A 119,982-nucleotide genomic window follows, 5' to 3' on the forward strand; every position below is an offset into this window, starting at 1 on the left:
AAAGATAAGAAGTTTTACGTGGAAGATGTGTCATGTGTGATATATCTTCTTTCTTTTATACTCGTAGATAGGTTAGAAAAAGTGTCGTCGTTCCACATGAAATTGCTATAGATAGGTGAGAAAATGTGTCGTCGTCCCAAATGAAATTGCTGTCATAAGACAGCTCTTTCTCCGATTCTATCTATAAAGATAGAATCGGAGAAACCCGACCCTCGGTAACAATTTTCGACATTTCCAAGGACACATTTTGGTATTCATATAGTTTAGAAAAAACTGTTAAAACTAAATCGATAATTACTTGAATATCTTAAAAATACTTAAAGACCGCGAGAGTTCTATGCTTTATTAATTAGAAAATACGATAAACGCATACTAACCAGTACTCAAAGCATATTTTTGATTGCGTAAAAGAGGGAAAGACTCAACTAGTGAGTGTTACGATGTTACCGGAGTACCTAGACCTAACAACGTGAACGCTACCACCGTTAAGTCTAGGTTATAAAAGAAACCAAGCACTTTTAAAAAACATAAAATCTAATACGGTTGACGAATCATTATATATTATAATTTTTGGTAGTTTTATTCATCATAATCTACCATTTTATACTATTTATTATAACCACTAATTGTTAGGCGAATTTTATTAAACAAGATCTATCCTAGGAATTAGGATATAACTATACTGAGACCTTAGAACTCTTATCTCAAGGTGGGTGGCGTATTTACGTTGTAGATGTCTATGGGCTCCAGTAACCAATTAACACCAGGTGGGCTGTGAGCTCGTCCACCCATCTAAGCAATAAAAAAATTATTCCAACTTAAAGTAGTCTACATTGAAGAATACAGTTCAAATTGATGTGCCGTGTTGCACAGCGTCACACAAAGTACACGGTAGGTACAACCAAGAACGTTCTGGAAAGGCGAACCCCTCTATTGATCGAACTCGCCTCTACAGTGTAGTTGAGTAGCATCAAGCATGACGCACGCTGCATACAAACCTCAGAATAAAGTAATATACCTACAAAAATTAGTACCTATACATAGTATTTTATTTTTTATTCGTTAGACTATTCGTAATTTTCAAGTACCTAAATGAAATTCGCGTGCTGTTTAGTTAGGTTATTTGTCAATCTGTTATTTGTCTTCCACAGTAATGAGAATTTATGATTAAATAAGTATTATATTGACACAATCACACGAAAATGTTTTAGAAATCCGTCAAACGCAAAATCAAACCTTCCGACTACGTATTTCAATTAGATTGATTGTAATTAACATAACAGCCAAACAGCCCGCTAATCAATGGTCGTATTCATGTATAGGTTAATTTAATTCGAAATTTTCCCTAATAAGTGTATCAACCTTATTTGCACGTCGTCTGCCGATAGTTTTGCAGTAATAATGAATCTTGATAAGTATAGGTGTGATCAATGACGGTTGTTCTATCTCATCTGAATTTAAATGCACTGAATCGTCGAATTATTTTTGTACCAACGCCAATCCAACACGTGGTCGCGGACGAATACTTGGCTGCAATCGTTGAAATAATTTAACTATAAATAAGACAAGTTCAAAGCCAAACTCGCTCAATATTAATTTTTTAAGCATCTTCAAAAACAACGTAGGTTCCAGTGACCTTGAATAAAACAGAAGTGTCAGTTTTAAGCCATTTATTAAATATTATTACGATGTACATACAATCAGATCTTGTGAACTATGCTGCGTTTACATTAATAAAATAGGGACAGTTGTATTACAAATGAATCCAAAAACTTATGTACAAACACTAGACGTAGACATGTAGTATACAAATGTAACAGAATTACATTATATGGCAGTCCAAATTCAGGAACTTTAGAAAACAATATTCTTATTTAAAAAGAATCGAACCTACAGCATCTCACAGATGTCACCATAAAAATTTAGACAATATTTCACTAAATATTTCAGTTAAACTGACAGATTTAAACTTCAACAAGGCTGGTTCCTGTACATTAATTTAAAAACTTATACAAATCAAACAAACCGTTTTCACTGAACCGAGTCCGAACCCTGTTTAATCTAAATCATGCCTACCGGGAATATCGACAGTTTATTCATGTATATTAATTTATAAATTACTTAATACTTCACTTATTTAGTAAGTATGTATTAGATAAATATACCTACCACTATTTCATACAAACTCAATCATTTGTTTCATAAGTCAGCTACTAAATTTCTTGGCTCAATGGTGAATTTTGGTAACAAATCTTTGCATCTTTTTTTAATTATATTCAACAAATAATTTATATTTTTACGACGTAAAATAATTACTGAACGAAACTTACGCATAACAAATCACAGATACCCCTCGCGAACTGCCATAAACTCTAAACGACCTTCGAAACGATGTCACACAATAAAACTTCAAGTCAAAGGCCTAACTAAACTAAACGCAGTCTTAAAATTCATACAACATACAGTCCTGTTACAATCTAATACTGAAAACCTGGTACGATAAAGACAGACATGCAGCAATCAAAGCAAGCAAACCGAAGTGTGACGGAAATTCCTGAAACTATCGTATTGATTTATTCAGACGGTAGGGTTTCCAGTTCACAACACGATAGGCGGTTAGTGAGCACATTCAATGGTCTACTCAACTCGGAATTCACTATCGGGAACATATCACAGATAGTGTGGCGGCGCTGGCGCGACGGTTCACCGTCACAGGTAGGGCACGCACGCTCCGCACCGCGAGTGTCGCTCCGGTGACTCTGCGCGCGCCCTGCACACAAGCACGCGTTAACTCATGAGCTCCTCTCTTCACGCCGCGACTCCGAGCGCCCAAGCGCCCGCTTCAACTTCTCCACCAACCTGCTGTGGAACTTCTCCTCGCGCGCTCCTCCCGGCGGACTACCCGAACCCTTGCTGGGGCTGTCTGGCGCCGCACGCAGCGAGACTCGCGAGTGAGGCGCGCGACAGTACGACAACGAGCGCATCGCCGGAGCGCTGCGGTGAGGACTGAGCCCTGCCGATCGTGGTGACAACGCCGGGCCTTCGGACCGTGACTCCGATATTTTCCGCACCCTGCCTCCCACGTTGAACCCCGCCTTCTCCGCCGATTCTGAGGCTCGACGGGACCTTTGAGAGTTGTATATGTCCCAATCGTTCTTCACTACTGGCATCATGAACGCCATCTCGGCGAAGGTGGCGGTGACTCTTTTGTTGGAACGTTTTTAGAGAAATTGCCTCCGTTGAGACGAAACAAAATATGTTCGCGTAAATTAACTTTACGATCAATAATGATTTTAATTTTCTTTTTCACTGAATGCCTATATTTCAGGAAAATTTCAGGTTTCTGTAGAAATTTATAGGTCAAACTTGAGTTTTCTTGGATTAAGCAAAGTATTACTGTGTAAGCTGCGGCTTTCACTTCAATGTCACATTCACTGAACCGCTTAGGCTATATGTTCACCCTAGGACGAATTACAGTAGAATGAGGTATTCGTGAAAAGACACCCTGAATATAAAGAAAATAGTGGCGCTACTGTCGATGCGGTTATAAAAGGAAACTGCCGGGTAATAGCCCCACTAGATAATACCAGATAATAGATTGCCGCTTGTTTTTAATGAATTGTAGCAGACATACCAAGCCGACAAAAATATCTTAAGGTTGATTATTAAAATAAATTCTGTGACGACTTATATATATTTACAGTAAAACGTAAAATGGTAGTGATTATTTTAGTCTGTCTATCCGTCACTAGATGTCTGTGTTAAAATAAAAGTACAATCACCAAAAGATGGCGCTAAGAAACCTCAAAATGATTTGTTTTGAAACATTCACCCATAATTCCTTAGTCCCAGTCATAAAGACGACACGACTTTTTTAAATATAATTTACACGGATTCATATCCTGGTTTTCATTTTCATGAGATCTCAACATCTCGACTATAATAAATTTATAAGAAAGAATTACTATTTGTAAAGTTAAATTCTAATTTAAAAAAAAAACTTATTGGTTAAATGAAACATGACTTTGCAGAATAGCTGCAGAATCTAGAAATGTAAAAAGGAAAACAATCTTTTATATTTTAATACTTTATTCAAGCAGAATTAATGGCAATAATAGCTTAATTTCAATAAAAACATTTTTATAAATTAAAAACTATCACAAGATTGGTGGGAACGGATCAGATTCATTCATCGACAATTATTTTGAACTAAATAAAATTTGTACCATGTCAATTTGTAAAGTTGTATAATATTTTGTTATATTTTTATTTGTGTAAATACACATGATTTCGTAAAAAATATATATTTTATTTTAGTTTGTATAATACACCTTATTATTTTGATAAACTAAAAAATTCAATGTTTTTGCACCGTCTTTGCATTAAGCAAAGCAAAACCTAGTAATAAATAGCATTAGAACCTACAAAACTTAAATTATTTTTATTAGTGTAATATGTAATGTATATTAATTTAGTATTCGTTTGTTTCAGTAAAAGTTTGTTTTACGTTCGACTTTTTTTTTACTTAAGAAAGGCTAATAGAATTTGTATGACATATTTATGTCATTCACGCCACAAAGTAATGCGTACAATTTACTGTATTTTTGCTTTTACCGCATATCTGAAATGCCAATTATTTAACTTGACACAAAATAACAATTAGAACAACACTATTCATGATGTAAACAAGGTGTATTTAACATTCATAGTTATTAATAACATATATTTTTGTCAACTCATAAAAGCAACAGAACCATATAACAATCTAAACAATAACAACGCAAGTTTTCGAAATTTATATCTTCTATGGAATTAAGTATAATCATATTTTTAATCTTCTTGAGACGATCGTTGTTAACTAAAAAGCTCTTCACAAACAAGTAACAACTTGATTCTATATAATACATAAAAATGCAACTGTTATACTATTATCGCTACTAACTGAAGTGTTAACATTATTATAAATAATCAATATTTTAGATAAAAAAAATGCTACACGCTATAATGAAAACACGTTTTGAGTTAAAGCATGTTCTAAACTCATATATTTTTTGAAAGTTACACTTATTGTTTTGTTAAAATTGTTAGTTTTTTTCAAGTTTAGTTTTGAAAATCTTGAACCGAAACACGGCAGAGTACCTACTAACTACATGCTCTTTTTTGTTTTATCAACTAATTTAACTAATTAAAACTAACTTTATATAAGATTCATAGCAACACCAAGTTTCTTTTAACAATTAAAGCAAAACTGTAATAATCTATTTGCAACCAGAGTTTGGTTTGTTTGGTGGCAAACTTATATTAGATCTAATTTAATTACTATATAGAGAGCACGCCAGCACATTACATTACTAACTCATAAAATAATATCACCAAAAAAGTCTTAGATTTTTTACACGAGAAATTCTCTCGCGTTTTTAGGCGTCCTACCTTTATCTGCCGCGAAGAAATCATGCGTTCCAGTTCGAAATATACTGTCGCTATAGAATTGAGAATTGGACTTCATATCTCAAGGTAATTAATTAGTGGCATTTACTATATAGACGTTCTCATATCCTGTCTATGGTAACCATTTAACATTAAACATACCATAACGGGTCAAATGACCAATTTTGAACTTTTTCATTAAAAATGCACGCATCATCTGCTTTGGCACATTTCATTTCATGACTTTTTCTTTCTTAATCTACAATTATTATACAAATTTTTTTTTTGGTATTGTTTTGTTTATTTTGAGTAATATTTGTCGCATACCGCTGTCTACCTGCTATGGTAGAAATAAGTACCAGTAAGTGTTGGTATGATTAGTGTTAATATCAGGTGCATCGTGTGACTTGCCATTAATGACATGGTCGCTCACGGAAGGGTTTATCAGAAGGCATACCGTCACCTAAAGGCCAGTATAGAAGAAAGCTGGAGTTATCGTACTTACTCGTATGCACCACGGATAGGTTTGCCACGAAATGGACTGACCATTATGGTGAAGCCTGTGGGACGTCTGTATCTAGCAGCCAACATCAGCGGACTGATAATGATGATTCTGAAGAGTTGTGAACTTGTCCACCGATCCAGGACCATAAAAAAAGCTTTCAACCCAACCAGAGACTCCTCTACAAGCTATCAACGCGTTTAACAAGGACATATCAAGAGTTGTCTGTCAGTTTGGAATATTTTTCTTATGAATTAAATACAAAAACACAGTCTTTTTACGAATCAGCAGTCTTGTTGTGCTTTTGAGAAAACTCTAATCATGTGTACCTTGACCGGAACAACGAACTCTTTTTTAATGCAGGTTAATTACAACAGCATTCCGAGCGATTATGAGCCTTCACTTTTTAGTCATAGGGTGCGTTTTGCTAAATCACATTAGTGTGGGTAGATTCGTTAATAACCAAAATGCACTACGCGGACTGAACTGTCGTGTTATTGGGCTTATCAGAGTTGTAATATCCGTTCAGGTTGGTCATAATGAGTAGTTCCACGAGATGCCTTTGATACCCGCACTCCATTAACTTGGTGACCACTTTGTGAAGATATTTCGCTAGTTTCTCGAACAAATGGAACAATTCTTCGAGCTGTACAAAACTTGAGTGTGTGAAATATGCGTTCGAATTGTTCTCCTGCCATTCCCTGAAAGAAGTACGGTTCACATTGTAAGAAGTTGGATGTTAAAAGCAAATAAAATTGTTTGATAAGGCTGTTTGAAACGTATTCCTTTGCCTTAAGCTCCTTATGATCAACCATTAAGATTGTCTTTTGAAGAAGGACTTTTGGATATCGTATTTTTTTTTTTTAACTTTAATTTCGTGTTTCTTCAGATTTAAACGTGTAATCAACAGAGGATTACTAAGCGTCTAATACCCGAGAAAGCGTACAATTTCAAGATAAGAGAGTAAAACCTTCACACATGGTTGCGAAGTAAATGAACTTCTAGTTTTTTTTTTTTTTTTTTTTTTTTTTTTTTTTTTTTTTTTTTTTTTTTCCTACCTAAGCTGATAGCCCTAGCGGCTATTTCAGCGTAGCCTTAACTTTAGTAGGTGAGCTCACGGGGCTCAAACCTGACGATGTTGCTAACACGAACCCTAGCAAGAGTCGTGCTTCGCAGAATCTACCACCGGATCGGAAACGCGACCCACTGAGAAGATCCGGCGAGAAACTCAGTGGGCTTGAACTTCTAGTGAATTCTCACCAATTTAAGTAGCAGGATTATCGAAGATAATCCATCAATTGTCTACCAACCTCTCATTTAAATTAATGGGTAAACATTATTTCAAATCGACGCTAACAATCTAATACGTACAAAAATTTAATTTTGTTTTAACAAACGCTTTTATTACGTGTTAAAAGATTCCGAACCATCCTATAACGGCCGATCTATGACGATAGCCATAACAGTATGCTGAGTGCGAGTTATTTAACGTTCTCGATAGCGTAAAAGTTAGCTCATACTTGTATGGAATGGGATCGTTTGCGTACGTTTGCCGCTAGGGGCGCTGTTCCAACTGCATACAAAATTGTGTTAACTTTTACGCTATCGAGAACGTTAAGAAACTCGCACCAAGCACACAGAACACAAGATATTTTACAGAAGCCTAAATCTACAAGTATCATATCCGTTCCGAACAAGGAAGATCTGTGGAAGATCTTCCTTTCGTCATTATATGTACAGATCAAAACGTAAAATCACTACACAATTATATTAAAAAACATGTAACCATACTTGAGACTTTAGAACTTATATCTCGAAGGTAGGTGGCGCATTTACACTGTGGATGTCTATGGGCTCCAGTAACCACTTAACACCAGGTGGGCTGTCAGCTCGCCAACCCATCTAAGCAATGAAAAAAAAAAAACTCACCCCGCCTTCAATACTCTGCTAAACTTCAGGATCACCGTAAACATGTCGTTCAACAACTTCATTACGGGCGTCGACCTGTTGTTCAGCAGACATCTGAACAAAACTTTTTTTATGTAAACGACATGACATTCGTATAGGTCGTCTAGAGTTCTCGCTTTCTTCAAATCATTCTCGAATTCGGTCCACGAGGACAAGATGCACGTCGCCACGATGTAGTTGTCGAGCGCGCGGACCATGGACGCCATTATGTGCCGGTAAATTTGTATAGAGATGTAGTGAGGCGAACGCAACAGCCTCCGGGAGTGCTCCCGCGAAAGTTTCACGGCCAATTTCAGATTCTGTAACCGACAACGGGCATTGTTACACGCGCTAACAATTAATAGAAGTAGCCCAAGTTACTCCTTTGTACATCAGCTTCCGTCAAAATCAGTACAGTCGTTCCAGAGATTAGCCGGAACACACAGACAGACAAAATTTGTAAAAAAAGTTACTTTGGTATATGTACCGTATATACATTCATATGCATGTAGTAAAGAGCGGTTATTTTAATATCACAAACAGACACTTCAATTTTATTTATTTGTATAGACAATAACTTTTCTTATGTAATATGTTACAATTTACTCTCCTTTAAATAAATAAAGATATAAATAGTAACAATCTAGAAATAATGACACGATTTACTTATAAGTAAAAATAGGAGTATTTAAAAGTGATCTCTTTTAAATACACAACCATAAATGATACCTCAAAATCTTCTCCGAGCACCCAGGATATCCTCCTCATTTTGACCAGAAACTGGAATACTTTGGCGTAGCGCAGCAATGCCTCTTGGGACAGGATAATGTTCAGCGGCCACGTGACCGTATACGTCAAGGACAAGCATTGCAGTACATCGGGGGAGCTGTGTTGGAAACTTAGAGGAGATTCGGTTATTGTAAACGAAACATTCTCCGAGAATTTATGAATATCTGAAAGCAATTAAAAAAAATATATATATTACGCCGGTAAGAGTAACGCCATCTATCACCAAATTACCGAAGGTACTAGTAAAATCGAGAACTACACCGCCATCTGTTGTTAGATAGCAGAAACACACATCGAAGTTACTCGACTTACCCAGTATATACTCGATAAGTCTAGGGATGTCGTATCGACTATAATCGGTAGAATTTTTATTTATCCCATAGCCCATCACGTAACATTATAATTAAAACAACTTTTCCCTACTTCGAAAGGTACAAGGTATTCGAGTAAGCGTCAAAAATAATTTATTAGATAGAAAAAAAACCAGATTAAATCGTAACATTAGTTTTAATTATGTCTACGTGTCACGTATACCGAACAAAATATTCGAAATATTATTGTTATACTGTCGTCGTAATAACAAAATTTAAATAATTCTACGAGTATGTCCGTGCATTTGTGCAATTTGTGTAAATTGTACGTATCTTAAATAAACAGGGTATTTTTTTTTGCACTGCAATCAACCTGCATTTGACTTATATTATACACGTTGATTGTACGCAAAACTTACTCCAAGTACATTTCTTTCACTTGTCGAGCGATTTAAACAAAAACAAGCATTTTGTGTTAGCACAAGGCGAAAGCCACATTGATATATTTTTTTAGGTAGAAAGGATTACTGGTCGCCCAAAAGCCTTTCCAGTTTCATCAGGACAGATGGTCGAGCAAATGCTGCCAGAATCCGGCAAGAAACTCAGCGGGCTGATTTTTAGGTTATGTTACAAGTCGAACCTTTTGTCGAGTTCGACGAGTACGGTTACCGGGGTCCCTAAGCGTTAGAGCTGAAGGCGTCTAATGCAAGAGTTATTGGATATGATGGATCCATAAGGACATGTTTGTGGCATCGACGGTGACTCGCTCCTGCGTGGGCAAGATTCGGTGAGTAGTCAGGTCATATTGATATCATGAGATCGGTTATATGGAAGACAGAACAAACGAGCAACTCAACTTACGAGATATAGACGAACCGAGTGCCTTATCCAGGATATTGTGTAACGTGGCAAAATTCAAAAGCTCCTGGGGATTTAACGTCTTCGATAATTTACTAAACAGATTGTGACATATGCTCCGAGAAAATTCACCGTCCATCAGAAAGAAGTAATCCTTCAAACTCCTCAAATGCTCGTATATGTCCAGATTGACCAAGAAGTACGTCAAAATAGAATTATTAACGACTTCTAGCTGGTACGTTAGTGGCAACATTACGGAACGTTGCAAGCACGCTGTCAGTGTTGCAATGTTATCACATGATATGTTACTGGCGTCATTATGTTTGGCATCGGAGCGGGTCAAAAATATGTTCGAATATGGTTTCTTTTTTACTTCCTCCATTATAAGAGCAGGGTGGGTGTAGCTTGAGCTTTTCATTTCTAAATCCATTTTACTAGTGAAAGGATCTTTTGAATATTTCGTTAACTCTTTCACACCAAAAGGATCAAAATCATCGAGATCATAGGAACCATCGAGTATGTTGAAAAATGAATATTTGTTTTTGATACTTTCGACTTCGATATCCGTGCCTTTAGTCGGAGAGGTTTCCACAAATTCCTCAGTTTGTCCATCGCTAGTATTCTCCGGCCCAACAGACTCGTCATCTAGAACTGGGAAGTTAAACCCTTCTGAAGTGATAAATTCTTTATCAACTTTGCATTTTATTCCAGTAGTTTCTAGGTCTTTTCCGTCACTTCGGGGTGTGAAAACGTCGCCAGTCATAGGCCCTTCTGGCGGTATGTCCGCTGTGGTCGGTGTTTCTAAATCAAGCTGCAATATAACAATTTCATATTTGATTATTCTGTTTACAATTAAAATTCACACTAAACTACAGTGAGATACTTACACGAGGAAATAGATCTCCGGGAGTTATAGATCCTAGATTAGGTGTAGAAACGTTCTGAACTTTAACAGTTTCAATGTAAGGTTTCAAATTCAATGTGAGGCCGGATCGTTTGGTGGCTTCGCGTTTTGGACTGATCGGTTTGTTCGCTTCCTGGTCCGATGTCAGCACTTTAGTTCTGTTACGCAGGGCCTCCTCTTGAGCTACGTTTGCTGGTTCGCGTTTGTGAAATACTTCGGCCGGCAAATTATATTCAACGCCTAACACTTTCTGCTTGTTTATCAGGGCTTCCCTTTGAGCGTCCGTTCTTGGTCCTGTATTAATAACTTTCTCATCTGGCTTCATTCCGAATTCGGTTCCAAGAACTTTTAATTTATTACGTTTCGCTTCAACGAAAGCGCGCGAATCATCTTGTATATTATTTTCTTCGTCCACAGTAATGACATTGATCAGTGGCGGATCATTCAATTGATTATTCTCGTTATCCGTTTGGCCGAATTCGTGAGCCATAACTTTCTGTTTGTTCAAAAAGGCTTCCCGCCGTGACTTTATGTACTGCAAATTATTTTCGGCCAATTGATTTTCATCGTACTGATGTTTCCTTGCATTGTTTGAATTAATTTCGGAAACAACATTGCCTTGGGAATCTAACTCCTTTGTGTTATCATCATTTTTGCTATCTTCCCGTTTCGTGACACCGAAAAAGCTCTTTGCGACGTTACAAATAGCGTTGAATACATCACTAGACGTTTGAGATTTCATTTTATTCTGAGTGAATTCAGTTGGTTGAGGACTTTCATCGATTTCTAGCATAGTCACTGAATTGGTGGATATAGACATTTTATCTTCGACATTCTTATCATCAACTTTACTTTCTATCTCGTCTTCGGATTTAGGGTCGAAGCTCTGTATTGACATAGCCATGATTTCTTCGTTCTTCTGATGCTCCAACTCTAATTTTTCTCGTTTTAAATTTCTCTCTTCGGTAGAGAGCAGCTGCATTCTGCTTTGATCTAATTGCAAACGTTTGATTTTCCATTCGGTGTGCATTTTACTTTTTTCAACCTCCATATTCAATTTCGAATAATACTCCATTATTTTGTCCCTGTTAATTGTTTTTTTTTTCTTGATTAGGTACAATAAAATATTCAGCTAATCAAATCTTGGTTAACATTATAAATCATATTTAGCAATAATTCGAATTGATTTTTTTAATACATTGATATCCTCAGATATGAGATCGGAGTCTCATTTATAATGTATAACGGCTACTCCTTCGGATGAGAAATAGGCAGAATAGTGTTACTTACTCGCGTGAGGTTATAGCACGCCCGACAACTAGTTATTACACAAATTTTAAATGTTCTCACTTCTAACGGCTTTGCAGTTTTTATTTTTATTAGATGTTGTTATTCTTTCGTCGTAAGTAGAAAGCTTTTGTTAACAAATTTTAGGTACGTGCTTGGTGTAAATTAGCCTTACCTTTCATCATCTCTAAGTTTAGAATCTACCTCTTCGGCAGCTTTATCTGCTGCTACTTCTAATTCACTGAGTACTTTTTCCGGGCGTTGGGCTTTTCTTTTAGCAGCTTTCGCTTCAGCCATAGCTGCCTCGAGCACTCGGAGGGAATGCTGCTTTTCTGCTACTATCAACTGTGCTAGACGTTTTCGTTCAGCTAAAAATAATAAATCCAAGGGAGTGGTAAGAGTGTCGTTTCAAGATCCGAAATATTAAATTATCATAGGCGGTAAAATAAAAGTTCAAATAAGTTGCCATTATGGGGATTCCGCAGTGTTTTTTAATGCCTTTGTAGGCAGACGAGCACACGGCCCACCTGATGGTAAGTGGTCACCGTCGCTCATGGACGTGAGCAATGCCAGGGGCAGAGCCAAGCCGCTGCTTACCATTACCTACCATACAGTATGAAGCAAGAGTGGCTAAAGTAAATCACCTCACGGCGCACCGAGCTGGGAATAGACAGCGCCGACTATAGAAACAAATTTTATACACCCTGTAATACTACAAGCATCAAAAAAATTGACGTCGATAAAAACTGCTCAGCTGACTTACCAACGATTTTCTCCATGGTTTCGGCTTGTTTCAGAGAAGCCATCTCGGTAAACGCTTTCCTTTCAGCGTCTCTCTTTAGCATGATCTGTTCGAAGGTAACCGGGTCTCCGCATACGAACAGACACCTAGTGCGGTAAACGTCCAACATTTGCTGTTGGCGTTCTAGTTCTTCGAAGTTCGCGCAAGTTCTAACTGTGGGGTGATCTGACGATATTAACAGTATCAGTGGATCCTGAAAAACACCATACAATGATGCTTTTTTTATTTGACATTCATTTACCAAATGAAAAATTTCGATTATTTTGCTGTTACATAAATAAAGCCAAGACAAAACAGTTGACTATCATTTTCTCCACAATTTCTCAGGTAATTTTTTTTTAAATGGCACCAAAAGCAAAACAGAACATTAACACATAAAATAAATATAAATCTTGCAGTGTGAAATGATTACGGTTGATTTCGATCACTAGTCCTAATAAAAAAACTTTTCACACTATAATTATAGCAGTCACATTTATTACAGAGATACGGGTATTCACCGACGACCTCTCCGATTTGTATCTACTAGTATCAAAATTATCGGTCCGTAGTAATACTATAATTCATAAATACCTAAAAAAAACTGAGAAACGTGATTTCTGACTCTGCGACTACATTGGCAAACTATCCTACTAAGAACATTGGAGAGTTGGTAGACACTAAAAACTGTTTGTACAACCTATAAGATTGATTTAACTTCTTATTTTCTTCTATTGAGATTTTTTTATTGCTTACAGGATTAGCTCTCTGCCCACCTGGTGCTAATTAATTACCAGAGCCCATAGACAACGTAAAATACCGCCATCCATCTTGAGACATGCAATAAGCTGGTAGTACCTACCCGTACGAACTCACATTACGTTCTATCATCAGTAAGTGAAAGTGATACGACTTGTTTCTATTTTTGTGCTGGAACTTTCTATCAAGATACATGCATTGATTTTAGTATCATAAAAAAAACAAAAGAATGGATGACAGCATGCCTAAACATAATCTGTAAGTGCTATTAAGAATGACTGATAAAATTACTGTCCACCATTTACTAACCAGTATTGTCTTCGGTTTTGGCCAGACTTGGACAAAAATAAAACTAAATTTTCAGTTTAATTTCCTATTTTGTTTTTTTACAATTTTCCGTACCTTAGTTCTAATTGGTTGTAAAGTCAAAATATTCAATCGCACTTACATTAGGATTGCACAATTTCAATAGTCTCAGAGATTTTCCGCACAGCAATATAAACTTTGCCAGGGGCCTCAGGAATTCCGGCACGGCTATACTTTGCGTTATATGAAAACCTTTATCCCAATACCTCTTTGACTGACAATTGACGTACTGAGAGTCTTTTCGTATGAAGAATTCAGTATGCCTGTCGTCTAATTCGCCTTCAAATATGAATTTCTCTATGAATCTGAAAAATATGTTGATGAAATTTCATTACATGGGCAAGACTCGCTATCTTAAGACATGAGGTTTTGGGACGTTAACATCAGAAGGAAGATCTTCCACCGGCTGAAATTATTGGCAGACCGACAGTCCCAATATTCAGGACTTGTCTTATATACAAACTTATCTTGAAAATGTCGATAAAGAGATTCAGGCATATGTCAAATATCTTGTGTTCTATGATAGCTATCCACTACAAAGTAGAATTATTAATTGGTATTGGATGACGGATGTCCTCTTTTCATCTAGTAAGAAGCAGGACGATGATCCCAAATTAATAATACCAAAGCAAAAGTTGAACGAACGGCTGAACATGAAAGAATGAACATGAACGAATGACTGAAAATGAACGAATGAATGAATGAGCGTTAACGGCATTTGGTTCTTCTGTATGCACGTAAGATGGTCTAAAACTAAATTAAGGATTCGGTTTTTATTATTTTCGAAATAACTTGAGAGACATACTTGAAGTAAACTTTGCATATCGCGAACAGCGAATAAAACATTCTCGTTGCAGTTTTCTTGTGGGTCACCAGCGATATTTCGTTGAACAAATAAGACATTAGTTCTGCTCCGTGAGGTAATGTGGCCTTGGGATCTTAAAAAAAAACAAATATTATATTCAAAATTGAAATAAACGTAATCTTAAAATTAAGCCTCTTTATTATTAACAATATACCACTAAATGCTATGATGATTTTTAAAATAAACAACATAACTACTAAATGTTGTTAAATATAAATCATTGTATTTAAAGTCTTCAATTATTTTTTCTATACTATAAAACACACCTGAATCAATGAGTTTGTATATAGAAACAATGGTTTCTATTTCGTATTTCAACGGTTCAATGTGATATGAGATTTGCAGTAATGTCGGCATACAATTTATGTCTTCGGAGCCACACTTCTGACAGTCTTCGTAGATTTGCGTGGCGATCAATCTGAATTCTAATAAATATCGCCTTATGACTTCCCTGGCTGCCTGTAATATGTGAATACATTATTAAACAAAGGTCTTATCTGTATATATAAAAATGAATTGCTGTTCGTTAGTCTCGCTTAAACTCGAGAACGGCTAGATAAATATGAAAATGCTCGGAATTAAATAAAAATAACAATTTTGTTTTTTCTTAGATGTATGCCTCGTCGGACAGATTCCTTTTGTTTGTTTTAAGTTTATTTTATACAAAAGCTTAGGTCTATTCATCGATTGTGGCACTACGAAGTCTGCCGGGCCAGCTAGTAAATAAATAAATAAAAGAATCATCAACGCAGCAAGGGAATTTCCTTATCTATAGGCACCACTGAACTAAGTCTCTTTATCTAAAAAAAAAACAATTATTGAAATAACACGAAATTGTCAACTTCAATTCAATTGGACAGATTCGTGACTATAATAAAAAGATTTAAAAAATTCAACAATTATCAGTACATGCAGAGTTTTTTTAGTTTTTTTATTGCTTAGTTGGGTGTGGACGAGCACGCAGCCCACCTGGTATTAAGTGGTTACCGTAGCCCATAGACATGTACAACGTAAATGCCGCCACCCACCTTGAGATATGAGTTCTAAGATCTGTTTTTACACTACAACAGCTTCCCCACCCTTCAAGCCGAGACATATTACTGCTTCACGGCAGAAATAGGCAGGTTGGTAGTAGCTACCCGTGCGGACTCACAACACGTCCTACCACTAGTAAAGATTTTTGAGATTTTTGTCTCTATAATAAATTTTTACCCTTACACACCTTTTGATAAATATCACCCTGCATATATGAATGCAATAAAACATACCAACTTCAGTTTAAATTAAGAACTGTTTTCAAATTTATAATATTATTTGTAAACTTTCCCAACCTCGTAAACCAATCCTTTACTGTGAAAATGATCTCCAAGCGTTTGATTAAATGCGAATTTATACAACCTCCTGTAATAAGTTCCGACTAATATTAAATCTGAGACATATCTCTTGATATGTTCCTTTGATATCCCTTCTAACACAAGATTGTGCTTCATATAAAAACAATTTGACTCCTCGCTAAATGGAAAGGAAGTCGTTTCGATGCCAACTGAAACAAAAATTAAAGTGCACAGCCTTTAATTAAATTATTTTATTTATTTCATTCAATTATGGTCCTTTTATCGGATGTTTCTGTTCACAGACAAACAAACATTCAGAGCAATTGCTCGACTCTGGTCAGGCGCTAACTACAGCTCCAATGAGTTAGTCTTTTAATCTATAATTAATCTATAAATCTATCGCCGAATAGCCGAACGAATACCGAAGGTACTAGTAAAATCCAGAAGTACAACGCCATCTATTGTCAGATAGCAGAAACACACATCGAAGCTACTAGACTTGTCCAGAATGTACTCGATAAATCTAGGAATGTCGCATCGACTATAAAAGCGTTGCAGAGATGGTACGTAGTCAGTTAGTAATCGGAACTACTCGAAGCGAAACAGCGAACGGATCACCTAAAGCGAAGCTGGAGGAAGAAGTGAATTGAGAATTTTAGTGTTTGTTAAGTGTTTCAAGTGTTCTAAGTGTAAATACAGTTTTAATTTGTACTTTGGTAGAATTTTTATTTATCAACAAATTGTATCATATCCCCTTCATCCACTCATGTCTACAATTGTTAAACTTACTGATTAAATACATGATGTGTCTAATGAACTGTTTCTCTGTTATAATATCGAGATCAGACATCATTCCACAGTATGTTTGATGCCATAGTCCTATTTCTCGCTTAGAAGATGCTATTAATTGTCTCTCAGTTATAGGTGGTAATTTTGCTGAAATACATAGGTTGTAAATAATTAATTTAATTAATAATATCGATTATATTCATTAAGCATTATTTTGATTAAATTTTATAATTAAGTATTAATTTCATTATATATTCTTTTTATTAAATATTAATTTATAAATTTTAATTAATATTTACAATTAAATTTAAATTCAAAGTGTGCGAACACTTTTTAATTTTTTATGCTGAGTATGTTACTGGTGGTAGGGCCTTATCTACTGCAGCCGTGAAGCAGTAACACGTTTCGATTTGAAAGGTGAGCCAGCCATTGTACTGTAAAAACTGAGACCTTAAAACTCATATCACAAGAGGGGTAGCGGTATTTACATTGTTGATGTCTATGGGCCCGGTAGTACTTAAAATTCCCATAGATTTCTTCTCTATATTTTCTGCTCCTAAGTTCCTCTAGCTCTTAACTATCCGTCCCCCTCCATTTTAATTGAATATTTGTTAATTTGTCAATGATATTTGTTGTTTAAGGATCGCAAATAGTACCACCAATACACGGTTTGTTGTGCGAACTGATTTAAGAAATTATTATTCCGATTTAGTGATGGGCACAAGAAAGCGTGACTTGCCAGTCAATATTATTTAGTAATTTCCGAAGGTCAGAAGGTTTGTGAGTGCATTGTGCATTGAACTACACGTAGTAAGCCCTTGTTCTCAACCTGACACTTCACAGATTTTTTTCCTAATAGGTAACTACTAATAAATCTATTAAATCACACTCACATACAATATCCCAAATGGAATCAGGTATATGTTTATCAATTTGAGATGCAAGTTCCCATACATCAACAGTCTCATCGTTTACCTGAGCTCTGAACATCTCTTTGAGATCGTCTTTCGTGCTGTTACTTGCCAATGATATCTGAAATATATTTATTTTAAAGCTGTTTTCACTACTCATAATTAAAACTACTTTTACGGATTAATATCGCGTTTTTTATTGTCATTATATTTTTATTATTTCCAACGCTTCAGATACTTTAGTCTCCGTTTTCCAGGTGGTAGGACGTGTTGTAAGCCCGAACGGGTTACTACCACCATATCTGTTTTTGTCGTAAAGCAGAAATTATTTCAGATTTAAGTGGTGAGACAGCCGTTATTCAAAACAAAATTAAAACAATTGAGAATTCGACATCATATCTCAAGGTGGGCGGAGTCTTCATGCTCGTTATATTTTTTAAGCTATTGCATAGCTTTTGTCGCGGGTTTTGAGCGCGGCGACTGAATCAAGAAATTCCGTAACGAAAATAACCTGACACCCCCACTACGCCTACTATGTAGCTCGCGTTCAACACATTCACACGTTGCACTTGTAAATAAGCGCGCGGCGTGACGTCGCACTGCCGTATGCACATCATGAAAAGTCTGCCCATCTCTCCCTCGCGCGGTCTAGATTATGAGTGTGAAGGGGACAGTAAATGTTTTGCTTTTGTTAATGTTTATAAATATAGCGTGGTCTTATTTTATTGTTGTTTTAATATTAAATTATTTACCGCGGCAGTCTCCGAGTGCCACGCGTGTTTTTTTTATTGCTTAGATGGGTGGACGAACTCACAGCCCACCTCGTGTTAAATAGTTACTGGAGCCCATAGACATCTACAAGGCAAATGCGCCACCTACCTTGAGATCTAAGTTCTATGGTCTCAGTACAGTTACAACGGCTCCCCCACCCTTCAAACCGCATTACTGCTTCACGGCAGAAATAGGCAGGGTGGAGGTACCTACCCGTGCGAACTCACAAGAGGCCCTGCCACCAGTCTACGAATTTCAGTAACTACATAACACCAAGTGCGCCGTGATTTTTTTAACCAATCTTACATAATATAAAAAAAAAACGCAATCATGTTTATTTTAATGTTATGCTAGAGATTAACAACTACCCTCTGTCTTCATTTTTGGAGAACTGTTTGGGTACGTGTATGTAAGTCCTGTAGGTATATAATTTCATTTCACATAAGTTTAGTTAGTATGTTGTATATACTACAAATATATTTAAAACAATTTTAGAGAAGATTACATAAGTGAATAGGCGATAGGTTGCCTTTACCTTAGTTATGTGCTTCTACAGTTTACATTACAATCAAATTACTAAAAGAAAATAATAATATTATTTTCTTGTAATGTTGTATAAGTACATAGTTTCAGTTTCACGAACAGTACCATTACATCATTATACAATAAAACTCATTTTACAATTTCCTTCATGAGCTGTTACCTGTTATCAATAGAGGTATTCTAAATAAATTTCACTATTTCTGACTGCACTATATTAGTCACCATCACTCAGAAAATAAAGATAAATGCAGATTTTTCTTGTGTCTTTGTCAATTAATATTTAAAATATCTAATTTTTAAATGTACACCAAAATTATGAAAAAAACATTCCATATTTGTACCTTTACATCAGCATGTTCAGAAGATGGTATTGTTAAATCCCTTGGTGTCCTCAATCTTGGTAAATTAAATATGTTATTTTCAGAGTATGGGGACATATGAGTTGATGTCATAGAAGCTAAAGACATTGGACTAAGGAATGTCTTTAAGTCTGAATCTTTTCTTTTGTGAGATCGTTGTGTAGAATCTAAAAGCACTAAAAAGTATACCCATTTAAAAATAATGCAATACTTATTTATCAAACTAGTATTATTAAATACTATTTATATTCTCATAACTAACTCATTTTTATTTAGTAATGTTTCTGTAAGCGTAAATAAAATACGTTTTTAATATGATCATCCCAATGTTACTGTTTCAAAGTAATATTGAGGATTGAAAGGCTATTCGGTTTAACCAACATTTCTCTTAATATGTGACATTTCTCTTTTAAATTGAAGAATTGTTTCATTTGGTATTTAGTCCAGGAGGAATCGGCGCATGAGTACCGAAAACTATTACACCTCAATTTTTTTATGTGATCCTCTTCAAATTGCCCTACTGATAATATAAATGCATGTTGCCATGGGGCAACCCCGGGCCATATTGTTTAAACCGAAATTGTTTAAACAATTGCAAGGAATTGTTATTTTTCAACCGGACTTTTTTTTTATATTCTTTATTGAAATACAAATAAAAAAGACCCTTTGACTTTTTACGATAAAGTTAATATTTTTAAAGATATTAATTTTTAAAGGTTCGAAAAATCTCAAATTTGGGTACTTTCGACCCATGAAAAATATATTAAAAAATATATATACATATATATAATATACTTATATAAAATAATATTTTTTTCTTAATTCTTCATACAATAGTTAATAATATTGTGAACAGAGATCTTAAAAAATTTCATTGTTTATACCTGTTTTTTAATTTTTAATTTCGCGCACTCACAAGTATGCGTCGCTTACCTTTAAGTATCGCCGTCTCTCTCTGATTCATGCGCTGCATCGGCCTCTCTGTGTCTTGAATCATTACTTATCATTTATCTAAAAAACTATCAACTTTATCAAGATTGTTAAAGAGAGCAATGTTATTAATAATTAAATTTTCTACAATTTGTTTCGTATAATTTTTTTTCTGAAATCAATTTTTCAAAGTTATTAAAGCATAAATCGGAACATGTAATTGAAATTACTTTTTTATAAGTTTATGTTATTTTTTTTGTTAAAACAGAAAATAATTACATTAAATAATGGCCGATGCAGCGCATGAGTCAGAGAGAGACGGCGATACTTAAAAGTAAGCGACGCATACTTGTGAGTGCGCGGAATTAAAAATTAAAAAACAGGTATAAACAATGAATTTTTTTAAGATCTCTATTCACAATATTATTAACTATTGTATGAAGAATTAAGAAAAAAATATTATTCATAACTAGTCAGGTCATAAGTATTGTCACACAGTAAAAACTTTTCTTTTAGAATGCTGGCCACAAAAAAGTTTATTGAATTCGAATTTCGAATTGTTCATGAAAATAAATATGTATATTTTTAGAATTTTACTCATTTTTTAAATATGGAGTGGACGCTTACAGAATACCGTGTTGCAGTTATTGCGTTGCATCGTTGCGGTTACGCGCCAATTCAAATTTTTAACATACTGAAAAATTTGAATATAACCAAAAGATTCGTTTATCGTACCATCAAACGATACAATGAAGACTCTAGTGTAGATGACAGGTCAAGAAGTGGTCGCCCTCGGTCTGTTAGGACTCCAGCAGTGATAAAGCTGTGAAGGTGCGAATTCAAAGAAATCCCAAACGTAAGCAGAAACTGTTGGCTCTTCAGATGGGGTTAAGCAGAACCACGGTGAAAAGGGTGTTAAATGAAGACTTAGGGCTTCGGGCATATCGAATAAAAACAGGACATCGTTTGAATGCTCGTCTAATGGACCTGAGACTGAAGAGATGCCGCGCTTTGTTGAAGCGGTACGCGGGAAAAAAATATCGGGAAATTCTTTTTTCGGATGAAAAAATTTTTACCGTAGAAGAGAGCTACAACAAACAAAATGATAAGGTGTACGCACACAGTAGTGAAGAAGCGAGCAACTGTATTCCGCGTGTCCAACGAGGTCATTTTCCATCCTCGCTCATGGTATGGTTGGGAGTTTCTTATTGGGGCTTAACAGAGGTACATTTTTGTGAGAAAGGTGTAAAAACGAATGCAGTTGTGTATCAAAATACAGTCCTGACGAACCTTGTGGAACCTGTTTCTCATACCATGTTCAATAACAGGCACTGGGTATTCCAACAAGATTCGGCGCCAGCTCATAGAGCGAAGAGACTGACTGGCTGGCGGCGCGTGAAATCGACTTCATCCGGCACGAAGACTGGCCCTCCTCCAGTGCAGATTTGAATCCGTTAGATTACTAGATATGGCAACACTTGGAGGAAAAGGCGTGCTCAAAGCCTCATCCCAATTTGGAGTCACTCAAGACATCCTTGATTAAGGCAGCCGCCGATATTGACATGGACCTCGTTCGTGCTGCGATAGACGACTGGCCGCGCAGATTGAAGGCCTGTATTCAAAATCACGGAGGTCATTTTGAATAAACTTTAGTGTCATAAGAATCTATGTTTTGTTAAGTTCATTTTGGTATATGAATGGTTACATAATGAATAAACTTGTTTCAATTATTTTACATTAAACATGTGACAGAATTTATGACCTGACTAGGTATATTTTTTTTTAATATATTTTTCATGGGTCGAAAGTACCCAAATTTGAAATTTTCGAACTTTTAAAAATTCATATCTTTAAAAATATTAACTTTATCGTAAAAAGTCAAAGGGCCTTTTTTATTTGTATTTCAATAAAGAATATAACAAAAATTTGTCCAGTTGAAAAATAACAATTCCTTGCAATTGTTTAAACAATTTCGGTTTAAACAATATGGCCCGGGGTTGCCCCATGGCAACATGCATTTATATTATCAGTAGAACAATTTGAAGAGGATCACATAAAAAAATTGAGGTGGAATAGTTTTCGGTACTCATGCGCCGATTCCTCCTGGACTAATTAGCATCAACAATTCAATGTTTTTAATTGAAATTCATAAAAAAAAAATGTCTTTATAGGCAGATGACCATACCGCCCCTACCTGAGAGTGGTTACTGTCGCCCATGGACTTCAGCAATGTCAGGGGCAGAGCCAAGCCGCTGCCTACCTGCTTAAGTTTAGCCTATTCTAATAGCTCTAGAAGTTTTTATGTTACGATATTTCTTTGGAAATTATAAACTTTAAGTAATTTAAAGTTTATAATTTCAGCTTGTAATCTCCTGTAAAGTTCTCCGGTAATCTTGCAAAAATGTCGGTTATACCAAATAACCTGTCACCTCTCGATATACTGTATATAAGGTAACTTTTCGCTGTTCATTCCCTAGTTTTCTTTTGTGTTGTGATGCTGCTACTACTACTACTATAAGTGAGATAGTATACGATAAAAAACTACTATAAGAGTAAAATCTACATACATGATCCAGAGTCAAAACTTTCTACAGTATACTCTGTACAATTTTGTGATTTCTGACTATCCAGATTTGATCCTTGATGTTTCAAGGAGAATGGCAGCTGAAACACATGTGACGGATAGTATGCGTACGGTTGGGTTGAGCTAAATGGTTGACGACAAGGCTTTGGTAACATTTCATCTAACAATCCAAATGAAAATGGTTTCTGAAAAAAACAAATAAAAAGTCTTAGTTATAAATGTAGTCCGACTATCTTGGCTTTCAACAGATAAAAAGATACACTCTGCAGTCAAGCTTTCTTTCTAGGGTTAACAGTATTAACAGTACTGCTAATAGACATCCTGGAGAAGCTGGATGAAGGATTCCTTTCATAAAGGTCAAAAATCAGATACTGGTGTTGTTGACTAAACCAATTACTTTCTAGGTATAGTTCTCAAATTTACTTTAACATTTCAATAAGCATTGTTTCAAACATCATCCTGAACTGGCCTATCTGTTAATGTTTAATGTTATTTTATTGAATATTATTGAAACGTATTGCATGGACGAAAACATTAACAGGAAAAATTGTTAGAGTACACACATTATACTTACATGATACATTACAGTTGATTGATCCTCTTGGGTACAGTCGCTAAGCGAAATTAAAAACCTTAGCACATTATGAACATCATCTTCACAGTCACCAAAATCAGTGGACTTCAATTCTTGAATAACTTTACTAAGTTCTGCAACTCGTTTATACTCTGTGATGTTTCTAGTACTTTGCTGATAAATGAAGAGTTGAGAAAGTAAGCCAATCATTGGGTTAAGCTTTTTCGTTGGATACTCCTTGGTTGATTTTTTCAATATTATTTCATAAGCGTGAGATCTCATTTTCGTGTATAGTATTTTCTGTGAAATTCTACTGTGAGTGTAGTACTTCGAAGCGGTTCTACTGCACAAATTTGTAAGGAGACCATATACCCCATCATTATCCGAATAAGCCATGACTACGTCTTCGCTAGAAGTAATAGTGTTCTGTGGACTACGTGCTATTTTGTTTTGATTTCTTTAGTGCACAATGCATTTAGTTTAGTTAGCATACAACTAAAATATATAGGTATGTACCTATTTGTTGTAGTTGTGAATGTTTCCTAAATATACTGTAAGTTATATAAATTCTGATGTTTTTGTGGTATACAATAATTAATTCAGAGTTTATCGATAAAATAATAAATTTAAATAAATAAGACTGTGACAGTTTATAGTCTTACGTGTATAATCTATGGTAGTAGTTCTCAACATAGGTTATACACTTATATTGTAATATAATATAATTGAGAGTGGCTCAATGAATTTGGCTCCCCTTTTTTCGGTTTTCGGATTTTTTTTTATTTTTACTTATTTGTTCTTTGATGTTCGAATGTAAAAATTGTTTGTTCGTCTTTTATTTATTTATAATTAATTAAACAAATGATCACCCTTAAGTGGGCCTCCTTTACTAGATATCTTTATTTTAATCATTTAGATTAGTTAATTTGGATCAATTATCGTTTGTTCGATAACTATTGGTGATTGTTCGATCATAAAAATAATTAAATTCCCAATTATTAAATATTGCCAGCTGACTGACAAAACCGGCGCATGCGCAATGTAGGTAGGCGTAAAGTGAGGGTTTGCATTAATTGCATTACATTCGAACATTAACGAACAAACGATGAACAAATAATTAAAAATAAAAAAAGTCCGAAAATCAAAAACAAGATGGGCCAAATTCATTGTTAAGTGTATAATATATGTAATTTTATTTTCCAAACGGAAAGGCAAAGGTATCTTACCATACAGTCTAACCTTTCATATATATTTTTTATAAAATATAATATGAAATGAAATAAAGTTGATTAATATGAAACATGACATAAAATGAAATGAAATGCAGATGATTAATTTGAGACATTAATCAACTGAAATGAAATTAAATGAATGAAATGAGATGATTTAGTGTTTCTTCAAGTTTAAATGTGTAATAGCAGTGGTTTATTAACTGCTTAATATCTGTGAAAGTGCACAAATGTGGGAAAATAAAACAAAGTCGGTGGACGTAACTTCTCGGGATTCTTCAAAAAGTCCACTGAAAAAGTCTCAGTAAATGACCACCATTTTACTGAGATTATATTTCATCCCATATCATCTCATCTCATTTCATTTAACTCCATCCCAGTTGATTAATGTCTCAAATTAATCATCTTCATTTCATTTTATTTCACTCCATATTATCATTTTACATAAAAATAAGAATAAAAATTAAAATAATTTAATAATAAAATTATGTAATGTTTCATATTAATCAACTTCATTTTACTTCATAATATCATTTTTCATAAAAATATATAAAAGATTAGGCTTTATGGTATGATACTTTTGCCTTTCCAGTTGGAAAAATAAAACTACTACTACTACTGGTCACTACTGGACTTTTTGGCGGTAACGCGAGGAGTGAGGTTTTAGCAATGAAGTAGGAAACCTATGGAAATGAAACGTCAACCAAAATTTCGTGCCACTGTGACGTCATCTGGCCACAAAACATGGCGGCTTTAGTGCTGTACAAAAGATTTCAATGTTATCAGGTTTTATCGATAAACGTTCTTGGCTCATTTTATTTTAAATATTGTTGAGTATTATTTATTTGTAGAATTTATACTTTAATGGGAAGTAAGTAGGTATATTGTTATGTGCAAATATGATATGATTTAGATGGGTGAAATCTAAGACAAGTTCGTCCTTCGAATTTGCCAAGTAAACGATATGATGATTTTTAAAAGTTGCTACACTGATTTTATAAAGTTGTCGTTTGTCGCAAAACATAAAGATATGGCGTAGTTCAAAGCCATCAGCCCATTACTAGCATGCTAAATGTTATCGTATTTTGAGTACGTGTTTTTCTTAGACTATAACAATCTATTTTAATTGTTTTGCTGACTCTAAAGTCCGTAACATACTACCGCAGCGCACCCCAAGGAAGGTGCGCCGCACCATTTGAATCACTTTCGCTTGAGAGTGATTCAAATTTTGAACTTATCAAGGGACCGCGTGAAAAAAAAAACACCTACAGAACATTTATTCATTAATTACAAACGTCATTCCTTGTGACTTCTTCTCTAAAATCACTTAATTATTAAATATTTAACAAATTTACAATAGTGTTTTACTCACTGCGGAATAAAACTATTTTATTTAAATGGTTCCGAAGAGATTTTGTCGGTAGCCTTTTTCCCGAAATATCTAAACAGAATGTCTAAATATGTTTTGATGACATATTTTAAAGTGGTATTTATGATTAGTGTCATGATCAATAGATTCCGACCGAAAAATGGATTTTTCGGATGAGGGCTCCATAATGAATTTAAATACATATAGATAATAGTTTTAGGACATCGACTTTCTTGAGATCCTATAAAATACGTTTTAATTATTATTTTTGTATGTTTTAAGCATGATTAAATCGATAGCAAAGTCAATAAATAATGTACAACCCAAAACAGACGGCCGAACTGACGTGACAATGACATTTGGCGCGCTAAACATGGCGGATTTTCGGCCTCATTAGACGGAGACGGAGATATTTACGTATATTCATGTTTCATTTTATGTACGCACTGCAATACTGTTATATTGTTTTCCTGCGAGTTAAAGTGCTGAGTAAGAACGAGATAGATATATGTTTATGTATGTGCCTTCAAAATGGGTGCTATTTATATAAGCAATTGTACGTATAGAACAATATGTCGTGTCCCTACTATATAGGTCTATGGGTTTTAGGAAATATGCTGTCAACTGTTGTCGTTGCGGATTGAACTCAAACTGCAGTATAGGAAGCACTTATTTATTCCACAAGCACCTTAAAATCGTATACATTAATAATTAATTTGCTTTTTTATCTTTGAACCTTTTAAAAACGTAGAACACAATTTTTTATCATGACATTTATCTCTATCTGGCAGCCTGTCTTTTTTTCTTAGGGATGTCTCCCGTTGCTAGTGCTGTTTGTGAAAAAACCATTCACCACAAGGTTGTGTGATTTGTTTTATTTTGTCTATTTAGGTAGTATTTCTTCGGATTCAAATGAGTAATAACGGTGGTTTATAACTGCTTAGAATCTCTGAAAGTGCACAAATGTGGGAAAATGAAACAAAGCCGCTGGACGCAGCTTCACGGGATCCTCCAAAAAGTCCACTGAAAAAGTCTCAGAAATAACCGGCATTTTACTGAGACTATATTTCATCACATATCATCTCATCTCATTTCATATGATTTCATTTCTTTTCATCTCATTTCATTCCATGTCATAATATCATTTTTCATATAAAAAATTATATATATGTATATATATAAGATTAGGCCGTATGGTATGATTCCTTTGCCTTTCCAATTGGAAAATAAAATTACTACTACTTGACAGTTGACCATTACTTAGGTTAGATTTAAGATTTCCAATTAAAAATAAAGTGAAAGAAATTAAGATAACAATGAATCAAGCAGAAGTTTCCAAACTTGTTTCAAAACTACGTATGAATATTAAACCAGAACACCGTCGGTTAAAAAATCTTAAAGGTCCTGAGGGCAGGATTGATAAATTACGTAAAACAGTAACAGGATTAATAAAATTCGAGAGAATAGAATTAAATATTAACCGAGGTGATGAAGCTCGCCAATATGCAGAAAGGGTAACGGCTTTATTTATTCAGACCTTCTCAGTAGTAGAATACTATCATAGCTTTGCTTACTATGACAAATAATTACGAATAAAAGGCACTTTAATGCTCTTATTCAAAGTATAGATGATAATTATTTAAGCTATCTGATGTTAAATGATCAACAGAGCTCATAGTGTCTATGCTCAGCGTGAATGCCGTTATCACTGTTGTCTCCTTTATAAATTGGTATTGAAGTTAGATTGAAATTAAATTAGAATTAGAAATAAACTGCTTTAACACTGAATAAAACTATTTTTGGGCCTACTGAATGAGATATGGACTCTAAAACTAATTAAATAACAAAATAAGGCTTCCATAATGTGTAAATACATATACTGGTTCAGTCAATATTTAGTGTTTCTTTATTGATTGGTTATAAAAGAATTTTACTATTTTAATTTGATTGGAACGCATTGCATGGTGTTAAATTAATAATTATTGATAGGTAAAAAGAGAGAAATCCCTTCTATAGTCTAATGATAAATTATTGTTGATATTGAGTTAAAAAAGAAATGTGATGAATTATTGTTAACATTATGTCAGTGTATTTATATTAACTTATTTATTTCCAGCTTATATCAGAAGCTATCCGTCATGGTGACTGTCACAAACCAACTATGGACATGGCCAATTTTTGGCTTCTTGAAAAACAGCTTGTTCATAAATTATTCAAAGTTTTGGTTCCAAGATTTGAAAACTCGACAGTTTCTTATACAAAAATGATTAAAGCACCTAAAGCTCAGAATACTGAACATACAAATAAAATTGTATTAGAACTGCGAGGTAATCCATATCCAGACTTAATTGTCAAACAACCAAATAATAGATTATGGATTCAAAATGTATTGCTCGATGCTGCAAAATATGATTATAGGCAATCAAAAATTTCCGAAATTGCCGCAAATATTGGTAAAGATACCCAATTAAGTTCATCAAGTTTAACAGCAAATAATAAAGGGGGAACTCAAAAAGAAGAAAGTTGAAATTGTTTAAATTACCTTGTTAATGATTAATTTAATAATAGAATTTTTAACAATAAAAATTAAAAATCGATGTACTAGAATATTTATTTTAAAGACACTGACTGACTTACTTATTATTAGTAAGATTAATGTAATAAAATATGATACAAGGACTCTATAAACAAAGCATTTGACTGGTATGCAGTGTGTTCTATGTCAGGTATTCAGGTTTTTCAATAAATAATAACAAAAGTTTTTATTGTGTTGTGGAGGGGACGAGCTAAATGGTCCATCTGGCTTTAAATGGTTACCAGAGTCCTTAGACATTAACCTAAATGCTGTCACCCACCTTGATAGATGAGTTCTAAGACTCAGTTCTATAATACAATAGCAGCATACTTCTAACCGAAATGCATTACTGCTTCACGGCAGAAATAGGCAGGGCACCCGCGTGGACTCACAAGGTCCTACCACCAGAAATATAAAAACACATTTCTCTTCGACATAATGTACTATAATTTGCACGTAAGTACAAATGACTAACAATGTCTCACCACCCTTCGTATACCACCCCGCCGCCATATACCTGCCTTCGATGACTCATTTGTTTTTATCGATAATGGCGTTGCGCCCGCGCCACACGCTACCGCCCTAGCCGGGCTATGTTTTATGACCCAAACTGCACGGACAAAATAATTCTACTATAGGTAGGTATGATATTAAGTCCTGCATTTTATTTGTGTCTAATAATTTGCAATTTTTACTTTTTAGTTTTGCATGACAACATATAAGAACATTTAACAGAAAACATTGCCTCGAGAGTTAATGATAAGTCTATTTAAGTATTTATTACTCACAAGTTCAGAAGTAAAGCCGTTCAAACAGAAAATAAATTGATAAATCAGATAACATCACCCTTGAAACTTCATACCCATTCTGTTTCTACATATCACCATTTAAAGTTACAAGAGGCAATTTCACGTTGCCACATTACATAAACCTTCACCAATCAATCATCACCATCAACAATATCTCTCCAAATTAAATCTATATTAGACTACAGTGAGATGATACAATACTATAGAAAATAGGAGGCATCTAAAATTCTGGAATGTACCTTGCTTAAAATTACAAAGAGCCCGCGATCTTACATTGAAGTTCCCAAAAGCTGTTATTACTTGGGTAATTGATTTAATAGAAAAACAAATTGTTTAAGGAAAATTAGATTATAATAATATAGCCTATATATAGGTGTCTAAGCTATCATGGCTGATTTTTGTATTTTGTAGAATTATTTTAACAAATAAATCTCGTTATTTATATGAAAATAAATACATTTTTCAAAATCTTTGAAGCCTGTTTCATTACACCAATTAGGATATTTTGGCGATACTTGACTACTGTCATCATGCCTATTGCAGATAAGCGAGCTGAGACCACTCGGCATCAGGTGGATCTTATGCTCGTCTGCCTACGAAGGCTATGAAAAAATACAAAAAAATATTGGGCTTCCACGTATTAAGCGGACGTACCTATTTGTACTAAGAAATCAATCAAAGTAGATATGGAAATAATCTCAAAAAATCCGTGCCGAAGCAAAAATATTTTGTTCCATCAAAATAATTCTATCAATTTCACAACAATGCACATAGTTATAGTTAAAGCTATCGGCCTGAGTCTTGAGCTCTGGCTTTGACATGCGCAGAAGCCCATTTTTGTGTCTGTTTGAGGGAACGAAGCAGGGGGTGGCACCGGCCATATTGATTACGTGATTGGACCTTCCCGCGTCGCGTCACATGCCGTCAGTTGTGATTGATTCCCTGTGTTGTACAATGTACACGTGCATCACTGCAGCAAACTACACTTTCGTCCATTTAACAACCTCATTTAATTTATATTGTTTTTGGTACTTATGTATTTATTAACTTAGTATTATTATAATATTCTAATAAAGTAATATTTTAAACTTTATTCTTAAAATGAAAATATATACAGTGTTAGGTAGTAAAGTAGCCAATAAAACTGATATAATTAAAAATAATATCAATGAAATGTTTTTTTTTTTTTAATTAACAAAAAACGATCTGTAAATATTGTGTATCAGTAGCTCATGTTAGCAGCAAGAACGTTAGTTGGAGCTTTAAAGCTGTGCCGACCTGATCAAAGAAAAAGTTAAGTTGACGGCTGCCATTGATTTTTCATTTATTTCGTGTATGCTCTAGTATGATTAAAACAACATAAGCAGATACTTACCTAAAATCTCTATTTATTTATTGCATCCTATTTTAATTTTTTATTTGTTTATTGCTTACATTTTATTTATTTTATTGCTTGTGGACAAATTTACAGCCCACCTGGTGTTAAGTGGTTACTGGAGCCCATAGACATCTACGACGTAAATGCGCCACCCACCTTGAGATATAAGTTCTAAAATATAGCACCTATCATTAATAGGATTGTTCTCATTTCAAAAAATGTATTAAATCCTTTTCATATCATTTATGACTGATCCTTTATGTGGACACAACAGGCTATTATATTTGATCAGGTTGTTATATTGGATCAGGCTGTAATATTTGTTCAGGCTGTAATATTGGATCAAGCTGTTATTTTGGAACAGGTTACTGGAACTATTCTTTCACTGGAACCCATAGAGTAAGCCATGGAGTTAGTAAGTAGTTAAAATAGTAACTCTATGGAGTTAGCTCATTAACTCCATGTTGGAACCGAAACAGATGGAACAGGTCTCTAATTTCACCTATTACAGACATCCCTACTGCAGAGTACAACAACGTTGCCCATGAACTCTGAAATATTAAGTGCATTATCTATGGTGGCTGCCACCGCCCATCTTGACATAATAATATTAATATGTAGTCGAATTTTTTTTCTTGCAATGAATGAATACGATACCTACGTAGGTACTCACTGTCAGACATGGATTTTAATACACTTAAGCTCTCAGAATAAGTTTTAATTTTTTAAAACTAATCGTCCTCAAAATTTTAAATTTGATTTAAAAATATTGATTAGTTCCAATCATAATTTTATTTTACATAGTACATATATCTAGTACGACTGACGGTGTATTACCATTTGACTTGTGATTACTGGATTCTTACTATTTTTTATCTGAGTTGGTAACAACCAAACAACAGATACAATTATCAGAAGTAAACGTCAAATAGATTAGGTTATTTTTCCTCATCACAGTAAAGTAATACGAAATTTCTTTAACAAATCACTTGTGAGTTGTGAGTTGGTAGGTGAGTTTATAAAAAATGGATACCAAAAATGGTTATAAACTTGTAGTTCTTGGCTCTTGTAGTGTGGATTTTACAACGTACGTATTTAAAACTTACCATGACTAAAATAATGTTTCTTGTAACTTTTTTATTGTCAACATCATTGTAATTAATGAGATAAATTACGATTAAGATTTTTTAACATTAATGGCATCTATGTAATTTTTATGTAAATTATGAGGTTAATAAGAATTTGGTAGTCACTCCTGCTGTGTTTCAACACCGCGTCTGACCGGGAAGTGGCGTATTGTGTTAATTTCTTACGCCCTAAATATTCTCGACGTCGGAGCCGATTAGTAGGTGGAGGCTACATGGGAGGTACATGATGGTATACTATAGCGCCCCGCCTATATTGAACGAGGATAGTGTTTGTAGCCTTTTTTTTTTTTTATTGCCTCTGTAGGCAGACGAGCATACGGCCCACCTGATGGTGAGTGGTTACCGTCGCCCATGGACTTCAGCAATGCCAGGGGCAGAACCAAGCCGCTGCCTACCGCTTAATACTCTCCACAAGCCTCGTTTGAAGAAGGACATGTCATAGCACTCGGGAAACACCGTGGAGGGGAGCTCATTCCATAGCCGGATGGTACGTGGCAAAAAAGATCTCTGGAAACGCACTGTGGATGACCGCAGTGGCTCCAGGTAGTATGGATGAACTCTACTCCGGTGGCGGGCGGTGCGATGGTAAAAACGAGACGTTGGTATCATCTCGAACAATTCCTCAGAGCACTCCCCATGGAACATGCGGTACAAAATACAGAGGGAACCGAAGTCCCTCCGCAGACCCAGAGGCTCCAAACGATCCGTGAGAATGGGATTATCGACAATCCGAACGGCTCTCTTCTTTCCTAGCCTTTTCCGGAGCGATTCCTCAAAAGTCCTCTAAAAGGCTCCATCTTCGTGTCCAGGCCTCAGATATGGATCGTAATGTCTCAAGAGTCAGTCCTCGATGACACTAAAGCTCAGGCCTGAGAAGCAGTCGCGCTGCGATAGGGCCGCCTCTTTCCGCCTTTGTGACGAAGCTTCTCAACAGGAAGCATCCGCCTTTGATATAATTTAAATACGAACCGCAGCCGAAAACAGCGCAGTGCAGCACTATCAGTATTTTCCACAGCAATCGAGGCTGAGAAACTCGGTAAAGGGGTAGACGCAACTTTTTCACATGATCTTCCATGAGTATCCTCACTAGCACTTGTTGAAGGCCTTCAGGTAATTTTCCATTTACTAAATCTTGGCCTTATTGTCAGTCTGCTACAAAACTTCCTGTTTAGACGAATGCAGGTTGGACTCTAATTTTCGCAAATAAAGCGTCCCAGGTACCGCAATTATGGTATCTGGCATTTCGGTTTCACTCTGCTCGGATCTCCATAAGTTCGAAAAACCTCTAGAGTGCACGGCTTATCCAAGGGCGAAAACCGATTAAAAGTATTGCAGCATTGTATTTGTGACGCTACGTGTCCTGAAACCACTTTTTTTTTCTTTTCTAAACCTTAGCCGAGTAATTCTTCCCCCAACTGCTCCTTAGCTCAGAGCCTAGGTGTCGTGGAAAGCAACGGTGCGTAGGCTCGAGAAGGAGCTCTCTCTCTATCGGCCTACAGACGACCACTGCTGGATATAGGCCTCCCCCAAGCCACAAATATCGGTCCTGCGCTGCCTGCATCCAGCGGATCCCCCAATCTCAATGGATCGTTGGTCAATCTTGTGGGAGGCCTATCCGCGCTACGTCTTCCGTTACGTGGTCACCACTCCGGAACTTCCCGATCCCAACGGCCATCCGTTTTACGAGCAATGTGCCCTGCCCACTGCCACTACAACGTCGCAATCCTTAGGGCAATGTCATTTACCATGGTTTTCCTGCGAATCACCTCATTTCTTGAGCTCATTTGATCACGTAGGCTAACTCCGAGCATAGCCCTCTCCTTTGCTCTTTGGGTGACCTTGAGCCTTCTCATAAGGCCCATTGTGAGCAAAGCGGAAAACTCGAAATCGTTAAATGGTTAGGTAATATATTTTTTTCTAAACGCGGGCGTGTCATAAAAGGTACTTACTTGTCATCAGGAAGGCTTAAGGGACCTCTAAAATTTCACCCCTATTTTCTCTCGTCTCGCCAGTCTTCCTTGGCACAGAGCTTGGGAGAGGTAGAAGAAAACCGCGGTCAAGATTGTAACCAGACGCGTGGAGATTACCAGTTTATGTCAGCCATCTCGGTCCGTGGTCAATCAGAATGTCTCGCTGGATGAAGCCAGTGGACACAGAGTGCAATGACTTCTTCTTAATCAGTCGCTTTCTTCTGCGATATGTTACACTTAAATAAGGCTAGGAGAACTCCTAGCTTATATATTTATATATAAATTTAAACATATATAAGTATGTTTATCAGTCTCTGGCAGCTATAACACAGGGAATCCTAAATTGGGGCTGGATGACTGCGTCATAGATTATACACTTAATATATTAGAGATAGATGCGCAACTCTCATTTTTATTTTTGCTTTAGTTAAAGCCCGGTCCAGCAGGCGTCGCTACGGTCGATTATTAGTCTCCCTACCCCCCACCAGGTGGCTTTTTTAGTAATTTTAATATTTTTAATAACTCTCTTTATGAAAAAATCTTATCGTTTAGAATCGCTGAAATTCCCGGTAGTACTTATGAAATATTAAGGAATGTTTGATTGTGTTCAGCATTCTAATCGATAAGATCTTTTCATACAGAGAGAAAACAGTTTTTTAAAATAAAAAGCTGTAATTCTCTGTAAGCTATTTAATTTCCCTATATTACAAACAATTTTCTGTTAAAAGATTGTATGAACGTACAATTGTATAAAATTTCGAATAACAATAACTCCTCTAGATTAATCCTACTAGCGTACTTATTAACATTAAATCGAAAGTTATCTAAAAGTTAAATAAGTCTAGATAATCAAATCATTCAATGTCAATTAAGTCATTTGTGCGAAATATAAACATGTCAGCTTTCCATTACAAACATAGTAGACAATGTGAATTAAATTTAATAAATTTGTTTCTTAACGATAGCAGTTCTTGCTTAAAGTTGATCGTGACAGATCATGACCTTGTATGAAAATATTACATCTATAAACACTACCTATGCTTCGTCATACAATAATTGTCATTTAAACTAGCATTGTAGAGATAATACACACACTAAAGTGAATACTAAATTAATCTTAGCATTCTTATAAATATTTAGAAATTTAAGAAACGATTAACCCACAATCATGTTCATAACATGTGACATTTTGTTCTGCACAACAAAAAAAAACAAAAAATGTTTAAAAAATGTAATGATGATTTAAAGTACTCTTAAATATTGATAGTTTGTACTTAATGACGCTTATAGTAATTTTAGATATGATTACATTAGTTATACTTTTATTCCCTATCTAAATTATTTCTATTCTGACGTTTCTGATGCTTTAGCTTTGGTAATACTAGATGAAACAAACAGCAGATTGAAAGAAAATCATCTTAAAGTTAATTACATTCATTACAAACCATTAGTTTGGCATTTTGTTACAAAAGAAACTGATGTTCGTTACATGCAAATGAATTATAAACATACACATGCAAACATAAAATGTAAATTTATCTTTTAATCCAAATAAAATGTACATTAATATTACATCTAAATAATAGAAAGGGTTTCGAAAAATTTTATTGCACTCAACAGCAGACGAGCACGCAACCCGGCTCATGATAAGTGGTCACCAGTGCTTATAAACTTCAGCAGTGCCATAAGGGTTGCTGTCTATCACTGAAGTTTTAATAAATTATTAATATACTCAGTCACAAGCATATTGATTTCACATAATGAAAATGTAAGAAACATAATCATGTTTGGGCATTTTCATTTATATCTGCTCATACAGAAAACACAACTTAGCAAATATATTCCACAGTTAATCTAAATAATTGCAAATAATGCTTTTGAAGACTGTTGACTTTTGATCATTAATTAAAATCGTCTTCTCGTAGAATTTACAAAAGGTTATTTACAAAAATTTATATCAGTATTTTCATATATTACTAACTTACTAATTACAACTATTCAAACGTAATACTATAACTATAAGAACTAAGCAACCTATTTTAAAACAAAATTGGCATCAATTTAGTTCTTATGAACTATTTCAATTATTAATTTATAAATTATAAACATATTTAAAAAAAATTAAGATCCTTGAGAGTTCACGTTCCTTGCTGAATCAGTTTCTCTTCTGAAACGGAGAAACAAAGTATCTTAAGTATGTAACAAATATTGAAAAAATACGACCATGAAAAATTTAGTGTTAATGTAATCATACTTACAAATTAATATATTACATAACACGTTCTGGTTCAAATATAGTGCATCAATCTTTTCATGTTTCAGACATTTTAGTGCTCCTTATAATTTTTCCATAAAATTTTGTCATTATCAAACCTTTGTCTACAAAAATAAAAACATTATATTATATTGGGTAGAAGGATGAACGTGGTCACAGGCCACTTGGTGTAACTTGGTTATCAAACACCAGGAAACAAAACGTGAATGCCATCATCTAACTTTGGATGTGAGATCAATTGTGCTGTATTTTATTTAAACAGGAAAGCATGACTGATTGATCATTCCAAAAAACTAGTTCGGGCCCACTTGACAATAAGCATATTGTCAAGTGAGTTGCAAAACATAAATACTTCCACCCACTCGAGACAATTTTATTATCTGAGGTGTGTGTGTGATAGTACGAGACTTAATACCAACTGTTTTGATCAAACTTAACATATATGATAGCTAGGCAGCAGAAATAGGAAGGACCATTAGTTGGTGCTAATTCATTTAATTATATTATGAATAATAATTCTGTTAGCAAATAATATACCGGGAAAATAGTGTAAACTCACCGTTATCAAGGCATCCGAAATAGCATTTCATTTTCGATCTTCGAGGCATGCTGATTTTTAATAATAAACTTTCTGTAAGAAATGAAAATAGTTACACAGGCTTACGAAACGCTAACGAAGAAAAAAGTATTGGAGCCAAGTTATGTCTAAAGAGAATTCAAAACAGAGTTTCTCAATGTCTAATCGTCTAATATTCTCATAAAGCTAAAAGATGCTCTAAATTAATACTACAACGTAAAATAACTCACACCAAGACAAAAAAAAAACGATTTAAAAAATTAAATCGTTACGACATTTTGAAAACTTTTTTTTTTTTTTTTTGAGATTGCTTTACGGCCCTGGAATTTTGAAAACTTCAAAGCAGTGTTTCCACGTACGTTTTTTTTAACACATTTTCCCTAGTTTCTTTTGAATTTATCCCTAAAATTTCCTAGACAACTTTCATAAATCCTTTATATAGAAAGCATAAATAAAATACAGAAAATAAACCACAGCATATTATTTAATGTAGGTATATATAATATAAACGCCCCCAGAAGATCATAGATCTATAGGATTAGAATTTTCAAGGAAGTCGACGCATTGCTTTTATATTCTTTTGCTGCACGCAACCTAACACTGTTCGGTTCTAAAATTGAGCAATTGTTTGCTGGCAAAGTTGGTAACTTTCTATGAAGCAAGCCGTTCAGGGTTTCATTAGAAAGCCTGTTTCTTTTGTCAGTTTTTACATTTGAGAACACTGAATAATCTTTCCACCTCAGTCTTTGAAGAAGGAACTGCTAGCAAAAGTGAAATGACAATTACAAGGTTTTCGTAAATGAAATTACCATGATAATCTTTCATGGTACATGAAGTACCTGTATATTACAATACAAGTAAGTTCTGGTGACATCAACGAAAATAGGTAAATAAAAGTTTGGCGGATTATACTTATTGGGATTCTGGGGAATCCCTAAGAAAAAAGCAGAGGCTTAATCTATGATTTACTTTACTAGAGGGTTACTGTTGAATCAAACCTTCTTTATAGTTTTTATACACAACTCTGTTTTATTCTTTTACTTGTCAACTCGACTTAATGTCATTCTCTCTCCATAAAATAAAATGTTCATTGTTTTACTTTAATTATCGTTTATTTTAAAATTCACAACAGTTACTAGTATAGGCTTTGCTTTTTACCCCGAAATATCCTAAATCCTGGTATTTTTTAAATTGTCTTTATCATCCAAAATATCAGCTATTTTTCCCTAAAAAAGGGAGAATTCCCTAAAAGTGGAAGCACTGCTTCAAAGTACGCTAACCTTTTTTATTGAGTCAGAACTCGTATCTGCCATCTAGTGAGTTTATTAGTTCATTAAGGCCAAAACGTTTCAAAAATGACCTCGCCGGTTCCTAAAGATGACGCTAGTTGAATGTTCTTTTCCTTTGTATGGGAGTTGCACCCCCCTGGACTGCGTGATTTGTTCCCAGTTAATATTATTAGATAATATTAAAAGAATTCGCTTTAGCTAGAAACTCAACTCACCTATCAATAAATATTTATGTAAATTTTTTGTTACTAAATGGGAATATTTCAATTAATAACGATTACGTACCGCTTTTACTTTTGTTTATGCTAGATATGCACCGAAACTGCCTAAATCTGGAGAAACTTTACATGGTACAAAATTCACTACCAGTTTCGGAGGAAAAGGTGCAAACCAGTGTGTTGCTGCTGCGAAATTAGGTGGAAATGCCTACATGATTTGTAGAGTGAGATAATCAATTTTCAAATGCTATAAAAACTCTGTGTGAGTTTATTTAATGTACGAAGTGGTCTTTCAGGTGGGGGATGATCAGTGGGGTAAAAAATATAAAGACCATCTCAAAAATGAAGGTGTTAATGTGTCTTATGTTCACATCACAAAGAATGAAACAACAGGCGTAGCACAAATTGTTGTAGCAGAAAACGGAGAAAATCAAATCGTTATTGTACCGGGAGCTAATAAATGTCTAAGTGTCCAAGATGTAGAAGAGTCAATTGAATTGATAAAAAATGCTGATGTTCTAATAGGACAGCTTGAAACTCCGTTTGAAACTACTTATACAGCATTTAAGTTAAATAATGGTGTAAGCTCGCTTTACTAGACATGATGCTGATGCACTAGAACTGTTTAAATAAATAAAAAAATTGTCAGTAATTAAAAAATAAGCTTGAGTTATTCCTTAATTTCTTGAGGTTAACCTGAAAAATATAATGTTGAATATACTTAATGGATTTCAGATAAAACTATTAAATGCCGCTCCAGCGTTGACTGATATTCGGAAAATTTTGCCATTTTGTACTATACTTTGTGTTAATGAATTAGAAGCATCAGTTCTCACTAATGTGGATGTCACCATTTCGTAAGTACTTATTTTATAGCTCATTTTCATCGGTCGATAGGGCCCACATGCGGAATGTAGCTTGCCCTGCTCCACACGTATGGAAATACTCTTAGGGGAACTCGATGCCTATTTTTTCCTATTCGGATGTAGGAATGTCACTTCCCCGAATAATCTCTTTAACCAGGCGACACACCAGACTGGAAGGTTATGTGTCTGGCAGTTACCGTAGGCAAATCTGTCATAGATTTTTGACTAGTCGAACGCTACTAGGTCTATCACTAGCAGCATTCAAAATATACGTCGCTGTATTCGTTCGAAGAATTCCACGTGACATTTAGCCACTTATGAACCCGCTGAGTTTCTCGCCGAATTGTTTTAGTGGGTTGCCATTCCGTTTGTAGATGCACTCGTAAAGTAGCTGTCTCTTAGTTTATAGGCCTGAATTATGCTCGAGCAGTTGTCATCAAATTTTTCTGCAAACTGTGAGCTTTCTAGATCGTCCACTGGTCACGTTGAAATTGGAAAGGCTTTTTGGCCAAACACTTCTGGAGATATATCTCAAAATGTAGTAGCTATCGCCGCACCTTGTATACTCGTAGTTGAATACAAACCAGTGAATTAAATCGGACATTACACTGTCTGCGAAAAATCGTTGCATGTATTGGCCCGTGAAAATGAGCTATTAAGCGGTATGTTCCGCATATTGTTCAATCCAAAATCACACAAAATTACAGGAATGCTTCAATGGCTGCAAAAAAATTGCTGGAAACTGGCTGCGAAACAGTTATAATAACACTAGGATCTGAAGGAGCTGTTTATATGTCAAAAAACGAAGAATGTCCTAAACATGTTTTATGTGAAGCTGTTAATCCTGTAGATACCACAGTATGTACTAATTTTATATTGATATAAAATTATTGTAAATTCGTATCTTTGGAATTTGAAACGGCCATTACATAAGCCATTAAAATTTCACAGGGTGCCGGCGATGCTTTCATTGGAGCTTTGGCAACATTTCTGGTCGAGTATAAAGATTATCCACTGCACCAATTAATCGGCGCAGCTTGTGCGGTCGCAACCATTTCAGTTACAGTGGAAGGCACACAAACGAGTTATCCTACGAAAAATGATTTCTTTTGTAAAAAGTATGAGTACGTCCAACTGGAATAAAAGAGGGAACATAAAATAATATGTTTATTTGAAAAGCTATTATTAATTAAATACATAGTATTATGTAAATCTATTAGTCCATAAACAAATTACTATCCTAATAGAACAAATATTTAACGAACTTAATAAAATGCCTCAGTATTGTGTCTTAAGTTTATTAAAAAAAAGGTGTGTACATATTATTTCAAGCTCAATGTGAAAATAGCTTTTTTGAAATATTAAGCCCTGATTACATATTTTGAACAGCAGACTGCTCGCAGCTCATTCGAAAACCATCGTCCGTATCTTTTTGCGTACCTAACGTCTTCCACCGCGGGAAAATTTTGTGAACTTTGAACAGTAGAAACGTTAAAAAAACTTATTATAACAAACTCTTCTTACAATGTGCGCTCAGGCTAAAAACATGTCTTATCATGTCGTGCATTTTAATTGGGGAAATGAAATAACGGGAAATTCTGAAATGTAGCTTGGGAAAAGATTTTGATCGCATTAATAGAAATTTATAAAAATTCAGTTTTCGGAACGATGTTGCCAACGTAATTTCGTGGCTTGCAACAAAAACTGACAGAATGACTGACTGACTGAAGAATTATCTAAGTTAATGATGCCTGTCTTTTCTATTAACCAATTAATTGTGTTTTAATACAATTTAGTATGTTTTTTTTTATCTTCAAAATGGTGAACAGATAGATGTTCATATTGCCTATATCATAATTTATTTAAACAATATAGTATCAATTGTCACCACCTGCCTACCTACCTACTTATATTTCAAGAATCTATTGATTCTAAAACTATAAATTTCTTTCTTACTTGCATAGCATTACTAATCATTAAATGTTAATTTTTTGTTTCACATAAACTATTATTAAATCTCTACATAAATACATAGAATTAAATCAGTTGAATGAAAACAAGTTAAACATTACTTGGCTGACTTTTATTTTTAAGCGAGTTCTTGAGTGTTGAACTTATGCATTGCAAATTCACTCAGCTCACAATATGTAATATTTATTTCTCTTACACAAAAAAAACATACAATGATAGTACATTAAAAATTATATTTTCATCATTTTTTATTTACATTACATAACGTACATACCTCACTTAAATTCAGTCAAATTGTAACATTTAACCTATAAAATAACTTTGATATAATATAAACTTGCACTACTCTGGTTATAAATGAACAATACGTCATTTAAATGAAATAATGAAGGTATTCAATACCTAGGAGGCACTCTTACACTATGATTTTAAAACAAACATAGTTTCCTCTATTCTACTTTGTAACTAAGAATAACTGTTTCTTCTTCATTGTAGCACATGGAAACTTTTCAATTCACTTTCATTTACAATTTGTAAAAGAATCTGTAAGTCATCTAAATTGGTTATAAATTTTGGTGCTCCCACTAGTTCAACAGATGTGCCATTTATTTGTATGAAGTACATAAGATTCTTTTGACATGTTACAGACTTGCAACATTCCCCGTCTTTATTTTTCTTAAAGATAACTTCAGTTATCAAGTCTGCATTTGCTGATAATTTGCTATTGATGGATAGATCTTCTGATGGGCCTAATTTACTACTATGCTTTTCAGTTTCATTTTTGATATCACTATATATAGTTTGATTATTCGTCACAGGTTCATTGTTTAAATATTGTTGGTCATTGGGTTTTTCTGGTATTACTGCATTTTCTTTATCATGATTTTTAGTTAATTCTGTATCATTAGTTATAGTTTGTGGCTCGGGTGGTAAATGTTCCTCAATTCCTTTTTGAAGTGCCTCATCTAAAATTGAGGGGCTGTGAGGATTTACAATGTCACTATTTTCATTAGCTTGCACATTATTAATTGGCTCTTCACTCGGTTGCAATGTGTTGAGTTGAGCAACATCAGCAATTAAATTGCTCACATCATTATTTTCAACCTCCATGGGTGTTGACTCTGTAATTTCTCTTCCTGAAGTAGGCTCGCCAAGTAGTATTGCTTCCACATCACTAGATTCCAAATTGGTTTTAGCGTCTGGTATATCACTTTTCTCAATTTCTTTACTATTTACTGTTTTATCATTTAAAATGTCCATTATTGATGGAAACTCATCTGATTTTTCTTCTGTCTTTAATGTAGTTTTTCCATTGTTCATCAAATCTTCCAATTCTGCAGCAATTCTATCATAAACTTTGTCATCTGTGGGCTCTTCAAGAGCAGGTTTTGGATTATAGTCTATACTCCACTCATCAGAAGGGAGCAAATTTTCATCAATTTGCAGCAAAAGTTCTGCCAATGTTGTATTTGGTTTGGAATCACTATTATCACTATTACTAGGTGTGGAAAAAACAACATGATAGTGTTTAATTTTTATATTATTAGTTATGTTATTGTAGTTAGAATTGCGGTCTTTTATTAAAGATTCTTTTAATCTATTATTCTCTTTGAGGATATTTGCTGCTTTAGAATTTGTAGATTGATTTATTTTCTTTCCTTTGGAACTCTCTTTTGTAGGATAGTCCTCATTTCGTACGAAGCCATTTTCGTTACTCTTTAACTTTGATTTTAAATTTGGATTAGTTGATTTTCCTTTAACTGTGCTGCTACTGCTTTGAAACTGAATCTTCACTTTGGTGAATTTTCCCAATATCCTGGCAAAGTCCATTCGTGTAACCACTACAGAACACTCGCGGCATTTTCCTTCTTTAAACAGACGTTCTAAATTTTTTGATAACTTAGATTTTGTCCTCCTGTTTTTCGAAAGAATTGTTTTGGACAACATCGTGTTTTATTACGATTTAGTTATTGGTAACGTTTTTGTTGACGAAAAAGAAACGGGACGCAATCACATTTCCCGCGCAGACTATTATATGTAAACAGTTCACAAAAATATACCAAAATTATGATACACTAGTAACATATCTCATTTGGGCACAAAATATTGTAAATAAACATATGCAGTTATTTTTAATACCATGAAACAATCAAATTTTCAGATACTGTACGAAACACAAGTCAAACTCAACGCAAAAATGGCGTCTTAATAGTGAAGTGAAAGACATGAGCGAATAGTTATGACATATCGACTGTAAAATGCCTGCTCCATCAACGTATTTTAAAAACTCTGCAATTATTAAGTTTTTTATTAATTAAACGATATAATTGAAAAACCTTTAATATTGATATTTTAGAGAGTATAATATATGCACATTTATATATATATAAACGAAGACAAACATTAGTCTTGTTCACATAGTGTTGGGAAATTTAGTTTCGGGTTGAAATCTAATGCTATTTAATCTAACGTGATGAAAATGCACCACCGAAATGAACCATCAAAAGTTTAAAAAAACGTTATGATTATTAGGGCATATTGAGAGCCCACACAGGTAAGACAGCCATTCTGCCTGTCGTGAAACTGTCAAAACATTTCGGTGTAGAGGGGTTGTACGTTTAATGGCCCCATTCATTAAATTAAATGAGCATTAGGTGACATTCGTGGGGATATTTAACGAAATTAAACTATCAATGTGTATGGCAAACCAAGATGGGTATATATGGATCGACCAAATGGCTTTAGTGGTGCTGGGCCGCAAATAAGAATAAAGCTTTGAGTTACTTCTTATTTTCCTAACCCTGTTTTAATAATAAGCTTTAAAATATGTTATTTAATCTAATTGGATATAATTACGACATGAATTTAATTATGCTGCTAATTAAAAATAAATATCATTGCTATAAATATTTAAAAATGTGTCATTAACTTGTGTGTTAGCATTTTGTAGTCGTCTGTGGTGTTATTGTTTTCCGGCACGAATTTCCGGCAAAAAAGCCGGTCCGATCAGGTTATGCAATTTTTTTAATATTCTTAATTCATCTTAAGTTCAGACTTCAACATGTTAAAATGATGGTATATCATTGTTTAGCATCCCTGAAGGTGTACAAGTATGGAAAATGAAAGGAAATCGTTGGACCTAACTTTTCAGGTTCTCCCAAAACATCCACTGTAAGTAGTTTCAATGTTCATCTACCATTTTACTGGGATATTTTATTTCATTTTATATTGTGTCGTTTTATTCCATTTGTGATTCGTGATCGATTCCTTCGAAAATACTGAAGTTAATAGGTAGAAATAAATGTTTGAATACAGTAAAACAAATTAAAGAAATATAAATTTTAATTGACTTAATTTTTTAAGACTGGTCATTTTCCAATCTAATTTTACATGAAGTTTTTCTTTTTATGCTGAAAAAAGTTAGAGATTTGTATCACAATGTGTTTAGACACATTGCTCTTGACAGATATATCTGATGATTTGATGTATCAGATAGCCTATAGTCAATTAGGTGATTGTCCTTTTTCAGGATATAACTGGATTCAGGTTAAGTACTTAAATTTATCTAGGTATATGGTTTTAGGTTATTCGTTAGGTAGAGGCTCAGTTGCACTGCAACTACTATCAGCCTTCGAAGGCAAAGAAAAATATTGCTATTTTTATTTTTTTATCTAAGATATATATTCGTTTGTAGTGTTTCATTATAATTAAGTAAATCAATTTAACACTATGGTGCTCTTTTAAATAATTCTATACAGAAAATATCATTAATGTAGTCGAAGTCAGTTAAATACTGTTTTATTACTGGTGGTAGGACCTCTTGTGAGTCCGCACGGGTAGGTACCACCACCCTGCCTATTTCTGCCGTGAAGCAGTAATGCGTTTCGGTTTGAAGGGTGGGGCAGCCGTTGTAACTATAATTGAGACCTTAGAACTTATATCTCAAGGTGGGTGGCGCATTTACGTTGTAGATGTCTATGGGCTCCAGTAACCACTTAACACCAGGTGGGCTGTGAGCTCGTCCACTCATCTAAGCAATAAAAAAAAAAAAAAAAAAAAAAAAAAATATGTATCATTAAGGATAGCTCGAAAACTAATCTTCAGATCTATCAGATCTTAATAAAATTTAAATGGCATCACATAAACAGCACCACTATTAAACAAAATAAGAATAATTAAAGTTAGTTCGTACAGGAAAAGTTCTGAGGTAACAACACAAAAAAAAAATCAAGACGGATTGAGAGCTCCTCATTTTTGAATTGGAGTTAAAAAACATAATTCATAAATACTAAATCAGCGAATATGATACTAAGAGCTATATTCCTTAGGGATGTGTTAGAATGAAATGAAGTTTCAATACTACTATATTTAAAAAAATTAATTGAAACTAAATACATAAATTTAATTGCCAATATTTCTAAATAAATATAGATTCAACTCAGTAGTTAATAAGAACAGGGAAGCAGGCGGTAGAAATGATTTACAATGATTCAAGCAAATCGATATTTCTGTGCCGTACACAAGTACCTCACTAGCTAAGTTCACTTCCACACAGCCAATCATAGATTATTGTAGTTGCTTTGTCCTCCTAGATAGGCAAAGAAAACAAATCCATACAACACATTTTTGTAAAAAAGCATTGAAGTCATGTTTGTTTTATGAAATCTGAAATAGAACAGAACAAAATGAATTGATTAAGAAATGAAATTGTATAAATTGAAACTGACAACCCAGTAGGTATTGGAAGAGATGTAATAAATGCTTTTTAGTGAAATATTGGTAATTTACCGAGAGTTTAATGGGCTTTTTGGTGGAACCCGAGATAAAGAAGTATTTTGTTTCATTTCGTCGTTCTTGTGCACTTGCAGGCAAGCTAAAATGTTATTATGCCATTATTACATCTAATTTCGATTCAGAAAAAGAACCAAGAAACATTAAATTAAGGAAATAAAGTAATTCACTTAACTTGAAACTTCGCAGCACTGTCAAACCGTCTCATTTAGATAGCTTTTACTTGGTCTATTTTTGCAAATGATGTTAATGTATAACTATCATTTCCTTTGCCTTTGCAATGAACAAAACAAAAAATATTTGTAGCAAATTGACTTGACTACAAAATGGCTATTTTGTGGATGCATTAATTTCCGCCATTCAGATTGAAAATACATATGAAACTTGTGGCTATTCAATCAGAATATAACAAACATACCTGTATTTAAAAATTCTATGTACAATTTTAGTGTTTGTTAGACTTATTTTCAGATTAATTGAGTAATATTGATGAAGGATCTCGAAACTATAATGTGATCAATTGTTAAATTTGGAGGCAACTGTATTAAATTCTTATAATAAAATGTCGTGGCCTATGCAACCAGGGCCTTGGAATACTGGGCTAGGTGTTCCGTCAGATATTAATATGGCATCTTATACTCCGGAGCAATGGGCAATGCTTCAACAACAAAATTGGCAGCAGTGGACTCAGTGGCAACAGCAATATGCCCAGTGGCAAAATCAATGCGGAGAAAAGGTTTGTACATTTATGTTAATGCTACTTGGTTGTTTAATGGTCCTTAATTAAAATTTTTAATTAATAAACAGTTAAAAATAGAAAAGATTCAACGTCTATCCACAATCTGCCTACAAAGAATATTGCGGTATTTTGGTCATGTTGCACGTAGGGATACCAGCAATTTGGAACGCCTTGTGGTGACCGGTAAAATAGAGGGAAAAAGGCCTAGGGGTAGAGGTCCCAAACGATGGTCGACCAAATAGCGGAGGAACTGGGGATACCTATCAGCGACGCACTCCACCGGGCTGCAGGGCGGGATCGATGGAGACAGTTGGTTGACGAAATCGGACGGAGTCACGATCCTCAGCAGTGAGGAACCCATCGAAGAGAGAGAGAGAATTAAAATTTTGTAAAAATAAATTAAATGTGATTGGGATTTAATGTATCGCTATAGTTGAAATTCAATGTAGTAAAAAAAAATATATACAAATGAAAATTTTTTTTCTACTGTGGGTAGTTGAAGTGTATACACTAGTTTGTTGAGCTCTCAGTGTTTTTAATTGTTAAAAATATATATTTTTACCTATTCATATCTAAATGCTATAATTTGGGTTCCAAAACTTGCTTCACAACAGCTCATAACAAGTTCTCTCTATTAATATCACTTCACATCATCACTACTGCCACATCATCAATAGCGCCGCATCATGGATCTGTACACTAAGTTACAAGAGGTGGAATCAAGCGTTGTGCAGAGGATGACTGAGTTTGAAGCAATGCTGAGCAGTCACCAGTCACCACACACGGACCTAGGCAAGTTGTCACAAGATTTCATCGCATTCCGGAATCTCACACTACAAACACTCAACATGCTGAGGTCACAGATGGAGCTTGTTCTCTTGGGGTTGGACAGGCATGAGATGGCGTCGCGTCGTAAGGTCCTTCTGTTTCATGGAATCCCGGAGTCAGATGCCACAGACCCAGCAACAGCAATTGTGGGTATATTAACCAACCAAATGAAGGTGGCTGGTTGCACAGAAGAGGACTTAACTGCTTGCTATCGGTTAGGCTCCAACACCAATAAGCCTAGGCCTATATTAGTCAGGTTCCTGAGTTTGAGGCGATGCAATGAAGTGTGGAAGAACAAGACACTCCTGAAGGGTTCTAGGGTCATCATTTCAGAATTTCTGACCAAATCACGTCATGATGTCTTTTTGGAGGCCCGCTCTCATTTCGGCGTTAAGCGCTGCTGGACAACAGATGGGAAAATAATCGTCCTTCTCCCGGATAATAAACGCAGTAAGATTGAACAGATGTTTGAACTTCAGCATCTGAAAACCAAGTTTCCCTCGGCTCAAAAAGCGCAAGGAGCTCCTCAGTCATCTGGGAAATCTCATGACGAACCCAAGACGGCACCAAAATCAGCGGCAGAGCGAGAAATCGGCAAGAGGACGACTCGTCGAAAGTAGTATGGCGGTATCTTGAACTTATTCATAGATGTAACACTAAAAACTTAGTTATCTATTCGAGGTAGTTGTAATGCGTTTTTGAACATTATTTCGATCAACTTTCAAAATTACCAACATATAAAAATTTTGATTGTAAATAATTGTAATAGAACTGACAGATAGATAAGTGATAATCATAGATTATGCACTTAGTAGTAGCAGCAGTAGGGTTTTTCTCGAAGAGAAAGGCAATGGAACTATGCCATACAGCCAACTCTTAAGTTTTATATTGTCAATATAGATTATACATTTACTTAATATATTTGTGACAATGATAATAGAATTTGCGTTTTGTTTTTAGTATGTACATTTTCTGACTTAGATTAAAGTGATTTGCCAATCTCGAAAGGAGCGTTTGTGAAGTAAGTTACAGTTGTAAATCTTTAGATTTTAGTTTTACGTTAGCTTTATTTATTTTTTAGTGTTTTCTATTATTTTACTGTATTTTTGTTTAGTATATATTTATATTATATTATCTTAGTATGTCAAATTTAGATATTAATGATGCCTTCTTCTCATGCTCTTCCTCAAGCTCGTCTGACATAAGCTATGGTAGTGCATTTAGTGAGGATGATGACTCAACTCATTTGCGAGACTTGATTCAAGCAAAATTTTCGCCGTTTCCTAAGTTCCTCAACATCGTTCACATAAACGCACAGAGTGTCCCAGCCCACTATCCCGATCTCTTGTCCTCTTTCGATTCCAGTGTCGTCCATGCAGTACTCATCTCTGAATCCTTTCTTAAACCTGCTCTTCCCTCTACTCAGTACTCTCTACCTGGGTATCGCTTATTACGCAACGACAGAACAGGGAAAGGAGGAGGTGGCGTAGCGATTTATCTTCGTTCTGATATTCCTTCTAAAGTTATTGATGCGTCCCCAGGTGAATATACGCAGTCCGCAGAAAACCTATTTATTGAAATCTCCTTTCACCATACTAAGCTTCTTCTAGGCGTTCTTTATAGCCCCTCTTCTCATGTTGACTATTTCTCCTCTTTCGAATCTAAACTTGAATCTCTTTCCCCCCTTTATGATCATACAATAATTCTTGGTGATTTTAACACCTGCCTTCTGAAATCTGACAGCCGTGCTGATAAACTTCGTGCGGTAGTTACTTCTCTCAACTTAAATATCCTCCCTCTTGCAGCTACACACTGTGCACCTCAATATCAAGACCACTCCCTTCTGGATTTAATTATTGTTTCTGAATCCAACATGGTTGCTACACACGGACAACTATCGGCTCCTTTTTCCTATCATGATTTAATTTATCTCTCCTACAAGATTCGTCCTCCTAAACCCAAACCCAAATACCTTTTCCTTCGTAGCTTCAAGGGTATAGGCGTGGAGCGATTGCGGGCTGACGCGAGGAATGTTGACTGGTCGACTGTCTTCGGCTCTGACACGATCGATGACATGGTTTGTTCTTTCAATAAAAATATCTCGCTTCTTTATGATAATCATGCTCCCATCAGACGTGTCAGAGTTAAACAGTTACCCTCACCTTGGTTATCCGACTCAATTAGGCAGATGATGGCCAGGAGAGATAAGGCTAAACGCAGATACAGAAAGCTCCCAACGGAAGACAATCTTACAACTTACAAGAAACTTCGTAATCGTTGCAATCGGATGTGTAGAGATGCCAAAAGACGCCATATTCATAGCTCCTTAGAGGGTCTGAACACATGCCAAATCTGGAAATTCCTTAATTCACTAGGCATTGGCAAACAGTTAAACGAAACTTCCTTTACTATTAACCTCGACGCTTTAAATAAGCATTTCTCTCAAGCTCCCATTATTCTTAATGACAGTACAAAGTCATCTACACTATTACAACTTTCCAAAAGGCCTTTACCCATGTGCACTCCTTTTACTTTCACTCCGGTTACAGAGTGTGACGTTAAGAGATCCATCCTTTCTATTTCCACTAGGGCTGTGGGTGAGGATGGGATTCACCTTCAGATGATCCTTCTGCTTGTGGATGAGCTTGTCCCTATCATTACATATATTCTTAACTTCTCTCTCTCAAAAGGCTCATTCCCAAGTAGCTGGAGAAAGGCTCATGTTCTCCCACTTCCTAAGGTCCCTAATCCTTCCTCTTTTTCTCAGTTTCGTCCAATCTCAATACTTCCCATTCTCTCTAAAGTCTTGGAGGGTTTAGTCCAAAGACAGCTCACTATCTACCTTAATAAAAACAATCTCCTCAACTCTTTTCAGTCTGGTTTCCGCCAAGGCCACAGCACGGTCACTGCATTGCTCAAGGTCACTGACGACATTCGCCACGCGATTGATGTGGGGCAGCTAACCGTGTTGACCTTATTGGACTTCAGCAGTGCTTTTAACTCAGTAGACTTTGACATCCTTCTAAGTATCCTTGGATCTCTTAATGTATCTCCACTTGCCCTAACCTGGTTTGAATCTTATCTCCGGGGACGCTCGCAGTGTGTCCGTTCTGATGATGCTACTTCAAAATGGTGTGATTTAACTGCGGGTGTACCTCAAGGTGGCGTACTATCCCCTCTCCTTTTCTCTATTTTCATTAATGAAATTACTCAGGTGCTGACTTCTCACTACCATCTCTACGCTGACGATTTGCAGATTTATAGACATTTTAAAGCTGATGACGTTGCTCTAGCTATTGCTGAAATCAATGGAGATCTTGGTAGAATCAGTGCTTGGGCTAAATCTTTTGGACTTCTTGTGAATCCATCAAAATCACAGGTCATAGTAATTGGTAGTTCCTATAGGTACAACACGATTGACCACATTAATTTGCCCCCTGTGACGCTAGATGGAATTCCAATCGCTTATTCTAAAACAGCAAAAAACCTAGGTATCGTTCTTGATTGTCATCTCTCTTGGTCCAGTCAGATAAACTTAGTTAGCAGGAAAGTACATTGCACGTTTCAGTCTCTCAAGCGTCTTCAGCGTTTCTTGCCCTTTGAAGCTAAAGTCACCCTGGCCCAATCCCTTATGCTTCCTCTCCTTGACTATGCAGATGTCTGTTTCCTGGACGCCGCGGAGGGGCTGTGGGACAAACTGGAAAGGTTACAAAATTTATGCATACGCTTTATTTTTGGTTTACGCAAATATGATCATGTCTCGCAGTACAGATCACAACTTAATTGGTTACCTATCCGACTTCGCCGTGATGTACATGTTTTATGTATGCTGTTCAACATCCTTAATAACCCAGCTGTTCCCCGGTACCTCCGTGAGCGCTTCGAGTACCAGATGCCCCGAGGTGTACCCTGTCGTACAAGTAGATCCCTTCTCCTTAATTTTCCCCCTCACTCCTCCAGCCGCTACGGCGGTTCGTTCACTGTGCAGTCTGTGCGTCTGTGGAACTCAGTTCCACACTCAATCCGTGCAAGTCCCTCACTTGAGGTATTCAGGAAGGCATTAAAGAAGCACTATCTATCTATTTAGTATTACTTATATATATTTATTTTATGTATTTCATTATATATGTACGTGTATGTATATGTTTACGTTATTTATGTGTGTATGTATATATATGTAGTCTAATATATTATGTATTAGTGGTTTTTTTTTTTTTTTTTGTTTTTTTTTTATTAAGTTCTTGTCTAGATTGTAAATTGTTTAGATTGTATTCTTCTACCCACTCATTTAAAGCTTTCCTTCGTTAAGAACGGTTAGCTGGTAGAAAACTCAATTGTTGAGTTAAGCTCGCCATTTTTTTATATCTTACGCAATTATTGTAATATTAACTGTGTGTACAATAAAGAATATAAAGAATAAAGAAAATTGTTCCAATACCCCTAGTATATAAATACAGTTCTAACTAAGTACCTAACTAATTAAAACTACTTTTAGTGACTAATCTCACGTTTATTATTATCTTTGTATCAAATCCGAAGTTTTGATTACTATTATTTAATTTGAAAGGTCTATGTGTAACAAAGGAAGCCAGTATAATCATTAGACTGAAAAAAATGTTTAATTTGCCATTGTTTAATTTTTAATATAATGCTTATTTGAAAATATAATCCTCTTGTTGTAGCTTACAGATATTAAACACTGTATATCCTATGTTTTACTTAATACCATTTTGATGTTCTTGCTTTTCATTGTTTATTATTCTTTTAGAATTCTGTGCGGCAACTGCTATTTATTGTTTAGTTATTCAAACACGTGTTTGCATCATCTTTTTAACACGAGAGGGTTCCTAAGACTTCTTCTAGATTTACTATAAAAGTAAATTTCTCCAAATTGCCATAAGATTTATGAACTATGTGCAAGCTGTAGTGTCGAGTACCCATGTAATTTTCTTATATTCTCAACAGGGCTAAGTGACTTGACGGTGAATATAATCTACAAATAAATAGGGCAAATTGATTCTTCTGCATTGTTTGTTGGCCTAATGCTCAAACATTCTTAAGTTAAAATTTATCTTTTTCAGTATCTTGGACAAATACAAGCAATGCAATCAATGGGTGGAGTGCCTCCCCTTCCACCATCTAATGCTGCAACACTGCCAGCACCTCCACCACCAGATAAGCCACCTCCACCACCCCCACCACATGAGAACAACCAACCTTTGTATGGCAGTGTGCCAACCAAACTAGCTCCAGTTCCACCACCTCAGCATAAGCCAGGAACTTATAACTATACTATACCTACAGCAGGTAATAATATCAACTCATCCTCTACTGCAGTCATCAGCCAAGATGTGACATCTTCGGTAAATGCAGACGCCTTAAAAAAGCTTGCAGAGGAAGAAAGACTCTTTGATATTCAATTTCAGAAATGGGAGGAGGAGATTGATAAATGGCGAAGGGAAAATATTAACCACCCTGACAAACAAGCCTATAAGGAATATGAACAAAAGTTTGAAGCATGCAGAGCGCAACTGCTTGAGCGACGTCAGCAAATGAAACAAAAAAAAGCAAGCCTTTTGGCATCTGGAAATACAAACATTGCAAAATTCCAAAGCAATCCTCCACCTCTTCCACCAACTCCTGTTCGACCACCACCACAAAACACAAATCATAGTAATTTGCAATCTAAATACCAAGAAAATACCAAAAATAATTATTCTTCTCACTATGAGATTAAGAGTAATCAGCCAGGCAAAAATTCTCCCTTAAACTACAACAATAGTAATGTTAAAGATTTAGAACCACAAAATCAAATCCAAGCGAATGAAACTACAAGATATGATATTTCTACAAATGATTATAATAATACAACAGGAAATACTAATTTTCTGCCCACAAGTAACTCAGTTGAAGGTATACCTGGATTAGATTTGGTACCAGAAAGAGACAAAAGTTTGGCAGAAACTTCTAAAGTAGATTTAACAGTTGACGATCACAATGAAAGTAATACAACACAAGCAAGGCCTAAAAAACCTGATTATACCACAATTTCGAAAGGAATTGACAACATTCTTGGTGATGAAAAAATTATGAACATTCTTTCAATGGTACGAGTCACTAATGCACCAAGTTCATCTATCAACAGTACTTTATGCTCCAATAATAATCACAACTATACACAGAACAATCAAGTGAAGAGCTTAGAGGAAAATAACTACACTCAAGAATATGACAATATTCGTGAGCACTATGAAAATGATCAAGAATATGCTGAGAGTCCATCATACCACGATGATAATGCACAACATGCATACAATCAATTTCACAATCAACAATATCATAATGATCAGCAATATGGCAGTAGTCCACAATGTGATCAACAACAGCAACAACAGGGAAGCACTCAACAATTCAGAAATCAACAGTATGGACATAAACAACAATATGAGAACAATCAACAATATAAAATTAAACAATTTGGAAACAATCAACAACAACATGAGATTAAACAACAATATGGAAATAATCAACATATTATAAATATGCAACAAAATAGAAACACTCAACAATATGGAAATAATCAACACTATGAGAAGACTCAACACTTTGAGAATATTTTTCAGCAACAAAATGATCAACAGTTCCAGAATAATCAACAACAATATGGAAACAAACAGCCATATTTTAATAAAAATTCTGGCCAAAATTTCTCTATTCCTCAAAATCAACAAATTATGAATAGATTCCCACCTCCAAACCAAGTAAATGATCAGTCTCAACATCAATATTACAATAAAAATTCTTCATTTGATGGTATTCATAACAATGGACCTCGGTTTAACAATGGGCCACCTCCTAGGAATATTGGACCACCTCAAAGGTCTGCTGCTCCAAATTTAAGACCTGTTATACCTCTTCAAAGGTCTGCTATACAATCAACAAGACCACCTGTACCGACTCCAAGGCATGCTTCACTGCCATTCCTGAGAGCTGGTGTTCCACCAGCTAGGCCACCCCTGCAAGATGTATCTACAAGGCAAAATGTGGGTGATAATTACACAGGATTTCAAGAGAGGGAATCTGTTCCAAAATTACCACAAGTCCCGAAATGGGCTGAGGAGCCAATGTTTGCACCTTCAATAGTAGTGGAATATGAACACAAATCTTTAAGATTAAAAGGTAAGAAAATAATTATTGGAAACTTTTTGCATGTACCATATTCAATATTAGTATTGATGACAATACCAGTAATAGTACTATAATTTATTATTCTTATTTCATATGTGGTTGAATGAGGTTTTGTTATTTTTACATTCCATCATCATTCACAAAGCTACATGCCTCTCACTCATTTACCACATCCTTACACACTTACAATAAGTTTTTTTTTCTACACTTGAGTTTCTCTAGAAATCATATAATATGGCAAAACAACGTTTGCCGGGTAAGCTAGTAATAATATAACATTTAAATTCTAAGGAGTAATAAGTGTGATATTCAGTGAAATGAAGATCCATTTTGCATTAGGAAAGTAAAGAAAAGTCTGTTTTTTGTGATTGTGAGACAATTAAAGGTTTGTATTACATTAAATTTAAATAATATTGGTATGTATTAGATTTGTATATTGTGGTACCAGACAATTAAAAATTATAATCCATAAGCATTTATAGAGTTGACAAAAAAAGTAAGTCTCATTAGCATCAAATGGACTTACCATAATTTTAAAATAAATGTATTATTGTTATAACGCAATAAACATTTGCTGTTTATTTAATTGCAATTACTTATTTCAATTTTAGCCCGAGAATTCATTGTACCAGTACACACTTTCGACTACAATCATAAATCAAAAGATGAAGACTTAAAAAAAGATGATTTTGAAAGAGAAGTTGATGAATTATTTTCAAAGAAACCAACAACTTACAGTGAAAATATCACACATGAAAGAAAAAGAGAGGAAAGATATTCTACTGAATATGAGAAACGGCCAATGAGAGAATTTTTGCATGATGATTACAGAATGAAACCGCGAGATGATTATGAAAGACGAAGATACGACGACAGAAGAAGAGACGATCGTGATAAATTTACAAGGCGTGATGATTTTGCAAGACGCGATGACTTCGCTAGACGCGATGACTTCGCTAGACGCGATGACTTCGCCAGACGCGATGACTTCGCCAGACGCGACGACTTCGTCAGACGCGATGACTTCGCCAGACGCGATGACTTTGCCAGACGCGATGATTTTGCAAAACGTGATGACTTTGCAAGACGCGATGACTACTCAAGACTTGAAGAGTTTACAAAACGATCTGATGATTTGACAAGACGTGACGATATAAGAAGGTCTGATTACGCCAGGAGAGACGAGCACAGAGATAGGAATAGAGGCAGGGACAGAAGTAGAGAACGTAGGAGAGATGACCAAAAAAATCGCAGTCGAAGTCGCGATAGAGAACCTCGTAAGAGAGCACACAGTAAAGAAAGTCAGTCTAGTAATTGCTCAGCAAAAAAATCAAAGGAAGATACTGAAATGAAATGTATTGACAAATTGCAGCACACTATTATGATCGATGACATATTGGAACCACCAGGACGCGACATGAGGCCCGATAAATTAGTAATTATACTTCGAGGTACTTAAGTACTTACAGTTATCTAAATGAACAATTTATTAATGTTTCATTTATTTAAATTATAAAATATACACTTTCAGGTCCACCCGGCAGTGGAAAGTCATATTTGGCTAAGTTAATTAGAGATAAAGAAGCGGAACATGGTGGCACAGCAAGAATAATGTCGATCGATGATTATTTCATGCAAGAAGGAGAGGTAGAGGAGAGAGACCCCACTACAGGAAAAACAGTAAGATGTGTTGTAATAATATTTGCTATAATATTTGCTATGTGTATGTGCTATAATTCTCATGTTGTATTTGTATTTTAGTTATGTGTTATTTGTTCTACATACACTTATCACTTTTTATTATTATTCTCATTATCCTCTCGCAGGTCTGCTGGAAGAGATTTCTCAAAGAAATAAGCAGTGCCTTTGTACATAATTTTCCTATTACTCTGTACTGTGTCTTGTTTTCTGTGTGTACATAAATAAATAAATAAATAAATAAGATGTGTTGCTGTTATTATTGTAGAAGTTGTTACAATATTGTCATTGTTAAAACCTTGGTATAAATGTTTCAGATTAAAAAACCAACTCTGAAATACGAGTTTGATAAAGACTGTGAGGAGTCGTACGTGAATTCATTGAAAAGAGCATTCAAGAGAAGCATAACCGACGGGTACTTTTCATTTCTGATTTACGACGCGGTCAATGATCTCCATAGACATTATGCTGATATTTGGAACTTTGCAAGGCAGAATGGTTTCCAGGTTTGTAAAAATATTGTGAAATTAAATTAATTCTTAGGAACAACTGGGTAACATCAACAGTTCGATGTTTTTAATTTAACTTCAATTAAGTTTATTCCATTCAAATACCTGAAGTATTTTTTTTGTTATTATATTTTTTCAAAAATCTTCTCCTGTAATGTTGCAAAAATAGCCCACTGAGTTTCTCGCCGGATCTTCTCAGTGGGTCGCGTTTCCGATCCGTTGGTAGATTCTGCGAAGCACGGCTCTTGCTAGGGTTCGTGTTAGCAATTTCCGTGACGCGGATATGGTCTCTCAAGACCATCAGCTTAGGTAGGGATTTTTTTTGCAAAAATGTCTTAACCTAAAACAAGTAGGTACTACTCATAATGTTTGACAACAAAAGAGTATGCATGCGTGTGTGTGTCAAATACATGGTAGTGTGTGTAATGTTTTCTTTATTGATTTAATTTATATTTTATGCATTATTTAAAAATAAAATATTAGCGTTGTACACTTCTTCTCTATAAGTTTGGAAAATTTCATACTACTCTGTCCGCGCAATTTTCGTAGAAAGGGAGACAAAAGTTTTTGTTTCACGTATTAATATAAAGATATCCTTTCTCCCGTCAATATAGTTATGACGAAAACATAGTAACAAAAGTATTTATTTAAGGTATACGTATGTACAATGGAGCTTGACCCTCAAGTCTGTTACAAGCGTAACATTCACAACCGTACACTGGAAGACATAGAAATTATATGTACACGGTTCTTCCCGACGCCGAGTCACCACATACAACTGGATCCGACCACGTTACTGCAGAGCGCGGCCATTACGGATGTTCACATGGAAGACGTGCAAGACGAAGTTATAGCCGATGATACACGAGAAACTGAGGTGAGGCCTTCAGAAAGCCAGAGGACACTGAAGATAGACAGACCGCAGTGCGCACAACCTAGCTTACAGTGTATACACGGATTGTTCTTATTACACAATAGCATTCATTTTATTCTTTTAAAGCAGAGGCTCTCAAACTTATTTTGTCTACTGCCCACTTTGAGAATACACACACACACATACTTAAAAACCACTATAGCGAGAGCTCAGTCAGTGTCTAAGAGTCCTCCTAGATGAAATTACAAATAGCCTCCTAAGCTTCTTCACAACGCTCCCTTTTTTTTCTGGGCCTGTTGCCGCCCCCCTTTTAGTCTGCAGCGCCCACAAGGGGGCGTTATCGCCCACTTTGGGAAAGGTTATTTTAAAGTATTTTATCAACAAGTTGCTTAGTCTGCCATATATAGTAAGGTATTCAATATGAAATAAGTATTGAATACGAAAGTGTGGCGTATTATTCTAAAAATTTACTTTCACAGCCTTGGATCTGATACCGTCCATTATTTTCATAGTAAAAGGTCATAATAATAGTACATTCCCATAAATTTGCGTGTGAATCGAGTCAGTTTTTTTTGTTTGTTACAATTTAGGTTAGGTCAGGTCTAATTAGTTTTATTCCAGCTTTTTAACTAAACTAGTAAGGTGCTGCTCGATCACAGGTTGAAAACGTTTTTACTTCGAAGTGGGAGAGAATGGACGACGCCGCGCAACTAGGTACGTTCAATGGCAAATCTTAATATATTTTGATAATAGTTTGTGTAAATGTTAGTAATACTTTTGATTGCGGGTAGGACGCACCTCGCACGGGGCGGCGGTGGCTTTCTATGATTTTTATTGTAAATAACGAAAGGCGTATTTGGACATGTTTTGATAACGTTAAAGTTGTGTTGTTGCAGCGAAACTCGACGGAACCAGCAAACCGCTTCGGCCATCACAACTCTCCATGGAAGACTACCTACAGCTAGACGACTGGACGCCGAACAAGGCGACGCCGGGAAAGAAAACCGTGAGTTCATTGTTTCACTGTAACTTTTCGAATACGTTATTGAGATATCTGCAACGATATGGTTGTGGAAATGTATACATACACATTTTATTTTTGCTTGTTAAAATTATTTTTAAATGTATTTTTGTGGCAACCCTACGAAGATAACATTTTTTTTTTGTATCGTTAAGAAAAAATTGAAAAATCACGTGTTTGCGTAAAAATGCGGGTCAATTAAAATTAATGTTCATTTGTAACTTACCAATTTCATAAAGGAGGAACTCTGGCTATCCATATTTATTAGTCTGAGTTATTTTAATCATCGTTACGTTCCGTGGAGTGTACGTTATTTACTGCAATTGCATTACGTACGTACGTATTTTGTTACGACTTATTAAAATGTTAAAATTATCTACAGATTTTATAAAATTATAATACGGCATTTTACAATTTTACAACCATATCTTTTATTTAAATTTTTTAACGACGTTTTTCATATTACCAAAACGATTGAATTTCGTTATTTCAAAACGATAACATACTTTTCGTTTCAACATTTTGTTTTATTCCATTTTATGGAAGAATAATTTTGGTGGTGCATTTTAAATAACAATTATATAATATATATATAAAAATATAAAAAAAAACAATTAATAAACAATTACATTTATTTGTCACTGAAAGGTGAGTCGCGTTTTAATAATGTTATTAAAATTGGGATACGGTGGATTTTCATCATGTAAAATTGAAACAGGTACGCTGGGCGGACATTGAAGAACGAAGACAACAGGAAAAGATGCGCGCCATTGGGTTTGTTGTCGGCCAGACCGACTGGAATAGAATGACCGACCCAACTATGGGATCGAGTGCCCTCACTCAGACTAAATACATCGAACGCGTGCGGCGCACATAATATCTAACTTAGTTTTAAAATTAACTTTTTAATTTAATTCCTTGTTTAGTCGCGTTTATGACTATCTCGTTGGTCATTAATAATTTTCATGAAACGTAAAGAAATCTACTCGTAAGAAAGAAATCGGTGCGCGTGCAACTTGGTACACGTGAATGAAGTGAAACTTCTTTTTCGATTTGTAGTAATATTGTGGTTTTCTTCATTTTTCATCCTTAAATGAGATTGCTCTTGTAACAGAGAATGCTGTGTACAACAGATGCGACAACTTTATATATTTTAAATTATAGATAGAAATAAAATATATATTTTTTTAAATAATTCATTAAAATATTGAATGCTATTCGTTGCTAACGCTCGGCTGACCTGTAACAGGTATACTACGCGCATGCGTTCGAGTGCCACGCATTTACTCTCGCTCTGTCTCTTTCTAGTATGGTAGCGTTAAATGTTTAACGCAACCTTGTTGGAAGTCGCATTAGAAGTTTCACTTCAAAAAAGAGTAGGGTAAAACTATGCAGTTGTTTTATTGGAAGTATCTCAATTTTTTGTTATTGCATGCTCCATGATAAGTTGGCAGACGGCGCTCGTCATATTTCAGCGCTATCAATTCAAATAAGTACTTTGACCTCGTGTCTCAAGTAGGATAGTTTTGTTTAAGATCTCCGGTTTATCTCCAGAAGGCCGAAAGCTCGTCTGCTGATAAAATAAAAAGCCGAAATATCCGTCACTGGAATTTAAATCAGCATGCTGTCTTACGTAGGCACGCTTCGTGCTATAATGAAGCGACTAGATTTCAAATGAGAAAGAAAGTGTCGTATCGCCCGTGATTGGACATCGTCTCCGTGCTTTCAGATCGTATCAGCTACCGCTGGGCTTACAAGCTATACAAAATTTAAGAACAGTAAAACTTTTCCGTTCATAGTAAGTTAAACGAGTAAATATTTTTGTACAATTGCGTTGCGTTCTTAAATGAAAACGCGATATTATGTATGGTAATGAAGGAATTTTTTTTGATTGTTTGTGCACTGTGTGCTTTGTCCGAGGTTTTTAACGTTCTCGATATCGTAAAAGTTAACTCAAATTTGTATGTAGTTGGAACAGCGCCCCTAACGGCAAACTTAGGCAAACGTTCCTACTCCATATAAAATTGAGTTAACTTTTACGATATCGAGAACGTTAAAAACATACATTAAGCATACTGGTGGTGACGAATACTGTTTGTTGAATACTATTAAGTATATTAATTTTGTGAAACGCGAAGCACGTAATGTTATGAAATAGCCATGCAGCTCTAATAATGAATTTGAGCGTTACTGTAGATTTCTTACAAAATAGGCGTAAGTTGGTTGGGAATATCCGAATAATATTATGGTAAAACATTCAAAAGTTACCTATAAAAGTTTCAAATTGAAATAAATATCGTAGACAAATACAAGTGATTTTTATTTTTCCTTTATTAAACACACACTACACACAAAATTTATTCATAATCTTCCATTGCGTTTATGTGTCCGGAGTGCTTATAATTATCGTTGGGAAACAAATTTTCGTATTTTTGTTTGTACACATCTTTTGTCTTTGAGAACAAATCAATTCTGGTCAGTTGTTTTTTTGATTCATCATCGTCATAATTAGTTTCATACTTCTCTACGAAAGAGTCACGGTTTATCTCATCGTTTTTTTCATCGCTTTTTGAATTGGTAACACCGGTTTTGTCGATTTTTTTTATTGCGGCTTTTGATATGTTCTCTTCGCCTTCCCTGCCGGCCGACATCACCATCAATGGAGGCGTTGTCATATCATTCATGTGATCTTTGATGCATTGTTGAAGAATATGCAGGAAAAATAGGAAGGCTAACAGAGTTAATGCTGACATTGAAGCATTGCTTTTGAAACCGGATCCATAGTTACTAAAAAAAAAAGAAATTATCATTTTTTTTTGGACTCTGAATGATTATTTTAAAATACATCAAAATCTATGTTTATTTGGTGGCTTTGGTGGTAAAATTATCGTTATTTTTAATTACGATAGATGGTTTTTAATTCAATCAGCTATAACTATACAGACCTTTTAATTTATTTTTGTGTTTTAGTCTAGTTTTTAGTATTGTTAGTTTACAAAAAAAAAAACGACAGACTAAATCTACTAACTGCTTAGTTGAAGTGACGTGGCCACTGTGGTCATGAGGTGGTCCGGACGGTTCGTATGCGTAATAAACATGATGGTCGTGCACTGGCCCGGCATGTTCAGAGTACCTATTCATAAACAACACGAAAAATTTGTAATTAAATAACATTTTCTGTTTAAATTACTAACAAATTAGTTTTGTTTCGAACATGAATGCGTATTTATTATCAAAAATATTCACTGTTCGACATACGAGGGCGGCACTGAAAATTTCGGGAATTAACGAAGTGACACAACATTACTATTTAAAAATGTATTTATTGCTTTTCGAAGTATTCTCCGCGAAATTTGACACATTTTTCCATACGATGGAACCAATCATTGAAGCAACCATTCCATTCGGAAGTTAGGGTCTCCAAAATGGCCGTTTTGTAGGCGTCCACAGCTTCTTCAGGTGATGAAAATCTCTGTCCACGCAATTTATTCTTTATTTTAGGGAAAGTATAGAAATCATTAGGGATTAGGTCGGGGCTGTACGGCGGATGGTCTAATAATTCTATGTTTTCTTGCTCTAAAAACTCTTTTGTTCTGTGTGCGGTGTGAGAACTCGCATTGTCGTGATGGAGGATGATGCGGCGGTTGCAGTTCTCTTTACGGAGTTCAGAAACGACCTGTGGCAAACAAATGCTAGCATACCATTCTGCATTAACCGTTCTTTGTCCCTCAAGAGGAATAGTCGTAACATGGCCGGTTTTGGAGACAAACGTGGCCACCAATTTTTTTGCAACACTCCGTGAACGAACAATTTTTGTTGGCTTTAACTCATTTTCGAACACCCAAACTCGTGACTGGTTTTTTGTTTCGGGTTCGTACGCGTATATCCAGGATTCGTCACCTGATACAATGTTGTATACAGCATTTGAGGATCCTGCGTGGAATCTTTCGAGAGTTCTGACGCACCAAGAAACGCGAGCCGCTTTTTGCTCTTCACAGAGCGAATGCGGTATCCATCGGGAAAACAACTTTTTTACACCTAATTGTTCATGCAAGATTATTTGTATTTGACTCATGCCAATGTCTAAAGTTGCCTGAATTTCGCGGTATGTCACATGTCCTTCTTCCTCAATCAGCTTACGCACAACATCAACGTTTTCTTGGGTGACTGCAGTTTTTGGACGACCTTGACGGGGATCATCACTGAGCTTGACACGTCCACGTTGAAACTCAGCAAACCAGCGATAAATTGTGGTTTTGGATGGGGCTTCATCACCAAATGCAGAAATCTTCCGGTCAACACACTGTTTTTGTGTTAAACCACTTCGAAAGTCATAATAAATCATCGCTCTTGAATTTTCTCGAGTCAATTCCATTTTCTCAACGACTAAACAAGTTTGACAAAACCTCGTGACAAGACCGAGATTTTTTTTAAAATAAATAATTGGTATTCGATTTTTAAAACCAAGGAGTTTTCAATAAAAAAGTTTTAATATGACAGGAACAGTGGAAGTATTCCATTCCCGATACTTTTAGTGCAGCCTAGTAGTTCTTTATTTGCGTCACCGAGCCCGGTCTAGGCCTCTTCAATTACTTCCTGCTGCGGCTTGTTACATCGACATACGTGTTCATTTGGCTTTCATCTCGGCTTGGTATTTTTATGCGATATGACGGTAACTTTTCTGGCTGTAATCGCTTCTGATTTTATCAGCGAACTCTGCGAATCTGTCTGTTACTTTCTGTTAAGTCTGTTCGTATATTTTGCCTGTTAACATTGGTTTAAAATTCGTTTACACTTATAATCCAGAAGAGCAGATTTGATATACAGTGCAGTCTAGCTGATTTCTTAAGTGCGAAGAACTTTTTCTTATGGTGCGGCAATTCCAATGTGTGTCCCTGCAATCTTCCGATACTAGAGAGCTCTGAGGACTTTGTTTCAGATTTAGCCATCATCGCTATTTTAACATCGTACCACTTGCCACCGTGACTCATCAATACCATCTGGAAACACTGCGCTCATCCATAGTTATTTTTCGAGAGAAAGACAAGATACATTTTTTGTCGTGTATTCAGATGAAACTTGAGATAAGTATTCAGCAATAGATAGCAGCTTTTTTTTTATGATTGAAGGATTACTGACCCGGATGCCTTTCCAGTTTCGCCAGGACTGGTAGGCGAGCAAAGGCTCGGCCAGGAGGGGTGGGATTTGCTAACAACTGCCCGAGCGCCTCCGAAGGAGACCTAACAACTCAAGAGCAGCTGCTTCGCGACTGAATCTACTACCGGATCGGAATCGTGACCCGCTGGGAAGATTCGACGAGAAACTCAGCGAGCTGATTCATGGGTTAGGTTGTACGTCGAACTCTTTGTCGAGTTCGACGAGTACAGTTACCGGGGTCCCTAAGCTTGCTCTTAGTGTTAGAGCTGAAGGCATCTAATGCAAAGGTTATTGGATCTGATGGATCCGTAAGGACGTGTCTAGGGCGTCGACGGTGACTGGCTCCTGCGTGATCAGGATTCGGGGAGTAGTCAGCGGCGGCAACGATAAGGCTATTATCATGACGCATAGCCTAATCGAAGTACCGTTCCGACGCTGACTTCATGTATTTCTGGATTGATTCGAGGCTCAGGTCGTCGTGTAGGTCAACGTTCCTCACGAACCACGGAGCTCTGACGGCTAACCTGCAAAAGCGGGATTGTAGAGAGAGGAGGGTGTCTATGTGTGTGCGGGCCGCGTAAGCGAACACCAACTTCGCGTAAGTCATGACGGGTCATTTTACTCCGCTTACAGATCATGGGGTAAGATAGCAGTGGCTACGCCCCTGACATTGCTGACGTCAATGGCGACAGTGACTAGTGATTTATTTACTAGCTAACGTTTGAAAAAACCCTAGTAAATATCTTAATATTTCACTGAGGCACGTTTCATTTATGAATTATCTTATGTGACAGCCGACTTAAAATTATTGATCGAAATCTTCTAAGTGCCTAAAGCAACATCCCCAGGCTCCAATGCGATTTTATCTTTTGGAAGCGACGATAGTGTGCAAGATCCTTAATTGATTCCACCATCAAAGAAGACAAAAAAATACAACTACGTTCATTTGATAGCGAAGAAGAGACTCTGCAATAATTGAGAACAAATCATCTAAATTCCGTACAAATTTTTCACTGCTGAATATACGAAGAAATTTGTCATCAAATTAGGCCAACACCCACACTGTGCAGATGAACAGGGCTAGTTTTTTAGGAGAAGCTTACAAAGGATTTAAGAAAAGAGATGGTGGCAAATATAAGCCGCGTGTTGAAAGACCTAAAAGAGCTATGAAGCCAAATTACTCGCGTACTAACTTGAACGAAGTTTCAAAATCTAAAAATGCCTTGTGTTTGTCTGTGCAGTACAGACGGAAAGCGTGTATCAATTCATATTTTTTTCTTAAACCTAAAGAACTGGGATAAAATAGGCGTTTGTGATGGCTGCTGCTGTCTGAAGAGGACAGAAGAATAAAAAGGGTGGCCTTAGTATTTTTCTGCATTTTTCTGAATTGCTGAAAGGTAAGTATGCAGACTGTTCTTTTGAAATATACTTTATCTGGGTGAAGAGATTTTAAGCGCTGGACTAAAGAAAGAAAATAAATTAAACATGATGTTGAAACTAATACACCACTATTTTTTACACTGAGTAAATCAAATAGAGCAGGACATGAATCAAAGTTTACGAAACTAAAAAAATATTTAAATAAAAACTTAGATAGATTTGGTTCCGAAAGTACCTAGCCATACTTAGCCATAGGGCGGGTTCAAGTAAGTTTCATGTTGAGTTAAATATGTGTTATGTGTGTGTTGTGTTATGTTTAACCTTAGTTTTTTTCCAGGAATGTTTTTTTTTGTTTTATCAAAATGCTACTTCTTATAGATAGGAGATTTCAAATTTGCAACCACGGTATGTCTGCCTACGAAGGCAATGATTTTCTTTTCCTATTTTTTCTCGAGGCTATTTCTGACTGCAAAATGTAAATCAATGTTAAGGTATCCACAGCGAGGATATATTTTGTTGGAGGATGTTATATATTAATTTTTTATCGGTTACTCTCATAAATGTGATTAGTGGAAAGTTACATGATTAAGATAATTTATTACAGTCGTAAAGGACAGTGAAATTTTTTTTATTCCAGACCTATAAAAATATTGAGTGTAATTAGACGAACGTCAGAAAGTCAAAAATAACTTTATGAAAAGCGCAAATAATTATCCTTTTTATCAAAGGAAAGATAAGGAAACAAAACCATTCTAACTTAACCAAATCATTTACCACTGAAAAATCACCACAAACCTCTTAAATGTCAATGAAAATTTTAACGTCTTTGCAGTCAGAGACAGATTAACTACATAAATGCAGCTGTGAATGTGTGGTAAGCTCTCACTAACGAAAAATCAGTGCAATCGCAGATTTAAAAGGCATTGAATATAAACTTCCTGAATACATGTACAAAATTTGGCTTAAAATACCTTTGTACCTTTAGAATTTTATTGTAATTTAAAACCTGTCATTCTCATCTAAATATACATTGTTTTCTCATTTTCGTGGCAAACTGAATATTCTTGTGATATTAAAATGAACTGAGGTAGTGACACGAGATCGATTTTCTGTGACAGCAGTACACAAAGTGGGTATATAGCCAAAATAAAAATCTCTAAACTATCAACTTTGTATCTATTAGTCGAATATGTGTTTGTTGGCACATTTGAAACCTCCTCGTTTGTAACAAAAAAATATTTGGCCGTCCGTGTATTAAATATTCGTCGTAAAAAGGTGATCAACGCACTAAAGGAAAAAATCCCGTCCAAAGGTAAAATATTTTATCTATGGAACTGAAGATCGCACTTGGAACCAAGCTGCGTACTTTAAAAGATAACTTGGCTCTTATGTTTGTAAGTGCCGCGGCCGTACCTATAATTATTTAACCGATGATTAAACAACAAATAGGGCGGCAAACTCGGAGATTTTTAGACAGCACACAAAAATTATATACTCTACTTTTTAACTATGGAGTAATATTTTAACAGTTTCTCAATTACTCGGTAAGCTACACAACGTGACTATTGTTTCGCTTCAGTGATAGTTTGATGAGGTCAAATCTGTCAAGGAGTGACTAAGTGTGAAAACCGGCACCAAAAAACATCTACCCAAGTGATATCGGCACAATTGATACAATTCTCAACAACACCGTGTGCGCGTACAATTTTCAACCACACAAACTTGGCTGGAAAATGTTTCTTCTTTGAGATGAAGACTAGTAATCGTCTAATCAAGATCTGAATTCACTTGATTAAGAGATCTTAGAGACTATGGCATGGTCTGCACGACATGATAGTTAGTGGCCCCTATAGAATTCCTTAACATAAAATGTTCTACGGAGAAAGCGCGTGTTTGAATCGTTAACTGCTTATAAATTTTAAATGATTGTTTAGAGGTAAATGGAAATAATCTTGAGTGAGCTTCATGTCTCTTAAATGATATTATATTGATGTTTAAACTAACACACAGCACATTGATGAATATTTCATGTAACAGAAAATAAACAATGTTTTCTATGTAACAAACAATAAAATAAAATAATATTGATTTACTAATTTGAGTTGTGTTTGTAGCAATACTAGGTTACTAGGTACTAGGTACCTAGTAGGTTATTTTTAAAAAGTTGGACAAACAAATGTGAGTTTCTGAACAAATGTGTTTTTTTTAAAAACTCCGGATGTATTACGGTATATTAATTTTAATTTTTTCAACTAACCTTTCAACCATTTGCTTGGTGTCTATACCCATTTGAGACATAAAATTTTCCAACGCCATTTAGTGTCACACGACTTTTTTGTTGAATTTCAAAGATTTATCTGACACTCGGGTGCGCACGTTTGCATGGATGCATTGTTGGCACGCTCTGGTTATCGTTACGATTATTATAACGGATTTCTGGGTACTGTTCCGAGATAATGGCGAGAATAAAAAATAAATAACACATTAATTTTAAATATTTTTTTTAATAATTTACAACAACAATCACACAAGGACGTCCACAAACACACAGTCGCACATTTTTTTTAATAAATACTAATTATTATGTGATACATTTTAAATTACCACATAGAATTACTTTTTACATCAGTCATCATTATTAACGTAACAGGCAGCTTACATAATTGTTTACAATATAAAGGAATTGTGTCAATTTCATATTTTATTTTACGGGGAGAATCTATCTAGGTCAAAGCTACTGCTATTAAATCTCGCCCGGCCAAAGATCTCGGTTTTTACTTTCTAAAATAAATTAAATAAATTAATAAATTACTAGGTGCAAAGCCAAGTAGAATGGAATAATTATGCATCTTATTATAACGGGGCATATGCCTTGTTACAGTAAGAAACCATTTCATATCACTACAAACCATTTCATGAAACTAAAATGTGTCATTCTACCAACAGTTAAAAGATCAAGTAATTTTCTGCAAAGTTAACTGTCTTCATTTTAAGTTTCTAATCGACATTTCATTCTGAGCGTCAAGTTTCAAGGTATGTATGAGCTGTAGATTAGACTTCATTGCACTGTAAATATAATTGTCGACAATCGACCCCTGAACGGCCTTTTCTGCCTGCTTCACTGAACTCTTCGAAATTAGCACCTGATTGCCTCTCCAAAACAAAACTTGCTAAATACCTATAATGATATAAATTAAATAATTAATATTTTTGACTTTAAAACACTCAATCATGTGATTGAAGCTTATGAAGTATTTTTCAACTTACGTTGCCATTGGACAGAAGATGCTCTTGGGACCTATGTCGGATGAACATTCATTTGCAGCATCGCACATGTTTTTAAGATGGCATTTGTCGTTGCTTGTCAAGAATGACTTCAAGTATGGCTTGGACATGACAAGACCGGCGATTGCTGCATCACTAACAGAATCCTTGCGGCCCATTGATCGGGCAGCAAGTGATCTATGAGAGAATGATGCCTTGAGAGCATCCAGAAGGTTCATCACGATGCTAAAGAACTGTAAAGGAATTGAAATATGTAATTTTCCTTAAAGATTTGGATCCTACAAAAATTTACAAAATATTAAAATATTTGAAGATACGAAGTGCTCAAGCACTGATAAATAGTGAATATAAATAAATACATTAAAGGGTTAGGATGGGTAGCGTACCTCTCCAGCCTGCTTTGCCATGGAGGCGACCTGGTCGGGATCTTTTGCACCGAGTACCGACGACAGAATGACAGCCAATATACCCTGAAGCAAGCGAGAAGCGATGCCGTTTCCGTAACCAAAATTTTACTATTTACACTATTAGGAATACCTCAAAGAAATGTATGTGGATACAAGGATTTAATAAATTATGATGTATTTTCTATGAGGTAATCCTTTTTGTGTTGTATTGGTTATTTGTAGTGGAAAACTAAATCTACGATGAAATGGTCCATGGAAATTGGCTTAATTTGGGTGAGGATAAAATTATTTGGTGCCTTTTTACACTATTGGGAATGTTTGCAAAATAGAAGTATCTACAAATCTGTTATGGTTAGTATTTTAATATTGATATGAATTAAAATATAAAATGAGCTACATACTTTATACATCAGAAATAAATAATAAATATATTTTTCGTGATAAGGATATCAATTGCCTACCTGCATTGGTGAAGATCCATTGTCGACTTTGTCAATGCCATCTGTAGCCGCTCCACCACCGAGAAGAGCGGTCAGAATTTTTAGACCCATAGCGATGAAGTGAGTCCAAGGAGACGGAGCTGATGATTCTGTGTCCAAGGTGTCGCTTTTGTTGGGGCCCGTGACGCCACCGTTGACGAAAAATGTTTGCAAAATTGAGGCTTAAACAAATAAATTATTACTGTATTTTCGGATCGGTTTATGAATGAAAAACATGTATTGTGGCCATAAATACTGTTATTTCTTCCGGAAATCGTGGGTTGATCTTTGTTACATTGCTATCTATTATTTTGACTAATAAATATAAGATTTAAAGTATAAGATTCCCTCCCACTGAACTGTGCAATTTTTATAGAAAAATTGCCCACATAACCAGACCTAACATATTTTCACGATTAACTTGATGAAGGAATAAAATAATAGAATAGGAAGAAAATAAAATACAGTAAAGTCTGCTTCTGTTGCATTTATTCTATCTGCTTCTTTTCTTTTTTTCATACTTGAAATGTGTACGTAACCTATTATTTGCATGAAGTAAAAGGCTTATTATTATTATTATTATTATATATAGTAAAGTGAAACCAGTCACCGAGGAGCGTTACCACGTCTCACTAGTTAGTTACATAAAGTCTGAAACCGTATTCTGTCTTTCGATCTTATTTGAAGTTATCTGTCTTATCTGTTTTAATTATTTCTTTAAAAAAATCATACTTATTTTACTGGTGAGCATTTAGAGCGCAGGCAATGTCCCTCCATCGCAACGGAATTGTTAGGTTAGAATTTTTAACTGCTTAATTACACATTGGTTTCAGTGCGTATTTTGTCTAACATGAAATAAAAACTTAAACCGGTAGATTTTTCATAACTTAATTATATTTTATAGATCGGGGGAATCTATCTTTAACTTTATAACACAAAAAAAATATTAATACATTCATTGGAACTATATGGTACGATGTTGGAAGCAATACATATGCATTGTTTATTATTAACATTATACTTATATGCCTAATGCTTAATCTTGACCTTGGGTAATTTTTTATTAGTTTAACTTCTAATTTTTTACAGCTACCTACAGCTTATAACAATTTTGGCGGACTAGTATCCGAGACCAAAAGTGCCGCTGCGAATGAAGTTACAAAGACAATATAGCAAAGAACAGTTTACAAGGATGGCTTTTCGGTGTGTGATAGACATGTTTCCATTCAAATGGGCGTCCTCTTGGTAGCATTCTACAAAAATGTGATCGATTCGAAATTCTCTTATTGATTTTATCATAACACACAATTGTAATGACATCAATTTCAAATTATTCCCGTAAAGAGGGTATCGGAGTCGCGTATCTGTTGTAAATCTGAACACCCCATAATGAATCACAAAAATCACTGCATGACAACACGGGTGTTTGGTATAATACTCGCGTAAAATGTTGAAGAATCACTGCTGCAGAATTGTAAGAAGATATTTTACTAAAACTGTAGCTTAAATTCTGTAAAGTTCACAAAAATATATGCCAATTTAAACTTGAAAAAAATCTGAAATGTTATTGCTTGTCGGAATGTCTTCTCCACTGGTCGCCAAATTTAGCTTAATATGTTGTTGAATCTATGCCACCGACTATCTTGTTTTTTTTCGCCAGGGTTGGATTTTTTTTTTTTTTTTTTTGGTCAGGAGGAAATCGCCGGACTTCCGCCCTCCCCTGGGGATGAAGGGCGGGGCATGTCGGAGTCGAACTGACTAAAACCTCCTGTCGCTCAACAACCCGCGTCCGAACCTCGCATGAGACAGAACCCATGAAAAGGCAAAGGGGGGAAAGTGAAGCGTTTAGTGCGGAGCACATCTCTCCCATCACCCTCCCCCTCGGGACGCCGGACTGGCGGTCGTCGGCGCCACGACCACCAGCCCTCTCGGTCGGCAGGCTATCCGGAGCCCGCCTAGATGGCGCCGGTTAGAATGGGTTATCCTACGGAATACCCCGCTGGGTCAGAACCAGCGTGGGTCGAGGATAGTCGGCCTTCCATCACCCAGATGCTCTTGCGTAAAACGCGTGCAGAGCAGCTTGCACGTCGTCTTCTTAGGCCCCCTTCGCCGGTCCCCAGACCGACATGTGAAGGGGACCCGAAACCCTTAGAGGGCCAGGGCTTGGGCGAGATCCGCCTCCCTGGCCCCCGCCCGACGGCGGCGGGCTTGCGCGTCTCTCACGCGCCCCGCCGCCTCCTTCTGCGAGATGGTGCACTCGCAGAAGTCGAGCATCGCCTTCCACGACTCGTCGTCGCCGAGCATCGATGCCACAACACTCGGCAACGACAAGTCGTTTCCTATTTTTGCGACGAGGACACGGCGCCACCCCTCCCATGCGGGGCAGGCGACGAGCGTATGCTCTGCCGTGTCCAAGTCGCAACCACAATGGTGGCACTCTGCCGTCGGCTCGGCTGTGATCCGGTGCAGGAACTCACCGAAGCAACCATGCCCAGTGAGCACCTGCGTGAGCCGGAAAGTGAGGCGTCCTCTGTCACGATTCACCCAATCCACAAGGACCGGGCGAATCGCCTCGACGGTCCTACGACCAGCCGAAGGATCAGCCAGCCGTCTGGACCATGACTCCAGCACGGACCGCCGAGATTGGGCCCTCCGCGCTCTGACCACACTGGGGCTGGGACGCGCCACGTCCCGGGCACGAAGGTCAGCCCGCCACTGATAGTCAGCGGCGAGCGCCTCCGCTTCCAGAACCCAAGGCGGCGTCCCAGCCAGTACACACGCCGCCTCAAAGGAGATGGTGCGATAACCACGGATGACCCTGACCGCGATGGTGCGTTGCGGCCGTTGCAGCAGCTTCGCCACCCCCGCGGCCAGGGACTGGCCCCACACAGGTGCCCCGTATAGGGCCATTGATCGCACCACCCCCGTATAGAGACGGCGCGTCACCTGGGCCAGGGTTGGATGCACTAAATGTAATCGATCTAATGTAAAATAAATACTTACATAGGAAGTTTGTCCATGAAAATCCATCGGAAATTGAATTAGTTTGAATGTCATCTAGATCATCTAGGGCGACTTTTTTAAGAGCGTTTGGTTTTTCAGCGAATTTACGTTCTTGGACGATCTCTTCCTGTTGTGGTACTGGCAATGAGTTACTGTAGTATTGTGGACCATGCGTTCTGACGTTACTCGTCACCTGGAACATTGAAATTAATATTGCACTGATTTATTGTTATCGCCTGAAATGCTATTTCATGTTTTCCATAACAATGTGGCGTACCGAATAACATTGTTAATATTAAAACATTTTTTTTAAAAGAGCACTCGATATTGTAACGGTTAAAAGTTGAAACTTGGGAAAGACAATTATTTCAATTGTATAGGTACCTGTGATATGAGTGGAAGTTGTTGGGGATATGCGATCGTCTGGAGGATTGTTGATGAGCAGATCAAGGCCACTAAGGCCCAACCTGTGGTTTTCGAATACATCCTGTGGACAAAAAGATCCTGTGTGATATAACGAATGTGACGACATATTTTATTAAATAAGTAAATTTCAACAACAGACAACAAATCAAGCTTAGGCCTTGATGTCCAGATGTTTCTTTCCTCTAGAGTACTCTCATAAACTGTAGACGCAGAATTAGAAAGCGTTCTGATGAGTGAATCATGCGAATTGATCGCCTGCTTTTAGAGTAGCTAGCTTAGAAAGTGGTTCCCTGCGTTGCCTCTGTTTTTTATTAGTCTATGCCGTAATCTAAGGACGCAATTTCTTAGCAACTAAAACTTTAAAAAATATTGAATGAAATAAATGAAGCTAATTTTTACAATATCAACTTGCGGACAAATATGTACTTTATTAGGTAAAAATTGCATTATAAATTCTTATATGCATTAAAATTATTTAAATTGTTAACCTCCTTTGGTTTGTGTAGTAAGTCTTTTACAGTTAAGCTTTTCACAAATAAAGATTATTATCATTTTAATTAAATTTAATCATGTGTTCTAGCTGGGCGGATACGCACTTGTCCGGTTTACAAATGTTTAAATGGTTACACTAACTCTTCAAATGCAGGTGACCCGGTCTTCACTAACTGTAGTTTGGATGTCAACTCGTCGCCCTCTTAATAAGGTGCTAGTTATATAAATTGACGTAAATTCTAAACGACCGTTAGATGCGAATGGGACCACTTTCTCTGACCGATAAATACCTGATAACTCTAAATATCACGACTTTTGTGGTGATGCTAATTTGTTGCATCACTCACACACTAACCAAGTAAATGAAATGTTGCCCATTCAATAAAGAACTATAGTGGTAATATTTATGTTCGATGCAAACGCAGAAGTAGGTATGTGAGAATTATCCAAGATTCACCTGTAAACGCATCTTATAATAGTACTATTAGTATAATAGTAATATCCATGTATTTTCATTTGTTTATTTCTCGCAAACGTTTTATGCGTACGAACTTATTTATGTTTAAAAAAAGGATGAAATAAAATCTTTTTGAAAAGACCTTTAATGGTATTTCTTGTGGTTTAAAGTTATATACACAACTATACTCAAGATATTAATTTATAGGGTATGGATACATTGTTCGTATTGACCTCTTGACCCAGTAACATTGCGAGTACATTTATGACGTTGGGATATATTGCAAATCACTTTCGATCTATACGGAACTTTATTTCTCTTAACCATATATGTAGTTGCTTATCTTAGTCGGTTTACGACTAATTATTAATCTTACTTTTTTGTGAACTTTGTAATTTCGGAAAGTGTACCTGTCCGGAATTAAATTACCGTATTTTATTCTAGGTTACATTTTTTTTTACAATTCTTTAAATTCCTCAGAAAACACGCATAGTTAGGTGTTAGTTAAATAAAGATTTCCATTACTAAATAAAGCATTCTCGGCGTCGTGTGGCGCATAGCAATCATGTCGATGGGAGAAAGCAACGCGGGCCGATCGCGTGTGCCGCAGCCGCGCAAGGTTATCGTTTTTCTAATTTCGGAGTGAGGACCCAGACCTGTTATTACGATGGGTCCAACTGGTTCCCTACTTTCATTGGTAATTAAAGATGAAAAAAATACGGTGACTTTCACTTGAAATTCAAGAGTCGGAGGGTCTGAGCTCTCAGCTTTTGTAGATAGATCTAGAAGCTCTTGAATATTAAGTCAAAACACAGATTAATTATTTTTATCGTTTTCGCGTACCTAAACTTGGATAAAAGGTGTGTGTGTTAACTTGTTTTATTTGTTTTTTCACTCGTTTATCGGTCCAGTGTACAATCCGCTTTCTAAAAGCAGCGGCTTCGACCGCTGCGTGCTTCTTACGCGGATATAAGTATAAATTGATGTTTTTTTCTTAGTAATTCATTTTAATTCTTATTTCGTATAAAACTACGATTTTAACACAACCATAATGTTATATTCAATTTAAAAGCAAGCGCTTAAATTAAATTACTTTTATTGGTTTAAAATTCACTTGTAAGTAGACGATTTAGATATCAAATAAATTTAATAAGGTTTTTTTAAGCGATTTAAATTCACAAAATGTTAACAGTAATACATCACTACCGATGCAGTCTACATATTTAAATGAAAATTACATTAGTTAATAACATCGAATTTGTATTGAAGTAGTAATTTGAAAAAAATTACGAACATCAAAATAATTTGAAACTATTTTTTTTTATTGCTTAGATGGGTGGACGAGCTCACAGCCCACCTGGTGTTAAGTGGTTACTGGAGCCGATAGACATTTACAACGTAAATGCGCCACCTACCTTGAGATATAAGTTCTAAGATCTCAGTCATTAGTGCTTCACGGCAGAAATAGGCAGGGCGGTGGTACCTACCCGCGCGCACTCACAAGAGGTCCTACCACCAGTAAAAAGTATTTATTCGAATACAAGAAGTCCCGTAATTATTTTAAATAAATTTGTTCATAGGTTTATTAATTAATCGTTGTGTTAAACCAACAATGGAAGCATGTTCCAGAAACAGCGGCGATGTGTACACGGATGCGTGCGTCCACGCTGACCGTTAACGCGGCTTCGATGCAGATCAATCGTACGGTATATGTCGATTGAATGCACATGGTTCTATTCGCGACAGACTCACCTACTTGTATGGTATACATTGATGGGAATGAGATATTGTTATTTCGATTTCTCTCGCTTTAGTGTTACAGCATTAGACAGCATAATCGCGAAACGAACAAAAGGTAGTATTATATACATTTGTTTAGATTTACGTGACCAAACTGCGTTACTAAAGTAGTAGATAGAGTTGAAATTTGCGAATAAGTACTATAGAATGTATAGAAATTCGAAAAGTATTAAATTTTTAATATAAACGATACTTATAAAAAGGGTTGTGTTAAAATACTTGAAAACACCCCTTTTTGATAATTTAAGTTGGTCCTAAGATTAAGTCTGTATTTTTTTTATTGAAGATTGTCGATTTCCATCTACTGATTAAAAAATCTAAAACTAATATCGCTTCAGGTAAAATTCAAAATTATGATATGCCATTGGAAATTTTAAGGTGTGCTGGTACCAAACTCTTTTAAATATTTATATGACCGCGCCTTAGGTTCAAGAACAAGGAATGCGACACGGCTTCGCCCGTGTTCTTTTGTAGTTAGGTAATTGTACAATATAAAATAATTAAATATAACTCTATAAAAATTATGCCGATATTCTATTGCCTGAAAGATGCTTACCTGGCTATTGCGACTTAGGGAACGTTGAAAAATATGATCAGTTGCAATATAAGCAATAACGAATTCACTAAGACGGATTATCCAGAAACTTGCAAATATTTATCTGATAATCACTTTGTTATTTTACTGTTAACGAATAATATACAATCTAGCAGATCGAAAATGTTTTTTTTTTCTTCAATAGACTAACGCCGCTTTTTTATCAAGAGCCTCTCGCTCTTTGCCTCTCGCTAGCAACTTTCACTTAAAAGTTTTTTGGATACTCGAGTACAAGAGCATCAGAAGGCGCCTTCAATATGAAATGATGACACTAATCATTAAAGTCATTTAATTTAAATTAACCTTTTGATAATATATTTTTTCTTCGAGCTTTCTATTGCATAATGAAGTGTATGTAAAACTTTCCAATGATATTAAGCGTATAATCATGAGTCAACTATGGCTATAAAAATCCGACACGCGTTCCTTCTAGACACGAGTTTTCTGTCCGTTAAATTTCAAAGTTGAGCTACCCTGAGCTAACTTGCTTTTAGTAATGATAACATTTATAATGTTGAGAGTGATACATGAAGAATCATATTCTTTCTAAATCTTCCTTACAATTAGAAATACACAGTTTTCATATGAAAATATTTTGTTATCAACAACCTGATGTTACTATTGAAATGGAATTATTAGTAACGTGTTGCTCTATGAAAATATTCCAACTAATTCTTGTCGTTTTTATATTTCTTCAGTACATTTTTCTTTAAATTTTATTGTGAAATTATGTGCTTCTACGATAAATTTTTTAGCGTTTTAAATTCCTATGTTAAAATGCAGTACAAGTAAATCACACGATAGTGTTTTACTTCGAAAAGAGAAAACAGGATGACTTAACATTCTCTGAAACGCATCATCACAGTCCAGTAGCAAGTAATCAGATATAGTATGTACTAGAAACATACGTGTTTAGCGTTGCCGTGCAAGTCCAACTACCGGCCATCGCACGTGACAGCTTTCATAGTGATACTTTCAATTCGTATGAATAGACCGGTGAAGTTACTATGAATGATTCGGTTGTTACAATAATGCAAATGATAGACACAAAATTGGCGGGTTAATTTTTTAAAATTAAAATCAGTAATTTATTTAGGTTGTTTAAATAATTTCAGGATAATAAATATAATTTAAAATGTTATACCATAATTAGTGTTATAGTATATAGATATAATACATAGATTAACTCATTTATGTAGTTATCAAATAAAATTTAACGGACGGTTTCCTACGTCCAAATATTAAATATAAAAAAAAACGCATGTAAGTTCTGTAGGAAGCAAATCAGCATAATAATACCTTATTGTTATGTCAATCTGTTACTCAAGAACCTATTGTTTTCCCAGGCTGTGTCCAATCCAGGGTTGAAACGCGATATATTTGTCTTAACAGTTTAGAAAGTGAAGGCTTATATTTACATGTGTTAAAGCGCCTAGCGAAAATAATGGCGAGTGCGAACTGTTTGAAAGAGCCGTGAAATTCTCAAAACACATTTCGTCTATATGGTGTTTGAGACAAAGTCCAGATTTCTTTTGAACACGGTTATGCAACTGAAAGTCAAGACGAATTGTTTCCGGTCTGCATTGATATTTGTTTAAGAAACTTTCCATTTTTTAAATGAGCGTACGTATGTGTATGTGAGCGGTTTGTGACTAAGATCTGTCTAATTCGTAAAACATTTTTTGCTTATAAGTATAAAACTGAATCAGTTTTAATGTGAGTCTGAATTAAATACATAAGGCAACTAAAGAATTAAGCTATCATTCATTACAAGTTGTTTTGAACGATTACTTTTGTATATTTTCTAATGATTAATTAAAAAAAAGGGTTCAAATTCCTCACCACCTGAAACTTTATTTTTTAAGTACCATTATACTGAATGTTTAGCGATTGATGTTATCTTCGATCATCGCAGTAAGCAGCCCAATTGTATTCATAAATAGGCAAAATAAAAACCTTTAAAAACCTTTAAACTTCTAGTTTTCTAATAAGTATATGTTTAGTTTAATTCAATTTCGTTAACTTTGACTAATATTCTATCGTTTTGAATACACGGCTTTCTTTAGATCCGGCTTGATCGTAATCCAAAACGGATACTAGTTATACCAAGTGTGTAAAAAAAATATTATAATAATAAAGGCCTCTAATAACAAATTTAATGTTGAAACTCATCTAATTTGTACAAAAAAAAAAAAAAGTGTGATACGAAAAAAAATCATCATGAGAAAGAAATATTTCTAATATTATAATGTTAACACAAATTTTCTGGAGATGGTATAATTATGGTTTCGATATTTTTAGTATTATATTATCCCGCTAATTTTATTATGTCCAATTCCACTAAATTAACGGCTTCACCAAATACACTTTTGCAACACCTTATTCCCGTAGTCCCTTTAACTTTCACGTATCCCGTTGCTCTTCTGTCGCACAGATAAACACTATTAGAAGGGATGTGATCTTACCTTTATTTAATACCGGAACTGATATCACTGAATCACTGAACACAGTCTTCCACAAGGTAGCGCTAAAATGTCACCGGTGAAAGTGCGTGTGCGTCGTGCGAGAGTTTGACTTGCAATGAGTGTTGCGCCTTGAACTTCACTATATATATAAGATGACCCAGTTTATGGTGGCAGCGATTAACTGTGCCACTTGGTACCCTTGCCCACGTATCCAACTTGTTCCCATCTAATTGTCTCCACTACGAACCTTGTCAAGGACGCTTTAAGTTGTATCAAAATTTACGAAAGATGCATCTGATATCACGTAATCACACGCCTTTTCAATTAGTCATCGTCTTTAAAGTTACGGCCAGTGTTTTATTTTTTTCTTCTATATCCTTTTCAGTTTTATCGTTACTGTAGTGAAATATAACATTTAAAAATGTCAATCAAGTCGTTACTAAGTTTTATTTTTGTTTGTTACAGGTAATAAAAAGAAACGAACGCCGCGGATGAACAATAAATGGCAAAACATTAAAAATAGATCTCAATAATATTTCAAGAAAGAAATATGGGATAAGTGAAGATACAAAATTTATGGGCTAAGAAATTATAGAGCTTCGTTCTGGTTTGTATATTTATCAAGTAAGTAAATGAAACGGTCACAGCAACGTGCTAACTGAAAACAAATACAGAAACCTTGTTTGTCAATAGAAAATAACCTTTCACAGATATCCATATAACGTAATTATGTAAATAGGTCGCGTATGAGAAATACGTGAATTTTTTCTTTGACACATAAATAATGTTTGAGTATTTTCGTTTTACGAAAAAAATCTATACAACTATTGTATGTTATATTATGTGATATATTATAATGTTTATTTAATTTTATTTTAGGTGTAATCTTAATCGAAAAAGTGGATAAACTGACAGCAGATATGGTACCAAGCATACACGCATACACCTTAGTTAAAGGATAGACGGTCAATGGTTCCTAAGTTAACAATCTTGTGTATACCGGGCTGAATCTTTTTGTTGTTATCTTAGAGGGGCAGAGGAAGCATACCGATGCCTCTGCTTAAAATCGCGACAAAGCTTAAAAATTAAATACGGGTTTTATTTGTATGGGAATAACGGATAGAATCCTTTCAACTGGACTCAACTCTACACCCTCACACTACACGCCTAGTCCTTAGCAGTAATGCGTTTCGTTTTGAAGGGTGGGCCAGCCGTTGTACTGTCAAAACTGAGACCTTAGAATTCATATCTCAAGGTGAGTGAGGGTATTACATTGTATATTTCTATGCGCTCCGAACACCAAGTGGATCGTGAGCTTGTCCACCCATCTAAGCAATAAAAAAAAGGATTTTACGGATTTCGTTTCTCGACGAAGGTACCTAAGGTAGCCGTTGTGACTACAAAACTTCGTAGGTTCTTATGTGTAAGGTTAGTGGCATTTACGTTGAAAAAAGATATTCGGGGACACTTGGTGTGTAGTCTCATGCGTATTCTACAGGATATCCCAGTCCAAGCGTATCCTAGACGTGTTTTAGTAAGTATGAATCTCTAACTTAACGAATAACTTGGTCTTCCTAACAGATGCGATACCTATGCGGACTCGCATGACCTACACCACCAGCGATTACGCAAATTATAACTTTGCGTGTCCGATTTTAATTGCACGATGCTATTCCTTCACCGTGGAAGCTAATCAAGAATATTTGTTAAGTACGTATTTCATTAGAAAAATTTGTACCTACCTGCCTGCGAGATTCGCTTACGAATACGAATACAGCGAGCGTTTTATCTTTTAGGCCACGACGACTTCAAATTTTTATTTATAAAAAATATTATAGTGAGCATGACCGTATTTATACGCCATAAAACACAATGGATATTGCATTGAATATCGAAAAGTGGTTTGAGCAGAAAAATATGATGGAATGAAATCTGTCTTGGGCTAGCTTCACGTATATAACATATGTACGTGGTAACAAAGCCTAATCCAAAATGTAACGATGTTTCACTTTGAATGTATACAACAGCTTATTGATTTATAGTCTACTCATTCTCACGGCCGATGGCATTAAGTAGGCTGTGTCAGGTCATATGTGCAGATGAGCTTATGGCTCACCTGCTGAGAAGTGGTTACCGGAAAACCACTGCTATGATACGTGATGTGAAAGTTACATTACATTGCAATAACTGCTACGCAGCAGGATGCGGATGAATAATACCCACCATGCCCAGTAATTATGTAAATAATTTAAACTTCTGAATTATTCTAGAGCTCTAATAGACATTGCAATTGGTTTCATGCAAAATTTCACGAAGAACTGTGAACATAATGGTGTCCGAACTCTCTCTACTAAAAAAAATTTGTTTACTTTTGGTAGCTTATCAAAATCTACCTCTTCAAGGTATATCTCACAGATTTCCTTCATCTTTATTAGAAAGTTTCAACATAGTTCATAGAGAAGATTGCAAGATTGTTTATTAAATAAAATTATAATAACACGTTTAGAAGATAAGCAACAAACAACTAAAGGGCGGATGAAACTGCTCGATAGACTGACGGTCCAAATTTTGTTCGGAACTTGGATATATGAAAGCTTATCATGTCCTGTTATATACAATGTCGTTAGCGAGATCAAGGCATCTGTCAAATATCGTGCGTTCTGTGAACAATTTTCCGAAGGCTTTGAAGGCCGAACTCAAGGGCTCGATCAGCAGGAGAAGGTTTGCTAACAGCTGCCCAAACTTTTTAGAAGGAAAGTTAACAACTAAAGGCAGCTGGTTTGCAAGTGAATCTACCCTCTGATTAGAATCGTGTTCTGCTGAGAAGACCCAACGAGAAACTCACCAAGCTGATACTACGGTCTGAGATGCATGTCGAATTTTTCGGCGAGTTCGTCAAGTAGGTAGGCAGCGGCTTGGCTCTTCTCCTGGCATTGCTGAAGTCTATGGGCGACGGTAACCACTTACCATCAGGTGGGCTGTAAGCCCGTCTGCCTACATGGGCAATAAAAAAAAAGTACGGTGACCTCTTTGGTTGTTGCTGCCAGCAGCTGCCAGCAGTGTTGCAAAATCCGCGAAGATTTGTGTCCTACGGTTGTAAGTACATTTAAATGTCTTTGATATTAATGAACATTAAAATATTAAAGGATTAAGCTCATTGTGTTTTTTTAGCAGACAGATTAATGTCTGTTTCATTTTATACATGTAACTTGAAAGAGTAACAAAAATAATATTATGTACATCAATTAAATGTTCAGGTAAACATAAGATAATGTATCTGAAAAAAAGTATACAATTAAAACAGCGAACGTAACTTTTGAAGGATACAAAAAATGTACTTTCGCTATTTTCCTTAAAGAAAGAGGTCGTCGGATAATCACAGATGTTAAAAAAATGTCGGTTCGCTGACCTAAACGAATGACTCAGTTTAGTTTCACTTTCTTAATTGTGGAATTCTGTATAAACTATATTTGTTCAATTGTACTATTAAAAATATAATACGCGAACATGAATACCTGTAAATCAATTCCCATGATGGCTTTCTCGATCGTGTGAACTCTGTTTTACCTAAGAACTGATTGCATGTCATAGAGTATGTTCAACAATTAACGTGAACAATTAATCATTCGAATAGTTAGCGTAGGCAATGGCTTTGCAATGCCATGACATTGCCGATGTTTATGAGCGGTGGTAAACGCTTATCACCGATTTTTACTGGTGGTAGGACCTCTTGTGAGTCCGCACGGGTAGGTACCACCACCCTGCTTATTTCTGCCGTGAAGGATTGATGCGTTTCGGTTTGAAGGGTGGCGCAGCCGTTGTTACTACTGAGACCTTAGAACTTATATCTCAAGGTGGGCGGCGACATTTACGTTGTAGACATGTATGGGCTCCAGTAACAACTTAACACCAGGCTGGCTGTGAGGTCGTCCACCCACCTAAGCAATAAAAAATAACTATATCATCAGGTACACCGCATGATATTTCGGACGGTGAGTCGAGCTGGTGTCCTAGATTCTGTGATTGGATTTAGTGGTTTTTTATTTGCTGTTAAGCTGACGGACTACATATATCGTGCTATATTTATTAATGTGGATAAGTAGCTAGTATTTCTATAATAAATAAAAAAAACAGTATTTATCAAATTTAGAGCAAGGTCGTCTTGAACACTTATAAACCGTGAGTGTCTACTGAGAATACTAACAGTAGAATGTAAGTATAATAGATTCTTCAATCCGAACCATTTTGTCTAAAAGGAATGTTGTCAATTTGAGCTCTTTAATGCATTCTATATAGTTTGCAAGATTTTTGTGCTGTCCATTTTCTTACACGGTTCAGATGTGAGTCCAGCAGAATTTAAACGAAGACTGCACTCTGCAATCGTGTTGTTGGAGAATGATGCTTATAGTGTAATGGGACAAATTCCGTACCCGAAAAAACCCGAAAGGGGGCACGATGCAACGACTTTTGGTAGTAATTTAGATGTAAAATCCAATCACAATTGGAGTGACTTAAATTTACCAAAAATTTCTTTTACAAAATTTTATATATTATATTTTCCAAGGGCATTGTTATTTTATTATTTCCGACGTTCCGAATATTGCGCAGTTTCCGTGGTAACGCACGATTGACTGACTGATGATTTACATTTGAAATAAAATTCACCAACATTATTTTAAAATAGTCCCACTTCATCAAACTGGCGGAAATAAATCCGGTTCACGATGGTTTCTATGCAAACCGCAAGCAGAGGAAAATCTTAACTTGTAATAGGTCAAATGTAAAGGTGATTGCACTTGACTTAGTGGTTGAAGAGCGCAATGCGGATGTTGCAATAGGTGCCAATTTTTATTCAGACCTATTCCACTTTATTTAAAAATGTATTTTCAATATATATAGTAATAAGTAGGTGGCATATCAAGATTTTTTCTATAAAATAAATACATTCTCAAATATCCGTTTAAAAATGAATAATTTAGATTTTTCTTTATTATGTATATATTTGAAGCACGCTTGTCTCATATCCAACTACGGAGACGGGCATCGCAGAGCCGCCGTCGCCCGAAATATGTTTTCTCGGATCTCCCGGATCCATTCTTTGTGTTTCTTCAAGCAGTGTTCACTGTCCTCGTCGAACTCTTCGGTTACGATGAAGTGTTCAACGAGCGAACTAACTAACTCTACTTGAGTTTCTCGCGGGACCTTCTCAGTTGATCACGATTTTGACAAGGCGGTAGATTCTTCGAAGCATCACTCTTGCTACGGTAAGTGTTAGCGCATTTTATCGGCTACCTACCAGCCACAGCCTAGCTACAATATACCTTTATGCTACCAGCGAATAAGTAGGAAAAAATGATTGTGCGATTGACTTAAGACTTGGTGTATTTATCGACACATAAGGGAATGTTCTCGTATAGTCCCATGATGTGCGAGTAATTTCAACAAGTGAGTATATATTATACATTTTACGATAGTCACAGCACAGCATGAAAGTTTTTTACGGTTCCGGCCATAACTACATATACATATAACGGCATGCCTAGTATTAAAAATGCATGAACTAAATGAAAAATTTAGTGCAGTTTATGATGGGTTGATATATGAATTTAACATGGCAGACAAACATAGTGGTAGTGGGCCAGTGGGACATCAGCGAAATGTTGACTTTCGTTACCGCCAATGACAGCCTATTATCAAGTTGACCTAGAAGGACATCATACGCCGCATTCCAAGCGACTTTTAGGGTTAGGCCTGATAATAGCTTTCCATAGATAATCGTTCGCAGAGGATTAAACTGTAAAAGTAGTTTTCAAATAATTTTACTTAATAACAAAAGGTATCTTAGTGGTATTTTACTTGTTCGTTTCTACCGCGAAGATGTTTTACTTTCTGGTTTGAAGGACGAGATAGCCTTTATCAATACAACTGTGACTTCGATGTTTCAAAATGGACGATGTTTATTGTCTCAAGTAACAACTTAACACCAGAGGGGTCATGAGTATCTCTGTGCATAAGAGGCTGTGGCGGGTAGCCATCATACAACGCAAGATAATTGACAGATGCCTGAATCTCGCTTACGACATTTTCAAGATAAAGCGCATATATACAAGTTCCGAACAACAACATTTGGACCGTCGGTCTACCGAGCAAATATCACCCGCTCGGTGGAAGATCTTTCCTTTCGTCGTATATTCCCCAAACTGGTGACCCCGACGTGATGTGAACACGCAACCTTCTGATTCATCATCAGCGCATCAAGAACTTCGGCTACCACAATCCCCGCATTCTCGCAGATAAAAGCAAGTCATCGACAGTCGTCCCACAGTAAGCCAGCATCGCAGCCTCAACAGGACCATCGCAGCCGACTCACCGCGCTTCCTGGCCCTACGGCACGCACCTACACTGCCTCATCGCGCAGCATTCAAGCTCAGTCTCGACTCACCGCAGACTTCGAGCAGCACTGGCGACAATCACGCAGCATTCAAGCTCAGTTTCGACTCACCGCAAACTTCGAGCAGCACTGGCACTTGCAAGCTAATCTCAGCACGGACAACGCTAACTAAATATGACACGAACTCCAGTCTCGGAGGGGAGTGATGTGGCGGGTAGCCATCATACAACGCAAGATAATTGACAGATGCCTGAATCTCGCTTACGACATTTTCAAGATAAAGCGCATATATACAAGTTCCGAACAACAACATTTGGACCGTCGGTCTACCGAGCAAATATCACCCGCTCGGTGGAAGATCTTTCCTTTCGTCGTATATTCCCCAAACCCCAAAGAGGCAATCAATAATAACATCGCACTACTATAATTCTAAAATTAAATTGACAATTTGTTCGTACTTAACGTGTGGATCGAATCAACTTTTCCACTACGATTTCATGCATCAATTTAACGAATGCTATTCATAATATCACAAAGCTAATTTGTTCGCATTTGAAGAAACATATTCCTATCACACAAGCGTAATTTCACATAGGCCTACAATCGAACAATGGTCTGATATTAACAGTAATCGAGTCGGTGCAATGTCACAGCCGTAGAAAGTGAAGACTGCTCCCGTTGTGAACCAGAACGCATCACTTGGACTCGACAACAATAGCTAAGATTATTGCAGCGACTCCCTATAATTGTGACGAATTATGTACTTACTGTACAGTGAAATGAATAAAATTAGATCATTTACTTGGCAAGTACAAGTGGAGAATGAGTTTATGACGTAGCTTAGCAGAGACCAATCGCCATCTTGGAATAAATTTATTTTTGGCGTTATTGTAAAAATTATAAAATGTAGGTTCGCTTAGTGTCCATTTTGTAGATATCAATAAAATACAAAATATGGAATATGTGATTCACAGACTGCAGAGGGCTTGCCTATCTTTTCAGAACGAGGTTGTCGAATAGCTTTGCAAACATTTGGGTGTTGCTTTGTCAAGACCAATAATTCAATTTTAAGTGACAGATTATTTTGTTAAGGATTCGCGAGTCGTCGACATAGTTATCCACATTTGCGGCTTAATTTCGAGTTTATTATTTCTGACGTTTCGAATACTTTATAATTTTCGTGTTTACGGGCAGTAGCGAGGTAGAAATAGAAGTCACATTTTAAGTGGTAATTTTTCCTTTTTTTTTTTCAAAGTAAATGAGAGACCGAGCTCACGGCTAACCTGGTATTGCGTGGATACTGAAGTTCACAGGCATCGCAACTTGAATGTCGCCACTCGCCACTTGACTACTACTATGAACCTTAAGATCTATGTCTCATTTGTACAGTAATTACGCAATTACTTTTTTTGAGTTTCATATGATTAAAACGTGATATTCGTGAACATGAGCTAAGTACGTATTTCATTAGGAAAAGTTGGTATTCAACACGACTTCCAGATCAATTGTTCCAAATAACACACAGCAATGGAAAAACGATTCAATGAGAGTACCACATCAGGCACACCTACATTATGTACACATGTACCTACATACATGAATCAAGAAGTACATTCCTTGGCGGTAACTGTAACCAGCCAAAATAAATTGGGGAATGCAGAGACAATATAGGATGAAAGCTATCGGATGATCTCAAGGTTCACGTTTGATATTGTTTTCGAATTCGAAATTTGAATTGGTTGCAATTTAATGCAGTTTTTTTAGCACAATTTAATAAAACGCTTATTGCAAAGTTCTACAATTATTTAAATGCTATCTCTCGACTTATTTTATTTGGAGTTGTACAGGTGAGCGTTATAGTTTATTTTGGCACTTTTTGTTTTGAGTAAATCTGGGTTTTACCGAACGCCCCTCCATCGCTGCACACTTTCTCCGGCGCATTGAAACATCATTGAACATCTCTACGTAAGCCGGCACAAGTCGCATGCACTAGTAAATAAAATTACCACATACCTACCCACTGTAGGTACATCTGGTGCTGTGGGTTCTGATTCGTTTGTACGGTACATCAAGCTCACGATCCTTCTGCTGTTCGAACAGTTTTTTTAATCGTTGTATTCACTACTGCACGTTTACAAGCATTATTCTGAACGACTAAACCTTTTGAAGTTAAGTGATTTCGCTAATATTGAGATCTAAGACCAGATTCTTAACTACATTGGACTAGGGACCACTTTATCACGTTTTTAACCGGAACAAAGGATTACTTCAATTTCGAAAAAGATAAGAAGTTGATTTACAATTTGCGCGAGTTCTCAATACGTTTCACTTCCAGTAAACAAAATAAGAATTGATAGAGAGAACTATAAATTAAACGAATAGATGATGGGGAAGGAGCAGCAGAACCTAATATAGCGATATTTGCGTAACCCTATATTATTCTTTTTATAATTTATTCCAGTCGTCAACAGGTAAATATTCCAGAAAATCAAAAAATCCTGTGCTTAATAAATGGACATAAGAAATGCAATTCGCTAAAAATTACAATTTGTTATTTGTTTAAAAGTTCTTCGCTTTTTTATGTATAGAGAATATCTCGTCAACGGTCACCTACTTATTAATGCGCAGATGATACGCAGTTTTCCTCGACGCTTTCTCCGCGCTAACGGAAAACAGGAAAAACGAACTGAATACCTACATCTCTTGATTGTCATTGTTTATAAATGCTTTAGTTTAATGTTGGTAATCTAAAACCAACCTGCTTATTTCGACCGATTGAAACAAGCCAAAGTGGGTGCGTAGTCCGAACTCCGAACATCATACTATCTCTCTTGCACGTTGAAAACTAAACGAGTATGACGTCACGAACCACTGTATGGGTTATTTTCTTGTTATTTAACAATAATTCTCACAACCAGATTTCTAGAATATACCACGTTCTTAGTCATACAAAAAACTGATTAGTCTTTCAATCGTCATCATTTACTTCATCAAAATTAGCTACGTTCATAATACAAATCGGTAGCTCATGAGGACGTAATTTCACCAGAACAAATAAATGTATATGAAAGTGACTTAATAAAAGTCACTGTCAGTAATTTTTTTATGCCGTAGATATTATGTGAAATAGCTCTGACCTAACCTGATGTGTCTCGTGGTTACTGGAGTAGGTAAGGTAGGTAAGGTACATCAAACCGTAAAAGCCGCTACCTTCCTTAAGTATCGAAGTATCTTCCTTCCGAAGTATCGATTTAATTTAAGATAATCTTGAACTACTTACTATTCATGTTTGTTTTAATTAAATCTGTTGGCAATGAGATAGTGAATGTTAAATTAGTGAGATACATAAAATACAGGTTTATCCATATGTAACATAAACCTAACACAACAGGTATGTTTATAATATAAAATCATTCGCATGACTAGTTTCGTGTATCTTATAAAACAATATAAACGATAGATATTATTATTATATCTATATTAAATGTGAAACATTGTTTGCACGTTTGTTACTCGATCGCACAAAAATGCCGCCTCGAATTTGTATGAAATTAGGTAGGTATGCATAAAGATAACCTGGATCATTATTCATCTTGCATACATGCATGTACAAATAAAATTGCTAACTGACTTTTGATGTCTTTTACCTTTTAGAATGTTACTATATCTATACATGTAACGGATTTGTTTTAAACTAATCTGCGGGAACCGCATTAAATGAATGTATCTACAACATTAATTATTAAATTATTAAAGTCAAGAGTGTTTTTAAGATGAAACTTAACGGTTATTCAATAGTGGATGACAGTTAAGAGTAAAATTTGAAGGACGTGTCATCTTCGTCATTCGTTATTTTATTCATTCAATGTTCTTGTGGCCTAAAAGATAAGACTTTCGGTGCATTCGTATCTAGAGATGAGCCGGTGTTCGAATCCTGCAGACGGGTATCAATTTTTCTAATGAAATACGTACTTAACAAATGTTCACGATTGACTTCCACGCTGAAGTAATAACAACGTGTAATAAAAATCAAACTCGCAAAAATTATAATTTGCGTAATTACTGACGGTAGGACCTCTTGTCCGCACGAGTAGGTACCACCACCCCGCCTATTTCTGCCGTGAAGTAGTAATGCGTTTCGGTCTGAAGGGTGGGGTAGCCGTTGCAACTATTCTGAGGCCTTAGAACTTATATCTCAAGGTGGGTGGCGAATGTACGTTGTAGATGTCTATGGGCTCTAGTCATCATCACTTAACACCAAGTGGACTGTGAGCTCGTCCACCCAACTAAGCAATAAATAAAAAAACTTCAGGCATATTTTTTTATAGGTAAATTTTTTTATTATCTTTGTAAGCACACGCCCCGTCCAATGGTGAATGGTTAATTGAATGGAAGTGGGTAATTCCTCTTGAATATTAGCAATGCCAGGCGCACAACCCAGGCGCTGCCTACCATTGAGTACTCTCCGCAAAATTATTTGAAAAATGACATATAACAGCGAATAGAATATAATGTATTTGTAAGAGTTATGAATGGAAAAATGAATTCAAAGAGAAATCCTTGGATTTACCTATGTCAAGTAATAAAAGACTTGATCCTACTTAGAGCAGCAGACAAATTACCTAATCAAAAGTAAGCCAATGGGTCACACATACACGCGCTCTTTTGATGGTAAGTGGTACTCGCGTCTCAAAGTAAACGCAGACTTGAAACATTAGGTCCAAGTTTACCAGTATAGAGTATTTTTTGGGTATGTATGGAATGAGCACACATGTGGTCACATGACCACAATCATCTTTGATATAGAATCACACAAAGCCCAAAGCTCACATAGAAACGTATAGGTAAAACTAGTCATCAGTAACAGGTATACCTATGCAGATAAAACAAAATATTTGGGTAGTGATAAGTCCGTGCTTGAAGTTGTTTATTGGCTAAGATAAGATGAAACTTTGGTTCCTCTGATGTTTCTTCTTCTATATCTTTCCCTCACTGCTTAGGATCGCGCCCACATGTGGCGTTCCTCCATAGAGTTCGATTATGGACCGCATGGTACAGACTACCGCCAAGTGCTTCCTTTACTAGATCTGACCATCTGGCTGGTGTTTAGAGATTACCAAATCCAATGAGCGTACCACTGCCTACCAGAATACGACTATCCACGAAACATTACTGTTCTGTCAAGTGCATTCACACCATAACTATTCTACTTTTAAAACCGGGTTATATAATTGCATTCCTTCAGAAATAGGCCGGACGGAAGCGCCCAGATAGGCCTGCCTCACTAATATTTTGAAGCAGTAATATTTTCCCTACTAATTAACTGTTGTCCACTTTCTTTAACTAAGAGGCCGAGCAGTGATTGCGTAATTCCGCTCACCACCTCGTCCGGTCATCGATCTCCTGCATTATCTAATTGTTATGTAATCATTATGAAACATATTCAAATATTGACGCGCTTGTATATTATCAAAGGAGCTACTATTTGACGTATCTTGTGATCTTTTAATGAAAATCGTTTTTGATTTTGATACGAACGCTTCAAGCGTAAATAATAGATAATAGAATATCTTTTAGATTTTTCTATCGTTTACCTGTAATTTATATATGTAATAATTTAAAATTAATATCTACTTATTGATACAGTTATAAGCTAACCACCTACACAAAGTTCTTAAAATGAATTAGAATAAAACATTCAAACAACTTTAGAATGAATAACATTCTAAGAACTTTATATAACTTTGAATTGTAAAAGACCCATAGAGAATTTTTTAAGGTACCACACGCAAATAAGCCTTAAAGGTTTTTGTCGCATTTAATGTTTGGAAACTATAAGCTTGTTTAGAAAAGATAATTTAAAAAAAAATGTACATTACAAGTGTCATTAACAATGACAAGTGCTAAAAGGCACTCAACAACGAGCTGCTGTAAGAATTTTAATAATTTTAAAGTGCGTGTTTGTTTTCGAACCAATAAATGATAGTATGAGAACCAAGCACGAAACTAGTGCGCCATGTGTGTGTTTCGTTTTTTTAACTCAACAAAAACGTGAAAGCATTGACTAATATCTTATTTTTGCTAATGCCATTGATGGGATAAGCATCTCGCATGTGACAGTGTCCATAGCCCAAGGACATCAAATCATAATTCACACGGCCAATGACTTTAAAGTTACGGCTACAAAGGTTTTTACATGTGATAAGGCGTATTGTGGGCCTACACGGCTCAGTACCATCATCCTGCCTATTTCTAGCGTAAAAAAATCTTGCATTCAAGTTTGAATTGTGGGACTGTTGTAAATAAACCAATTACGATTTCCACCTCTTATCTGAAAGTGGATGACGGTACACCAGTGACATTGAGATTTCTATAGGCCCAGGTTATAGCTTAAATACAGGTGGGCCGTCAGCTCAACCACCCAATAACAAAAAAGATACAACATAAATAAGTGAATCGTTATAAAAATTTATTTTCCTTTCTCTCGTAGTACATCTAGTATTACATTTACAGTTTCGGGAACGTTACACCCTGTATAAGAAGAAATAAAAAAAAATACAAATTTGTTTCTTCGTGTCGTAACAAGATATTAACTTGTGCATGCGTTGAAGTCTTTTGTATAGCGGATGTTAACCGGTCATTTGTTTTGAAGAAAACATGTGATACTTAAACAACAATATGTATTAGTTTTTATTAAAGAATATGCTATATTATTATAGTCTTATTTAAATAGATATACTATAAAGAAATTGTTGTTGGTATACTAGTTTAACATATTTTATCTGGAGTACATTTATTTTTATTTTCCGAAATCAAAATACGAGTAAAATTAAAAAAAGCGTATAATTTTGTATGAATTAATTGCTCTAATTAATCAAATTTTCAATCAACAATCATCCAAACTTATGAAACATCAATGGATAATTTTCAGCTGTACATGTGTTCATGTTCGTTGAACTACACTTCTTTTACAGTTTCTTCGATAATTGTCTCATCTTTGCTCATCCCTAATCCTATAGTTTTTCGAGTACCTTCTCATATATCTCAACATATTACGCTAGAGTTCTTAGGGTTGTCTAAAGGTTATTAAGTTATTGTGATTCTATCAAAATTTAATTCCTAATTCTTTAGACCTAGTAATAGAATAAATATTCAAATCCGCTTTGCCCTATTTAAAAGGTATTTTTCTAAAAAAGTTTATTTTTATTTGATTTTACGTATATTAATGAACTGGAAAAATGAAATGTTGGAGACATCCCTGTTTTCTGTCTACGTTAGACATCCCTGTTACTTACATAACATAGGTAGGCAGTAGCTTGGCTATTCTTCTAGCTGATCTATACAGTGAGGCAAACGGCAAACGGCTACCTCCGAAGACTGAATCAGCTAAACAGCTGCCAAAAGAGACTGAATAGTGAACATATATTGCACGTATTTATATAAAGTAGTGGTCACGCAGTAGTCGAAATTCGACTATAATTAATTGAAATTATAAGTTTGAACATTATTATGGTTCTATTGTCAAAGTATACTTCTATAGTCACAGATTTAGTCAAGACTACACTAGAGACGAAGATTAATAAAGATAAACAATATCAACCTATTCTCAATTTGACCACAGACTTTAAACAATAACAAAAGTTTGACAATAACAAAGAGTCTATGTGTGTGTGTGTCAAATACATAGTAGTGTGTGTAATAGTTTCTGTATTGATTTAATGTATTTTTAATACATAATTTAAAAAAAATATTAGCATTCTGCACTTCTCTATATTCTCTATAAGTGTGGGAAATTTCATATCAATCCGTCCGCGTAATCTTCGTAAAAGGGGGTACAAAGTTTTTGCTTCGCGTATTAATATATAGATAATTTCCATACGGTTCATCAAGTAAAAAATGTAAAGCCTAATGAGTACCTTTTAAGAGTATACAATATCAATAAGAAGTGATAGCGACACGTTTTAAAAGTGTTAAGTGTGAGTGTCGGGGGAACAGGGAGAGGTCATTAACCCACGTTCACTTTCTCCTCATGAACGCCGCGACGCAGGGAAAATGACGCTAACCACTGTACAGCATACGTCTTACAAATTTATATACCTATATTTATTTGCAAATATATGTTTTAGGTCACTTTCTTTTCGTCTTCGTATTGAAGTTAATGAGAACGATAAATTTTCAGAGACGTCAGAAGCGTTTTGCTTTCGTTGTTGCTATTTTGTAAAACATTTGTAAAGTTTTTTTTCAAAAGTCATGTGAGTCGACTATTATCAAAGCCGGCAATCTGACTTTTGGACAATGATTGGTAAATCAGAAAAACGAATTATTGACTTTGTATTCCATTGGCAGTCACAAAACTCTTCGGAACGACATCTTAGATAAATAACAGGTTCACTATTAACCTTTATTTAATGCAGGTTTTGAACCGTATTCTTTGAAGGAGACGATTATATTCAAATCAATCTGTATTGACATATCAATAACATTTTTTTGTCCAAATGCACAGATTGCCACCTTTGATAATAGACGACTCATGTTCGCTATATAGGCACGGTGTTTAAACTAATTGCGTCTGATATTTTTAATAATAGCTTCCGTTGATACTAAGCAGCCTATACTGAAGTTGTTACAGAAAATTCAGATGGAAGGTGGAAGCGTATGCACACAAAGTTTTAAGTTTTGAGTAGCGCGCAATGTAAGATAATTAAAAATCAAATGACGCGTGAGGTCAGCGGTCCCGAGGAGACGCGGTCACCTCCTCCTTTGCGAGTTCACTAAACATTAACTTGTCTAAACGACTAGTATATTTTATGATTAGTTCATTTAGTTTAATATGCATTTTTTTTATTGCTTTGGTGTGTGGACGAGCTCACAGCCCACCTGGTGTTAAGTGGTTACTGGAGCCCATAGACATTTACAACGTAAATGCGCCACACACCTTGAGATATAGTATATGTATTTCTCATTATGGCTATTATCCCGTTTTGATGACTTACGAGGTGCTTATTAGGAATGAAGTTGTCTACACCTACGATTATTTATTCGAAGGTATAAATTTGTCATTCTGACCGCTTCACTATGTTTAAATTCTCACTTAACTATTTTCCAATTGAAATCTATCGCTGATTCCTAATCTGATTAGCTTCCACAAGATGATTAGCATTCACAAAAACTTATTAGTATTCACAAGAAAGATTGACTTCACTAAAAACGGGGTGGGTGGGTTTCTTAACTTTATACTGAACCCGTACTTCTTCGTTTTGTTGTAAATAATTGCTTAATGCTGAATTATCTTGAACGATAGTGCTGACTAACGTTGTAATGTTCGTGAGTTAAAGTAATCAAAACAATATGAAAAATAAAAGAAATTCGCACCTATCCTAAACTTTCGCGAAATAATGAAACATTGCTGTAGAAGTCGAGGCTGCGCGATTATGATTCGCTTCTATTAGTGCTAGGTCCGGTCATCGTCTTCACCGAACCCGTCGCTTGCGACGAGTAAATTAACCCATAGAGTTTCTCGTCGGATCTTCTCAGTGGGTCGCGTTTCCGATCTGGTGGTAGGTTCTGCGAAGCACTGCTCTTGCTAGGGCCAGTGTTAGCAACACTCCCGGTTTAAGCTCCGTGAGCTGACCTACACGTCAACGCGAAGCTGAAATACCCTCTCAAGGCTATCAGCAAAGGTAGGGAAAAAAATGTGCTAGGTCGATACGAAAATAAGAAATCCTAACGCTGCTTTATACGTTTAAAGTATGTATAAGAAGTTATACCTACAAATAATAATGTTTTTAAGTTTTGAATCTAGCAACTTTTGTTTACTTTATTTTGTTTTGATTGCCTTCATAGGAAGTCGATCAGCTCACATTAAGGCAAGGAGGTATTCTCGTTTATGCACATCAGCAATGCTCGGAACCAATGAAGTAGGAAACCTATGGAAATGAAACGTCAACCAAAATTTCGTGCCACTGTGACGTCATCTGGCCACAAAACATGGCGGCTTTAGTGCTGTACAAAAGATTTCAATGTTATCAGGTTTTATTGATAAACGTTCTTGGCTCATTTTATTTTAAATATTGTTGAGTATTATTTATTTGTAGAATTTATACTTTAATGGGAAGTAAGTAGGTATATTGTTATGTGCAAATATGATATGATTTAGATGGGTGAAATCTAAGACAAGTTCGTCCTTCGAATTTGCCAAGTAAACGATATGATGATTTTTAAAAGTTGCTACACTGATTTTATAAAGTTGTCGTTTGTCGCAAAACATAAAGATATGGCGTAGTTCAAAGCCATCAGCCCATTTCTAGCATGCTAAATGTTATCGTATTTTGAGTAAGTGTTTTTCTTAGACTATTACAATCTATTTTAATTGTTTTGCTGACTCTAAAGTCCGTAACATACTACCGCAGCGCACCCCAAGGAAGGTGCGCCGCACCATTTGAATCACTTTCGCTTGAGAGTGATTCAAATTTTAAACTTATCAAGGGACCGCGTGAAAAAAAAAACACCTACAGAACATTTATTCATTAATTACAAACGTCATTCCTTGTGACTTCCTCTCTAAAATCACTTAATTATTAAAAATTTAACAAATTTACAATAGTGTTTTACTCACTGTGGAATAAAACTATTTTATTTAAATAGTTCCGAAGAGATTTTGTCGGTAGCCTTTTTCCCGAAATATCTAAACAGAATGTCTAAATATGTTTTGATGACATATTTTAAAGTGGTATTTATGATTAGTGTCATGATCAATAGATTCCGACCGAAAAATGGATTTTTCGGATGAGGGCTCCATAATGAATTTAAATACATATAGATAATAGTTTTAGGACATCGACTTTCTTGAGATCCTATAAAATACGTTTTAGTTATTATTTTTGTATGTTTTAAGCATGATAAATTATGAAATTTTATATAATCAATCGTATTAAATCGATATCATAGTCAATAAATAATGTACAACCCAAAACAGACGGCCGAACTGACGTGACAATGACATTTGGCGCGCTAAACATGGCGGATTTTCGGCCTCATTAGACGGAGACGGAGATATTTACGTATATTCATGTTTCATTTTATGTACGCACTGAAATACTGTTATATTGTTTTCCTGCGAGTTAAAGTGCTGAGTAAGAACGAGATAGATATATGTTTATGTATGTGCCTTCAAAATGGGTGCTATTTATATAAGCAATTGTACGTATAGAACAATATGTCGTGTCCCTACTATATAGGTCTATGCTCGGAACACAGCCAGGCCACTGTCTACCGCTCTAATTAACTTCAAGCTAAACCGACTCACAAATCGACATACTTTCGTTTAAAAATATTTAAGATCATTTTTAAAACAAAAGGGAAATTCAAATTAAAGTAACATCAAAAATTATTTTTATCTTAAGTGTGCTCGAATGATAATAATAAATTGTTATTCTATGCTACAATCTCTGTGACGTCGTTCACAGATGTCGCTATGTTCGTTAATTTCGTCTTGCGTCGGTAGATAGCGGTACATTACCGAAGCTACTCCGTTTCTTTGCTGCTCATTTCCTTTCGATTTAGTTTTATCGTTGCGACCGTTGTTACCAAAAACAGCCTCCTGCATCCTCACGATAAAAGGAGTAATCTTACAAACCAACAGACGAATGCAGCCCGTTTCGTCATCAGAACCTTGCCGTTTAATTAAATGTTCGATGTTGTCCGGTAAAGATTCATTTTTCGCAGCGGAAATCATCTCTTGTAATTTACGTGAATTTTTATTCAGTATCCAAGTCATAGGATCGTCAGAGCGCGGCTTTAAAGGACGATTGGGACCCGACAGAAAAGTAGAAATCTGGAATTTAAATTAATAATAATTAAAAATGTTGAACATATTTTCAGATCTAGTTATAACTTGAAGTATTACCAACAATTTGATGCTTCCTCTCTATTGTTAACCGTAAACATGTTATTAAGTTAATCTTACCATTTGTGCTACAAAAACGAGTGCATTGACAGCCACAGCAGTTATTTGGTTTGGTTGAAGTCCAAAAAGTTTAACTAAATGTCTTAAGGGCGCCATTGGAGTTGGAGTTTTATTCATTTCGGAATGAGGTCCACTTTTCTCAGTGTTTTCTTCATAAGCATTATTTTCGTTGCTCAAATCATCCAATGGGTGTCTTCTGTTTGTTTCAGGATTTTTATTACCTTGAAATGCACGTACTACAAATTCTGCTACTTTCAAAGCTACTGATTCTGATCCTAACAAAAGATAAAATTATTTTACTTTTAATCCAGTTTTAAGATATTCGTATTTAAAAAGTGAATAAAATAAAATGAAATTAAAAAATTATAAAAAGATTACAAAATCTTTCTTTTTACTTTGTTATATGAAAATTATACGTACCCAAAAAGTCTTTGGCAAATTTCATTCCATTGTTCAGCTTATCCATTAACCCTTCATTTCTGGGTTCTGCTGCTAAAATATTATGAACTGCCAATAAAACTAAGCACAAAGCTAATGACGCCATCTCCCGACTAGAGCCGAGACTAAAATGCGATGTATTCTCTTGTATTCACGCTTCGAATATTACAGTAAGCAGTGCACAAGCGCAACAACCGCAGTAGTGCGTGAAGCCTTAAGATGATTTTGTCTCCAAGACCTATAGACTGTTGTAGTTGTTATATGAAATCCCTTTACTAAATAAAAATATATTTTTTTTAAATTAAATTATTGTCAAAACAAAAGATATGCATAGAAATTTCGTTTATTATTGTAAATACAGATGGCGCTACTAACACACGCACAAAAACACGACATAGTTGTTTATCTATAAAAAGTAGATATTGAAACTCTTCTTATTTGATAACTACTTACTGTATTTTATAGCTCCAAGAAGAAACCTCATTTAAGACCATGCGAGTTCTTGAGTTTGAAGTTAGAGGTGAATTAAGCGACTATTGATTGAATTCCACAGATCGTCTAATACAAATCGTCTTTATCTTTATCTTTTTTTATTGCTTAGATGGGTGGACGAACTCACAGCCCATCTGATGTAAAATGGTTACTGGAGCCCACAGACATCTACGACGTAAATGCGCCACTAACCTTGAGATATAAGTTCTAAGGTCTCAAGTATAGTTACAACGGCTGCCCCACCCTTCAAACCGAAACGCATTATTGCTTCACGGCAGAAATAAGCAGGGTGGTGGTATCTACTCCTGCGAACTCACAAGAGGTCCTGCCGTCAGTAATTACGCAAATTATAATTTTTGCGAGTTTGATTTTTATTAGGTACCCGTTGTTATTCCTTCAGCGTGGAAGTCAATTGTGAACATTTGTTACCTACCACCAGTAAATATTCTTGACACAAAAAATCTATATTTCAAGTTTTTTAGGATAACGGCTGCTAGATTATTTCAACCTGAAGGTATGAAATGGCAAGTTTTTGATACTCACCGACATTCGTGACAGGGTTCGCCCAGAATTTACTGTTTTCATGAAAATTCTCCGTAGTTTTAACGTACGTAAAATATCAAGCAAATTCCACTGCATCCCAGTTTAAAACTAGTAAAATCGTATATAATCAAATTGAGATTTCCGTGTCGTTTATTTTATTTCAACCATGGAGCAGTTTTATAGTTAATGGTTTCGAGCGCTGTGGGTACTTTTCAATTACCATGCTTCAGAATTGGAACATGCTGTATATGGCAAAATGATGTCTATTGTCTAAAACAAAGTCGAGTCTTTTGTTTCTGAACAAGACTTTCACATTTTTAAAAGAAATCAGTTAATATTGTTTAATTTAATGAACCCAAAAATCAGTTTATTTTTCATAAGTTACATAGGGTATGTAAAGATTAGGAAACAAAAAGAAAATTTTAGAATATGTATACGCACTGTTATGACTCCTTGTAGAATCAATATACCTACGCGGCTAAAACTGAAATGAATAGTAGTTAATTCCTTTTTCATTCCAATTGAAATGATGTAAATTAATGAAAAAGCACATATTTTTACGTTTCAAATGTAAAAAATAGAGGTTTTTTCATTTTTGGTTGTTATTCTAAAGGTTGAGGAAAGTTAAACTTTTGCTACTTTGAAAGTAAATGATAAAAAAAGTAATGAACAATTTTTGAAATGAATAAAAATTGTAGATTTTTGTTTCATTAATTTGATTGATTGTTGTTTTTGTTGCACTATAGTTGATTTTTTTTAATTGTCTTTGTAGACACGCCTACGACCCGTCTGATGGAGAGTGGTTACCTTAGCCCATGGACGTCAGCAATGCCAGGGGCAGAGCCAAGCCGATACCTACCGTATCTAACTGTCATGACCTACCTGATATTATATCGGGGGGTGAAAGATTATTTGGTTTAAACAACATTTCGCTTAAAACGCGACATTTATCTTTGTAATTAAAGGTGCGTTTTATTTGATACTATCGACCCGCCCTCGCTTCGCTTCGGAAACTGTAATTTATTATTGATTTCTCCACTATTTAATGGATGTTATTATACATATAAACATTCCTCTTCAATCACTCTATCTATTAAAAAAACCGCATCAAAATCCGTTGCGTAGTTTTAAAGGTTTAAGCATACATAGGGATATAGGGACAAAGAAAGCGACTTTGTTTTATACTCTAAAGTGATTAATATAAAAAGATTCGATGTTTTTAATTGAACCTTAATTAAGCTTACTCTATTCAAATAGCTGAAGAAGTTTTTTGTTATGATGTTTTTTCCAAATTTTAAACATGAAAATGGCTCTCCTGTAAAGTTGAAAAAATGTCGCTTAAACCAAAATAACCTTTCACACTTCCATATGAATAATTGAGCCCTTACACATCAAAAGGTGAAGACTAGACATCTTGAGATATGGCCATATTTTTTTAAACCTAGCAAAGGCTTTTGTATCCGTAAATTGTTTTGTATGCACTACTAACAGATTTGAAGTGAAGTGCTCTTACTAATGAATAATTAATTATTATTTTTTGTAGATGAGTAGGTGTATGATAAATAATGGTAGATATAATTTTAGAATTACTAGAGGTCCCGCAGTAGTCGAAATTCGACTATAATTAATTGGAATTGTAAGTTTGTACACTATTATGATTGTATTTTATACTTCTATAATCACAAATTTCGCCAAGCCTACACTATAAAAAAATATTAATAAAGGCAAACAATATTTAATCTATTCTCAATTTGACAACAGACGTCAAGAACAAAAGTTTGACAATAAATAGAATGCGTGCGTGTCTGCGTCAAATATATGGTATGTAGTGTGTGTAATGCTTTCTTTATTGATTTAATGTATCTTTTATACATTATTTAAAAAAAAATTAGCATTGTGCACTTCTTCTCTATATTCTCTATAAGTGTCGAAAATTTCATACTCCTCCGTCCGCGCAATTTTCGTAAAAAGGGATACGAAGTTTTTGCGTCACGTATTAATATATAGATAATTTTCAACCATTTTCGGGTAAAACGGCTGTAACATATGGACGAGTGGATAGAAGGGCTCTAAAGATCCGTCTTATGCCACTTGGCTACCAAAACCTGAAAAAGGGAATTTTCTACTTTTCACATATATTTTTTTTTCTATAAATGTAAATTTTTAAACGTACCTATATAAATTTGTATATGTATATGAGTCTCTGGTTCCCCTATTTCACGGAATTTTATTATTGTGTGTGATTTGTCCCTGATGATTTATTCATTATAATACTAGCGAGCCCAGCAGACGTAATGCCTTACTCACTGAGTTTCTCGCCGGATCTTCTCAGTGGGTCGCCATTTCGTGCCAGTGGTAGATTCTGCGAAGCACTGCTTTTGCTAGGGCTAGTGGTAGCAAATTCTGTCAGGTTAAGCCCGTGAGCTCACCTACCCGTCCGGGCGTGGCTGAATAGCCTCTTAGGCTACCAGCGAATAGGTATAAAAAAAAGGCATCCAAAAATCATAATCTACATTCTGATTGCAGTACCATACCACATGGGGACCCCCTCAAATACTTATAAAAAAATATCTAAATCGGCCTAGCCATTTGCTCTGGCCAAAAGAAGAAATAGAAATAGTCCCTCCCTATGGCACGAGGCAATGAACATACCACTGGAGATAATAATAAAAAGATTATAATGTACTAGCGACCCGCCCTCGCTTCGCTTCGGAAACTGTAATTTATTATTGATTTCTCCACTATTTAATGGATGTTATTATACATATAAACCTTCCTCTTCAATCACTCTATCTATTAAAAAAAAACGCATCAAAATCAGTTGCGTAGTTTTAAAGATTTAAGCATACATAGGGATATAGGGACAGAGAAAGCGACTTTGTTTTATACTATGTAGTGAAGATAAGGGCAAGAGGAAGAAGGAGTCATTTATGAGTTCGACTATAAACACGTACAGAAGAATTATAAATACAGATGTTTCTTTTTTTCTATTCTATTCTTTGCATTCGCGTTTTGTTTATTCGTATATTTATTATCTTTGTTCAGTTGCACATCGGTTGATTCTGGCAGAGTTCCATTAATTTTTAAAAAAGGTGGCATGTTTTAATCATTAATCAATATTAATCAAATAGTATCTTTAAAAAATTCCCGTTCAATCGTTAATCGGAATTCAAACAAAATTTATATACCTAATGTAATTCAGGTATTCAAAATATTCGGGATTCTCCGAGAAGAAAAGCATTGACCCGTTTAACGTGACCGCTAGTATTGTCGCGCTTAGCGAACCACAATAATCATATAGGTACAACGTTACACGTTTCTTTTCCATAAGTCTCATACAGCGATAGACTCCCGACATGTTCGTGTTACTTCTCATGGGAATATTACACAGAGCAGCACTCGCAGATGTGTTAACAGAGGATGTCGAGTTTCTGAACGAGTTGCCTCTGGACAAGCTGTTGAGATTGAAGTCTTCACTCAATTATTTGGCAACTGCGGACAGCGACAATGTAATTGTAACAACTCCCGCTTCTGTGCAAAGATTTGGTGGAGAAGCGATGTACATTAAAGGACCTGCTGCTATAAAGCGTGGCGACTACGAAGAAACATATTACAAGAAAGAAAGCAAAATTAGCAATATATTTTCAATGTCTGTGACGACACTCGCTTTTTTGGCCTTCGGTGGATACTTGCTGTGTCTGATCGTGCAAGCGGTGAAAGCGAAACAGAACTACCAATCCAGTTATCCAGGGGCCCAGCCGACTACATTCTTCGTGAGTGCAGGATTAAAGAAAAAACCTCAAGCCCAGTTTGCTTCTTACGGACGCCGAAAAAGAGAAAATAGAACTAAAAGAAGTTTACAGAAGCTGGATTTACCTCCGGAACGGCTTTTCGAAGCTTTATTGCAGCTATGTGAAGGATATGCAAAGTGGAGTGATAAAGTTGACGCAGCAGAGTGATGATATGTACAATAATTTATTCTTTAACATAAATAAGTTTTTTGTAACAGATCCTCAAGTTCTTTGATAAAAATATCATGATCCTATGTATGAAATAATTTAATGCCGAGCGGTGAATGAAAAGAATTTTATATACATTAAAAATATATGAGTTTGTATGAACCTGTATAAGAATCAGCACATAATTCTCAGGAACATATTATTAATATTTTCCGCTAAAAGTCGACCACCACAAAACGCTGTTTATGTTAAACGCAGGAAGCCAGATTGCCGGGCAATATCTGTAAACGTTTTCAAACTGTCAAATAATCACGCTAACACCTAATAATAGCTGCATCTTCGCTTTAAAGATTCTATTGTACATTCCACTCAAGTGAAGATTTGCTTCACACTACAAATAATAAAATATGTTCTCTATTTACAATTGATAAAGTTGTTTTTCGAATGCACGGTATTACTTTTTTATGATATTTTAGTGCATAGCAAGCGTTCAGTTTTGTTTAGAAGAGCTGGTAATGAGGGGTCCTGGCTTAGATCTGTCATCGAGCCAGCTCTACTGTTTACAGACCAGTGCCCACATACAAAGTTAACGCGATGCCGACTACAACTAACGTTTATTATAAAAATAAATTTGTTATTCATATGCCAACGATAATGGCGATTTATACAGACATGTGTTCTAAACTCATTTGAGGTTATAAAATCTTTTCCTAGTTATGTTGCGCATCTGTTTCCCGGATCGCTTTTTGTGTATAATACTATTACGATATATAATTTATTACGTTTTGTAAAATAGCAAAATGTTTGTAGACAATCTACTGTTCGCACTGCTTAATAATCTTCATTAAATTAATGGCCTTAGAAACTGACTGCTTTGGAATTTTGCTAAACTCCAAAAGAAACTCCCTAATCGTGCACATTTTAAGTAGATGTTTCCTCGAGATTTAAACATTACCTTCGTGTCAGCCCTGTAACTGAAAAACCAAATCGTTTATAAATTGGCCTATAACTTCATTATAATTTAAAGTACAACTATCGTTAACAAATTAATGGTAACCACTAATAGGGTTAGCACTAAAAGAGCGAGCATTACCAACATACCGCATGCAACGAAATTTATATTATTTAAATTTTTTAAATTTATAATTTATATTTTTGATTCTTCGTCGTTTTCTTTATTTTGACAAAAAAAATTGTGAACATCGTTCATTAAACAAATGTCAGTCACGAACTAGGCTATCTCGCAGTTCAGGAAAGTTTTTGAAAAAATATTTAAATTGACAGAATTATTTTTATGGGTATGCCGTATAAAGCTGAATATTGAGTAATTTTATTTTTATATAAGAACTACATTTTAAATTTTGACTTGAAGTCCTCTTAGGCATGTGCATTAAAGAATGGGTGAACCGGCTGATAGCCCGCCTGGTGTTAACTGGTTACCGGATTCAATAGACATCAAGAACTTAAATGCCACCACCCATCTAGAGACTAGAGTTCTAAGTCTCAGTTTTACAGCACAACGGCTAGCTCCCAATTCAAACCGAAATCCATTATTACTTCACGGCACAAATAGGTAGGGCGGTGGTAGCTACCCATGCAGACTTACAATACGCTCCAGCATCATTAAAAAATAATAGTATGGTCGGCTGGAAGATCAGAAATTGGTGTACCCATAGTAAAGGTAGTAAATGCAAAATTTAACTACATTCAGTCATCATACTTTACGGTTCTCGAAATTGGCGATTGATTCATAAGCCTAGTTTGTTCGATATCATTATTATTAGCTAAAAAGGTCAGACGAGCTGACGAACAATCTGATCTTAAGCGGTTTGCGGAGCTTACAAACAACATAGATAATGTTGATGTATAATAAAATACAAATAGCTCGTGGAATAACGAAATAAATTTGGAACATGTATTATATTATGATATTATTGTTAACACCTACATTTTAGATAGTGGCAATAGTTCCCGAGTAATATTGCTGTGACGGACAAACGGTCAGATATACTTCAACAAATTATCAGAATCTTCCACTTAAATTATAATGTAGATAACCTCGTTTTCACCAACTCTTCGGCGGCTAATGAAAATCTCTCTAAACACGCTATAATGAGAATCTAAGGTTTATTAGACACTTTAGTAGATTTTTTGATTTGGCATTTATGTTTAAAAAAATCTTCATGTTCCATAACATAAGTGTAGGTATTTGATAGAAAATTCTGATAAAAATGATTCAAATGTTTACCGATTGAATAATTTAGTGTTTTATGGCAATTTCGATTATAAATGTTAATATGACACGAATGGCCGCAACATAATCGAGTGTGCTTAGGTCAGAGGTTTACGAGGGTTGAGCTGCTAAACTAAATTGAAAACGACTCGGAATCGTATCGTAAAAGATCTCATTGCACGAATTTACTATCGATTCAACGTTATGGGATGACATTTGACGAGAATGTTAAAGAAACCTATTTATAAGCGGACAGCTTGTTTTATTGACGAGACGAAAACGAGATGCGTTATCGATTTTTAAAATGTTTATTAGTTGTTAAACATAGCTGGGCGATGTTTGTTCTTAAAAAAAAATATAGAAATATTAAAATTTTCAATTTCTTAACGAGCTAACAAGACTATTTTGTACCAAATTAAAACATTCTTAAGGATTTATTCAGTGAACTTAGGTATATTTCTTATAAATCAATCAATTTTTAGTTAGTATAAATTTATTAATGCAGTGAGGACCTTTTGTGAAATTCGTATAACTACACAACTTAAGAAAATTCTATCATACTCAAAGTTACATATAATTCGTAATGATGCTATTTACTTCCACAAATAAGTAGATAGGAAACATAAAACTTTACCTTTTGAATAGTTTCCTACCTTTTAAGTATAACAGTTTATCATCAATTTGATTGTCAGCCTTTTGCAAAAGATTTACACAAAGAAATATAAAGAATATATATAAATATAAATATATATATATATATATATATATATATATATATATATTTGTTATGTAAATTAACAAGTAACAATAAATACGGGCATTAAAATACCATTTTGATTTTATAAACAGCGAAAAGGCGCTACCTCCCGCGTTGAATGAGACTACGGCGTGGAACAGACGATAGACGACTTTAATTGTATTACATTGCTTGCAGTTTCTTTTTTTACTTTTTCCCTACCTAATCTTTGATAGCCTAAGAGGCTATTCCAATTTCACGCGGACCGATAGGAGAGCTCACGGGCTCAACCTGAGAGAATTGCTAACGCTAACCCTAGCAAGAGCATTGCTTCCCTGAATCTACTACCGGATCGGAATTGCGACCCACTGAGAAGATCCGGCGTGAAATTCAATGTGTCTATGGGCTAGTTCGCACGTCAAACTCTTCGTCGCAGTCGACGGGTTCGACGAGAATGGTAACCGGAGCTTGACGAGCTTAAATTAATTGCAGTATCAATGGCATCCAGATCATTTTTATGCGGCTTCATCTATCTTTGTTTTATTAAATGAATGCCCGAAAAAGTGAACTCTACAAAAACTTAACTTTGTCTTTCTAAGCACATCATGTACGTAGGCTCGTCATGTGAAGGGAAGACTGACAGTGGATGCGGAAAAACATAACTTAAGTACATTTCTAACAGCCTCAATCTCTTCATTCAAGTTCATCTTCAATGGGTTTCAATAGACGCCCAGTGTACTCGTATCGACTGATAGGACTATGATGAGAAAACATTTTAATTTGAGTCCGCACCTACTCATTTTTGCAAGCGAAGGAACCAAAGCAGTAATGTCGTTTACTTTGAACGATGGAGCAGCCGTTGTACCGCAAAACTGAAAATTAGAACTCATGTCTGAAGATGGGTGGCAGTATTTATGGTGTTTGTGCCTACGGGCTTCCATAACCGCTTAACACCAGAGGGTCCGTTACCTCGTCTGTCCATCTAAGCAATAAAAATAAAAAATCTCGCAACACTCGTGAGCTTGGTCATCCTATTGTCGATCTAAGCGATTAAACATTTTGTTGTAAGTCATATATCTGAACAATTTGAGTTACGGCTATGAACCTAGGTCTAACAAATTAGCATACAAAATAGCACGATGCTTACATGCACACCATAGTCGTGCCATGTAGTATTGCGACACTATTATTTGCTTCATTGTCATAGGGTTGATAATCGATGCTCGACATTACAAATCTATATCTATACTAATATTATAAAGAGGAAAGATTTGTTTGTTTGTTTGTTTCGAATAGGCTCCGAAACTACTGGACCGATTTGAAAAATTCTTTTTCCATTAGAAGCCGACATTGTCACTGATGAACATAGGCTACTTTTTTTAAAAAAAAATTATTTTTTTTTTTGTTGGTTTCATGTGTGTTTTAATGTTTCCGAAGCGAAGCGAGGGCGGGTCGCTAGTCGTTACATAATTCTCTGAACAAAATAGCTAGCTATAAATGTTAGTACTTTTTAATACACTTTCATTAGCTTGAGATCTACGTATGTTTATTTGTATGTAACGGAATCTTTTGAGCGTCATTTGAATCGATTTTAAGACGTCCTAATAACTAGAAAATTTGTGCACGCATCATGAATCGGCCACAATACGACAATTTACTGGTGGTAGGACCTCTTGTGAGTCCGTACCGGTAGGTACCACCGCCCCGCCTATTTCTGCCGTGAAGCAGTAATGCGTTTCGGTTTGAAGGGTGGGGCAGCCGTTGTGACTATACTGAGACCTTACAACTTATATCTCAAGGTGTGTGGCGCATTTACGTTGTAGATGTCTATGGGCTCCAGTAACCACTTAACACCAGGTGGGCTGCGAGCTCGTCCACACATTTAAGCAATAAAAAAAATAAAAAAAATTGCATAGAAGTATTTTAGTAAATTTAAGTTAATTTGTCTCTAATATTCTGAATGCTACCAACGGTATCGAAAATGTGAACTTAAATGTTAATGCGGTTTGTTATTGCAGCGTGTTTTCGTAGTTTTTAAACTACATAATTATGCTTTTAGATGAGCAGATAAACTAACTTACTTGGCGAGTCTCAATAAATATTGGAACACATAGATACCACGGCTGTTGCTGCAGCAGCTACGCCTTGAAATTGAAATGGGAGGTCGAATTCTTTTTCCGTATTCAAATGTAATAACGCCTGTTTTACGCTTAGAGCCGCAACTTATGACGCTTTATGGAAGAAATAGTCGTAATGGTGCAGAAATACTCATATAAACAATTATAACTGTTCTCCATGTCAAATATTGTAAATTAAACTATTATTGTTCGTGGCTGACCTGTTAAGTTAAAGCTTAGCACATTTATGATACTTCAGGTTTTGGGTATTTTAGAAGTCATCGTGGTCTAAAGGGTATCACACCTGATGCATTCGTATCGTGCAATGCGACTGTACCAGTCACGTCCTTACGAATCCATCAGATCCAATAACCTTTGCATTAGACGTATTCAGCTCTAACACCAGGAGCAGGCTTAGGGACCCCGGTAATCGTACTCGTAGAACTCGACAAAGAGTCCGAGCTGCAACCTAACCCATACATCAGCCCGCTGAGTTTCTCGCCGGATCTTCTCAGTGGGTCGCAATTCCGATCCGGTAGTAGATTCATTCGTGAAGCAGCTGTTCTTGAGTTGTTAGGGCTCCTTTAGGGGCGCTCGGGAAGCTGTTAGCAAATTCCACCCCTCCTGGTTTTGCTCGCCCTGGTGAAACTGGAAAGAGCTCTGGGCCACAAGTAACCCTTCAATCATAAAAAAAAGTGTGCCGGTGTTCGAATACCGCAGATAGGTGCCAATGATCTAATGATTTTAATGATTTAAATTTTAATGATTTAAATTTTCTAATGATCTAATACGCTTTTTTTTTTTCCTACCTAAGCTGATAGCCTTGAGAGGCTATGTCAGCGTACCCTAGTGTGTGTAGGTGAACTCGCGGTGCTCTAACCGGAGTGATGCTAACACTGACCCTTGCAAGAGCAGTGCTTCGCAGAATCTACCACCGGATCGGAAACGCGACCCACTGAGAAGATCCGGCGAGAAACTCAGTGGGCTGTGTCTGTGGGTTAATTCGCTCCTCGAGCCCTTCGTCACAAGCGACGGGTTCGACGAGGACGGTGACCGGTCATACGCACTTTACAAATGTTAACGACTTCTACGACGAAGGAATAACATCGTGTAATATAAATCAAACTCGGGAAAATATAATTTGCGTATAATATAATATGCGTAAATATAATTACTGCTGTGAGCCCGTACGGGTTGATTACTACATAAACGTAACCGTAACAGTGTCAAATGCCAAAAAGCACTTTGAGACATGAGCCACCGAAACACCGTTGAGACATGATTTAATTTAGCGGTTGTTTAGACTTTCAAACTGATAAGCATTACTGCTTCGCTCCAAAAAATATGCACGATTGCATTTCTTCATAACCTTTTGATTATAAAGAAATAAGAGGTGCAACTCCACGACGACAGTTGTAGGATACGGATTATTAAAATCTATATACTTTCCAAAATGACAAATAATTCATAAAACATAGACTATAGCCATCCAGTTAGACATTGCATTAAACTAACGGATAATAAATATTACAAGCAACAAAATACATCGCGCATTCTGTTGACAAATCCCGTAATAAAATATAAGCATTTACAATAAAATTAATTATTATTTACACGGTCCGGTGGGCGCGAGAGCTTACGAAAGAATAAACTGGATAAGATATATCGCATATTGGCTGGTTTTAATTTATTTTCATAAACAAAACACAAGAGGAAATTTTGAAATTTTATGTTTCTAAAGAATATTATTATTGGATCTGAATACTCAAGAAAGAAATGATTATTTTCGGTAAGATCATAACAAAAAAAGTAGAATTGTGTTAACTTATTTAAATACTTTGAATATGTATGATTTCACACATTTATGACAGGCCAAGATTATCGTTTCATATTAAAATTAATTTATTTAAATCTATTATTCTAGTGTCATTTCAAAATGAATTTCATTCGTGTTGTAACTGCAGAACAAATGTTGATTTTTCTAATAATGTAATATGAATGCGAATGTAAAATTTTGACAGTTATTTGAAACTTTCGTGCAAAAGTAAGATTAACTAAAGATATTTTTCAAAATTGGATATTCCTACACGTAGCTTTATGTTGACAGGGGGAAGGATCAACCATCTTCCATTATCGATTATCAAATTAAAAAGTACTAGCATATCCATATTATTAAAGGTAAGTTCCGCCATGTTGGAGGTCCGGGGTCCCCGCGGCGCCTTGCTTTATCGCACGCTGGGCGCGCGCCAGACACCTCACGTCCTATCCGTGTAGGGTAACCATAATGTTACTATAGTTCTCAATGGACGCCTACGCTTCGTTTTAATTAAATTGGGCTTTTAATTTTATGACTTCTTGTAATTAAGATTAATAAGATTTGTTTTTTTGTTGTTATAAAATTGTGTATTCAATAATTGAAAAGTCGACTGATTTTGTTTCACATAATATTTTGAATTGACAGTGGGTAAGTAATTGGAATGTTTATTATAAAATAATTTTTTTGCCACAGCTGAGCACTTAAGCTCCAATATATTTATGGTACGCCTGAATTCAATAGTTTACTTTTTAAAATAATAGGATCAGAAATTGTAAAATCATGACGACGAATTTGTATCGCGAAATTCTCATTATAAAAAGATTGAGTATTACAGAAGTGACGCCTGGTATATACATACATTATGTAAATATATAACAAGGCTTTGAAATCTGAAAAAACTTTAATTTGAGGATTTGAAGATTAATTTAAAAAAATATTTAACGTTTTTTAAATTAAGTTGAGGAAATCAGCAATCAAAAATGCCTGTATAAATTGATTGCCTTCGCTTTTCACTAAAAAAATACTTTTTACGATTATCCAACGAATTATGACCCACTCTTTTCACCCACTCTTTACGACCACAAAAGTCCATATATTCGTATGCAACCAAAATTAAATATCACCTTTAGACTTAGGTACCTCAATATACTCGTACGTCACTTTCATAATATTATCTCAGTTACATGATCGGAGTTACGCTTCTAATATTTTTTATTCGTAAATTGGATACAGTACTGTATCTTGTATAACTTTCTAGAATAGATTTATAGATAAATAGATTTAAAGTACTGAATTTCTTCAACATACAATTTATTTGTATATTAAATTTAATAATCAATACGTTGTATTTCACCTACCTACATCCTGGTAAAATGTTTTGTGTCATTTGTTTTTTCTGTTATTAAAAGTAGATTTACAGCCTACTTATTATAAGTTTACATAGTAAACGGAAGTTATCAATCGCTAAAGCTTACAATCAAGCCTCATTTGAAGAAGGAGATATCATAGCGCTCATCATATACCATATACAAAAGAGAACTCTGGAAAAGCACTGTCAATGAAAGCTGTGGCTCCAATTAAAAAACTACGATCTATGCTCCGGTTGCAACGCGTAGTAAGAGATACTGAAATGATCTTACTCGGAGCGTAGTGCAGGAGAGATGAAACAAACTTGTGTCTGAGGAACTCTCTGGGACGAGTCTCCGAATGTGATGAATTAAACTAAGTTCAATTGAATTGTACTAACCCGTTGAAGACACCAGTTTTCACGTTTACTGCGCAGAAGGATCCCTTTAAGACGGTGCCTCAATTCCAAAGAGTACCTACAATACAATGAGATAACAAAACCGGACCAAAAGTTTTTAAATTATTGCATAGCTTTTATCGCGGGCTTTGAGCGCGGCGACCGAATCAACAAATTCCGTAACGAAAATAAAACCTCACACCCCCCACTCCGCTTACCATGTAGCTCGCGCTCAACACATTCACACGCTGCGCTTGTGTAGTGTTTGTGAATAAGCGCGCGGCGTGACTTCGCACTACATGAGCATCATGAAAAGTCCGCCCATCTCTCTCGCGCGGTCTAGCTTATGAGTGTGAAGGGGACAGTTAATGTTTTGCTTTTGTTAATATTTATAAATATAGCGTGGTCTTATTTTATTATTGCTTTGATATTAAATTATTATTGTTTAATTATGCTAATTATGCAATAGCTGTACCGTGGCAGTTCCCAAGTGCAACACGTGTTTTTTTTTTGTCAATGAATTTTAACGTTCACGTCATTGTTCGAACTGCATCTTATAATTAAAGCGCGAATCGAATAAACTAATTAAAATTAACAATATCGGTGCATTCTTTTAACAAAGTAAAGTTTTGCAGTCATCCCAGTGCTCATAATTCGCCTCCTCATCCGCTGCGGGTTCGCAGGCGTCGCCGTCGACTTTTATTGTGATTTATAAACGAACTTTTACTCCAGGTGTATCTTTTGCGGGACACGGAGAAAATATACAAGGCTGAGATTGGATTATGAGTTGTGGTTCTGTCGTTGATAAATAAAGCGATATAGATGGTAAAGGTTACTGTAAGTTTTGAGAGAGTTTTGGGCCTGTAGAAAAATCAATTTGCAGGTTTGTAAAGGATTACAACTGTATCCTGTAAAGGATTAGGTATAAGATAGCATTATAAAACGTCTAATGTACAAAAACGTCATGATGCATTCGTAGGTATTTAAATAAATATAATATGCAGTTGCACACTATTCAGGAAACGTTGCCAATGCCTAAGTACCTATAGCGATTGCCCTAGTGTAAACATAATAGCTGAAAGCGATTTCAATTTCGAAATCTACCATAATAGAAATTTTTGTGATGCAAGATTATGCCTTGTTTAATTTATTGATTGTTTAAATGGATGAACGAGCTCACGGCACACCTGATATTAAACGTATTGTTTAACCCATTCGTCAAATCAGAACGCATGTCTGCTTGGCGGCGCAAATAAGCAGATTTGTTATATATATCCAGTGCGTGCGTCCCACAACCAGTAATTACAGTAAAATGTGTATTTTTTTTTGCAAGTTTAATTTTACAACATATTGCTTCGTCGTGGAGGTCATCTGTAGAATAGTGTTGAATATATGTATTTCAATACAAAAACGACACATTTTCAATGCGTGAATATCTTAAAGAAATAAAGAGTCTTAAAATTGGTCTAGAATATTGTTCTCCTAAAATAAAAGATACAAACAATTACGGAAAGTTTGATTCTCTAACAAAAAAAAATCGATAAATTTTAATTTTATTAAAGTTAAACCCGTTATTAAATTGTTTTTAATTAATTAAATAACTAATCGCTAATACTGGATCACTTGGATAGATACAGGCTGCATCATAAATAGGTCAGTGACCTTCTTCTAATATAATAAAAAGAATTGATAAAAGAATTGATAAAAGAATTGATAGAATTGATAAAGTCGAGAGTCAATCTTGAAATCTCTATTCATATCGTCAGCAATAAAAATGCTATTTCCTTTTCCAACTAACGCACTATCGAGCCCCGAGACTATTAACAATATTTTTATTGATTGGACTTAATGATTTCGTTCATTTATTAATATTGAGAATTCACCTTAAACATGAATATTAGGCTAATTTTCAATATTAATGAACGATTAATATTTAGTTTCATATTGGATAAAATTCGAAGATACGATTATGCAAATATGATTAGTTCTTAATAAGCAGTTTATGAATTTGATGGGCGCGCCCCGAGAGGCGGCCGCGCCAGCCGACGTGCGCGGCGTCGTCTGCTCTCTGCCTTATTACAATAAATATAACAACACATTAGAATCGATCACATCGGAAAGTTATTTCAGTTATTTATCGGAACGAATAAATGTGATGAACGGTTATCTGTATTGTCCAACGTTAGGGATCAACATTGGAAATTCTTCAACAAGAATTCTAGCTTATAGCTAGACGAATAAAAAAAATTAACATTTAAAAAGTAACTATTAATTGAATAAACGACTATAAATATATTAACAATTACTCTGTGAAATATATATCAATAGTTACAGCAACACTGTTGTTACAATTGTACGGTAAATTACCACATTAATGCAATCATTTGTTCCTTTGTATCAGAAATAATTTTGAAAACTATATAATTTGCATTTATAGATTTTTCTAAACATCGTTTGCGGGCTATTCTTTGAACTACTCTCAATGTGTCAATTCAATCAAGAAACCAGACAATACGTGTTTATTATGAAATTCCTACAGAACCTGAAAAAAAACAGAATTAGCTTAGTAAGTTTTTTTATGATGTTCACAAATGTAAGAGGTTGTTATAGAATCCGTGGCGAGTCTCACACGATCCGGTATTATTTATTGCATTTATCGAACGCGAGCCTCTACACCGATATAAAGCATTTCCCGAGGCGACATACGATGGCGACCCGACCCGGGACCCAATTTGAACGCCAATCGTTATAACCGACTTTGAGTTCTGTATTGGCTTAATAAAGTGTTTACAAAAAAATTAAAGACTCTTACTTAGGATGAGTAATTTCAGTATATTAATAAATTCTCTTTTATAAAAATTCTATGCGATTAAAAAAGCAAATTGAAGTCTCTATTGTATTAGATAACCACTCTTCCACCTTTCAAATCGGAACGCCATATGTTAACTCAGAACCTTGCATTAAGATAAACCACGAACTTTTACATTATTTTTATACAATAGCCATTTATTTTCAAATACGACGATTCCAAATTGTTCATTATTAACTAATCTCAATCGTTACAATGTATTTTCTTGTAGCATAAGTGGAATTTAGAATGAATCAAGTACTTTTACCTCGATCGTTGTCTTGAATACCTTGAATACTTACTCGGTTTTAAATATATATTTTTACTACGGCTGTATTGTCGAACCGCCTATTTCTGCCGTGAACCAGTAATGCGTTTCGGTTTGAAGGGTGGAATAGCCGTTGTAACTATACTGAGACCTTAGAACTTATATCTCAAGATGGGTGGCGCATTTACGTTGTGGATGTCTATGGGCTCCAGTAACCACTTACACCAGGTGGGCTGCGAGCTCGTCTACCCATCTATGCAATAAAAATAATAATAAACTCTTGTATTATCTAGATGAAAGCAGTCACCAAAGCTCAGTATAGTGAGAGCAGCTGTCAACCTTGAGATATTTGATCTGTGCCTTTCTACTGCCGATTATTACTGTGGTATCAGGCTCTACCAGTGAAGTCAGGTAATAGATGCATCTCGACAAACGCTTCGCCTCACTCCTGTTGCCTCCGAGTTTTGTTTCTGGTACAAATTAGCCCGCAACAAATAACAGGAAGTATTAGTTGATACCAATGCGTGAGTGAGGGGAATACTGGTGACTTGCCCCTACCTACAAAAACGGTCCTACTGTCCCACCAATGTTACAGTAAATCCGAGAATAAGTCTACGTTTAGACATCTCCGCTAAGAAGTCTTACGAGCACAATTATCGACTTCTAAAATACATTTTAATAATAGTTAGTGATGTGCATCGCGATCATATCGCGCCTATAATTAAATGTTAATACGTGTTTAAAAGGTCGTAGGCGTGCAGCTCATGAATCAAGGTTTTTTAATGGCCCGTGTTCTTCGCAATGATACGTCAAAGGTGATCAAGTTGATTTATCTGGGAATATTTCAACATGACACTTCTAAATGTTTTTAGGTTTAAAGCAGAGTTACTAAAAGTGCTCCTGGCTTGAGGAAAATACACTGACTATGAAAGTGTTTAGTTATGCCTTCAGTGTTTAATTTAGTTCATTAAGTGATTAGCATCCTGTTAACATTACTATGACAGTATTATTGACGTGGGTAGCTTTTGCATTATAAACATTCACCGTACTGTTAGCATAAAGCAATTCAAAACAAAATTCTATTAGTATTTTGGTATAGATTTGGTATATGTATATTTTTTGTAGTTGTACCATCTTTTACCATTATCACGTACCTTTTTTAAATCTTCAATCAAAAAAATATAGTTACATACCACACAAAAAATATAATTAAATACTATGATTTAGACCAAAGAAATAAGAGATAATATTTCTTTTGAAAACAGGCATTGCATGGAGAAAATGATATTTATGTCCAATTTAAAAAGTGTTTCTTAAATAAACTTTGTATCGGAATAAAATAAAAAAAAAATGCACTGAGGACGGGATAATTGTTTATTAATCCAATAAATAAACAAAGCGATTTCGAAATAAAGGCTCCAATTTACATAAAACCAAATGGATAACTGCATATCACTAATTCTCGACCGTGACAGTTCGCGTGTCAAAGAAGGCATATTAAAATAACATAAGGACGCTTATAAACGAAGAAAAACGAATTGATTACCATCTCCCGTGCGTAAACATGTCGGCGGCCGCTCTCGTAAACTGTAAGGGGATATTTTTAACGGCTTCAATATTTAATATTTATTGCGACACGAACACCCAATATGAAAAGGCTATTTGTATAAATAATCAGGGTGTATTGATGGTCTCGCTTCGTACAAGAATATTTGTATGCTTGGCTGTAGCTTGTAGTATTTTTTTTTATATTCTAACCTAGACTTATAAAATATTTCTTCGACGCTATAAGATCTGGTCCATTGTTTATTTCATTAAAAAATTGATTGAACAATAAGAATAGTATTCTGGTATATTCAGAATATTCGATAAATGTACTAATTGTACTTCAAGTTGATTAAGTATTGCAAAATATTCGTACAATTGTCTTCATTGAATACCTTGAGAGATTTGCGATCCTAGTATCGCTAAAACTAAGCCGAAGTCGAACAAATTGCCCGACTTTAGTATTGTCTGCTGTTTTATTTATTTTCTAATAAAAAAACAGGGAAGATCCATTCTAGTCTCATTTATCAATCGTTAATAACCAACAACAATAGTCATATGACTAACTGACTTACCTAAGCATTAGATGAAATTCAACAATTTTTGTTGGCGTCTCACCTAAACTCAAGAGCGTTCATTTTGACCCACGTAAGACTTGTTGTACTTCATGTTGACCCAGAGCTTAACGTCACAATTTTAATTCAATCAAAACTCTGTCTATAAGACTCAAGGTGGGCGGTGTCATTTACGTTGGGGTGTCTTTAGAATCCCGTTTTTTACTGAGATCATCTGCTCACTAACTCACTCTAGCAATAGTAGAAATTTGAATTTATAAAAAGATTACCCCCAACATTTTTCTGGTTCTAGAATTCAAGACCAACACCTAATCAGTGCGATCTGAATAAACTAAATCGTCTGGTTTACAGCGAATAAGCACAAATCGGTATCAGTACCTACCATATTTGCGAGAAAAAGTATTAATTTGTCCGATATATAAATTCTATTTACTATGTAGTTTTATTTATTTATTGCGTAGATGCATGAACGAGCTCACGGCCCTACGTGAATGCTACCACCGACTTTGAAACAGTCGAAGTCTCGACTTTGTCCTATAATGGCCGACCTACCCTTCAAACCGAAACGCATTGCTGTTACGCGACTGAAACAGGCAGGATCGCGGTATCTAACCGTGTGTGCTCACAATATGCAACCATCAATAAACGGCCGTTGACGATCCAGTACGCTATTGTAATACTTAAAGAAAATCTGGTGAATCTCTTAGTCGCGGTCTACGATACACATGGTACTCTAGGCCGGCAGTACACAGCCTAAATGAGCCTATTAACATGATTGGGAATGCTAAAAACACAGGAACAGCAATTTTATTTAACAGTAACCACTACACCTCTTACGTAAATTACACACCAATATTATTTTTTTACAACAATTACTATCTTTCTTTAGTATTCAAAAAAGTAGCTAAATTAAAGTACTTATTAATTGATTTATTATTAAAAACTGTAAAATTATTGTCCTTTGCCAGTCTCGACTGTTGAACCCTTTAAACACTCACATTCGCAAAGACGGAATTTAAAGTTTACAAAATATCTGCTACCACTTTGTCTTCTAAACAATTTCTATTATAACTAATTGTAAAAGATTCTTCAAGTTACAAAAGCTATAAATTACCCTGAGTTACTGCTTAGACTTTCCGTAATATCCGCCGTGTCATCAGAAATAGGATCAAAAGATTTGCAATATCAATTGTCAAGCACACGTGCAAATTACGACTGCCTGATGTAACCGTATTTTCCGCCAAATCATAACCCTGATTTATTTCCTCATAATGGCGCGATATATCTCATGATATCGAAGAAATTTTATAATAAATTAAATATTCAGACATAAAGATAGTAATTACATTAAGTATTTAGAGTAAATGTAAACACTTTTGCGCACCACAAAACATTTTTTAGAGATACTTAGTAGTTATTTTTATTCAAGCAATCGTTATTGGGTTCTGGCTACATTCTCTGAGTAGTATTCGATTCGAGTTCAAGTTTTATAATTTTATATCCCTTCGTTAGTTTAATAGTTGAAAATACAATACCCTTTTCCAGTATTAGGTAGTAACTACCAAAAATAAATTACGAAGATTTAATTCTGATACGCGAATATTTTTTCATCGTAGAGTTCATTCATTAATTCTTATTTGGTCGTATTTAATTAGAAATGTTGGTATTTATCCAAACCAATTTAGTCAAACCACAGTACATTTAGTATTGTGTCTACGCTTCTTATCAACCGACTGCCCACTGAGTTTCTCGCCGGATCTTCTCAGTGGGTCGCGTTTCTGATCCAGTGGTAGATTCTGCGAAGCACGTCTCGTTTGTGTTAGCAACGTCGTCGGGTATGAGCCCCGTGAGCTCACCTACTAGTTGAGGTTACGCTGATATAGCCTCTCAAGGCTCTCAGCTTAGGTAGGGAAAAAAAACCAACCGACTTACGATACGGTTACTTCAGTTGTAATAGGACATGCGTATAATCGAAAATTATGATCAAGCACCTATCTCTTTTGCAGTAAATCTCAATTTTTGTTTATTATAACAAACCGAATTAGCTCCACATTAAATCCTATCTTGAGAATCGTATAAAAGAAGGAAAACGGGTGGTTTAAACGACTTCCTTATTCGATTACTATTCTGATGCGTACGGGTGCCGCTCCCGGGAAATCACAACTTAACAGTGATTTATTAAGTCTGCTTTTGTTTGTGCAGTAATAAAATATACGTTAATGTCTACGAACGCTTACCGAGTTACGCTTTACAGAGTACGGTGGATGAAAAGACAAAAACGTATAACAAGTGAAGAAATGACATTAATTGATTAATTATTTTGACAGTCGTCATGGCCTAAGTACCAATACGAATTTTTCTAATGAAATACGTACGTGTTCACTCACGATTGACTTCCACGGTGAAGGAATAACATCCTGTAATAAAAATCAAACCCGCAAATTTATTATTTGCGTTGATACTGGTGGTAGGACCTCTTGTGAGTTCGCACAGGTAGGTGCCACCACCCTACCTATATCTGCCGTGAAGCAGTAATGCGTTTCGGTTTGAAGGGTGGGACAGCCGTTGCACTTATACTGAGACCTTACAACTTTGGTATATCTTTTTTTATTTATTTTATTGTTTAGATGTGTGGACGAGCTTACAGCCCATCTGGTGTTAAGTGGTTACTGGAGCCCATAGACATCTACAACGTAAATGCGCCACCTACCTTGAAATATAAGTTCCAAGGTCTCAAGTATAGTATATCTCAAGGTAGGTGGCGGCATTTACGTTGTAGATGTCTATGGGCCCCGATAACCACTTAACACCAGGTGGGCCATGAGCTCGTCCACCCACCTAAGCATAAAAAATATATATTTTTCAAAACCTAATAACGCTCCTCATATAAAATTCATGATTGAATATCTTTAGCCGTATTTCAATGTTTGTAGTCGGTTTACTATTTGCATATCACTTTTTCATCCCATGATCTACAAGCGGAGTAAAATGTCACGCAGCCCGCACCCGCACCTCTCAGTTCTTCCAATCCAATTTATACAGGATAGCCGTCGTAACACCATGGCCCATGAGGAATGTCGATTGTCATGATGATCTCGGTCTGCAATCTATCAGAAAACACTTGCAGTCAGCGTCGGGACGATATTTCGATAAGGCTATGTATGGGTCATAACAATAGCTTCATCGTGGCTGCCAATAACTACTTCCTAATTCCTCACCCCGTCTGGCTCACGCAGGAGCCAATCACCGTCGATACCCCGGACACGTATCGATTCATACTTGTCGAACTCGTCGAAGATTTGGACGTGAAGCCCATACATCAGCTCGCCGAGTTTCTCGCTGGATTTTCTCAGCGGGTCTCCATTCCGGTCTGATAGTAGATGCAGTCGTGAAGAAGCTGCCCTTGAGCTATTAGGTCTCCATTTTTAGGCTGCTCGGGCAGCAAGTTCCACC

At 35.6% G+C, this 119,982-nt stretch overlaps 10 protein-coding genes and 1 long non-coding RNA gene across 22 annotated transcripts; 4 read left to right on the forward strand and 7 right to left on the reverse strand.

Moving 5' to 3' along the window:
* Nucleotides 1-1,655: 1,655 nt before the first annotated feature.
* LOC119629853 (uncharacterized) lies at nt 1,656-3,957 on the reverse strand. The gene is made up of 2 exons (XM_038017180.2): nt 2,860-3,957; nt 1,656-2,770 (listed from the first exon to the last, which is right to left on the reverse strand). The coding sequence occupies exons 1-2, from the start codon at nt 3,180-3,182 to the stop codon at nt 2,710-2,712; spliced, it is 384 nt and encodes a 127-aa protein (XP_037873108.1). The 5' UTR covers nt 3,183-3,957; the 3' UTR covers nt 1,656-2,709.
* A 114-nt stretch (nt 3,958-4,071) lies between these two features.
* LOC105841961 (gamma-tubulin complex component 6) lies at nt 4,072-24,279 on the reverse strand. 3 transcript variants are annotated; one of them, XM_062673650.1, is made up of 16 exons: nt 23,592-24,279; nt 23,001-23,202; nt 19,486-19,670; nt 17,813-17,951; nt 16,920-17,066; nt 16,128-16,339; nt 15,063-15,255; nt 14,737-14,869; nt 14,014-14,236; nt 12,789-13,020; nt 12,201-12,393; nt 10,722-11,823; nt 9,838-10,645; nt 8,606-8,829; nt 7,859-8,196; nt 4,072-6,630 (listed from the first exon to the last, which is right to left on the reverse strand). In XM_062673650.1, exons 1-16 carry the CDS (start codon nt 23,985-23,987, stop codon nt 6,402-6,404), a joined length of 4,956 nt encoding a protein of 1,651 aa, XP_062529634.1. In that variant the 5' UTR covers nt 23,988-24,279; the 3' UTR covers nt 4,072-6,401. The 3 variants fall into 3 exon arrangements, with proteins under 3 accessions (XP_062529634.1, XP_037873107.1, XP_062529635.1); XM_038017179.2 differs by having other exon boundaries at nt 19,486-19,679; nt 23,592-24,278; XM_062673651.1 differs by lacking the exons at nt 23,001-23,202; nt 23,592-24,279 and adding an exon at nt 20,437-20,546 and having other exon boundaries at nt 19,486-19,679.
* A 2,747-nt stretch (nt 24,280-27,026) lies between these two features.
* Nucleotides 27,027-28,786, forward strand: LOC101744946 (large ribosomal subunit protein bL17m). Its single transcript, XM_004928184.5, has 2 exons — nt 27,027-27,703; nt 28,306-28,786. Exons 1-2 carry the CDS (start codon nt 27,506-27,508, stop codon nt 28,714-28,716), a joined length of 609 nt encoding a protein of 202 aa, XP_004928241.1. The 5' UTR covers nt 27,027-27,505; the 3' UTR covers nt 28,717-28,786.
* A 2,837-nt stretch (nt 28,787-31,623) lies between these two features.
* On the forward strand, nt 31,624-41,509 carry LOC101745091 (ribokinase). Of its 2 annotated transcripts, none has more exons than XM_004928185.5 (6): nt 31,624-32,038; nt 38,520-38,652; nt 38,725-39,009; nt 39,164-39,285; nt 40,002-40,152; nt 40,246-41,509. In XM_004928185.5, exons 1-6 carry the CDS (start codon nt 31,977-31,979, stop codon nt 40,435-40,437), a joined length of 945 nt encoding a protein of 314 aa, XP_004928242.1. In that variant the 5' UTR covers nt 31,624-31,976; the 3' UTR covers nt 40,438-41,509. The 2 variants fall into 2 exon arrangements, with proteins under 2 accessions (XP_004928242.1, XP_012547627.1); XM_012692173.4 differs by having other exon boundaries at nt 31,813-31,961.
* On the reverse strand, nt 34,745-37,207 carry LOC134200557 (uncharacterized). The gene is made up of 3 exons (XR_009975524.1): nt 36,904-37,207; nt 36,328-36,448; nt 34,745-36,236 (listed from the first exon to the last, which is right to left on the reverse strand). It is a non-coding gene; the product is annotated as an uncharacterized LOC134200557 (long non-coding RNA).
* Nucleotides 41,479-43,617, reverse strand: LOC100174822 (uncharacterized). The gene is given in 1 exon segment (NM_001130876.1): nt 41,479-43,617. A coding segment is annotated over 1 exon segment (1,461 nt). The 5' UTR covers nt 43,213-43,617; the 3' UTR covers nt 41,479-41,751.
* Nucleotides 43,618-46,272: 2,655 nt separating this feature from the next.
* LOC101745340 (uncharacterized) lies at nt 46,273-82,012 on the forward strand. 8 transcript variants are annotated; one of them, XR_005245726.2, is made up of 11 exons: nt 46,310-46,792; nt 52,705-54,802; nt 55,423-56,262; nt 56,343-56,491; nt 56,827-57,015; nt 57,671-57,895; nt 58,552-58,606; nt 58,789-58,898; nt 79,325-79,466; nt 79,739-80,114; nt 80,441-82,012. XR_005245726.2 is itself a non-coding variant. In XM_004928187.5 (9 exons), exons 1-9 carry the CDS (start codon nt 46,619-46,621, stop codon nt 59,788-59,790), a joined length of 3,999 nt encoding a protein of 1,332 aa, XP_004928244.1. In that variant the 5' UTR covers nt 46,273-46,618; the 3' UTR covers nt 59,791-61,225. The 8 variants fall into 8 exon arrangements, 2 of the variants coding, with proteins under 2 accessions (XP_004928244.1, XP_062529637.1); XR_005245725.2 differs by having other exon boundaries at nt 79,325-79,483; nt 79,739-82,012; XR_005245724.2 differs by having other exon boundaries at nt 79,739-82,012.
* On the reverse strand, nt 61,213-67,897 carry LOC105841945 (uncharacterized). Its single transcript, XM_012692028.4, has 3 exons — nt 67,708-67,897; nt 61,942-62,046; nt 61,213-61,700 (listed from the first exon to the last, which is right to left on the reverse strand). The coding sequence occupies exons 1-3, from the start codon at nt 67,764-67,766 to the stop codon at nt 61,271-61,273; spliced, it is 594 nt and encodes a 197-aa protein (XP_012547482.1). The 5' UTR covers nt 67,767-67,897; the 3' UTR covers nt 61,213-61,270.
* LOC101745570 (uncharacterized) lies at nt 67,935-79,088 on the reverse strand. 2 transcript variants are annotated; one of them, XM_004928189.5, is made up of 7 exons: nt 78,860-79,088; nt 73,009-73,111; nt 72,625-72,817; nt 69,604-69,803; nt 69,122-69,205; nt 68,718-68,968; nt 67,935-68,628 (listed from the first exon to the last, which is right to left on the reverse strand). In XM_004928189.5, exons 2-7 carry the CDS (start codon nt 73,108-73,110, stop codon nt 68,502-68,504), a joined length of 957 nt encoding a protein of 318 aa, XP_004928246.1. In that variant the 5' UTR covers nt 73,111; nt 78,860-79,088; the 3' UTR covers nt 67,935-68,501. The 2 variants fall into 2 exon arrangements, with proteins under 2 accessions (XP_004928246.1, XP_004928247.1); XM_004928190.5 differs by lacking the exon at nt 69,122-69,205.
* Nucleotides 82,013-93,066: 11,054 nt separating the features above from the next.
* On the reverse strand, nt 93,067-97,759 carry LOC101744130 (uncharacterized). The gene is made up of 3 exons (XM_004928346.3): nt 97,636-97,759; nt 97,216-97,490; nt 93,067-97,083 (listed from the first exon to the last, which is right to left on the reverse strand). The coding sequence occupies exons 1-3, from the start codon at nt 97,757-97,759 to the stop codon at nt 96,679-96,681; spliced, it is 804 nt and encodes a 267-aa protein (XP_004928403.1). The 3' UTR covers nt 93,067-96,678.
* Nucleotides 97,760-102,029: 4,270 nt separating this feature from the next.
* Nucleotides 102,030-102,647, forward strand: LOC110385572 (uncharacterized). The gene has a single exon (XM_062673784.1). It carries the CDS (start codon nt 102,045-102,047, stop codon nt 102,645-102,647), a length of 603 nt encoding a protein of 200 aa, XP_062529768.1. The 5' UTR covers nt 102,030-102,044.
* The last annotated feature ends 17,335 nt before the right edge of the window (nt 102,648-119,982 follow it).

Source organism: Bombyx mori, chromosome 18 (genome assembly GCF_030269925.1).
Source record: "Bombyx mori chromosome 18, ASM3026992v2".
In the NCBI taxonomy this organism is placed as follows: domain Eukaryota; kingdom Metazoa; phylum Arthropoda; class Insecta; order Lepidoptera; family Bombycidae; genus Bombyx; species Bombyx mori.

Excerpts from the sequence above, each read along its gene's own strand:
- LOC119629853 (XM_038017180.2), bottom strand. The coding sequence starts at position 3,182 with ATGGCGTTCATGATGCCAGTAGTGAAGAACGATTGGGACATATACAAC. Across the intron at positions 2,771-2,859 it reads GAGGAGAAGTTCCACAGCAG|GGCGCGCGCAGAGTCACCGG; the intron begins GTTGGTGGAGAA and ends GCTTGTGTGCAG.
- LOC105841961 (XM_038017179.2), bottom strand. The coding sequence starts at position 23,987 with ATGGCTTATTCGGATAATGATGGGGTATATGGTCTCCTTACAAATTTG. Across the intron at positions 16,340-16,919 it reads ACACATCATGTATTTAATCA|TTGGCATCGAAACGACTTCC; the intron begins GTAAGTTTAACA and ends TTTTTGTTTCAG. Across the intron at positions 6,631-7,858 it reads AGCAGAGTATTGAAGGCGGG|GGAATGGCAGGAGAACAATT; the intron begins GTGAGTTTTTTT and ends TACTTCTTTCAG.
- LOC101744946 (XM_004928184.5), top strand. The coding sequence starts at position 27,506 with ATGAATCAAGCAGAAGTTTCCAAACTTGTTTCAAAACTACGTATGAAT. Across the intron at positions 27,704-28,305 it reads CTCGCCAATATGCAGAAAGG|CTTATATCAGAAGCTATCCG; the intron begins GTAACGGCTTTA and ends ATTTATTTCCAG.
- LOC101745091 (XM_004928185.5), top strand. The coding sequence starts at position 31,977 with ATGGATACCAAAAATGGTTATAAACTTGTAGTTCTTGGCTCTTGTAGT. Across the intron at positions 38,653-38,724 it reads ATGCCTACATGATTTGTAGA|GTGGGGGATGATCAGTGGGG; the intron begins GTGAGATAATCA and ends GTGGTCTTTCAG. Across the intron at positions 40,153-40,245 it reads TTAATCCTGTAGATACCACA|GGTGCCGGCGATGCTTTCAT; the intron begins GTATGTACTAAT and ends AAAATTTCACAG.
- LOC101745340 (XM_004928187.5), top strand. The coding sequence starts at position 46,619 with ATGTCGTGGCCTATGCAACCAGGGCCTTGGAATACTGGGCTAGGTGTT. Across the intron at positions 56,263-56,342 it reads ATTAGTAATTATACTTCGAG|GTCCACCCGGCAGTGGAAAG; the intron begins GTACTTAAGTAC and ends ATACACTTTCAG. Across the intron at positions 58,607-58,788 it reads GGACGACGCCGCGCAACTAG|CGAAACTCGACGGAACCAGC; the intron begins GTACGTTCAATG and ends GTGTTGTTGCAG.
- LOC105841945 (XM_012692028.4), bottom strand. The coding sequence starts at position 67,766 with ATGGCGTTGGAAAATTTTATGTCTCAAATGGGTATAGACACCAAGCAA. Across the intron at positions 62,047-67,707 it reads ACCAAGCAAATGGTTGAAAG|GTACTCTGAACATGCCGGGC; the intron begins GTTAGTTGAAAA and ends GTTTATGAATAG. Across the intron at positions 61,701-61,941 it reads CACGTCACTTCAACTAAGCA|TAACTATGGATCCGGTTTCA; the intron begins GTTAGTAGATTT and ends TTTTTTTTTTAG.
- LOC101745570 (XM_004928189.5), bottom strand. The coding sequence starts at position 73,110 with ATGTATTCGAAAACCACAGGTTGGGCCTTAGTGGCCTTGATCTGCTCA. Across the intron at positions 69,206-69,603 it reads ATGGATCTTCACCAATGCAG|GGTATATTGGCTGTCATTCT; the intron begins GTAGGCAATTGA and ends CGCTTGCTTCAG. Across the intron at positions 68,629-68,717 it reads ATCTTCTGTCCAATGGCAAC|GTATTTAGCAAGTTTTGTTT; the intron begins GTAAGTTGAAAA and ends ATATCATTATAG.
- LOC101744130 (XM_004928346.3), bottom strand. The coding sequence starts at position 97,759 with ATGGCGTCATTAGCTTTGTGCTTAGTTTTATTGGCAGTTCATAATATT. Across the intron at positions 97,491-97,635 it reads ATTTGCCAAAGACTTTTTGG|GATCAGAATCAGTAGCTTTG; the intron begins GTACGTATAATT and ends ATCTTTTGTTAG. Across the intron at positions 97,084-97,215 it reads TCGTTTTTGTAGCACAAATG|ATTTCTACTTTTCTGTCGGG; the intron begins GTAAGATTAACT and ends TTTAAATTCCAG.
- LOC110385572 (XM_062673784.1), top strand. The coding sequence starts at position 102,045 with ATGTTCGTGTTACTTCTCATGGGAATATTACACAGAGCAGCACTCGCA.